Below are 111,165 nucleotides of genomic sequence, written 5' to 3'. Positions count from 1 at the left end.
AAAGTAGTATGAGTATGCATGTAAAGCACTAGAGAACTGTAAAGCCCGAACCTTAGTTTTCAGGCAGAGCTTCAGTGCAATCCTATGTAAAAAATATTTATATTTAAAAATTTATATTTATTGTGTCTGTCTACCACCTGTAAAGATTTTTACTATCCAGAATAACAGAGGTATGGTAACCTTTTCATTGCTGTGAGAACATTCTTAATAAGGTAGATAAGCAGAGTTAAAATTCCTGAAAGGTAACTTTAACAGTTTATGGTCCTGTACCTCTGGGAAAACAATGACTAGGTCAGATGTTTCTCTAGGTACAGTCATTAAGTACTGTTGGGAGGCAGGGCCTAGTAATAACCAAAGGGATAAGATGGGGGAAATGGTTCTGCATAGCTCTGTGTTCAGCCGATTGCCACTCACACAGCTAACTCTTCTGGCACTGGTCTTCATGTCATCTTGTGCTCTCTCAGCCACTCCTGTAACCGTGCCTTACCTGTTTCTTTGCTTTCTTGACCATGTCTTCACTTATTCCTCTCACTTTTTTTTTTTTTAGCCACTGGTAGGGGTGGACTTTCAGGCTGTTCTGTGCTCTGTGAGATGTTCCAGAGGTGGGATATTTACTCCCCTGTCTGCTGACACAAGCCACACTTCTCTGTTGAGTGTTCCTGCCAGATGGGTATCCCAGGGCTTGTGCTCTGACAGCTCGGTATCACTCCCTCCCTTGTTCTACCAGCCATTCTTCCCTCATACTTTCTCCTATGGACTCCACTACTTGCTGAATCAGAAATTAGTTCAATTTCAAAGGATATGCAAATATTGGGTTTTGACCTTTGAGAAGAATCCTGCTTTGAAAAACAGTCTTAAGAATTGAAATCTTTTGAAGTAAGAAGAGTCAAGTGATAGTGAGTGTTCCATAGTTTTGTTTAGGGTTTTTTTCTGTACATATTCACATCCATTGGATGAAATTCATTCAGAGCAATAACTTTTAGCCAATTTTCATTAATTTTCTGTTAGTAAAGCAGTTGATCAGTAAGGAATTCAACTACACTAGGGCCTTCAAGTTGAGGAGCATGCTTATTCTTTGCTAAGTTCCCATCTCAAATATATGTTGCCATGCCTTGGTGGTACATGTGTGATTACCATCACGTTTGTGGTATCATTCCTGGAGGTAGCCCATGTTGAATGGTATCTTCACAGTGTATGAGAGCTAAGGTCAATACCCCAAGAAAACCTTCTGGTACCAAGACACAGTTTTGATGCCTTCTCAAATGGTCAGCTCATTTCTCTGACACCAACAATCTGACGGTTCCTCCAAGGCAGACAGATTATAGCAGACAGCAACTAGATTACTCACAATTCCACTTGCTCTGATCAGATACAGGTAGCTATGTGTTTAGGTGCTATGTGCCCCAAATCTAAAATAATAAAATCTAATATGTATAGCTTATATCTCATCCAGAATCAAAGAGTTGCTTCAAGCAAAATTCCTAGATAAATTGGTACTGAGTTTTATTGTGACAGGTAATATATTATGGAACTTAACAAACATATAGTGAAAGTCCATAGTTAAAGCCTGGGCAACTGGTGCTTAATAATGAGATAAATAGTCAATATTCTGTCTAGCTAGGAGAGATTTGCTGAAGAAAAGAATAATCTATATCTTCCTCCTTTTATTCTAAGGGAAGCCTTGTAAAGCAAGGTACTAAAGAATAAATGAGCTTCTTGCATATTAAGAGAAAAATCTTTGTGGCTAATGAACTAAAACACAATAAATGGAAGTATTTCATTGCATTTTTAGTATAAAAATTCACACTACATGCATTTGGCTTTGACAGCCTATTTTAACTATGTAATTTGGTATTGTTAGCAAGGATACAAAGGCTGTGTATGGCAAATAGACAAATAGGTCCATCTTTCTTTTATGTCCTTTTAAGATAATTAAAATGGTGGGAGGCATTTATCTGACTCTAACATTCATGGTTATATGCATTATTGCTAATTAATAGCATTAAGTGTCTGACTAGTAGAATTGCTCCTCCAGTGCAAAGTAAACAGAACTCTAAAATCAGTAAATCAGGGAATTGAATATACACTAGCAGAATGAAAATAACAAGTAAAAGCTGTTGTTCTTCTGTTGTGAAGGGAGTTTTTTCTATAAAGGAGATTTTCAAGTACTACGAATACAAATTTGTAGGACTACATTCCAAAGTAATGGTCTCAGTGGTTTTCTTAGAATGTTACATTAGCAGGAAGAAATCAGTATGAGCTGTCTTCAGAGAGATTGAATTGGCTAGAATGATCCCAAGTGAATTAGAGATAAGGATCTATCAAAATCAGGTCCTTAGGGCTAGATCGGATGTCAAAACAAAAGGCATCAAGTGAGACCTGTGCTCAGCAATCAAAGCCAGAAGGACCCATATCTATTAGCTGTCGGTAATGTTCATAGCAATAGACATTTTACAGTGACAATAAAGGGAAAAAATTTTAAAAGAGTATGAAGCACTGTAGAAAACCAACCCATTTAATATAATGTAATTCATTATTGAAGAGCCAATTTTCATTTTAGTTTTCTCTCTAGATTTAAAAAATTCTTCAACCCAAAGCTTACCATTTTGAATATTTAAATTTATACAAGTTTGTAATTTCTTCAGCTTACATATCCAAAAGTGCACAGTTAATTTTGTATCTTCTGAATACAGAAAAATAAAACCCTATGTTCTTAAGACAACTAGGTCTCACCTTTGTCAAACTACTTTCAAAAGAAGTCCTGTGTTAAATGTTGGTGTTGTCTACAAGAGAGTTCTCAGAAAAAGACCGTGGGAATTCCTGATGCTTTTGATATTCAATTTCAGGAATATTATACTGTGGCAGATTATGAATATCAAAGAACTCAGGATACAAAATCATAGTGCAACAAATATTAGAACAAGTTTTATGTACTTGCTTTGTGAATTTTGACTGAGAATGTTGCTTTCAAAATCTATTGTGAGTTCTGAGATATATTGCAGCTCAGATTCACTGAAAAAAATTGCCTGTTTGAAAATCTAACTAAAATAATCTAAATCTTTATTCTTTCACCCCTTTCTTTAAAATATTTTATTATCTCTACCTCAAGATCCTCAGATAGGATATTCTACCAAATGCTATCAGAGCTGTGTATTTCAAATAGCTCATCATCTTACATCTTCAAAGTCATAAATATAACTTTTAAGAGCCAGCCTGTGTATTTTAATGTCATGGGTTTGTGTGAAGCTGTTTCTGGTAATGGAGAAGGGGCTGTAAAGATGGCTCCTGTAAGAAGTTGCTCAAAACTTTCTCCAGTTCTGAGTCAGATCCACTTCTGGGGCTGAGCCAGTTGAGCATCCTCACGATCACTTTTTAAGAAGAAACAGCAGCTAGAATAAGAGGGTTCTTCCTTTTTAATTGCTGTTCTTGCCTCTTTTTCCATCTGGTCGAGGTGGAAGGGTTTGGAGGGACCCCAAGGTCAGCGATGGAAGAGAGGAGAAAGTGTCTTGGAGCAGAAACTCCCCTGCATTCTGTGGAGAGGAGGAGTGAAGTTGAGAGTTGTTGGCAGTTTGTGGAGGACCTCAAGTCAGTGGTGGTTACTATGCCTGAAGGAGGCCATGAATTTGTGGGAGGGCAGCATTGCAGCAGAATGTGCCTAGAATGCTGCTGCTGCAGAGGAGTCCCACACTGGAAGAGTTTGTGAGCAGAAGCTGTAGCCCTTGGGAAGGACTCACACCAGAGAGGTTCATTAAGGACTGTAACCCATGGGAAGGGATCCCATATTGGAGCAGGGGAAGAACATGAAGATTCCTCTTCTTCTGAGAGGAAGGAAGTGGCAAAGATCACCTGCGAGAGACTGACCACATCCCCCATTCCCTACCTCCCTGAGCGGTTGAGAGAGGAAGAGGTAAGGATATTGGGAGCAGTGAGATGAGCCCAGGAAGAAGGGAGGGGTGAAGGAAGGAGATCTTAAAGTGCTGGTTGTATTTTTCTCATCATCCTGCCCTGTTTTTGCTTTTTGTTCTGTTCTGTTTCTTGTAGGTAGCAGGACAAATTTTTCTTACTTTCCTCTAAAGTAGTAAAGTCTGTTTTGCTCAGAACCATAATTGGCAGTGAGCCCTCCCTGCCCTTGTCTCAATCCACAAGGCCCTTAGTTATCTTTTCTCCTCCTGTTTTGCTGGGGCCTCCCTCATCCTAAAGAGGATGGGGGTGGATGGGGGAGAAGTGAGCAAGAGACTGTGATAGTGCTTCATTGATATCTGGGCCTGAGCCACAACATTTAAGAACCAGCAAATTAAAAACATGTAAAAGACTTTAAACCAAACACCATTAAGTCATTAGAATAGCCATCTCCTCCCAAAGAACATACACTTAGCAGTGATGTGTCCAAGGCTCTACCTCTTCAGGAAATGTTCATGTTTTTTTATTTTTAGAGCAAAATATTCTTAAATTAAGGCATCAATATCACAATTTATTTCTTGTTAAACGTATATTTATCTGTGAGAACCAGTTTCCCACAAAAATGATACAGTTTGTATTGTATTTATCATTCAGCAGAAACATTTCTTGTCTCTCATAAAGCACCGTTTAAGCATACAAACAAATTTCTGTGGCCTTATGTGTGGACAAATTTCTATTATATAGCAACATCTGCTAAAGAATATGCTGAAAAGCTATCTTCATATTTTTCCTCTCTTCCTGAAGATAAGTTTGTCCACTTCTGGGAAATATATCCAACATCTTCACAATCACTGTAATACAATAAATATTTGAAAATGTCATGTTAGAAATAGGCAACTAGCAGGTATTATGTGTTAAGTTTTGACTAATATAATGGAAACTGAGATACTACTAAATATAAATTCTCTATTACTTGCAAGTACAGAATTTAGCAGGAACGACATTTGAGCAGATTTATTAAAAGCTCTAGTGCTGCTAAATGCAACATTAGAAGCTCAGGGTATCAACAGTTTCATGGAAAGTCTTTGCTACCTAGAAAATACCATTACCTTGTAAAATATAGTAAACCACACTTCAAAACAAAGCAAAAAAACCTCACTGCAACAGTGGAATTAAACTGATCTGGCTCCTTGTCTTGTGGTTTTGGGATGTTTTTTCTGTGTATTAGACAGACCTCAGTATAGTTACGGTAGCGAAAGCCACTCTTTCAAAGAATGTGATACTAACTATTTTTAAAGAAGATGAATGTTCAATGTAGAATTCACTCAGAACTCAGTACTTCTCTCCTGTGTACCAGTTGTGTAATTTCAGTGTCCTCAAGGGAGTTTTTTGTGGTATACACACGTTTATGGGAGCAAAGAGAATTCTGATTCTAGAGTGCTTGCTATTGCAAGACAGATTTGTTTGTCATTTCTTTCATACTTCAAACAAACCTCTCTATTTACTGAGAATTCACTTGTAAACAGGAAAATAATCATAAGATTGCGTCTGGCATTTACAATAAACATTTCAGAATTTTGAAACTTCCAGTCATCTATAGAGTTATTAGAGTGGTTAAACAAGCTTGCATGGAACACAGGAGAATCGATTGTTTCACTGCAATATCTACTACTTGAATTATTGTCAGGAGGTTGAGACATCCCTTTTTTCTATTGTAGCTAGCAACAGGACAAGGGGTAATGGGATGAAGCTGGAATATAAAAAAGTTCCACTTAAATATAAGGAAAACTATTTCTCTGTGAAGGTGAGGGAGCAGTGGCACAGGCTGCCCAGAGGGGTTGTGGCGTCTCCTTCCTTGGAGGTCTTCAAGACCCACCTGGACATGTTCCTATGCGAACTGATCTAGGTGAACCTGCTTCTGCAGGGGGGTTGGACTAGATGATATCTGGAGGTCCCTTCCAACCCTACCATTCTATGATTCTATGATAATACTAATGAACGTATGTATTCATTGTTCTCTAGCACATCCACTTTCTTTGCGGACATTAAAAGAAGACACAAACCATGAGTTACAATATTCTCATGTAAAACCATGATACGCTTTGTCATTTAATGCATTAACACCTCATAAAGTGGGGAGTAATGAAAAATAATCAGTAACACTCAGAGCACTATAACCAAAATTAGTATTTTTTATTTCCTAAATGCATGTTATGTGTTTAAGCTTATATCTTTAAGACCACGTTGAGCTCAGACTTAACTGATCAAAGCATAGTCATCTCTCAATTGACATGACCCAAGAGCCAGAGATCTGAAGACCAAATTTCAGTCTGTAAATTAGGGAACAAATTCTGCTCTATTGTGACATTTCCAATCATAAAGTCTGTATGATGGCTACTATTAAAATATTCTCGACCTAGAGGACTGATTCAACCAAAGCAGATCAAAACTAAAATAATTCAGTGATTACTTACAGATTTCTGAAAAAATATGGTCTATTAGGTCTTCTATGAGTTTAACTGGAAAGAATAAGATTTTAAAAAGAAGGAAGAAAAATATTACAGAGACTGACTTAATACCCAGTAGTCTAACTTTAATTTTATGAAAGATATTAGAACAAATTATGAAATCATAAAAAATAATATCTGGAGACAAATAAAACAACAGAAGATATGCAGAATTAGATTATGCCAACTCTATATGTGAGATAACTGGATTTTTCAAACAAAAGAAATGCAGTGAATCCCTTCTGTCTGAAGTAAAAAATGGGGGAAAAAAGATATATTTTTTTTAATCTAAAATGCACATTTTATTGTAAAATTTTTGCAGTAGTTAAGTGACTATCTCAATATATGATTGCAAGTAGTAGAGAAACGAAAATTTTCTTGGTAAATTGAATGTTAAGAGGACACAGTACTTTAAATTTACAAGCCCCATTGAGTAAGACATCCTGAGTTTTTAAGATTTTAAGTAACAGGAGAAAAATTAAAACAAAACAAGGTAAATCTAAAGCACTATGCTTTGAAGAGAGCTGCAAAGTCTTCCCTGAGAAAACTTTTCAAACACAGTAAGATATAGTTTTTACAACACGAACATGTTGTATATTCTACCTACTAAATCTGAAAAACTAGCAATAAAAAGATTGCAAATCAATCAAACTAAGCATGTAATCTTAGTATAACAACAATATACTTTGAAAAAGAGAGGAGCTCAAACATAAGTATAAAGCAAATACTGATCTAGGTATAACAGAGTACTTTGTAATGGGAAATATAGGCAAAACCTGGTAATATAGAAAGGAAAAATTAATTGTAAAAAATTAATTACTATTTATAGCCATAAACAGGAAATTTGTAGCTAAACAGGAAAAATAAGAAAAATTCCCCTACCTTCATTTCTGAAGGAACAAAACACCGTCTTTCCTTTCCAGAATGGTTGGAACAAAAAATAGTTATTTTTCAACACTGTCCTCCATAGTTATAGTCAAACTGAAATATAATGAATGCAATTTAAAAAAAAAAAAAAAAAGGTAAAAAACTTATCATTTTACATTTTCCATCTCCACTAATAGCAGTAACCTATTTCAAGGCTGCATAAAGCTTAATAATTGAGAACTATCTACAGCATAGAAACTTTCTGCTCACGTGAATCTTTACTCCTGCCCTTTTCCATGCTCTGATAGACAAAGCAGATTTGTGTGGTTTCAGTATAGGACTTGAACTGTCAAAACAGAACTGATTTGAAAGTGAGGTCTTTCTGTCAATGATTCGGTTTTGTCCTTGGCAAGATTCAAGAGGCAGCTTAGCATACAGGAATAAGACATTGTCCTCTTGCATACAGAGACACTTAACCCATTATTAAACAGAGCTACATCAATTTCAGGAAGCCCCTGGAAAGATTTTTGCCTCCAGAAGTTATTTCTTCAAGAATTATTATAAACATCTCTTGTCTATATAGCATGTTCTATACACTGACAGCATGTCTCACTGTCCATTTGAGGAAGTTATTGTGTTAACATATTTGTGCACAATAAAATGTGTAGTAAAAGTGTACAGAGTTGTACAGAATAATTTTAAAGCAAGGAAAATACAAAGAATGGAAACATGTAAATAGTTCTGTTTTATCAATCATGCCTTCATTATTTACTTGGAGTTTCATGTCTTTTTCAAATAGCACGTTTGTGTAAAAACTGTAATAATTATTGGTCACTAAAATCCCAAAGTGTCATCACTGGAGAATATTAAGCACTGAATTACTTTAGCACAGTGTTAACTTTATAATTGTAAAGAACCAAGATTTAAAAAATAAATCCAAATAACTATAAAAAACCCACAAGCCACTACAGCCAGCAATGAAAAAGCAAAGCAAAAGTATCCTTTTGAGAGCTAAATGTTTCCAAGGAAAACATTCAAATTACAAAGGGGAAGAAACAGTGTCAGTATGTAATACCTGTTTGCAACCAAGGTAACTAGAATAAAAATCACATTAGTTGATCATCCAGAAACTGACAGGGATAGATCCTTTAGCTAATCAAAGAATGTTTTGCATACAACTTTATGTGGAAGCTATTACATTTCATTGCACCATATGGCAGTAAGGGAGAGTACAACACATGGAAATTCAGTCAGGCAAAGAGAAACATTAAAGAATGGATTGTAAGTGTATGGTGGAATTTTGAATACCTGTATGTAAGGAATCATTTTAAGCTACTTGCTGCCCATGCCAATGAGTACATTACCAGTATAGCATAATGGATCTTTTTCTACATCTGTCAAGTCACAGTGTCTTGTGGCACTCAGCTCAGGCTGTTCATTATGACTGTTCTGAAGATGTTGATGGAAAGTTATTTGATTGGGATATTTAGTTTCTTTTTTCTCTTCTCCCATCTTTTCTATCTGTTCCCTCCCTCCTTTTCTCCAGTGCTAGGAACTATCTCTTCAGTGTTAGACTCAGTCACTCATGTACACATGAGGCATTTCAAGCAGACTGGTTTCAATGAATGTCTCAAACATGATAATGCCTTGTTATAGTTTAAAGGATTTCAGCTTTCGAAGTGAAATGGTTAGTTATTTTGCATGTCTTCCCCTTTCAAATAAAACTGAGTTTTATTTTAAAATGATGCTTGCAAATAGATGTCTCCACAACCAAAGGCTGCTGTTTGAATACTTGTGCATATGAATTTCATTGATGAAAATGGCAGCATTTTTTGTTGATGGTATTAAGAATACTTACCAAAATACAGGATATCATCTGAATTGGAGTCCAGTTCTTAAAGCTATCTTTATTGAAATGGAACTTCATACAGCTGCCAAAACTCAGTTGGGAGACTCACATGTAAGGTAAAATTTCTTTTTCTGTGTGGGAGCATTCTTTGTTGAGGTCACTATAATGAATAAATATATTAATCGTATTATAATAGCGTTGACAAGCCAAAAGTCCATCCACAGCCAACAAATCTACTGAAGGATTTAATAATGCTCACTCATTTGAAGGATGAAATACAGGAGAATGACACAATGTATAAGCAAAGTGTCAGTAGTGTCAAATGGAATATATTTTCTGAATTCTCATATTTCTTCCCTTCCTTTAACATAATTTTCACAAGAAAACAAATAAAAACAGGAAGGATTAAGAAGGAAAAATTACATTGAAAGGACCATTTGATAAATTGAGTATGTAGAAAAATTTACCATAAATTAATGAAAATATCTATATCCTAATAAATCAAGTAAATGTGCCACTGGACATATTTTGGCACTGAAAATTACGCCCCTAAATTCATTGAAATAAGTAAATATTTGAGTAGCAGAAATCCTCCCACAATCTGTGATAAAATAGAGAAATCCGACTAATAAAAAAAAACAGGAAAGAGGGAAGAGAGTAAGTGAGGGAGAGGAAAGCAGGAGGGAGTGAGGAAGAAGAAGGAAGAAAGTATGGGAGGAACTGACAACAAGATAGAAATAGAGAAACAGGTTGCAAAGTATGGAGCATTGGTCATGATAAATGCTCCTTTTAGATCTGATTTCTTTAAAAGATAAGCTTGTACATGGGATAAAACTTGACCTGATCTTTTAGTCATAAAACTATCCATTGGTGACAGAATCCATACTTTTCCTGTGAAGGATTTACAGAAACAAGATTTCAAAGCCTGTTTCAACAGCCCAACCTATTCATTTTTACAGTTTGGAGATTAGCCAGTTGCTAAGATTGAGCACTATATGTAGAGATTACCTCATCCATGTTGACAAGTAGCCAGTACTGTTGGTAAGAAGCTGCTTCATGCCTGCAAAATAATTTTAAGATAGGGAAGGAGAGTATCTTTAATCTGAAACAAGCAATTATTTTTATACTGGCAGCACATAAGTACCTTAGTTTGAATTTTGGCCATGACATTTCTGGTTTTAAAGAAGAAATGAATCAATGTTGCCAGGTCCATATTAAAGAAATGAGAGGGGAAAATATCCAGGATTTACCAATGGTTTCTGTATGTTTCTGGTTTTATACAAGCATTCGAAGACCTCTTTTTCAGGATCAGGGTAAAAATGTGTACACACAGCAGCCACTAGTATGACTGCCACTACTCATTTTGAATAGAGGAAGCAATAACACTGACAGCAAGGAGTTTACTATATCTCAAATTATGAAAAAAGAACTTTATATCCATGATAGTTTTTTACTGCCCTCCCTTCAGACTCTTTGTCTTTCATTTTGGTGTACAAATTAGATCAAAAGCAGTCCAGTTATGTCAACTCAGGCTACAATTACAATTCCCATGTCTATAAAAGAGTTTGAGCTTCTTACTGATAATTATTAAAAAAAAAAAACAAACAAAACAAAACAGAAAGAGTTCATAGTGGATTGATAATTAGGGAATGGGAAGAAGTGCCAAAACTACAACCCAAGATAAGGCTTTTTTGCTCTCAGGTCTCTGATGGATTGCAGTCTGAAGGTAGCCTCCAAAGAGTGATTACTCCTGGCTTTCTGAAGCTGGTGTGTAGCTTCGCCTGGCTGGGTTCTGGCCAACCATCTGTCAACAGAGCTTGCCTTGTTTACCCTAGCAAAACAAAAACTCAGAGGGAATACAGTCACTCACTATAAACATTTTGGGGATAAACAAGGGAGAGGAATAACAACTATTTAATCTAAAGGACAACACTGGCAGAAAAACAAATAGAAACAAACTGGCCGTGAATAAATTTTGGTTAGACTTTAAAAGGCCTCCTGCAGAAATACACTTCCAGAATAGCCTCTCTGTGACTATAATGGGAGTTGAAAAACTTCAAGGTTTTCAAACTTGAAGTTTAAACTACTTATAACTAGAATTTTATATCATCTCTAAAACCAAAGTAAAATGCAGAAGCTTCCTCCTAGTCTATTCCTTCAATAACATTGGTTACAAATACAAAGGTACCAAAAAAGTGTAAATTCTTGAAATAATTATGCTTAATCTGCACCGAAATATTCGCCATTGATAATTTCTTCCGTTAACACTGACACAGAACAGTCATACAAATATTAGTTTCATAAGATCACTAACTGCAGTTCTGAACATATAGCTTTGAACTTTACATAATCTATTTATAGATTATTTCTGTAGTCATAAACAACTAGATGTCACCTTTAATGCAGATCATGTGGAGCTTTAGAATGTCTTCTATGTTATATGACTAAGAAATATATGCAGCATAATCCAAAATAATGACTACAAGGGACTAGAGGGAAGATGTACATCCCATCAACTTTCTAGATAAATCCTAACTCAACTGTATGAAACCTTCATTGAACTCAGTAGGTAAATCCATGCCTGGACAAATCTGCAATTAAGGTAGAACTCTAGAAGTTTCTTCACAGAAGCTGGATTCAGTGAGGCTGCTGATAGACTCACAATGCAGAATGGAATGCATCTATAAGTTTTGTACTGCAGCAATAGCTTTGCTGTGGAAAAGGATGCTACTACTTCCAATATTTAACAAAAATTTTTGAATATTTCAGCTTTGAAAAAAAAATGTTGAATTATAACATTTACCATGTTTGTAAGCTATCAATATCCCTGTTACTTTCTGTGCTACTCCACACCTTTCTCTTTCTGTTTAGTGCTTAGTGTTGAAGAAAGGAACTCAGTACATAGGTAACTACACACAAAATCTCAGTGCAAAATCAGAGGATGAGATCATTGCATCATATTTAAAAAATTACATTATTAATTCAGCAGCAATACCTTTTTTCTTCAGAAATCTTGTTCTAATATTAACTTGAATTATCTAGGATTAGCTTTATGTCCGTGTTTTACTTTGATTTGCTACATTTCTCTAACAGAAATGTACAAGTACTAGTTGGTTTATTGTTACTGAGAATGTCAACCTATTAAACCCAAAGTTTAATTTCTAATCCATCTTATCCAGTTATGCTTTCCTGTATATATTACAGGTAGAATCATTGCTGTTTATTTGTATCTATTAATAATTTATATGAACAGGGAATGACTATAACAGATTAGCTATGGTGACACTACCTTCATTGAAAGCTTCTGCTGAAATATTGTTATGAAGCCAATTATTTACAGACCATAACTGAATCATCGTATGTATCATACATATACACATACATGAATATATAAATCCAAATATATATGCAGACTCTATTTGTATGTAACCATAGCTAAAAGCGTAACACCCTTGACACCAAGAAATGCAATAGAAGGCAAAATGTCCAGGGAATAAATTGTTGTACCAATTTCTTCCACTTGTTAAGCTGTGTCATTCACTCCTACACATCTTGCCTTCATTCTGGGAGACCCCGAGTGCAGAATCGTTTAGGTGAACAGAAATGCCTGTTTACAAACATCTTATACTTAGAGTTGTTCAACAATATACTCCCTATGAGAAAAAAGGAAAACCACAACATTTTTTTAGGGAAATATAAACATGAATATTTAAAGGATCACTTAAAAATACCTATTTTCACACTCCTTACCAAAAAATCCAGCTTCCTTAAAATTTAGGAATTTCAGCAGCACTAATTCAAAATAACAAAAAATGACTTTCCACACATAGGACACTCACCATGTTGGGGAAAACATGGATATTACTGGGTAGTTTAGAATCTCTACTTCCAGATGCAAGCCTCCTCCAGAAAGGCATGCTTCCTTCACCTCAGAGAAAATGCTAACAGATGAAGACCTGAATCTTACCTGTTCATTACATTGGGCTAGAACAAGAGGGAAGGAAGTTTTACAACCAGTGATGAATGTCTGAAACAGTTTAGAGATTTGGGCTGCTATGATACATCCAAAGAAGGTATATTTGTGTCCATAAAAGGTCTGAAGTTGGATGTACATGAGGTACAGTTTTCATCAAATTAAAAAATGAAATGTTTGTCATCTGTTTAGACATTGTTTTATACCTATCCTTTGCAATCTCTTCTAATACTGAAAAGGCATTTCTTACTTTTCTCAGTTATACTCTAGAAAAGTCTTCACCTGCTGCAGTATTTTTTAACCTGGCAGGCAAAAATTACATTACTAGTACAAGCAAGACTCTGGTTAGAATTGATAGAATAAAAAAGATGAATTAGAGTTTGTTTAAAAGATATGAGTAACTCAGATATGAGTAACTCAATCCAGCATGACAGTTTCTCATCACACTTAAGACATTTGCTATTGATGGTCATTGACGAGTCATGAAAATACTCTAATTAAGCATGGTGGACCTCATGGGAACTAAAAGATTTGGAAGTTAGTTTCAGTGATGACTTCATACTTGAATAGAAGTGAACTTGAATTTCCCTATGGATTTTCTATTTGGAAATACAAGGGAAAATGCTTTTTGTTGTGTTAATTAACATGCAGCTATTTGAACTTGTTATTAAAATTTAAAATATCAGATAGAAAACAGATACTTAATGGAGCTAGATGTGCTGCATGGAGTCAGTTGAAAATTTTTGACATTTCAAAGTAATTGATGAAAAGGTCAAAACAATCTTTAGCACTGTCATGTGAATCCCACTTTTACCTATCTATGAATCTCACAAAAATGATTTCATTTTCCTGTGGTGATAAGATGCTGTGGACAATCTAAGCTTTGGAGAACATGTTCATTGCTAAAGAATACTATTTTTTTTACTTGCACAGTCATTATGGAATGAAAAGAAAAAATGCAGACATTGCATAAAGTATAGTAAAAGGTCTTTACTTTTTTGCAGAAGGTAGGTATTATAAAATAATGGAGACACAGTAGTGATGTTGTAGCAGGGCCAGTGTCCTTCTCTCCACAGCCCTGCCCTGCCCAGCCCAGCACAGTCACAGACCCTGCTGAGCTGGGCCAACCCACAGGCCCATGTCCTGGCTTGGCTGCAGGCCATTGCCACCCCTATGGCTTTATCTAGCCATACTTGGGCAGTGTCTGCCCCTGGTTGGACCATGACCCCACTCCCTATCACCATGACACAGTCTTATGATCTAGGCCTCTGGTTGGGCCTGGCCAAGATCTCTGGGTCTGACCCACTCCTTTTTTCAGCTGTGGGCCTGAGCCTTGACTTTGAGCTCGTGCCCAGCTGGCAGAGAAGTCCCTGGGCTCCCCGCTCCTCATCCCTGTTCTAGCTGCTCCTTAACAGCTGTGTCCTCCTCCTAGCACTAGCTGTGTAAGGAAATCCAGAAAATGTTACTGCTTGGCAGCTTTTACATTTTTAACAGCAGAGATGATTTATACAGTCATTAAATAGTTAAGATAGTTTTCATTCTACAAGCAGTTTAATCCATATATACAAGCTACATACACACAAGAAACTGGAAGGGACAAATGCCGTTGCTCAGCAACAAGAAACTGGCAAAAGCTCAACTACTCCACATTTTCAGCAGACAACGGCTCTCTGAGCTCAGCAATCAATAGCATTTGATGCAAAGGAAATGCCCAGTTTATCACACTTGCTGTCTAATAACACCTCAAGTGTATTTGTGGTTGATGTACATAAAAACATATCTGAACTCCAGCTGTTTGAATAATGTATTGAAAATTTCAGTCATTTATTTTTTGCTTGAAAGCCAGTTACAACACATGAGTTTGTTATTTGTAGGTACTCAGTGAATAATTTATGGAAACAAATGTCACCCTATAGGTTATTCAAGAGAGTCAGTTTAACTATTCACTATCCAGGCTGTTCAAAGATCACTCAAATCCCTCATAAAACCAAAATCTGAATTATGTCCCCTTCTCTGTTTCAACAATCTCTTCCTCCATGATTCTTGAAATATCACCTTGTTTTTATGCATTGTCGTGGTTTAACTCCAGCCAGAAATTAAACACTATGCAGCCATTCACCCACTCCTTTCTCCCCACAGTGAGAAATTGGAAGGGGAATTGGAAGAAAAAAAGTGAAACGTAACGGTTAAGAACAATTTAATAATTGAAATAAAATATATTAATAATGAAAAGCAAGATAGTAAAACAAGAGATAAATAAAACCCAAGATAAACAAGTGATGAACAGTGCAGCTGCTCACCACCTGCTGATTGATACCCAACCAATTGTGAAGCAGCAATCAGCCCCTCTCAGCCAACTTCTCCCCATTTATATACCGAGCTTGACATCCTGTATTACGGAATACCCCTTTGACTAGTTCAGGTCAGCTGTCCTGGCCATACTGCCTCCCAGCTCGTTGTGCACCTCCTCATTGGCAGAGCAGGGGAAGCTGAGAAGTCCTTGACTTAGGATAAGCGCTACTTAGCAACAACTAAAACATCAGTGTGTTATCAACATTATTTTCATACTAAATCTAAACCACAGCTACTAGAAAGAAAATTAACTCAGGTGGAAACAGAACATAGATGCACAAATATAACCCACATTTTGATTCTTTTTCTACAACTGTCCTTTTCCCATTTCTCCATTTGTTTTTAGGCTTTTTGCTTCAAATTCTCTCATGGCCTCTCCATAATTTCTCCACTCTCCTTAAGGATCACTAACAACTGCTTAGAAACCAAATTTGTGGCAAAATGAAGCCATGTGTGTCAAGTTGCTATTCGAAGCAGTGAGCTATTCACTTGGCATCTGGCAGAGGCAGACATGGTCCCACAAGCCAGGGCAGTGAGCTGGGAGCTGCAAAGAGGAGACCAGGTAGCTGCACCAGCAGAAAGGAGCTATGGAGCTAGGAGAGATGTTTCTGTCAGTTCTGGGATACAACACAGGAACACGCCTTATGGAGTCTGAATTTCCTGGTTCTGAAATGTGATGGTGATGAGAACTTTACTCTTCTTTCAGAGATCCTCCTGGAAACTTCTAGTGGTGGAAGAATGAGCTTTCATTAAATGTTCTGATGGTTAAAAGTAGCTTCCTCATCTAATCCGAGAGATACTGAGATTGCTGAGATATGTTTATATTTAAATATATTGGTACATAGTTATTTAAGTTAATCCCAGAGGAAAAGGTTATGTCAATTAAAGAAGAAACACAGGAAAGAAGAAGAAAATTAGCCTTTTGGGGACTATATTTTAACATTGTGCATAGAGTGATCTTAACAAAATTCTTGAATATTAAAAGTCCTCTTGATCCTTTTATCTTTGAAAACTGTAAGATTTCCAAGCTATTTTACTTTTGGTTATTAAATTATCAACATTAGTGATATTATTATCCTATTTAAAAGAGTTATGTGGTCTTAAATCAAGAATATTTTTACTTTGGAGTAACAGATTGCCTAACGTAGAAGAATATCTTCTAAAATTTGCTGCCTTCATAAATTGTCTGAAAAGTACAAATTATACGGAGAATGTAACCTAAGTCAGCTCTTTTCATCTCTTCATTCTTCCTAAGGTTAAACAAAAGTCTTGTTTCCTTGTTTTTATAGTGAAAAAATATTCATATGCAAAACTCATGCTTTTTGATTCCTTTCACTGAAACAAAATTATATCTGTCTTGAAAAACATTATCATTTCCTACTTGTTTCTTGAGATTTTGATCCTATTTCACTGCATGTATAACCTCAACTTGACTAGGTAAAAAAAAATCAAACAATCAGCTATAAAAAGAATCTTTTGAGGTTATTTTTATTTGTTATATAGAATATGTGTCTTTATAGGCTTTTAAAGTCCTATTTTCCAGTTTTTATCTGCTTCTATAAAGACAGGATGCTTAATCAAGATGATGAACAGAAAAATCTTACAGCTGAAACTCTTACTTAACTATACAGAAATCCAGAAAATAGTTCTATAAAAACAATGTTATTAATGAAAAGTGCAATCAATCAATCTTTGATTTCTCATTTGTATGGAAATGCCATGATGGTCCATCAGGGTCCTGCTGTCCATTCACTATTAAGAGTATAAGCTAATTGTTGCAAAATGCATACCTTTAACAGAATAGCTGGAATGTGTTTTCATTCAGCTTCTGAATAAGGAGTTAATTGACTTGTGTAGAATGTATCTTAGTTTGTATTTGAATTATTTAAAGTGGAATAGGAGGATTAACCCAGGATTTTAGCTACATATCCAGTGCTCTAAGCATTAATTTACTAAATAGGAAGGAATATCACATGTGGAAAGATTGTAAAAGCTCACCAGGACCAGTTTTTAAGCACTACTGACTACATTGGTTTGCAAGGTAGTGAAAACATGTAATGTTAAGTATGTAGATTGAGATGATTGAAAGAACTGTCACTATCAACTTCAGAAAGCCGGTGCTTATGCCTGCGCTTCTATTTCTTGTCTTTCATCCTTTTCTCTTTTTTTTTCTTTTTTTTTCTTTTTTTTTTTTTTTTTGAGAGCTGTAGGTATCTATTTTAGCAGTAGTTTTTATAATAATTGCAAAGAATCACAGAATTGCAGAATCTTAAGTGTAGGAAAGGACCTCAAAAGATCATCTAGTCCAACCCCCCCTGCCAGAGCAGGACCACCTAGAAGAAGCCATAGGTAAACCCCATAGATCCTTTACAATTATCAAAATACCAATTGTAATAAACTAGTCTTAGAAGATTCTGAGAGTTACCAGGTTTGTGTTTAGGGAAACAGAACTCAGATATCTGATACTAGCTTACGAGGTTTCCTGTGACCAACAATAGAGAATAACTACTTGTCAAATTAACAAGAAAATATGAACCAGAGTTAGAACTTGGGTTGATGCCCAATATTCCAAGTGACAAGTACCCCTAATTTGACTGTTTCCCTGATGATGAAAATAACTTCTTAATAAAGAGATTGATTTAGATGATTACCAAAGAAAAATGCTCTTGTTACTGAACTGTGGGAGTATCCTAAACTACAGGATATTTTTTCAGAAGGCAATTATAGAAATAATTAAGACCATAGCTATAAAGTGGTTAGACTGATTGACCTAGAGGATTTTGATAGTTTATTCTACAAGACAACTCTTTTAAATAAAATATGTGCTTGATTTTGTTCAGGTGATTTGTGTTTTAGGAGAAAACACACTGCTCCTTTTCAGAAGTATACTTGATTATATTTTTTTGTGTGTATATTGACCTTGTGGAAACAACAGTTGAAAAATGTTTTAGTCATATAATAACTATCAGTTAACCTTTAGAAAGATATTAATTCCCATCAATGGAAACTCACAGGGATTTCTGGAACAATACTTCCTTATCACTTGGATCAAATGCTATTCCTACTGCTTGAACTGGTAAATTTTGTCTAATTTCTCTGAGATTAGAATTCCTAACAGTTTCTTTTAGAGTGTTGATTAACAAGCATTAGTATGCTCAGGTTATGCACATAAATATTCACTTACTCTTCAACAAAACTCCATGTTGTTCCATCCTTTGTTCTGAAGTATTTATAAATAATTAGCTGTTCAGGAATATTAACAACTCCGAGAGTTATAGGAAAACTATGGGAGACATCATCAGCTTCTTTCATTCAATTTTTCATAACTTTAGTTTCCATGACAACAAAGTAGGCAATTCCACAAATCTAGCAGCTCATTATTTGAGACAGTTTGCTGTTTTCTCTAGAGAAGTGTGACTTTTTTTTTAAAGTCTCTTGTAAGAAATTCATAATTCAATGGATGAAATCTGAAGCAGAAATAATTAAAGAGAAGCTCCTCTTTCAAAATGGGGTCTATTTTATGAAGAACACTCACTGAGGCTTATATTGTTTTTATCTCCACTCCCAACTCACTGACTTATGTTACTAATACTTTTTCTGTTGATTTTGTGGGACAAAATCTATCATAATTTGATCTCTAAGAAAAAAAAAAATGGTAAGGTCAGGAAAAAATTGTTGGTTTGGGATTTTTTCTTGCCTAAAACACAGCATTCAGAAGAACTCAAGTTTGCCAATCAGTGACTGATAGTACTGTCAATCTCAGCCATGTGTGAACTGTCATTGTGTTGGGAAAACCATGCAAAGCCTTTTAAAATGCCAGTTTTTGTTGCTAAGTAGGATCCCATGTTCTGCTAAGAATGATTTTAAGAATTATTTATTCTTGTGTGTTACGTTTGAGGAATCCACATAATGGAAAGCAATTGTCTAAAGAAAGCCCAGATCAGATTTGTTATAAAAATACACAGCAAACCAATGTGCTTTTGCCAATGGCCTTCTTCTATCACTGGAAAAATATCCTCTTAGGAATGATATTATCACAGCAAAGAATATCACAAGCCTTCCATATTTTTCACTGCTTCTCTAAATGTTCCACATGCAGGCAAGGCAAAAGAAAATATAAACCAATGTGAATATTTGAATCATGAAATGTAAGCAGATAATCCTTTAAGAAGCAACATTTCTTGCTATTGTCATGATTTAAAATTCAATACCGTAATACATGAATATTGAATTTCAGGATTTGGTTCCAAACAAATTTTTCCATGGGTTTTAAAAAGTCTCTGTAGCAGTAATCCTGATGGAATCAGATCTTGTAGGAAATTATTACATTCTTCATAGTTTTCATATATCATTACTGAGCAGTCGTTTTTATGGCATGAACATAGCCTTATTGTGAACACTTTAGAAATCCTGAAAATCCTCCCTCTCCTTCAGTGAAATTGGTGTCTACAGAGTTGTTCTCACAGTCTCACTGCCCTGTTCTGCTGTACTTTTTGCACCCACACGGCAACTTCTTCCCCTTCTCAAATAAGTTAATGGCACAGGCATTACCTCCACCACTAATTGGCTCAGCCTTGGCCAACAGCAGGTCCATCTTGGAGCTGACTGTCACTGGCCCTATCAGATACAGGGGAAGCTTCTGGCAGGTTTACACATAACCCACCCCACTACCAAAACCTGGCCATGCAAGGCCACTACAATCCTAGTTTTACCTAGATACCAGAAAAAAGAAATCAAAAGCTTCTACCAAAAGAGAGGAAGTGTGAAGTATCATAAAGTGGCATAACAAAGTCTTTCAACAAAAGAGAAAAACAAAACAAAAGAAAACCAAACCCTAAGACATTTAGTAAAGATAAATGGACTATGTAGATGGCAGGAAGGTGATGTATGGGATGTATGAGGGAACCAACCCTTCAGCATAAGAAAGTGCAACCCCACATTTCTCAGACTATTTTCTGATGTGATGAAGGACTCCCAGAGTGTATCCAGCTCTTCTTGCTTAGACTCTGCATCTTGTCATCTTCATCTGAATACCCATAAATAAATCCTCCTACCTGGAAATGACTCTCCCTACTATAAGTGACATGAATGGCCTCTCCTTGGAAAATTGTGCCTACTATATTAGGGCAGATAATTCCTTATGAAAAATCCACATTAAGAGACAGCTGATTTAAAAGCGATCAACCTAGAAAGCCTTCTAATCAAAAGATGTAGTTAAAGATCTGAAATACTGCCATGACTTTATTTTCTCTTTACTGAATGTGATTTGTAGCTTCTTGTTTCCAGTCATCAACTGCTTCTAATTTGACTTTAGCATGCAGACCCCACTTATAAATAGGATTGCTCAATAGTAAAGATTGCTTTTTGGCTTGTGATCCATATGTTCATGAGGTACCACAAACTACTTCCAAGGAGCTAACAAACTATGACTTAAAAAAACCCCAGGACTATATATTGTTATGCAGCAATCTGTGTGTCTGGGTTTCTTTTCTAAATGTTCTATACCATCGCTTGAAAAATTTACATAGTCCACAACTGGACAAGAAAACCCCCTCCCCATAAGGTAATGGGATGCTATAGAAGAATTGCAAAAAATGAAAAATGATGATATTAGATTATTTAATTAACCTAGACATACTATTATTTTTTACTATCATGAAATCCACTGGTGAATTTAAATCCATGGAACAGTAAAATTAGCAACTACAAAAGTACGAATTTCCTCTCTGGAAGTTTACAGTTTGTTTTGAGAATTGTACTTTGTAAATATTTTATTAACCTAGTGGTTGAATGTAGAGGAACAGATTTATTCAGACTATACACTTGTTAACGGTGCTTTGAAATGACAGTTTTTCTTTCTCTCAAGAAAAATTTGTTTGGGCTGTGCAAAGGACGTCTGGAACCCTATGATTTCTGCTAAGATTGTACTTTATTGTTTGTATAAAGGATACAAGAAAGTTCCATTCATCTGCCTCTGAAGTGAACTGAGAGCATCAAACTGGGAGCTGTTGGAATTTACTTTCTTTCTGAAGTGCCCCAAAATGCCCTCTGCCTGCTTCATGAAAGCAGCAGGTTCTATAATATGCTTTCCTATGCCATTGTCATACCACCAAATAGATTTGCCTTTCAAAGACAGGGCCCTAGGTGCACATCTGAGGAGAGGCATTTGTTCCTCTACACCGGAGGGAAGGTGACTTATGCTTGCTACCAGATATACTACTCCCGGTGCAATGATACATGGCATTTCTGAGCAGAGGAAGAAATCTCTAGCTGTAGCTGTTTGAAAAGACAGAAGTGGTTCAACTTGGATTGACTACATTTTTCTTTGAGGTCATAAAAATCTGTGCATTTTCTATCATAGAGACACCAAGGTCTTGAGGCACTGTGTTTGTGTTACTGTCCTCATACACTACCAAGAAAAATTCAAACATGTTCATCGGGACATCTAGCAAGCTTGCTTTTACAGCTCAAGAACTTCTGACACATCAAATTAAGGGTTATGGTCCACAAGATCTATCAGGTCTTGTGATTAGATCTTTGAACTCTATCTTTTCAAGTGATGAAAGACTGGAATGGGGGCAAAAAAAGGTTATCAAAAGAAACAGAGGGAAGAAATTTTGTCATACTGAAAACACAAGATGAATATCTGATTGTCTTCCACAGCTCAAAGTTTGACTCCAAAAAGCAATTAAATAAAATGAACAGAAGCTGCTCCAATTATGACTAATTATCACACTTAAGCATATGCCTATTGTTTAAATAGTAAAGTTTCTGGATAATATTAATACTACTACTACTATTGGTACTACTACTACCAGTATGTCTTCATGACAGAAGTTCTATTTTTGCAAAACAAATTTTTGAAAATATCTGATGTTTTCTCATTAGAATAGTTCTAGTGAGTTTAAAAAGAATGAAATTAATTTGTGTTGCTTTATTTATATTAAAATATATAATTAATTGCTTTATTTATTGTTATAAAAAAGAATGAAATTAATTTTTGTTGCTTTATTTATTTTTGTTACTTTATAGGTGGACCTGCTTCTGTAGTGGGGTTGGACTAGATGATCTCTAAAGGTCTTTTCCAACCCCTACAATTCTATAATTCTATGATTTTTTGGGAGATGTCATAATTGTGATACTGTGCTAACATATAATGTGATAAACAAGAGGTTAATGCCATAGAGCATTGCTATCTAGTATGACTTTTATGGTATTTGAAATCTACTCATTTTGAGTTACAGACTGGTCTTACATTGAGACTACAGCCACTGCAGACTCTCTCTTGATCTGTGTAACTACAAAGATGAGTGCTGGCAGATCTGGCAGTGGAGACTGAAGCCAGGGAGGTTGCTTCTTAACACTGTTATTTCAGTTTTTAATTTTTTTATGACTCTCAGACCAAACACCAGCAAATTGCAAAGCTAAAATTGTGACAGGGATTGAGTTCAAATGAGTCTGCATTATTTAGAGTTTTCTCTTTTTTCCACATTGAAAAAAGGTAAAGGCCAATAAAGCAGGTTTTGCCATTTTGATGAGGAATCAAGAAGAAAGCTCTTCAATCTGGAAAAGATGCATAGTTTTAAGGCTCTCTGAGGAAAATATTTTTGTGAAGCTGTGTGGGAAAGGGTTATTAATAGGAAAAAAAAATTAAAGGTTGGTGTTGCTTCTCTTTTTCTTTTTCTTGGAAGCCAGTGAAACTCCAAATCAGGAAGCATAGATCAAGATATTGACTTGGAAAGAGCACTCTATTCACTCAAGAAAATTGGTTGACTATCAGAAATACCACATAAAATTATTGGTTTATTTTTCAGTTCCCCAGGGGCTAGCCTCCGACAGTTACTTTTCCTCTGAGGCTAAAAAAACATTCAAACTAGTTCATATGATTCTCAAAGTAGAAAAAATCTTCAGTCTTGAACGTTTTCCTGATTTCCAGCAGAAGAATCCCAGATGAAGCAATCTTACCTCCAATTTTCAGGTAGTGAAACAATATATAACCAGTATAGTATTAGAAGAAAAGGGAAAGTATCTGAACATTGTTAGTAACGAGAAGTGAAACAAAAATAACAACAGCCTTCAAAATAGATGGGCAAAGGAGGAGATCGAGTGCATCAGCAGTATGGCTTCCACTCTACTGCAGTTTCTTAATATCTGTTTTAAAACTTTTTTTTACACTTTGTGTAAAGAACACATTTACTTCTGTAGAACTGATCATTCTTAAAACAATTTAATTACTTTATAGATCCAGAGTGACATCAGACAATGGAAAGTATGAAACAATGCTGAGTATGTAATATCTTAACATTTTAAACATGTACACAGAATCTTAAGGGTTGGAAGGGACCTTGAAAGATCATCTAGTCCAACACCCCTGTCAGAGCAAAGCCACCTAGAGTAGGTCACACAGGAACTCATCTAGGTAGGTTTTGAATGTCCCCAGAGAAGGAGACTCCATAACCCATCTGGGCAGCCTGTTCCTATACTGTCACCCTCACACTGAAGAAATTCTTCCCTATGTTTCTTCGGAACCTCTTATGTTCCAGCTTGTAGCAGTTGCCAATTGTCCTACCATTGGACATCATTGAGAATAACCTGGCTCCATCCTCCTGACACACATACACATATGGAGTGTCTTTTTAGTCTCTTTCTCTCTTTGTCTGTAGGTCAAAATTGCATAGATGTTGAAGACTGTTGAATGTGGAATGCTATAGATAATCATAAAATATTCATTTTATGAAAGTACATCAGAAAAAACTCCACCAAATCTGAAACAATATAGCTACCTACTACTTATTAATCATTCTGTTATTTAAAATGTTTGGTGGAACAATCAGGACATAAATATATAATATCAGTTTCAGCTTCACTATGAATGGAAAAAGATGTGCTTAATGTACCGCCGCAGTTGTGTTTCCATAAAGCATTTAGTAAACAGTGATGAATAGATGATATAACAGAAAACAGGACAGTCACATATTGTTTGCTACAGTCCTGCTGACCACTGATGGACTGGTTCTGCTGGATGCCATTCAAAGATCAAAGAGTATTTATACCATGCAGAAGAGAGCAATGCCAAGGCAACACCATACCTACCTTTTATTTTTACTCCTTAATGTTAGCAGTGGGTATCATCTTTCAGAAAGGAGTTTACAGAAAGAACTGACTACTTAACCTCCTCCCTTGTTCAAACTGAGGTTCCCTTTCAAGCTTCACATGATAAACCCTCCACTGCCAGATTGTATGAGCCATCTTCACCATGCCTGACTCCAGCTCTACATGAATTGCTACTTTATTTCGTCAGGTATAGCACTGGCCTACACATTACAACTACAAATAAGCAGAATTATCCTGAGTTTCAAAGAAATCATAATCTTTAGAATACAAACTCAATGGTCTACCAGGATTGTGTTTTCAAAAGCTATCTGGAATGAAATGTGACATTTAAAAAACAATCAGAGTTATATAAAATATTCCCTGTTGTACATAGACTGTTATTGTAAGAATGCTGCTAGAACTCCAGCAAACAAAATAATCCCTTCATTTATGCTTTTCCCCATGAATTTTTCCACAGTGTATAAATAATTGTACCAAGGTGTTTGTCAATCAAATTATATAAACAAGCTCTTGCTGATGAGGGTACTTGGAAAACATCCGTTTGCCCATAAAATGCATAAGATAAATTGAATTTGTAAGTTGCCACAATTTACATACACTATATGTTCTCTCTCAGGAGACTAACAGTCAGGAAAAAAAATCTGCATAAATGCACAAAGGCACTTTTTCTTGTAAGCTTCTGGATTGGCTTCATTAATCATAAATCTAAAAGATGAAAGTATCAGAAATTATAAATGAGCTACCTAACTATTTTACAGCCTTATATTGTAATTGTTCTATATTCTTTTGCTTGAATTGAGAGATCCCTGAATAGGGGGGATGTGCTGGGACAGTACTGTACCTTTTGAAGTATTACAAGTTTCTTGCTTTATCACTATACATTTTACACATAACAAACATAATCAAGCCATGATCACTGGAATTAAGATACAAAAAAATTAGAATTTTGTGATCTAACTCATCATCCATAAAGATGAAGGATATGAACTAGTATTACTCATCTGAATTAAATTATTTGCAAAATAATGAGTTTTAGAATAAACTTGGTACAGCAGATAACGTTGATTTTTAAATCTTTGGTGGAAAGGACTTTCTTTTCCCTCCTAGATATTATGCATTTTGAGTTTTCTAGGGTGACAGTAGATTTAGATATAAATATATAAAACAATAAGAAATACTCTTGAAATTCAGGATTGTTAGGTGTTAAAAGTATAACAGTTATTATTTTTTTATGTGGAGTATCACAGTCTTTTTTATGGTGGTTATTATTTTCAGTAATACTAAATGAGTTGAATTTATGAACATAAATTAGTACTTCTACATTTTCAGTTTTACTACATATATACATTACAGACTTGTAAAGATTAATAAAAAAATCCTTCTTATGTTCAAAAGAGCAGAAAAAATAGGATAGTGAAATGAATATCAATAAGAAATTATAGAAAATCAATGGAGGAAATTAAAGGATAAAAAGGAAGCTCTATAGCTGGCAGTAAGGAAAACAAAAATAATTTAAGGTCTATTTAGGACAGAAAGAATCCTATCAATGCTATTTCAGGAACAAATTAATTTAGAGCCCAAATTTTCAATAAGTATTTCCACTCACTACTTCGGGAAAAAGAAAATGAACTACACATTTCCTACTTCTCAATAAAAAAATTATTAAACAAGTTGCTACATGGGTAAAAAGCTGCTGGGTGACTGCACTCAGAGGGTTGTGGGATGCTACCTGGAGCCAGACGTAAGTGGAGTACACAGGATTCTGTCCTTGGGATACCTACTAACACACTCAAAGGCAGGCCAGAGTAGTGGGCAAGTAGGAATGTTAGGGATGAGGACAAATGGAAGTCCTGGACTTGGGCTGGAGGAACCTGATATCACTCCATAATCCACTCCTGAACTTGAAGGCAGAGCACTCTGACCTCGATGAGTGCTGCTTCCACCATCTGGAGTGACTTCAAGTCACAAGCAATTCCCAGTCTTTTTATAATTTACACTGTGCTGTGAAAAGCAACAGCAGAATAGAACCAGTAATACAATTAACTTAATCCTTCAGAGAACTGAACTAAGTCCTGAGCACCTTTCCCTGGGTCAGTGCACAGGCTGAAACTCTCCTTCCATATCCCCATTCAAAGGCTGTCTCCACTCTCCCCAGTGAACTGGGCATCAAAGACTCAGCTCCCACATAACACAGCAGAATGACTTGAGCTCAGACCACTATGAAAGTGCTGTGAGAAGATCTGTAAAGAAACAGAAAAGACAAAAGTCTCACTCAAGGGCAGGATCATTGAGACAGCATTATTAATAGCTCAAAGATGAAAAACACCAGCATGGAAAACTGATGTTCTAACAGGAAAAATGCAAGGAAGCTAGTTAGGCTGATCTGTTCAGCTGGGGACTGATTGTGGAGCCAATTTGTGAAGTCAAATTGCCAATGTCATCAGGGTTGATGTAGCCGGTGGCAGACAGCAACTTGAAGTGCAGAGGATGTGTAGTGGTATCCAATCCTTCCCATTCCTGATGCCAGCATCTCAGCAAAGATTCTTCACACCAGCTGTGGTGGACACTCTAGTGATTAGACTAACAGATAACTAACTCCTAGCTATCTCCTACACGTTAACCAATAAATTTTTACTTTAATAGTGCAAAAATCCTCGCTGGAGACTGCCTTTGTGCCTGGCCGAGGATGTATGAGCAAATCAAACCAAAGAAGAGCTGTAACAACACTGCAGCAGCACAGTAGTTACTTGGGTAACCGTGGTGCACTGACTTGTCACACAGATGGGTCAATATTTTCCAAGATTCCACTTACTAATTGGAATTCCTCTGGAGACTTTTTACAAGCATTTTTCTGGGAAGAAGTAACACAGAATAGGCATCTTGAGGCAAAATAATGGAATCTGTCCTTGTACTACTTGTAGTTCCATTAACTAGAACTGACTATGAGGATGTTTTTCAAGCCTCTAACTAGGTCTCATTTGACTTTTTATTCTTTGCATACATTTCAACAAAGTTGCTTTGAGATATAGCAGTGGAAGAACAGTCAAGGACAGGTGTCACTATTATTACAGCTGACAGATAGAGATCCTGGGCTGAAACTATGCCCAAGGCCCAGGAGAGCAGATTAGGCAGATATTAGCAAATCCCAGCACCTCACAGTGGTCCATTAAAATCCCTATATGTGTATGAAATGGCTGTCAATAGACTACTTCTGGCCTTCCAACCTCAGTTCTGTCTACAAGGACACCAGTCCCACTGAAGCAACTCCTCCCACTGAACCACTGCAGGGGTATGCAGGCACTGTCTCTGAGTAATTTCAGGTTTGTCCCAGGCACAGAGTCTCACCAGAGAAGGGCACTTGAGCTGCCTGTGACACTGAGGCCAACAGAAAGTTCAGTCACAGTTGAAAACACCTGTGGGAGAAAGCTAAGCTCAGGAAAGCTGTGCACTTGTGCTTAGTTTCTGCTACTGCTCTCAGTTTCTGTTGCAAGAGGGTTGTTTATTGATACTACTGGATGGGTAGCCAGTTCAGATGAGAAGCTTAGGGGTTGTGGCAAAGTCTCTTATTTATCATGGAATAAACATATAACATGGTTATATGTTTATATAACATATAAAGGTGCTGTGCAACCTTGTGGAATGCTTGTGGAAGTTATCCTTGCTTGATTTTGATATCCCTATTAGAGAAAAATGTTGATAAACTGGCAATTATCTCTCATAAAAGCCAAAAAATTACTAAAGCAAACTCTCTATTGCAAGACATCATGTTTCCCCTCTATATAGATTATGAAGCATAAATACAGACATAACTATTACAGTATTGTTTGCGTAACCAGCAAAGCTAGAGCAGGATGTGGCCAAAATTGTAACTGGACAGCATAAAATGAAAAATGTGACACATCTGAGCAGTTCACAAAAGTTTTCCATGAACTCTTTAATGCCAGAAATAATTCCAAATTATAATCTGTATGTTTTAAGTAAAGTGTATGCAACTTCAAGTAATGATCAAGTCTTACAGACTTCATTAAACAGGTCTATCAGTTTTTTTACCTTAATGTTCCTCCATTTTTTTTACATTTATTCATCTAAGAGTTGCTGTCTCCTGATGAAATTCAGCTCCATGCCACCACCCAGTGGACTTTTCTTAACCAAGAACAAAAAGAGCCCCTGAAAAGTGCTTGGATACATGCAGTATCAGCGGAAGCACCAGTGCTGCAAATGATTTCTTTTTGTCTTTTCTATGGAGCGGCTCAGCTGAAATGTAGACTGCTATTTGATATTACCTCCTGAAGCTGGATAACCACTCATGTGAGATATTTTAAAATGTTTTTAAATTATCTTCATAATATGTTCGCTGTTGCTATAGAAACAGTCAATAGGAAACATCCATAAGCAGTTGGCATGGAGGAAAACTTAAATTTCAGAGTAAAGATTTTGTTTTTAAATCTAAAAACCTGAAATTAATTTCAATGTAAATACAAAACAAACTACAACACTAGGTAATCAGACTTTGCTTTGTAGTACTAATTTTCCACACTTAAACTAAGGAAAAGTATTTTCTGCATTTTTTTCCCAGATGAGGTTATCTAGCTACTTGCAATGGTATCCCTGTTTTAAACTGAAAGAAATACCCTGGATATAGGCCCTAAAAAGCTCATAAATAAAGTAAATTCTGTAGACTTCTTTCATTACATGTATGCATTGCTTTTGTAAAACAGTGGTGCATATGAATTTATACACTGCTTCCACGGAGCAGTGGCACAGGCTGCCCAGGGGGGTTGTGGAGTCTCCTTCCTTGGAGGTCTTCAAGACCCGCCTGGACATGTTCCTATGCGACCTGATCTAGGTGAACCTGCTTCTGCAGGGGGGTTGGACTAGATGATCTCTGGAGGTCCCTTCCAACCTCTACCATTCTATGATTCTATGATATTCTGAATATCCTTTATTTTAAATTGTTACCAGTTCTCTCAACTGTCCGTGTCTTCCATCACTTCCTTTTCTATTGGGGCCCAACTTCACTGTGATATGCTATTTTCTGTTAAAAAACATGGTCTTTTGAGGAAGTGCACTCTTAATATATCAAAGAAAATACGGCTTCAGGAAACTCTTTTGTGCCAAGTCAGGAAGAATAAGATCTCTTCCTCCATTCTGGTTAGAGAACTAAAAAATACACATCTCTGATCCTCCATCACTTTAATGATGGCATCTTTCTTACATCTAATACCAAAGTCATTCTAGAATAAATGTCTTCTTTCACATACAATAGCCATTCTACTACCTGTAAAGGACTAATTATGATTTATTAATAGTATCATAGACTGAAAGGAAAAGACAAGGAAATTGAAGGCTAATGAATATCTTTTCAGCCTGTAATTAATCTGCAACAGTTAACAGATACAAAAGTCTGCAGTCTTCAGTAGAAATTAGATTTTGGTGGAGTGGGAATAATACCTCAAACATATTAGATAATAATTCAAACTGTAAACAAGTCATATATATATATATATATATATATATATATATACACACACATACACCAAACATCTACTCTGACATATTTTCTAGCGCAAATCAAAGAATCATTTCATATCAAATTCATAATTTTTAGGAGACTACACCTTTTGGAGGGACACCTAATGCAAACTGATTGACAGAGAGGCTTCTAGGTGTTCCTGCTTTTTGAGAGGTTTTCTTTCACTATGTTTTGTGTTGTTGTGAGTTTTAATAAAGCTGTCTAAGGTAAAAGGTAGCTTAATTTCACACTTACCAAATTCCAAGGAAACAAAAACTTAAGCTAAATAGAGCTAAAAATATATAAAAATTTGAGTGCTACAAAAATTGTGCCTATCTACTGCTCTTGCAAAATACCTCAAAAGTCCTTTAGAGCCAAGGAATTTGGTATAAAAAGTCTTCTTTTTCATCATATAGATTGTATTAAATATAGGTTCATCTCAGGATTTCATCAGTTGTAAAGGTTGAAGATGTGCGCAATATCAGAAATTACTTAAAATTTAAACAATTCATTAAATATTCCTCATACGTGCTATTTACTGGTCTTGTTGGCTCAGGATTCCCAGAGAAATATGCTTCATTCTGACATCTTCTGTCACTGCACTCAAAATCCTGGTGTCTCAGAAAGCTTCCAATGTGGTACTGCGCCTCATGAGCTCCCGCTGTGCCTCCCTATCACCACATAAATGCTTATTTGCTTTCATGGCACAGTCAGGGGTGATATAATGCAAACTATTCTGCCAGCAATAAATACAAATCATAACACTTGGGTTCCAACTTTAGGGAAAAACAAACAAACAAGTAACATAAGAGGTCAGAGGATGCACATGGTAGTTTCTCTTACCTCGTATAATTAACTTCAAGCGTGTGCTTAAAACCCACTCTTTTAAGATGAAGTCCATTTCTATGTGCGCTTGTTCTGAGAAGAGATGGGAAGTGAGAAAGTGCATTGGAAGAGCCGTCCTGCCCTCACGTATGTGGCTGAAATTTTGACAACTTGCTCAACTACTAAGTAGGATGCAGAAGTGGAAGGTGTTACTATGTATACTGTGTATATTATAACTGTATTTTGTCCTCTTTGTGCACTCACAAAGAAAATACTTGTTAAATAAAAAGTGTTTGCCATTTTTTACTTGATTTACTGCTCTTAGGGCAAAGGCAATTTATTAATGCCCCTCTATATGTTATCTCTGTGCATTAATGAACTCATTGTCTTCAGAGTAGGATATTGTAAAAAAGCAACAGCTCGTATATTTTCAGGTTTAGAAAAGTAAATTGCCACAAAATCATGTATATAAGTGGTTTTATAATAACAGTGACAACAGCATCACTACCATTTGGCCAACAAGACACAGTTGTAAAATAACAAATGACCATTTTACAAAATTGCCTGAAAATCAGAGAAGTATGTATAAATACCTATGTGTGGATATGGATATGTATTCTATATCACCTTTCCTTTGCTTTCTTGAGCACAGAGCATATGAAACACCGTTTTGTGTTTTCAGATCTGCATTGCATTTCAACATGTTGATACCTATAAAAGTGTGAAAATCATAGAATCATAGAATGGTAGGGGTTGGAAAGGACCTTTAGAAAGCATCTAGTCCAACCCCCCTGCAGAAGCAGGTCAACCTAGATCAGGTCACATAGGAACATGTCCAGTCAGGTCTTGAAGACCACAAAGGAAGGAGACTCCACAACCGCTCTGGGCAGCCTCTGCCAGTCACCCTTACAGTGGAATAGTTTTTTTCTTATATTTAAATGGAACTTTTTATGTTCCAGCTTCATCCCATTACTCCTTGTCCTGTTGCTAGCTACTATAGAAAAAAAGAGATGCCCCAACCTCCTGACACCCACTATTTAGATATTTGTAAATATTAATGAGATCTCCCCTCAGTCTCCTCTTTTCTAGACTAAACAGCCCCAGTTCCTGCAGGCTTTCCTCGTATGAAGGATGTTCCAGTCCCCTGATCATCTTGGTGGCCCTGTGCTGGACTCTCTCCAGAAGTTCTCTGTCCCTCTTGAGCTGAGAAGCCCAGAACTGGACACAGGACTTCAGATGAGGATATTTTAATGTGTATTGGTTTAGCACCTACTAAATATATTTTAATACATACCAGATTATTTTAAAATTAACTTTCTCTACTTCATTAAACTCAAATACCATTTTCCACCTAAGGTATCACTTTTACTCTGTCTATGTGTGAGGGGAAAAACAGGAAAAAAAAAGTCAATAGAATTTGTGACACAGCATGAATTCATGCCTTTTATACCCACAATTTATACAAATGGACCATTATTGGGAGAAATCAAAACAGCATCAAAAATATCTTTCACTGTATGTCTTTGGAGAATGAAAGGTACATGCTGAATTCAAAAGCAGAAATTATAGTATATTTCTCTGAGCTGACAAAAACACACATTGATTATCAGAGCAGAATACAAAATACAATATATTGCAGCTTTATATTTGAGAGGAGATGTCTTACTTCCAGCAGATATATGCTCTGTAATCCAAAGTGCAGAATGTTGTTCTTTTTTAGCTATCATCAGGAAATAAGATGCAAACTGAAACAGGACACTAAAGCAAAAGAAACTGCACTTAGAAAAAATAAGCTTGGCTTTAATTTTTTAACAGAAAAGTTTATGAAATATGTGGTATTTTTGGACTTTTTGTATCCAGTAATTTTTCCATATGAAGTGTGGCAACCTAACATTTTCACATAACTTTTACATATCTGGTAAACTTGAACTCTGTGTTGCCAGCTATCAGTGATGCTGGCCAATCAAGTTTTGTTCTTTGTGTGTAAACATGAAGTAAAATGTCTAAAAGCTTTAAATGCTCAATATCTGTACAGGTCAGTTATAAAGCTTCCTGCCATAATTCTGATAACTCTGGACCAGATCTGACATACCGTGCGTGCACTGAATGCAGAGTTTGTATGTGCACAATAAATCCTGAATGCTGAGACCAGATGAATTTTCTGTCAATTAGACAGCCATCTGTGGAGGGCAGTTACTTCCATTCCTTCCTGGAAAACACTCAATAAAAATATAACAGTCCTATCTTCAGAGAGCAAGTCCAAAACTGGCGTAGGTAGGAAACATGGATTATATCAGCCTGAAGACTGTTTTAATTATAAACATTCAATTGGGAAAATAATAACTCAACAGCACCAGCCTGACTAGTCTGGTACATACCTCTGCATACAAAACTGCAATTAGCCCTTGTAACTAAGAGTACATTAAAAAATAAATAATTGTCTATTCAACTTATTATTTTATTCTGGAAAAAAATAAAAGGTATTTATTGTAATATGTTTCATCTAACTTAACTGGACAATAAAAGAAATTGAGCACAAATGTTAACCAAATGATAAAACATAAATCCAGCATCACCTTGCTACTGTACGTGTTTCACCACCTGAGCCTTCTTGAAACAATCTAAGCCCCATGTGTAACACTGCAGTTGGCCCTTAACCTAAAACAATGTATTACAGTACAATTTTATTTTTAAAAAACTTTTAAGTAGGAAAATAATTATTTCTAGTTTCATACCAACATGTGGCTTTGACTTTTAGCTTAAAAAGACATGCCAGCAATTGTAGGACATATACTTTCCATCTGCTATTCGCAGTTGATTTAAATCCTATTACTTTGTTATGTCATATAAGGAAATAAAAGGGAAAAGAGAGGAGAAAAAAGAGGGGAGGAAGAGGAAAAAAAAAAAGGTACAAAAATTAAAAGAAAGGGGTAAAGAATTAAAAAGAACCTATCCTGTAGTAAATTCTTAGTTTAATTCAAATAGTAATAATCATCATCATCTAGAGACAAAGAAATATTACCATAACAAAATTAACAGCTCGCTACTAAAATGGAGCTGAGAAACACAGTACTCTGCTGCTCTGTCCTGATCAGCCCTGTGTGATACATTCTGGACTGCTTTACTATTCCATTGCTCAGAAAACATTTCTCACTCTGTCTAAATTTAAACAGAACTACACTGTGAATCATAGACTTATAATTAAGCATTGTTGCTCTAAATGACCCTTGCAAATCTTGTAGACACAAGACGGGATTCATCTTACCTCTTACCTCTAGAAGTCTGGATGTTAGAACTAGTCACCATAAACTACAGATAGGTATGTTTCTCTAGAAGTTATACCTGTGATGTATGTTCACGTGAGACTATTTCTGCCTTGATGGTATCCTCACTAACTACGGAAAACCTTGAGTTAGAATATTAAATTTATGTTCTTAAAATAGGACAAATAAAACTACCTTCAGTTTGTAAAAAAAAATCAGGAATTCCTGATTGTTGTTTTCACTTACTACTTTTTGTGCCTCAGAAAACTTCACTACATGGCAGGGTCATCAGATATAAAACCATGATCTCTAAAACACACAAAAATATTAAACAACACTCTTGTAGCTCCTTTACATAGTTATGGGTTTTCTTTGCAAGTAACAAACAAGAACAATGAATAACATGCAACACTTGTCGAGAAACCCAAACCCATATTGCATTATACTCTTGTTTTTGAGACCTTCCATGGAGCTACATCTTCAATGAATGAGACAACTACATTACAGTCACTCCAGTATGCTGTAGGTTTCAACACTTGTACTGTTTATGCGTATTACAGAAAAATTTTTATCTGTAGTTCCTGAATGCATGTACCTGTATTAATTTCCATAATGTTTTTATTTTTTCACTGCTTCCCAAGTTATTAGTGACAGCTACTTCAAAGTGACATCCTGCTTGTAGTTACAGAGCCACTACTCTTATTCATACCCACTTTGCAGTTTCTATCATCTTTCAGTGTTGTCTCAAGTCACTTTCGATTGAACAGGTTATTCCCTTTTGGTAGGCTTCTGTGGACTTCCCAGTTGAAAACATGAGCTGTGTGATTTCATGACACAGGGCATATTTACCACTAAAAATTTCTAGCTACTACACAGCTCTCAGGAATAAAAGAGTTCAGTCACTACCGTCACGGCAAATATAAGAACAAGAAGACCCAAACAAAAAAGGTCTCTGACTACTAATCTCTAGAATTCTCCTTAATCCCTTGAGCTATTCAAACATAACTGATAAAAGCATTCATCATGCAAAAAAGGACATAAAGAAATGGTTAGCTGCAGCCTGCTGTTACTTTTGACTACAAGTTTACAGTACTACAAAGGAAAACAAACTAAATTACTTAATAAAAAAACTTAATCTAGATGAATTTACCATTTCTCCTCTTTTCATTGTTTTTGTAGCTAGATATTTATGTTCAATGCTGTGTATATATTTAACAAATACTACTCTTCCTTTGTTTTGTTGTTTCAAACTAAATTGTTTTGTAGATTAGAGGGACGGTATCAGCTCTCATAATCTGGCAACTGTCAAGGGTCAAAAATAGAGCTATTTGTTTCTCATTCAGTTCCAAAGAACAGCATTTGTGCAGTGAGGAGTATATCAATGGGGAGTTTAACCCACTCTGATGCCCCATAGGCAGATCCATGCAGCAGAGCTGTAACCATTTACACTGGATTCCAGTGCCAGAGCACCTACTGTGAGCAGAAATCAAGGGCTCTCCTCAGGGAAACAGTCCTTCTGCTTTTAGCACTTGGGATTTTGTAACACGAAAAGGCAGTTAGGAGACAAAATGAAATTCAGCATTTTTGAACAGAGATAGTTAAAATCTATGTGTCACTTCTTATGTTATCTAATGAGCAAGTGTGGAACGAATAGATTAGTAAAACATTAAGCTAGCTGAGTTTCTTTTCATAATATTTACTTTCTTTTTTTAATTTGCAAAGTGACATCCTGAAATACATTTTCCCAACAAATATTTGTGTTTCCTCAACTGGATTGATATGAAAATATTAAAAAAATAGATAGAAACGTGAGGATGATATCTCTTTGGGGGAACTAAATAAATCCAGACTTGAAAATAATTGATCCAAACTGCTATTAAATAAAAACTACATAGAAGTCAACAAAGTTCATAACAAAGCTATACAAAAAAAGGTATAGCAATCAGCATATTGTTGATGCAGTTTCACAGCAGCTTTACGAATGGACCAACAATTTTTACCAACAGTTGAGATTGAACTATCTTAGACTTCTTATCTTCTTTTTCACATTCCACAAAGGTTTTCTTTGCAGGTTAAGTCAGAAAGCTAGATATATGGCTCTCAGTTCCTTAACTGCTCACTCAGCAATTTCCAGAAAACATGCATGAGTTAAAAAAATCTACAGAAAATTGGTATTTCAGAGCTCTGCCCTGTCCTCACTGAATTTAAGTGCCTTTCCTTTTTTTTAATGCTCACAACACTTTTGTCCATTAATCTGTTTAGAACTGCTTCTAAACTCTTTGATTAATGATTTAAACCACTACTTTGTGAAAGCAGAAACAGACACTAAGATTACCATCAGGCTTTTAACTTCCATGTCTTTATCTAATTCTTAGTACAGGCATAATTTATTGGACTGTAAAGATAAAAAAGATCCAAAGTCTACATTGTCCCCCATTTCTAAAACTTTAGTATCTTAGCGGATGAAAGTTTTTTCTTTGTTTTTCCTATTAGTAGCAAGAAAAAAAGAAATTCTTTAAAGATGAGTGATGGGTGAGACAGTCACTGTACTGTCAAAGACAGCTTAATGAGATGATCCACTCAAGTTATTATTATGATTTCCAAGAATTTATCTGCAGAAGGAGCAAGAGAAGTTTCATATTCTGTTCCTCAGAACGAGCAAGAGAAAATGAATGTATTGTACCTTTTGCTTTATTCTCTTTTTTTCTGATTCACAGTTTCACTGGTCTATAATGAAAGGAAAAATTGGTATGTCTGAAGTTGCCTACATTCACTATCTAACCTAAAGCACAAAATTTCAAACTGTGAAGCCCTCTGCCTTCCACTTCATCTTACTCAGAAGATGTCCTGGAAAGACATGGCTATTTGACATCTGCAGGCCTTCAGAGAATAAAAAAACTAGAGAAGACAGAAGTTATGTCTGTTGCCAGGAAAAGGAAAAAAGAATGGCAACATGGCTTACTCTCCTCTCTTTCACATTCAATGTCTTTGCTACATATTATAGTAAGTAATTATTATAATAAAGTTTAAACAAGTTTAATAAAAACCAGTACAAGTTTAATATCCCATTGGACTAACTTCTCATATGTTTCAAATTAAAAGATACAGTTAAATGCAGCAGCTTTTACAGAGAGTCTCCATAAACTTTCGTAATTGTTATTGTACTGTTTTCCTTGAGAGCATCAGATGAAAAAAAAAAAGCAATTAGAACTTCATTTCCTTCCCCTAAAGATTCCTTCCCTCCATTCTATACACTTTTCTCCACAGAAATATGATGGGTCAGTTGTTACACTGCTACTCTGTAAATGCAAGGTTCAATTCCCTTCTCTACAGGCGTGACCTTGAGCCATCCAGTGTCATCACTGCTGTTATCACCACTGCTGCCTTCACTGGTACTGAATTAACAAAGAAGCTTGCCAATTAATGAAGAGGCTTGAGTGCAGGAGTGCTGGCTCAGGAAGCAAATGAGATGCAACCCGGGCTGCTGCTTTGTGGTATCAGCAAAAAAACTGCGAGGAAATATATCATTTTAACTTCTTCCTTGTAGCACTGTTATGTTAAAAATTAACTGCTGGCAGAAAAAGGCTCTTGTATGACAGCCTGTGGGAAGCGGGACTTATTCATCACCCCCTTTTTATCTCCAAATCAAATAAAGTTATGAAGGAAAGTGATGGGGAGAAGTGTCAGAAACTCCTCAACGACGGGGATAAAGTCAGACACTGCACTGGTTTTTGATTAAGTGCTCTGTCTAATCAGGTTAGGTGAAGCACTGGGAGAAGAGGGAAGTGTTTTCAGGTACCTCTTCAGAAAAATCAGACAAATCTTGTCTGTTTCATATTAACTACCACCAAGAACATGAAATAAAAGAACTGAAGAGAATGACAATAATTAGACTGAGGCAAGATTATATTTTAATGACCAATACTGTGGAACAGATATGATAAACCCTGAATGTCCCTCAAAATTCTAATTCTTAAACACAAGTAAAAAAACAAACAAACAAAAAAACCCAAATCAAAACAAAAAAACCCCATCAGAGCCCAATTCTGTCCTTTTCCAGTAATCACCAGCTGAGAATTCTTGTTGCTAAAGGAGGAATGAAGAAAATCCAAAAGGGTAATTAACTTACTAGCTCATATTCCCTAGCCTATTCTCCAGAAACAATCAAGCGTATGGAATATTTTGATAGGAAAGTTTTCACTCAATTTTAACACCATAGAAAAATATCTGGATTTCAAGTGTATCACTTAGACTTTATCCAAATGCTTTAAACAACACATTTAAAAGTGTACTGATATTTAGAATGTACACCAGTACCCATGGCAATACCAGTAATCCAGGATGGCCACTGACCATCTGAATTACTGCTCCAATCCTTATGGTTTTCCACAATCTTTCCAGAGAGCTGACACCATGGCAGGCATCTGCCCAGCAGATATTTAGGCAAATGAACTGATGGCAAACCAAGGGGGTTTTTAAGATGACAATTCAGCAAACTTGTGTTTAATGATTCCTTTGCCAAAGAATGAAAAAAGGTTGTACGAGTAAGAGCCACAGGCAAAAAAACAGACCCAGAAGAACTTCAGTCATGAATTGAAACGGAAGATGTTTCATATTATTCAGAAGTTACATGAAGCTAACATTTTAAGTCTTATATGCTACTGATAAAACCCCTAATAATTGCAAATAGTTGTGGTTTGCATTTTGTTGAAAAAAAGGCTGACAGTCTAGAATGATAAGGCTCAAAACACACTGTGTACATGGCACTTTCTCACTTTCTAGGCACTTTGTAGATTTTTGCTCTTCAATGTTTCATCGAGCCATTCATTTTCGGCAATTACAGCAAATATCAGAAAAAAAGCAAAACCAACCAACCTAACAAAAATGACCAAACCATAGAGGGAAAAGTATAAAACAGAATGAGCACATGAAATCCACACTCCTTTTCCCTCCTACAATGGACATGTTCATTTCAAGAAAAACTCCCACATTTTCTGTTAGTGAAATATCTTATGACTCATGTTCAGTATTTCCTAAATGGCACCACAACACAAGGATTCAAAGCCTTGCAAAAAAGTAAAAGCAACGAGGTAGAAGAAGCCCCGGGATATCAATGCAACAAATATTTTAGTCAAGTCAGATTCCTAAACTAGTCTGCGTTTAACCATGCCTGTCATATAATTCCAAACCATTTCATGTGTTGTGACACCAACTTCTAAATGGGGTAATTTAATGCTGTAAATAATTTAATCCTGTGATACAGTAAATGTATGGCAAATCTTACGAAGCATGTCCTGAGAAAATTCTTCCAAGACATTCCTTACTTGAATATCTAACCAGTCCTTATTATTATGCAGAAAAAACTCCACATGATTTCTTGGCCACCAAAGCAGACTGAGATAAAGGAAAAAGTATACTAGTATGCTCCTGTATACACTTAAGGAAAAGAGTTATCTTGCTTTTTTGCAAATTTACTAGCCTTACTAAGAATGCTTTCATTTTATTAGGCCAAAGATCACTAATTGCATCTCCCAATCAAGGTTTAAAAGAATCCTTTCTCTAAAGATGTTCCAAAAAACAAAGATTAGAAACTTGATGTACTCAGCATACCAAATTCTCGACCCATCTACCTGACCCATCCCCCCTAGAAAGTCATATTTAAGTTTTATGAACAACATAAATCATCAAAGTATAAATGACCAAGCACAAAGTATATACTATGTCTATAAAATTTTTACACTCAAACCAGCTTCGGACTTTCGTAAGTTTTACTCTTTGTGGAGAATGATAAATGACAGCCATTCAAGTGTAGTTTCATGGTTTTTGTTTCTGTGTGCTAAACCCTATCCAACAGCACACAAAACACACTCCAAGCCTCATCAGTTCATGAGTTGTGTCACATGTATCATTTACTCCTGCCAAGTAAGCATAATTTTAGTAGTAACAATTTTAGGACGTGTTAGAGCTAGAAAACAACTGCTTTATACCATGTAGATTCAAGATCAGATGATACTAGGCTCTAATGATTTGGATTTTAGGATGTTACACAGCTAACAGAATTAAGTTTGGAAATACACACCATTTATTTCTACAGTACCAGATCTGTTCCAACACAGAATATGTATTTTCAGGATCAACTTTCTACACTGTTGGACTGATGAGAGAAATCAAGCCAATGACGAAAGTCATACAGAAGCAGAAAGACATTATTTATTAAAAGTCATTTAATAAAATGTCCACAGGTAAATCAAACCCTGCAATTAAGATGTATGCAGAGATTTATGTATTTTGCTGTATCTTCTGAAGAAGAAACTCCATTTGTAAGTTCAGATTTGGCTGTCCTCTTTTTGTCTTCTTACACAGTATTTTATAAGCTTCCATTTTCTTTTGCTTGTATAACCGTTGAGCTTCTTCTCTTTGTTGTTTTCTTTTTTCCGCTTCCTGAAACGAAAGACACAATTATGACATAACTACATACCTTCTATAACTATGAAGCTATCTATAAGCAACAACACTTCTTTTTTTAAAGATACTGGATATTAGATATTGTACTGACAAGAGAAACACTCTTGGAAGCTTAATCAGGACACCTCATTTTGCATATACTGCAATCAAAATGTATTACATTGCCTAAAACTTCAAGAGAATAGCAAAGGAGAGTTTCTTTGGTGGAACATGACTCTACCATGTCAAACTTCTACGATGTTACAACGTGTGACATTTCACAGTGCCATGAACAACACATGGGGAGAAGACAAAACTAGGTAAAAAAGGATGTCTCAAATGTATAACTCAACTGAGTTATTCATCAATGATATAATTAAGATACACCTTGCAAGAATAATTCCCGTTGAATTAGAAGGAGGGAAAGAATTAATACACATTTTGGCCATGGATATTATTACATCTAATTGTTTTGCTGTTAGTCAAACCACATACAAAGGTAAAATAAAGACTATATTATAGTAATACCATAAGAAATAGGTTGGACAATTCAGCTTTCATCACAAGATAACGGCATTGTTATTACTTGCCCTTCTATAATATTTAAAAGATCTAGCATAATCTCTTGGGATGTGGAGCTCAATATGGGATATCAAACTCTAAGTTTTTCCTGCTATGCTAACTTATGTAATAAAATCCCACTAACGGCACCTGCAAGACAAAAAGAGTAAGACCAAAGAGAATGGTAACTTTGAACACCTGCATGCCTGAATATTACTGCCAAGTTGAAAAAGGCTGAAATACCAACATCTGTGTTTCTCTCCCTCCAGTCCTCTTTGGGTCCAAACAGAAGTCTAACAGAAATGGTATTAATCTAGTCTTTGTCTACAATCAAGAGCGATGTCTTTACAATCTACCTCTCTCTTCCGAGTACGCTCAGCGTTTATTTTCTCATACTCTTCTTTTGCCTTCTGATTGGATGTTTTCCTCTTAAACTTTGCTTCAGTCACGACTGACCTGTAAGAAAAAGTACAGGTACTTCAGATATGGACTATCACCAAGCAGACATAACTATTTATCCCACAGCCACAGAAGAATCAGAGCACACATTACTACTCTTCCACCGTTTTTCTGCATATTTGGGGAAATTAGACATACAGATTTCAGAAATCTCACCCTTTACAATGAATGGATATCTATTTGCACTACTCTTATATGATATTCCCAACACCTTCACATGTAATGTAATGTAGAGCCAGTGTTAAAACACAGCAAACTAAAGTTGTCCAAAGCCCAGTCTGCTGAAGACTGGACTGCACACAGTTTTTAGCAACTCATGTCCTGTGTCTGATGGATTTTCACATGGATGCAATTTCATGAAGTTTAAAGTGTCTAAAAGAGAGGGGGTTTTTTTACCCCTCATCATATGAGTTTTGCAGTTAGAAAAAGTGAAGGCACTAGCTTAGAGCTGTATTATCTCTTCCTAATTCTGACATATGGATTCAACTGCAGACATATGAGGGCAGCCAGTTGTCAACAGACTGCCTTCCAGAGAAGTCAGGTTGACATGGCAAGGTGAAAAAGCACAGTAGTAACAATGCCTTTACAGAAGTTTCTTCTTTGAGGAGATGGCACATAATTGTCCTTAACGATCCAAAATTAGGAACTGAAATCATGTTCCTGCCAAATTTCAATATAAAAAACTGCCCAGCTATTTTTCACCAAAGACAACAGTAAAAGAAAACCAGGGCCATTTGTCCAGCATTTATTGTCACACTACTTTGAGTCAACTTTTCTGGTTATTTAGTTCTAAATTATAATGTTTTTCTGATTCACAACAAAGATATTATATAAGCACTGTGGTAGTAACGACACTTCACACTTGAAAAATATAAGCCTTGCTAGATATTTAATAACTGTTTGCAAAATAAGCTCTTTATTACTCACACTACAATAAGGTTAAAACTAGCCATCATCACCTAGGAGCCTTGAGACACATGACTGAAGGAAAGAGAAGGTATCTGCTCACACTTTCATTTAGAAAAACCATTCTCTTCTGGAGGGAAAAAAAAATAAATCTTTGCTTTATTCTCATCTCCATCTTGTGGCAACACTGTGTAATGACACTTCATTGTTTCAAGTACAAATCCAATGGCAATTTCTGCTAAAAATAGAATTACCTAACAAAAGTCTTATTTTGCATTTCTATAGAACATTGAAGTCTATAAAACAGACTCAATTCATCAGACTACATCATAGATTAGCACTCATTTCTGAAGAACTACTAATTCTAGTTTATAATTGCAGCACCCAAATTAAAGACCCCTCTGGTTTGAAGACCATCAGTCCTATTTCAGATACACCCAGGAATTAGCTGCTTACTCTAGACGAAATTCCACCTTTCTCCCACTGCTGGACTTATATCTGATGCTCTTTCCCCCCTCTCCTGAGTATTCCTCCCAACAAAGTTTACATGGAGTTACAACTTGGAATTTAAAGACTTAGGAATCCTTGTACAGAAGGACATTATCTTGTTCTGGTTTTGGCTGAGATAGTTTTCTTCACAGCAGCTACTATGGGTCTGTGTTTTGAATTTGTGCTGAAAACACTAATAATAATAAAGAGATATTTTTGTTATTGCTGAGCAGTACAGAGAGTCAAGGCCTTTTCTGCACCTCACACCAGCCCACCAGTGAGCAGGGTGTGGGTGCACAAGCTGGATGGGGACACAGTTAGGGCAGCTGACCCTAACTGACCAAAGGGATATCCCAGACCATATGGTGTCATGCTCAGCAATAAAAGCTAGAGGAAGAAGGAAGGGGGAATATCTGGAGTGATGGTGTTTGTCTCCCTCAGTAACCATTACATGTGATGGACACCTGCTGTCCTGGAAACGGCTGAGCATGGGTCTGCCCATGGGAAGGGGAGAACTGCTGTTTGTGTGCATGGATTTTGCTTTCCCTATTAAACTGTCTTTGTCTCAGTTCACAAGCTTTATCACTTTTACCTTCCAATTCTCTCTCCTATCTCAGTGCAGAGGATTGAGTGAGCAGCTGTGTGATGCTTAGCTGTCATCTGAGGTTAAACCACAACATATTTCAATCACTGTACCTGAATGCTGTTTAAAAACACTGCTATGACAGTGTCAGATCTGAGTGACTACTATTTTCATTTTACTGACACACCTAAGCAAGTTTTCAGGGTGTGGGAGCTGGTGGGGCATGCTGCTGCTGGTGTTCTCGGCATGACGGCTCACCACTGCCGTGACACTGACAAATCACTGCCTTAAGGTTTTACTAGATCTTCCACTTCAGTTTTTCTTTTTAAACATCATAGTTAAAATCCCCCTAAACTAACCATATCACAAAAGGATAACTGCATGCAGTATCATTCTAGAAGAAAACTTATCAAACTGTGAACAGAAAGACAATGCAAAAAATGTCTCTGAACAGTGATAATCATTTTTAAAAACTGGAGAATCAATTGAAATGAAAACTGCCGACTCAAAAGCACACAACCTGAACAGCAGGCTCTTATCTTTGTAGATCACAGAATCACAGAGTCATATGGGTTGGAAAGGACCTCAAGAGATCATCTAGTCCAACCTCCCTGCCAGAGCAGGACCATCTAGAGTAGGTCATACAGGAACTCATCCGGGTGGGTTTTGAATGTCTCCAGAGAAGGAGACTCAAGATATGGTAATAAATTGGGCAAACACGTATTGCTCTTAGACTGAACCTTACAGTTGTAACTGTCATATTATTTCTGTTGAATGAAGCCTTAAATATCATCAATTTTGCTGATTCTGATGCAAACAAAACTAAGATGTAAATTTTCTAACCCTTAGGAAAAAACTCTTAAGCCCTAAAGCTAGTACAGAAAATTATACTGAAGTCTATGTAAAGGGTAAGATCTAAACCATTCTATTAATGAGAGATTCGAAAAACTTACTCCATTGCCTTATTTTCTTCTGACGAAATCGAATCATCTGGAGCCCTACGCCGTCGTTTCTTAAGCATTTCTTCCTCAGCAAGGTAAAGATGTTTTAAGTGCTCTGGGTAAGTATCGGTAAACTGATCAGTCTGTTGGGAATGGACCTTTCTTCCCTTTTTCAACAATTTCTTGTATTGCCTTTCAATCTTTTGTTTTCTCTGAAATGCGAATCCTCGTCCTGAAAACATAAGAAAAAGGGAGTTAAGTACACCAGCCCTAAAGCAGCAACAAACTGTTCCATAGTGGCCAGGACAATTTCAATTAACTTTCTTTCAAAAATAGAAAACCTCACCATATGTCCTAATTTTAATAAGGATCAGTAAAAAAAAAAAAAAATCAGGAAAGAAAGAACAGTTATAAATCTGTTCCCCCCTGTAGCAGTGCAGCTTGCAGAGATTTACTGAAAAATACCACCTAAGCACTTGAGAGAACATACTACTGTAAACATGCTACTTCATACGTATTCAATATCATACACCTTTGCCAATACTTTTTGAATCCACTTGTCATGGTTTGACATGGAGCCATTTGTACGAATGGAGAAGGGGCTGTAAAGATGGTTCCTGTAAGAAGTTGCTCAGAACTCTCCCCGGCTTTGAGTCAGACTCCCTTCTAGGGCTGAGCCAATTAGATGCCTCCACAATCACTTTTTAAGAAGAAGCTGCAGGAAAAGAATGGTTCTTCATGTTCCTTCTTGTTCTATCCTTCCTTCTTTTCTGGCTGGTGGTGGTGCAAGGAGTTGGAGAGAGAGAGAAGCAACCACGCAGAACCCAAGGTCAGTGATGGAAGAGAGGAGGAGGTGTGCTGGAGCAGAGACTAGCCTGCATTTTACGGAGAGGACTGGTGAAGCTAAAGTTTGTTGGCACTTTGTTAAAGACCCCACATCAGGGACAGTGACTAACTTTGTTAAAAATCTTGTGTCAGGGGCAGTGACTATGCCCAGTATTTGCAGAGACCATAGCTGCTGGGAAGAACTCATACCAGAGAAGTTCACTAAGGACAGTGTCCTGGGGGAGGGACCCCATATCAGAGCAGGAGAAGAATGCCAGGAGTCGTCCTCATCTGAGAAGACAGAAGTGGCAGAGACTATCTGTGAGAGACTGACCACATTCCCCATTCCCTACCTACCCAAGGTGTTGAGAGGGGAGGAGGTAGAGATACTGGGAGCAGTGAGCTGGGCCTGGGAAGAAAGGAGGGATGGGGAAGGAGATTTTAAGTGCTGGTTGTATTTTTCTCATCATCCTACTCTCTTTTTTGCTTTTTGCTCTGTCCTGTTTCTTGTGGGTAGTAGAATAAACTTTCCTCACTTTCCTCTCTAAGTCAAGTACTGGAGCCTGTTTTGCCTGGAACCGTTAATTGGCAGCGAGCCCTCTCTGCCCTTGTCTTGATCCATTACATGCTTGGTTATCTTTTCTCCTCCCGTTTCGCTGGGACCTCTGCTGTCCTAATGAGGGTGGAGGTGAACGGGGGGCATTGAGCGAGAGATTGTCACGGCGCTTCATCACTGGCTGGGTAAAACCACAACACCACTGAAAGGATGTATTCATGTTTCACTTCTCCCTTGCTTTGGATGGCTTCATAAGCATTATCAAAATAGATTCCTGCAGATAGTTACAAGAAGACACTGATAACAGTAATACTGTCTGCTTAAGTAGTCTACAGCTGTAATGTTACAGAAAGGGAAAAAAAAATCACTAAACCACTGTACTATAATATAGGAACATTCTGTTACACCTCTGCACAAAAGTGGTATTTTTATTGCTACTACTTCCTTTCCATGCCTCTCCAGAAAAAGCTTTTTCTACAACTTCAGAAGCATGCTATATCACAGGACAACTTAGCCTTAAAGGAACCATCAGATAATGGTTATTTCAGTCATTGTCTACTTATGAATACAAATCAAACATATTTCTTTTTCCTAACATGTCATTTTTTTTAACCCATTAGCCTTAAGAGTTACTGACTTTTGTAATACTCATTAGCAGAACAGTTTCTAAAGCCAGTAACTCCAAATCGGTCCCAACTTTTCCTTTGCTTCTTCGTGCAGTTGAAATTTCAGAAAAGTGTGCTGCAAAAACCAGTGTTCTTTTTCACATCAGTTTATTTTCACATTTGCTAACTACCCGTCAATAGCCTGAACCTGCTTGCAAATCTTAAAACACACTATCTTAAAACACACTGCTTCATGGAAAGCTACGGGCCAAGTCCGGAGCGTGAGGACCATCGCCACCCGTCCCGAGCGACTCACGGAAAGCTCCGCAGCGTCGAGGGCCAGTGGTTCCAGTGGTTCCAGTGCACACGGGCCGCCTGCAGCCGCTGCGCAGCACCTCAGCCGACGACTGGCACCCCCTCGGCGGCGGCTCTCCCACCTTGGCACCGCCTCAAGCCCCGACTCACCCTCCTGGACGCTGCCCACGACGTCGCGCTGCCAGGCTGGCCTCCAGAGCCGCTTTCTCCGGGCACCGCGAGCCGCGGAGACCGCATTATCCGCCGCCGGCCGCGACTCGCTGCTCCGTGCCGCCGCCATCACGCTCCCGCCGTGGCGCGGCGAGACAACGTCACTGAGCTGCGCTGCCGCCACTCGGCGCTCGATTCACCCTCCTCCGCGGCTGGCGGCGGCGGCGTGGGCGGCAGCCCCGACGAGCCGAGCGCGGCCCGGTGCGGTGCGGTGCGATGGCGCGGCCACGCGCCGCGCTCCCGCCTCAGCTGCCGGCGGCGGCGGTGGTGGAGACGCTGCGGCGCGTGTCGCGGTTCCTGGCGCGCGCGCTGCCGCTGTGCCGCGCGCACACGGTGGAGTTCTACACGCGCGGGCTGTGGGAGCGGCTGGTGGCGCTGCGCCCCGCCGCCGTCATGGAGGCTCTGGCGTTGCGGCGCCCCCTAGGGGAGGCCTCCGGCGCGGCGGCGGCGCTGTGGGGTGAGTCGGGGGCGGGACTCGGGGATCCGCTGCGGGCGCAGGAGCCGGCAGGGCACGCTGCCGTAGGCGTTCACGGCGTGACGGCTCACCACGCCGTTGTGGCAGCATGGGCTGTGCGAGGGCCAGTGAGGCCACCCGTGAGCCTCTCGCCGGCTGCCCCCTCCAGCCGCCCCGTGCTCCGCAGGGGATACGGGTTTCTTCTCTCCCTCTTATGACCTCGTCCCAGCCCTCCCGTCCGCGTTTACTTTCCTCGCTGTCATAAACCGAGACCATTTTACACCACTTTGCTGAGCTGCTTTGTTTTCCCGTGTCATCCCCCCGCCGCCTTCCCGCAGCCATTCCCCATGAAGTTCCACTGTGAGCCGAGGGAGGCACTTTCTGCTGTTTAGTGCCTGTGTTTGGCCCGGTTGCGCTCATCTCTTGCGGGGTAACGGCAGGGATTGATAATTGTCACGGTTCAGATGAAACATTACCGTGGTGGGAGGAATTGCACTTTAGGAGGCTCTCGGTAGTGACAGTTGTGATGATGGTCTCATTTTATTAATTTCATCCCGTTCATTCAGTGATGAAATGAAACTCCCGACTGTCAGATTTCTTGGCTCTGAGTAATTGCTGAAGAACAGAAGTAAAATGAACCAAAAAACACTCCTCCACATGAGTGGAAAGATGTAACAGTTAAGAGCCCTCCAAATGTTTAAACTCTGGAAATGTGAAGGACAGCTGGAAAAGGCTTAAACATCGCTTTCCTATGTATCTCTAATAATGACTGTCTGGCAAAGGAAGACAGGAAGCAGTTTTACTTCTGACAAGACCTATTTATGAAGCACTTCATATTTTTAGTAATTCTCAAGAGGAGGCCAACTATGAAACCGTATTACTAAATTTACTGCAGTCCAAGTAGAAGGGAAACGTACCAGTAATACACTTTCAGGCAGAGCACAGAAATGAAGATGAAGCACCTGAAAGGTGTGGTATTTGGGAGGACTGAGCCCAAGCAAAGAGATCAGTTTCAAAACTAAGGTAAAACCTCTGACAAAAGACTTAACCGAGAAAAACCTGTATCGTGCCAAAGCTTATGGAGCGTAGGTTGCTCTCTCATATCATTAGTCTGAAATGCTACGTTAAATGACATGTGAGACAGGAAAGCATGTTAAGTGGAATAGAAGGGACCACAGAAAGTAGCATGTGGAGCTGTGTACTTTTTGGCATCAAAGACGAGCTAAGATAACGATTTGGGTTTGGAAAGAGATTGAAGAACTGTGGATTGCTACATCACTTGTAACAGTTCTCTCTTGGATCTAAAGACTTTCGAAATATTAACCGTAAGACTCATTTTTTTAAAAGGTTGAGGTATCTGTGAAAAAAAAAAACCCACAAAGTTTATTTGTGCATGGAAAAGACACTGGATTATGAATTAACTTTGAGAGCCAGATGGAAACAAGACAGTGATTCAGTCAGCGAGCAAAAGTGTTGGGAAGCAGTGAGGAAAATCTTTTATTTTTTTTTAACAGGTAATGTCAGTCAGAACTGATTGTGAGCAACAAGACATAAAATTTAATGCAGACAGAGACTGGAACAAAACTAATTATTAGATGAAGTCATCAGAAAGAAAACATTAAAAGAAAATTATCCTGATCTTACCTAATTCTATGGAAAAGCCCATGAAAGGTTACAGACACTGAGGTCGTGGCCGGTAGAGTTGAAAGAGAATCGGGAAGGCAGAGTCTTGTTTTGCAGATTCTGAAATCAGAAAATGGTTTAACAATCTGTATTCAAAATGCATGTTGCAGAATCCAATGCAGAAATTGCTGGAACAAAAGACAATTTATGGCTAAAATGAAGCATGTACTTTAGAAGAGTATAAAGCCTTCATTCTGCGGGTGAAATATTTCTTCTTCAGTTTCTGCAGGGATTATTTCTGCTCATTAAAGCAAAAGAGAATCTCTGGGGGTTTTTTTCTAGCATCAAAATCGTGGTATGATACCTGACATTTAGAAGGTTTTGAGACACAAAATGTCTCAAGTTTTGTGACATAGTTGGAGGCACGGTGATGGAATGGGCACATACTTGCTGATTTGATGGTTCATGCCAGACTCAATTGGCTGCATAGTATCTGGCCATCCAGCTGTAACATGAAAATATGTCTTAGTAGAATACAAGTTTCTCAGTGAAGGTACCTGCAATTGTTTACCTATGTTTGTAAATGAATGTGCTGTTAGCATGTATTAAAATTAGGATTGAGATAGTTAATATCTTAGTTTATTTGAGTGGATTAATGCAACGCAATAACATTAGAGATAGAAACTAGCCATTAGAGAACTTGAAAGCCAACATAAACAGAAATTACCCTTTCTTATATTCCTCTAAAATATTAACTGTATGTATAGTTGTTCTTCAAAATTATCAGATATTTAAGTATTATTTGTATTTACTTGGAAGTGGGTGCTAAAAGGCTCTCATAATGTTCTGTAATTCATAGAACTGTCCTTTTTTGGAATGTGGCTGTGAGAATAGATTTCTTTTGCATGCTCAATGACATTGTGGTCTCGTACCCCAAATACCTTACTCAAAATATGTATAAAATGTCATTTTGATTTCATATGCTGAAACCTTCCTAAGAATTTTCCATTTATATATTCACAGTTTCCAAACTATTTTGAAAGATTTTGTAGAACCCATTCTATCAGAGATCCCAAATTAAGTTACAGGGAAACATAAGCCACATTTGACAGAATTGATTTGAAAATGTGAAGTTGTCAGTTCATACATAGCTCTGCAAACTAAAAAGTATCATTATGGCAGATTGGCACAAAAATGTTATTCCACACAATATTTTCTGTTACTCTAGGGATTTTGACAAATATATACACTGAATTGTAGTTTGAGAAGCAAGCAAGCATGGAATTTCAGTTCTCTTGTACAGCATTAAATGCAAGAAAATAATCACAGAACATTACATGTTCTGTAAATCAGTTTCAAAGAATATTTTCAGATATTTGTCAGATGATATTTCATTATAATGACCATATAAAGGGTGGAACCCTCGTTTTCAATTGCACCCTGCAGAAAAGTTTCAGATCCATTTTTAGAGAGAGAAAACTATTTTATAGTTTTGTACATCAGAAAGATGACATTTGCCATATTGCATCTTGTTTATCACGTCATTGCTGTAAATTAGACACAGGCACAGAAAAATCTGTGTTTAAGTATTTTCATATTTTACTGTAAATTACTGGTTTTAATGTAATTCCAATTTTTTGGCCTATGTTTCTTTCCTCTGAAGATTTATTCACAAGTGTATGGACTGCCTGGTTAAAAGACATGCCAGATTTCATCTTGTGAGCAAGCAGAGTAGGAACATTTTGAGAAAATTAACATTTTTCATATACATAAATGATACATAGGCAGCTGTCATTTCATAGCTTGCAGTCGTGCTTTGGATGCTTAATCATGCTTAATATTGTTGGATTCTTTTATTTTAGTTGTCAAGCTGGCACAACAGTTTAAATTTGTTAGGAATGTTACTTCAGACCCTACACTAGTCATCTTGTACTAGATCCTACTAGTTCTGGTCTTGTTCTTCCACCATAACTAAGTTCAGGGCTGGTACAAAATATTTAGAATGGTAGAAATTAGAATGGTAGGGGTTGGAAGGGACCTTTAGAGATCATCTAGTCCAACCCCCCTGCAGAAGTAGATCCACCTGGATCAGGTCACACAGGAACGTGTCCAGGTGGGTCTTGAAGATTTCCAAGGAAGGAGACTCCACACCCTCCCTGGGCAGCCTGTGCCACTGCTCTGCCACTCTCGCAGTAATAAAAATAGTTTTTTCTAATGTTTAAATAGAACTTTTTGTATTCCAGCTTTGTCCCATTGCCTCTTGACCTGGTCATTGCCACATTTAGTTTCCAGTAAGTGAGATTTTTAAGTAGTATTAATATCTTTTAATATGTCGGGTGCTGAAAAAGTGAAAGCAGACATGCTTTGGGTTTATGAGCTTTCCACGAGTTCTGACAAAGAAGCGGAAAACTCTGAATTTCAATTATCAGTCTGTAACCTAGGAAAGTTTGGAATTTTCAAAATATGTTGTATTTGTACAATATAAGGGGATCAGCAGGAGGTCAGGTGAAAGGAAGATTGGGTTGCTAAGTACCATGAACTCAGTAGATGTATTCTTTTACACCGTAAACCCAATTTACTGAGTAGACAGTTTTAATACCCAGTAGAGTTCTGAATGTTAGTGTTCATGCTTATATCCTGAAGAAATGTAATTGACTTCCTTTAAACTCAAAACTGAGAGTCTGGTTTTGGTTCTGTAAAAGAATTTCTCTGGCTGGCACTGATTTGTCTTAATTGATGGTATGAATTTGTTCTGATACATGGTGACAGTTGTTTTCACACACACAATTTCCATGAGATTAATTTGAGGTGTCAGGAAAAAACAGCTTAGGGTTTGGGATGAGCATGACAGAGTCCATGGATTTTCATACTCATATTAGTATGGGAAGAGGTTTCACTTGATATTTGTTAATCTGCAGAATATTTGCTTGTACTGTTGAACCCGATGATTTGCTTGGAAGTTAGATGGGAGAAATAAGGATAAATTTATTCAAGGGTATAGGTTTAATGATTTTCCATATTAGTGCTGGGGTAGTGTGATGTAAGATGGGTATGTGCATGGTTGATGACAGTTTTCTTTTTATACTATGGCAAGCTTGTGTATGTAGTTCATGTGACACTTGTTTCCACAGTGATTGTTGGGTGAAAGTTGCCAATGAGGTAAATACTATATATTCCTTACAGAGGAAATGAAAGATACTGGTTTTACTGTGTTTTTTGATGATAGCTGGTGCTATAGAAGCAAGGTGTCTTAGGTCAATGTCATGCTTGTGTTTAGTCATTTTGTTAAGAGTAGGGCCGTTATGGTATCCAAGAAGTTGTTGTTGATCCAATTTGAAGAAAGTTTATGACAGGCTTTACAGCAGAAATCAAGGAAAGAGCACTAACTTTCACCAAGGATATGGCTTCGGTACGGCATTAATGTAATTACCTAAAGAAAATGTTTAACTCCTGGTAGCTTGTGCAGGTGTGTCGCTCTTGTTTGTGTATTTATGACCATTATTTTTTACTTAACCATTGTCTGCTCAGATTGACTTTTATGAGTGAAGAGATACACATGCTGGCCTAGACTTTGTAGAAACTTCCATTGTACTGGAATGCTAGTCTGGGTTGAGATGGTAAGCACGTCTGATGTTTCGAAGCAAAGATTTTCCATTATCTGTTTTCATATATGCATTGAAGGGCTGGTGTTAACATTAGCATAGTGAGTTTATTTCCAGTGGGGAAACTAATGTACTTAAAGACCCTACCTGGAGTAGTGAAACAAACATGTCTTAATTATCAAAATAGATCATGTTATTAAACAACATGTAGGTGCTTAATTTGCTAGTAATGTTTGTACTCATTTCTGCCTTTTGGGCTAAAGCAAATACATAAATGTAATATTTATGACAACCTATAGAATATTTCAGGTCGGTTTGTACTTTTTCTGCTTATCTCTACTAATACCACTAGAAAGTTTACATTAAGAACAATTCTAAACTGCTTAATATTACTGAGAGAATGCATGTGTTAATAAACCTGGAGTCAGCTAAAGCATCTTCTGATAGATTTGTTACATAAACATGACTTTTTTTGAATTTTATTGCTCCTCTGTTATATGAAGGAAAAATGACAGTTATTTTTTCTTGCACTCCCAGGTGTCTGATGCTACTGTAATGACAGAAAGCAATTTTTTTTTTCTGCTAGTGATACAACTCAGTGTATTTAAAATATAAAGGTTGATTAAAATCGCACAATATCTAGCCAGACATTTAAAAAAATATTGCTTATAAAGCAAAACACATTTAAAAATATGTAATATACATGTATGAAAATGAAAATTACAAAAATTACATTTTATTCAGATATTTCTCATGCATCTCACATATGTTAAAGAAATATTTTGCAACAGAATAAAATTCAAATGTGTTTTCAAATCTCCTTTATCTCATATAAAGTTACATAATGAAGAAAAAAAATGGGTTTTGAGGTTTTTGCTTCACTGATTTTTGTTTTGTTTTGTCATACAAGATTAGCCAGTACATTTTAAAATATGTACTAGCTGATAAAAAGATTGTATGTTTCAGTGTTATGTGCTCAAGTTTTCAAAGATGAAAAAAAAGCCCAACCCAAACCATACTGGCTACTGAGCAAATGAAGTTTGGAGACAAAGAGCATCATAAATGTGTATTAGAATGAGTCAGGCTTTTCTCCAGTGTATTATACTAGCTACTATAGTAATTGAAAGATATCATAATATGCATGAAACAAAGTGCAACACCCGCTTCTTATCAAGAAAATTATATTTCTTCTTCACTTGGCAAAATTGCTGAATGGCTGGCTGGTCAAAATTTCCCTCTGCACCTTTGGAATTAATGTCTGAAGTCTATCACTTTCTCGGTAGTTATTGGCATATAAAGATTTCTGTGCATTTTTAATGATTCATAAGTTTATATTTTAGAATAAGAACTGGACTGGTTTCTATTTTATGTACTGGTACATTTTTAAAGTATTGCAAATATTTACAAGTTATTAGAAAAATTATATGAGAGAGGAATTTGACAATACAGAACAATCTCAAAAATACCGAATTATTCATACCAATATGTTTTGCTTAAAAATAAATGTCAGTTTTGAAACTGGGAGCTAAGTAATACCATACTGAAGCATTTTCTTCTGAGTCAAACAAAATATACATCAGAATCAAAATTTGGCTCACACCTAATTGATAATAAAAATTAATTTCATTTTCCCAGCAGATTCACCAGTTGAAAAGCATCTTGGAAAGTATGCAAATGTAGTGACTGTAAATCAAAACATTTCATATATTAAACAGCTGTATTTCTGTAAAAATCTGGTAGTATATATTGTCATATAAGAACAACTATGAAATGTATAATGAGCAAGTTTGTAAACAAAAGAGCAGTGACAATGCTGACTGCAAAACATTAGATTTTTACACATTTACACTAGCTCAGTTAAGAGCAAAATTTGACCTCAGTTCTGAAAGGGGAATCCAGCTGGAGGAAAATAACAAGTTTTCCCACTTCTGGAAGCAAAATACATGGTTAATTCTGTCTAATACTAAGTATTTACTGCTTGTAGTTCTCTATCAGCACTTAGAGAGATGTTAAACCCTGTTGACAGAAATAATTTCTTTTTCTTTGCTGTGCAGATGATGACACATTTTCTAATGTGTTTTGTGAAAACTCTGAGAAACTTATCAACGCACATTTGTTTGCCCTGGCTGCTAAGTATTATTCTTTGTCCAACCTTGGAGTATGTACCCCATTAGAAGACGTACTTGAAGCACTGAGAGGAGACAATCAAGGAACAGCAGGTATAATTAAATCCCTATTTAAATTTTTAGTTACTACTACAGGGCCTGCAGAGTTTTGATTTTGAATGTGACTTGTTTTTTTCCTACATGCTTCTCACTTCAATTTAAATTTGTTCCTAGGTAACTTCTTCATTCTCTTTGTTAAAAAAATGGATTCTTATGATAAAATTTGAACAGAGGAGTCACATCATTCAGTGTCTGTAGACCCTTCCAGTTTTAAAGGGTGTGAGATAGTCAAGCAGGCACATCATTATTTGAGATACGTTTTTAATTCCCTTTGTTTTTATTCTTTCCGAGCAGCAGGAATCACAGTCACTATTCTTGCTTTTTTTTTTTTTTAAAGTCTCACTCTAAAACCTGTCAAGTGGGTTTTGTTGTTACATCTTTTGTTTAATATGAAGTATGTGCTTTGGTGTTTAACTGAATATGGCACAGTGTTTGATGTCTAAAAAAAAAACTGCTTTATTCATTCTAAATGTGTTGGACCAACACCAATTATATGCCATAAAACTAGTTTAATTTCAGTTTTTGTAGTTAAAGAAATTTAATTAAAACACTTCCAAGCTGGCATCAAGTTGGCCACTGTCAATCTTACTGCTGGTTATATTTTGTGTCAGATGATAAACCAGCATTTGTACTTGCTCGGACTGCTGTCATTTTTATTGAAAATATGCTCTTCATGGAGTCTCCAGTCTTGATAGATTTGTCTCTGTCTTTCATATTTCTCATTTATTTTTAAAAGACAAACTGAGCAGCTCTCTGCCTTTATCTCCTGGTGTGTTTTATCTCTATAATACATTAAAACTGATGTGTTTTATGCTGAGTGATAGCACTAATCCATATATGTTGGGCATCTCATTTTCCACAGCAATCATCTATTTGCAATTTTGCTATTTTCCATGGTTGGCTGCCCAGTTTTTAATTTCTTCAGAAATACTAAAATGCCAAACCTAAAATAGTCTTAATGTCTTGTTGTGCTTTGGTGTTACTTTCTGACTTCATTCTTTCTGCTCTTCATTCATCTGAAGCCCATTTTCTCTTCTTTGACTGCTTGCTATATGCTGCTTTTCTTCCTCTTTTTCTTTAGCTCTTTTCATGTTTTTTATGCTCTTACTCATTGTGTTCTGCCTATTTTTTTGTAATTCTTTAGTTCTACCTTGTTATACTTGAGTTCCTACCTGGATTAGCTTTCTTAGTCAAAAAAACATTCTTTTATGTTCTTATCATGCAGAACAGAGCATCAGGAATAAGGCAATTGCTGAATATTTTGTTCTGTGTCTTGCAGAAGAGCTGCTCTTTTGAGTAACTGAGGCCTAGGCTTATGATGCAGTAATTCTAAATTGTACTTCATAGAAAACCATTCCCTACCATTCTGTGAAAAAAACACCAAACTTATTCCAAATGTATACAATAGTATTGTAATTCAAAACCTTTGTGTTGATTTGGCAGTATCAGTTAAATTAACTTAATTGGAGTTCCTGGTAGTCATTTGGCAGAAGCAAAATTATGGATTCATAATGTATAAGTTGCCAAATAGATGTTGTGATCTTTTACCTTTAAGCTATTTTAGGTATTTTGGACTTAATTCTGTATATTAGAAAATGTATTCATTTCCTAATATACTAAAGCTTGCAAGTCAAGAGAATTGTAAGTCTGAGAAAACTGGCAACATTCATGGCCTTGCTCATATTCTTAAAGTCTGCATCAGGGTAATTCCACTTACGTTTCAGATGTTTTTAATGCATTTTCTTTTTCCAAGACAAGTGTACTTATAAGCCTATTCCCATAGTTTGCATTCTTGTATAGTTCTCTAATGTGTTCGCCATCTTAATTTAGTCATATTGCTATCCTTCCTTGGAACAACTGATAAAAGCACAAACATTTTTACATGTTGTGGACATGCTACTCAGAATGGAATTCTGAGTCTAATGGGTTTCCTCCCTTGCTTCCTTACAAAGACCACTATGGTACTTACTGTGCCATCAGGTTGCTTGCACTGAGTGCAAATGGTCCAGAAGAGACTCTCCAAGGGAGGGAAGGCTGCAGGGTGAATTAGAATTCTTACAGGGTTCGTATCTATAAGAAGTGAGTGTTTAACTAGAGTATTGGATTGAGTACTTTCTACCTTTGCAACATGTTTATGGCCAAAGGTAGTAATCATGCAGTGACCATAAATGAATCAACCTTTAAATTCCCTGTACTGGAATATCAGTCTACCTCAATGTTTTTTGAGTGTATGGTTATCCCAGTTCCTCACTCTGGCTTATGAAATTGAATCATAGTAGTGTGACTTCTGGTTGTGTTGTCTGGTGTGGACTGTGAATTTCCACACGTAGCTGGAGTATAAAACCCCTGCACCCTATCATAGGAGATTGTAGGAAGATCTGCGTTAGCCATGTATAAAAGACAGTTGTTCTTCAATTTGTTCAGCTCCACAACTAAAGATATAGCTGTAAATAGCAATTATAGAGTTCAAAAAGTTTTTCAAAGAGAAAATAGATACTTGTACTAGGGGTTCTCTGTAGAAATAAGCAACAATTCAGTACTAGCTAAAACATTAAGCTTCATGTTACTCAGTTAATGCCAGGGTACTTCCATGAAGTTTTTGAACCCCACTTTCTTTATTCATCACAAAAGGAGACAGATCTCTAAATTTCTTACTTCTTTTGAAATTAGCATTTGTTCTGTCAGTTTCACATAATAATGAAATCTGCAGGTATAATTATTCACTGCAAGACAGTAATTTTGTGATAGCAGAATGAATTAAGATTAGCACACATATTCTTTTCAAATTTGCAGTTATCTTGGCAATGTAAAATATTTCCCAAGTAGAGTTTTTTCTGTTAGATTGTCATATGTCTACTTGATTTTCAAAATAGTATAAAAAATCTATTAGAATTTTTCAGAAAAACAGCAACAATAAAATATATCATCATTTTCTTAGAGATGAAATATAAACAGTGTTCATTCTGCAAAAAGTAGGAAAATAACTCTGAAAATGAAATGGTTAAGAAACTTTAGTAGCTAAGATGATACATACTTCATACATGTAGATATATGCAAAATATTCTTTTTCTTCCTGGAACCAAAGCTTTTGTGAGTTGAGTCTTGTTTCTGGATTTCTTCCATGATTGAAATACTTAATTTGACTCTCTGAAATGGTACTTCACACGCCACCATCCAATTCATTTTTTTGAGTTCAAATTACAACAAAGAGGTGCAATGTGTGGTAATAATTCAAAGTGACAGTGCTGCTTTGGAGAATAGTCAAACAACTCTTTTTTTCTGTCAAGAAGTTAAATGTCTGTTTCTTCCCATTCACATTCGTCTGCTTCCTCTAATGAGCCTATCCAGACACAAAATGTTCAAATACAAACAAAAAAAGAGATGTAAAAAAATTTGTCTTGTTTCATTTGAAATCCTTTGAAATTAAGAGGTTTTTAGGACACTGTATACATCTTCAAAATTTAAAGTTAAAGAGAACCTTTAGTGCAATGACAAACACTTGTTTCTGCTATTTGTTTTCTTGTAAAGTATTTTAGTCTATTTTTTCTTTTGTCAGTTCATAAAGTCGATATTAGATTTTAAATATTGTTATAACAGTTTATTATAAAAAACCCAGATGTTTAAGAAATATAGAGATCCTGTGGGTTTGGGGAAAAATAGAGAAAACACCAGGTTTCTCATGAGCTCAGTTCAATTCCCCACTGTATTTAAAAGAAGTAACACTCTTGGCTCCATTCCCAGCATGATCTGATCAAGGAATGAGCTCAGTTTTTGCCTAGTGATAAGTTTCTGGACAAATGAACATGAACTGTGCAAAAAGCAGAGAATGGTGAAGTATATTAATCTGTCTGGTCATGTAGAGAGTTGCATTTTCTAGGAACATGCTGGTCAGTAACAGTAAAGTTTCTTCTGTCCTCAGACTTGAAAAATTTCCATCAATTTAACTAAAGCCAAGTGTCCTGTAGTGTTGGTAGAATAGGAGAAATGTGTGGGGTTTTCTCAAGGGATCAAATTTTGAGCTACTTCTTTCGTTGGGAGATGTAGAGATTAGCAAGTGGGTGCTTGGTATTCTCCACAAGCAGTAAACCTGTGGTAGAGGTTGACTCATCTTGTTAGACATTCTCCAACAAGACTTAAATGACTGATTTTGTACCATAAAGATGTAGCAGCTCCATGACTCATCCATAGGGTAAATAAAGAAGGTAAAGTACATCTTCTTCTGAATTCCCCCAACATCACTCATAGCTTTTATTTGAGATTGATATAATTCCCCAAATACAGTTTTCTTAGATCGTAATATGGCCACTTGCTTTTCAAAATAATGTAAAACAATCTTACCAGCATATTGTGAACAAATCTGTAGAATTAACAAGCCCTACTGTGTGATTTTTAATTATCCTTGCCTTTATACTGCCTAACTGTAAAGGTAAATATGATAAATGTCACAAACTAAAATATTTTTAAATGAATAGGAAGAAATAGTACAGTTTTGTAGTAGTAGGCATTGTCTAATATTGGTCAGGTATTAGACATGCTACATCTTAAAAAACTACATTAAGAGTAGTAAGTTTCACAGTATGTTGAATTTTACCAATTCATCTGTAATTCAGAAATTTGCAATAATTTAGTGAGTTTTTAATGAGAAATTACTGTCTTTGTAAAAATATTATCTTTTTACACTGACATTTTTTCTGATTGATTACAAGTCTTTATTGTTATGGGTTCTGGTAATGGATATTTATTTTCTTAATTTGGTACAGATATCAAAACTGATGAGTTTATGAATACTAAGAAATCACACGAAGTGCAGGTGATGTCAGAGCTGGTAGACAACATAGCGAATTATTGTGGTATAAAGCAGGTAAGAAAGCATTTCTTTCTGTTTGTTACCATGTACTTTCAAAATTACTCTTACTGTGTTTGAATACATCATTTTCTTATTCTGTTACTGCTGTTCTTATTTTTCCTGTAAATAATTGTAGCTAAAGAAGAGCCTTTAGGACCAAGCTGAAGGACAGTTTTGTTTACAAATGTATTGTTCCAAAGGAGGAAAAATTTTGTCAAATTATTATCATCCTCTATATGTTGAACAGCTTAAAATTACACTGTGTTTTGCTGTGCTTGAGTACTGCCTTGATTATTAGTATTATATTGATGGAGATTTACCGTAAGCATCAATGGGAGAGCAAAACTTCATTCTTCTCACTATCAGATACACGAGAATGGCACATAGAGACTAAAGCAGAAAATCTGAGAAATTTTGAAATCTCATCTTGTTCTGATATAAGAGATTTAAATTGTGTCTTATTGTTTAATGCTGTTCACCTTTATTTAACATGGATAGAGATGTATCAATTAGTAATTTAGTTATGACTTTTTGAGTTTGAAGAGAAACCAAATTAAGCAGAGATTTATATAGCAGAGTGTGCATGAAATAGATTTGGTAGAATATGTGTGAGATCTGTACACCCAACACCATTATGACCCCCCAATTACTCTATGAATTGGTCATTTCATACATCAGATGGCAAGTTTGCCCTTGGATAGTGAAGAATTGTGTGCTGAACATACTCTCTCTGAGCCTTGCTGTTTTCTTAAGTAAAAATGTCTGAATATAGTTTAAAATTAATATATCAGATGTGGATGAAGGGGAAGAGACAGCTACATTCAGATGGGCCAAGTCTATATCACTGTGGTCTCTGGTACATTTTATCCCTCATATTGTGCCTGGCATTTGTGCTGGCAGAAAGCTAGTTGGCCTCCTTCGTACTTGCACCGGGGAGTTTGCTGTAAATTCAGTGTGGCCAATCATGTACGAGGGGTAGAGTACATGGCCATGCGCTCTTTAGTGGAACAGATGTAACTGCAGCATCAGAAGTTGCACCACAATCTGAAGGGCAGGCCCCAAAAGTTAGATTGAACTCCAAGTTGCTGAAGTTAAACTCTAATTAGGAAATTATTTGGCTCAGAGTTTAATTTAGATAACGTAAATGATGCAGTACTCTTGATAGGTTTGGATCAGGCCTGTGACATCCTTGGAAACAGAGGTCAAAGTGCTGAATCCTGACCATCTGTTTTGTGATGAATGACTGACAAAGGCAAGGCTTCAGGCAGCCTTCTCCTTACAGCTGGGATTACCAACCAAATGGAGAGCTGCAGTTAAGGCCAAATATTACTGAATGAGACACAGTCAATTTGTGAGCATCTGCAACCGCTTACAGCGGAGAAAGCCAGTCCCCCCAGCAGCCCTTTCAAGAGCCAGCCGTGGTGACAGGTGGGGGTGCCCTCAACAGGCGTAAAGTGGATGCGAGCAGAAATACAGAAGCAGCAGATTTGTGAAAGTAATTTCTTGTATCATTAGCATGTTTTTTTGCCTTGCTTACCTTTTGTTTTGGGCAAATATTTATTGTTCAAATGTTGAAGATTTTCACCTACTGAAAAAGCTGTAGGAGACTGTAGTTTGCTTTTAATGCAATAATAAATGTTCTCTGTGTTTGCCAGAGGGTAGCGTTTCATATAGCATTTTCATTTAGATTTTAGATAGTTCCTGTCAGAAATAAAAGTAAAACCCCATGTTCAGAAAGTAAAAAAGTAGAACCACCTTAAGGACCTAAGTCTTGATGTAACTGGTTACTAATCTCAAAAAGATCATTATTAAGTATTTGTCAATATGCTGCAATTCCATCTGATGGTTATGCACTTTTATCAGGTGACTTGAAGTATCTTTATACAAAGAACTATTTTCTGTTTGTTTTTTGAAAAAAAAGTAGCATTTCATGGGAAAATATTATTGCAATCTCTTCACTAAATATGAAATGCCCGTTGCTGTATATTAACTTTTTTCCATTTCAGTCATATGTGTAACAAAATGTATTTGTCCAAAGTTACAAATCCCTAAAATATGAAAAGAGCTTTCCAGTTACATTAAAAAAAAAAAAAAGAAAAGCCTCCTCAGTTATTAAAAAGCAAGTCCTTTTGTTTTGATTACCTTTCAACTTAAAAAAAATACAGGAATTGTAAAGTTTTAGGAGAGTTTTTTCCTTATTGATTTTTTTCTATCCTTGCAAAACAAAATATATGTGGCTTTTAATTAAAAAATCTAGAGCTATGAAAACACAACACATGTTTTACAGCAGCATGTGTCCTCAGGGTGTTTCTTTCAGATATTACAGATCACTGACAGCTTGAAAAATGCCCTCCATTTCACCTCCGTACCCATGATGTATGATGGGTGGCAGAGGATATTGCTCTCATGTGTTGCTTTATAATGTAGTATAATAAACAGTAAAAAGAGAATAAAAGCAAACATTTTGTTACTACTATAATCACTTCTAGTTTAATGATTTGAATTAAAACATTAAAGCAAACTAACTAGGGTTGGGGTTTTTTTCAGCTGTTTTACTGCCCCTTCTAAGCGTTGTAGAAGTGGAACTTTATTTTGTAAAGAAGTTCTTGATTAAACTCTGAAAAGAGGCCAGTGATGATCTTTCTTTGTTTAAATGCACACTTGTTTTCTTTATTTGTGAACATTTTCCTGGGAAATTGCAGCATGTGCAGAAAGAATTATAATAGGTGTTCTAAACATGAAATAATTCTGCATTCAGTATCCATTAAATTTGCAGTTTGGTGCTGGCAAATGTTGGAATGCTTCTGGAAACGAAGTCCATGATTGCTCTATGCCAGAAACTGTGTTTAAGCATAGTACCGAACTCACAATGGACAAGACCTTTAGAGCTTTTTTTATCATGGAAATTTCTCTGTAAGAGTTCACGTATTCTTTGGGTTGCTGATTATCCTTCCTACTGCAATCAAGAGAAGATAAAGCAGGGATTAATTTTATGCCGTCCATGTGTTTAGCACAAGATTGCTGCCTGTTTATTTTTCGTCAGATTTTCCTTTTCTTTTCAAATAATTCTCCCAGTGCTAATTTAGCAATGTGTTGGTTTTCTTTTTACTCGGAAACAGCTGAAAAAGCCCTTACCCAGGCAGCAGTTTGTGACTAAAGCCACTAGAGGTCAGACGTAGGCGTTAGATATAATCCACGACGTGACTGGTGTCCAAATGCTGCCTTTCGCAGTAATAATTAAAAACCTTGTAGAAGTGGAGGTGTGCATATTCCGGGTAATAATAATATCTGTTACATTACATAGATGGTACAATTATTCCTTGAACACTTTTCTTTCCGTGACTTTTAAATAATCTAGGAGATTATTGGTGATAAAAGCAACAAATAAATTACATTTTCAAAAAATATGGTTCTATTTTGTCAACTCTACTTCACTACATTCACTACTGTACTGATTTTATCCAAGAAATTTGAAGATTGGATTGTATCTCGATGGCAAATATGCAGCAGTCTCTCATGATGAGAAAACCACGTGCAGCCTGGGTAAACAATTTTAGCCTAATAGTGTGTATTGTGTACTGTTTTATGTAATCTTTAGTGACGTTAGTTCAAATTTCCATTTCTAGTTCCATTGCTGTACAAATCCTTAACTTTCTTAGAATAAGGAGTTGTATTGGGTCTGGGGTGGTGGTGATTTTCCACAGCAGCCCTTGTAGTGCTATGCCTTCTGTTGGTAGCTAAAAGCATGTACTGATAGCACATCAGTGTTTTGGCTACTGCTTGCACAGTATCAAGGCTGTCCCTCCAGCATTCCTTCCCACACCTTCACCAATAGTTGTGAGTGAGCAGGATCCTGGGAAGAGCCACAGCCAGGACAACTGACCCAGGCTGACCAAGGAGATATTCCATACCATATAACATCAACTCAGCAATATAAACTTGGGGAGGCATTTGTGTGATTAACTTTTGCCTTCCAAAGCAACCCTTAGGCGAACCGAAGCCCTGCTTCTCAGGAAGTGACTGGACATTGCTGCTGATGGGAAGTAGAGAGTAACAGCTTTATCTGCTTTGTTTTCAATTCTCATGCACGTGGCTTTGCTATTTCTTTATTAAACTGCTTTTATCTCAACCCACAAGGCTCTCATCTTACTTTCTCCCCTCCCTGGCTTGCTGAGGGAGGAGAGTGATAGGGCAGCACAGTGGGCACCTGGCATCCAGCCAGGGTCAAACTGCCACAGTAGTGAATCTTTCTAATTCCAGCTATAGAATAGCTGTGCTGGATATTCTTACCTGGTAAAACAGTATGCAGAGTTCAAGATAGATCCATGTAGCATATGTTGTTCTTTGGTCTTACAAATGGCAGTGTAAGCTTTCTTATTACAAATGTGTGGCAGATCAAAAACAAGACACAGATGTTCTTGAATGAAACACTTTCAGGAACATCTACAAGGAAATTATTACATCTAGTCAATTTAATTTTTGGTAGCTACCTAAACAGAAATGAATCTAATTTTCTTTCCTTAGGGAAATGTCAGTCTTCCTATTCTTGTAAAATGTTTTTTTATATATTTATTACAAATTAAGCCACACGTGATGTAAATCTGTGAATATGTACTTAAAGGTTTCAGGTTACCCTTGTTTCTGCTGCCACTCTGTATAGTGCTTTCTTTCCTGTGCTATATGAGTCACTGAATTAGCACATGTGATCAGCTATGAGGCAAACTAAACAGTCAGCTAGTTATCACTTCCATTCACTGCTTGTTCCAGAGGAAAGCACGTTACATATGAGCCTCTTTGTTTTATTATAAAAGTAGCTGTGTGTTAATCAAAGCTGCATGGATCATTTTCACAGAATGGGGAAGTGGTATGACCAAGCATTGTGACATAAAAGTGAGTATCAATGTCACCTGTCTTCAGGTCACTTCTCACTTGCTTAATTAGGCACTGAAACTGAAGATGCTTATTTCTGTACACCTAGCAGTAGTGAATTACTCAGTATAGGAGTTATGTGCCTAAAGCTAAATACTGTGAACCCTGTGTTTACAAACCCTGACCCAGTATAGCATGGGCAGGTAGTGGCTGTTGGTCATTTATGGTTGCTTTCTTTAGCAAGAAAGAAGTTCTGTGTCTTTCCCATGGGAGTCAGGTGATGTATACTGCATGAGCATTTCAGTGTCCATTTTGTGGAGCAAATCAGTTATGACTTAATTTTGTGGTTTAAAGTCAGAAGGTAGACCAAGAAAGCAAAAGAACTAAGTGTATTAGAAGGTGTGATACTAAGTAAAACTCTCCTTAAATTTTTAGGGAGTTATTTTGCATTTGATTGAAGTGTGTCTTGTGGCTCATTAATACAGCAGATTTTATTTTCTTTTTCTCCCATTGTCTAGGTGATTGATATAGGTTCTGGAAAAGGCTACCTGAGTTCATTTTTGTCCATGCAATATAACTTAAAAGTTTATGGAATTGACTCCTCAAACACCAACACTAATGGGGCTCATGAAAGGAACAGAAAATTGAAGAAACACTGGAAAGCCTATCAGAGTCGAGGAAGAGCAAACCTCAAAAGCCAGAGATTGGAAAGGGCAAGTGATAGGCCAATGGAAGATGAAATTAACTGTAAAGAAATCAATGAAAGACCCTTAAATAATGACAGCAGTCTTCAAAGTCATGACCAAGTGACTATCCAAGCTTTAGTTCCTTCCTGTGATTTCACAGAAATAGCTACATCTGAAACCAGCAAACAAAGCAAAGTTGATTTAGTGGCTCGGACACAATCTGATGAGAGCAAACTTTCTGAAGAGTTTCTTGCGATTCTGAATGTTCTGCCTGCCGATGCTGTAGAAGTTTCTTGTTCATCTCAGTGTAACTATGGGGAACTCTGTGAAGAGGAAAAGATGCAAAGAAAAATGGCATCTTTGAAGGCTAAAGCAAGTGAGTCAAATGAATCAAACATGTATTTTCCATTGACCTCTTGCATCACTGCAGAAACAGAACTCGGTGACATCATAACAGATCTGGAGGTAATTTTATTAAGTAGAAGTAGATTGTTCGTTGACTTTATATTGCTGTTTTTGTGTGTACATGGTGTTTGGTGAGTGAATGTAGAGTGCTATCAGTGGTATAAACGAATATTCTGGCCCAGTGTTTTTTCCAGCCAATTAGGAGAAGTATGTCTAGCGGATACGGATTGGTTTTCTGTTTTAATGCATGTGTTGGGGTTATTTAGAACATGTAAAGCAGCCTTTAGAAGTTATGAGGTAGATAATAATCAGCTGTCAAAGTTAACAGCATACATATTAGCACATTCAGGTATTTTATAATTGTGGTTATAGATAACATCTAGTTATTATGAAAAGAGTTACATTTAAGAATTTCTATGTATAGGACTCAACATAAAGAGTTTGTGAAGAGCTCTGTTTGCAAATAAGGTTTTAACATGTTGAATTTTCACAGATAAAGTCGAGTCAGTAATTCACTAGTTGACAGGGGCTATATCTACGCAAACAAGTCCAAGCTCAGCTGCCTAAGGACAGTGACACTAGTAGCTTTATGGCTGTATATTGATTGTGCCTGAGCTAACATACATTGATTGGGTAGATACATGTAGCCTTTTATGGAAAGACAAAACCTTGTCTGTGTTCAGTATTAACTAAACTATTATTCATCTCTGATTTAAGACCATAGGTTTATGCTGATGGCCCTTTAACTTGAGCTAATAGAAGCCATTTATCAGCAGTCCTGGCTGGCTGGGGAGGTCCCACCTGATTGGACTGTGGATGTTATCTACGTTGACTTTAGTAAGGCATTTGACACTCTTTCCCACAGTATTCTCTTAGAGAAATTGTCTGTTCTTAGCTTGCATGGGCAGACACTTTCCTGGGTGAAAACCTGGTTAGATGGTCAGGTCCAATGAGTTACAGTCAATGGAGTTAAATCCAGTTGCAGACTGGTCACGAGTGGTGTCCCCCAGGGCTTGGTACTGGGGCCACTCGTGTTTAACATCTTTACTAATGATCTGGATGAGGGAATAGAGTGCACCCTTAGTGAGTTTGCAGATGAGACCAAAGTGGATGGAAATGTTGATCTGCTTGAGTGAGGGAAGCTTTACAGAGAGATCTAAACAAGCTGAATGGCTGAGCCAAGGTCAGTTCCATGAGTTTCAATAAGGCCAAGTGCCTGGTCCTGTACTTGGGCCACAACAACCCCCAGCAGCGCTACAGGCTTGGGGAGGAATGTGTGGAAAGCTTCCAGGCAGAGAGGGACCTGGGAATGTTGGTTGACAGCTGGCTGAATGTGAGTCAGCAGGGGGCCAAGAAGGCCAAAGGCATCCTGGCCTGTATCAGGAAGAGTGTTGTCAGCAGGAGCAGGGAGGTGATCATTCTCCTGTACTCCTATTCAAAGCTGCACCTTGAATACTGTGTCCAGTTTTGGGCCCCTCTCTACAAGAAGGACAATGATGTGCTGGAGAGGATCCAGAGGTGGGCTACCAAGCTAGTAAAGGATTTGGAGCATGTCTCCTGTGAGGAACGACTGAGGGATCTGGGGTGTTTAGCCTAGAGAAAAGGTAGTTCAGGGGAGACCTTATCGCTCTCTACAACTACCTGAAAGGAAGTTGTAGCAAGGTGAGGATCAGTCTGTTCTCCCTAGTGACAAGCAATAGAACAAGAGGAGATGGCCTCAAGTTGTGCCAGGGGAGGTTCAGGCTGGATATGAGGAGGATTTTTTTTACCCTTTTATGAGGAGGAATTTCTTTACTGAAAGGGTTGTCAGGCATTGAAATGGCTGCCCAGGGAGGTGGTGGAGTCACCATCCCTGGAGGTGTTTAAGAGATGGGTGGATGTTGCACTTAGGGAAATGGTCTAGTGCTTGATAGGGCTGAGACAAAGGCTGGACTCGATGATCCTAAAGGTCTCTTCCAGCTGAAACGATTCTATGATTCTAAGAAATCCTTCTGAGTAAATGAGAATGTGTGGAACAAGCTCACATCTATCTGAAAAAGACACTGAGCATTAGGTTTTGTTGATGAAGCATATCCCTTAAAATTGCACAGTTGGACTTTTTATCCTCTTAGTATTATGTCTATTATTTCATTATGTTAAAAAGTAATCATAATTAAACTTCATATTATGTGTGATAAATGTATGTAATTATAAAACTTTAAAATGTGCAATAATTTCCTTTTTTAAGTGTTTTGAGAATTTTTATAAATTGAATATTTTCAGAAATATTTTTTAATAGTTTTCATTTTTTATTGTAAACATAAATTGATTTTTTTGTCCTTAAATTTTCCTAAACTAGGACAAATGGAAAATGGGTAAAACTAGTATTTACTGTTCTGAAATTTACTTACTGATGAAATGTGAGTATAAGAATACATGTTTATATAGCCCAGGACTGATTTTGAGCTTTAAATTTTGCTACACTTAAGTCAACAATCCAGAAAGTACTTTCAGTTATACCCAGACAACCTCACTGATGTTAATAATGGTTCAAAAGTGTGCTTGAGACAGACAGACAACCCTCATATCACTCAGAAGTTTTGGGCATTGGAATGTGGTTCCTCTGTCTTCCATGTGGCAGCCATCTTTCACTAGCTTTCTCCTAAAAGAATCTCTCTAACTTTTCCTGTCCTGGGGTCTAAATGCTGCCTTTGCAAGTATACATCCTCCCTTAGCTTCCAAACATTAGTCTTATTTCACTGTTCCTGTAATTGCATGTGAAAAGAAAGCTTTGTGGAATGGTGAGCTGAAGCTGACTAATAGGAAAAAAAAGTCTTTAAAAACTAAGCTGGACTGTAACTGAACTTTTTGCCACCATTCAGGTCCTAAAACAAGGAGAGGGCAAGCAAAGACAGGCAGCACAAAGTGAAAGGTGAGAAAGCATATATGAAGAATTAGAAAAACAGAGCATTGGTGGTAATAGCAGTAACAAGAAAACTAGCAAAGACAAGAGAAAATGACCCATGTCCAGTCACCACATGGATGTTTCCTTCCATGCAAGTAAACCAGTTGCTATTCATAGTCTTCAATTTCTGCTTCCTTATAGCTGGTGAGGGTAGAGTGCAGAGGTGCATAGTTCCTCACCTGAACAAAGCGATAAGCAGTCTATCTCTCCACAGGGGCAATGCACCATGTTTTCTTTGCACTGAAAAGCTTTTTTAATGCATGGAAAAATTCTAGAACAGGACAAGTGTCCTCATGGAGTTGTGTATTTAAAGCTTACAGGTCGATAACCATTTGCAGCAGGTTTGGGGTTTGAGGTTTGTTGTTGTTACTTGTGCTTTTCAGTTGAATAGAGAGATGCTTTATTGTTGCTTCTTTTTTCCTCTTAGGACTGTATGATGGTGGGTCTACATACATGTGGTGATCTTGCTGCAAATACACTACGAATTTTTACTGCCAAGCCTGAAATCAAAGCAGTTTGCAGTGTAGGCTGCTGCTACCATCTGTTGTCAGAACAGTTTGAAAACCAACAAGGTAATTCTTCTGAGCTTAACTTGTGACTGCTAGTTTGCATGTTGAGAGTATTATACCTTTTAATTAATAACCTCCTTGTGTTTATTCCTTTCCAGTGGCTTATTTAGTACTGGTTTTAATTACATTATTTGGGTTGTTCGCTCCCGGATGCCCTGTAGCTTTTCTGTTGTGCCAATATTCCTAATATTCTTGCTGAAATTAGGAACATTAATGCAGAATGTATTTATGTGGTTATGAACACAGCTGGTTTTATTGCATTACTTCATGGAGGCTTTTTTAGTCCAATATGTTTTCATCCTTTTGAAATATTTTGTATTAGATTTTGCCCTTGGCTGTCAACATACAACATTCATTTATGTTCTGTTCATACAACTATGAGCAGAATTAAATCCTTGTAATGTAAGTTATTAGCCAGAAAAACACTGAGTACTGTGCTCTGCAATATTGACAGTTTAGAACATTATGAAACAGTATATACATAACAATATTTCTTGGGGAGACAACCTGAAAATTATTTTGGGATTCACACTATAGGCAAATTTTCCTTCAAATGTGGGGTTTTTTTAATATTTGATAGGAAGTTGGTTTCCTTACTTGAAAGGTAAATAATAATAAAAATATAATGAAGGCATAATGAAAACATTAAGTACGTGGCTTTCCTGAGACAAGTCGTATGCAGCTAAGCTGTTTGCTGAAGTCCTAGTACCTGGTCGTTTGGTCAATGACATTTTTGAGAGAGTGTGAATCAGCAAAGTTTATTTCAGCTTTTTAAAGGAACTTCATGGACAGAAGGGCAGGTTGAACCTAGCTGCTGCTCTTTAACAATTGGCTACTCAGCTGAGGCACAGCTCTGGACTGACCACAACACATGCTAGCTCTTGGTTTTTTAATGATCTTTTTGTGGTGTTTTTGTCTTGCTTTGGAACAATTTTAATGATTTATGCAGTGTATTACTTTCAGCTATTTCACAATACTGTAGATCACCCCCAAAACACAGAAAAAAGAAAATACAATTGAAACTACTAACTTATAAAATTATGACTAGTAAAAAGTATAAAATTCCTTTTATACCAGAGTTTAAAAAAAAATATAAACTTTTCAGGCAGTTGTCATTAAGTTTATGTGTCAGAAACACTGGCTGGGTTTTATTATTACAAAGAGGACACAGCTTCCAGTTCTAGCTATATGATTACATTTTCCAGACCAATGCATAAGACTTTGCTAAATTATTGTTACTCAGACACCACCAAAGGATCAGATGTGATAACCTATTCTAAATTCAAACAGATGTTCATGCACAGTGGTTAGAGGTATTGCAGTTTCATTGCAGTATGGAAATGCGGGCAAATTGAATATTGGAATTTCTACCTGTTTTATTTTTCTCAGCTTGAAGGATAGAAATTATTCTTAAAGAAGAACCAATAGGCAAAATAAAAGAAAAGAACACATAAGTAGTTCCAGTGATGCTCAAAAACTTGGGTTATTTTACTTTTGCTGTAAGGATACATATTCTAAAATCTGTAAAGCTGTTGTATTCCCCTGGAAAACATATCTACTGTATGGCTTGTTTGTAAATGTGCAGTGGAGGAGTAAGAGCTCAAGGACTGACAGTAGAGCTAAAAAGAGTTCAAATTTCTGCAAAGGGAAAATGGGAAAGAATTAGGACTATAGCTTGCGTCTACACTTCCTATGTTTCTGTATTCTAATTCTCTTCTTTCCATCCTCCATACCACAAAACACATTAGTTCTAGTTTAGAAACCAATGAAATTCTTCAATATGGTATCCTCTATTTTGAGGGAAAAACACATGAACATTATTGCTAAGAATCTACTTATATGTTATTTGATATAAGACATAGGTGTATTTTTATAGGTAGTGTCGATGATAGCTGTCTGATAGAAAACCTTTCTGAGTTTAGCTTGAGTACTGCAAATCATGAACTTTAGCTTTTGTAAGAGTTTGCATTGTCAAGTCACTGCTCTAGAAAGAAGATACATACTGGGCAGGGAAGTTCTAGAGCCATCCTGGAAGCTGTGGTTTGAACTCTTAAGTTAGAAACTTAAGTTAGAAACTTTGACTACATTTGTTAAGCTGACTTTTGAAAGCTATTTTGCATAATCAAGGAAACTGAATGGGGTGCAAAGGGTAGCCAAAATTTGCATACACTGTGAAAACTGAAAAAGCCTTGAAAAGGTGGATTTAACAGACAAAAACTTCAAAACTGAATTTTTTTAAAGATTCCTGACACAAACATAATGGCTTCATATCACTCCGTTCCCCTGAAATAGGAGAAGATTAGTCACTGTTTTAGAAGTATTAGAGTACAGATGATTTATGTGATGCCTAGGTGTATTTTCAAAGATATTCCACAGCCAATGTCTTAAAGTAGCTACCACTGATACCATGGCAACACAGGAAAACACTTCCAAGCAAAAGATCAAAAAGCTTGATTTCCTTTCCAAGACATCTTTAGATATTACTGCACAGAGCACATTTCCATAACTTTGTGACAGAGCTAACTAGTCACTAAAATCTGTATGTTTTCTATCAAAATCAATCCTGAAAAAAAATGCATTTTAACAAAATATTAACTAGCTAAGTTTTACAGATGTTCAATGACAGCATAACCTATTTATTGAGTATTTTTCATGAATAAATGTAGCAAAAATATATTAAAACCTGAAACTATCTTACATTTATAATTTTGTGCGTTTATACACAGTAAGAGATTATAATTGAGAAAGCCAAGGTTTCTGTAATGCACAGTAACTAAAGCATACCCTAGGTTTGGATTTTGAAAGTTGTTTCAATGACAACTCATTCTGTTGCTGAAACAGATGAACATATTTCTTTTCTCCTCCACTCCTTCCAGCAAAATCCCATTTAGTGATGGGATTTTTTGGAAAAATGCAAACTCAAGAAACTCTGAAGTTTTTGGCCAAGGAAGATTTCATCTTTCTCGTGAAGGAAAAATGCATTTTAAGTAGTTCCTCTCCTTTATTTGGAATCCTAGAAGTAGACTAAGATACTATTATGTCCTGGAAGATAGGTGCTATGGAAGACCTGAACCAGGCTGGGTTATTCATAATTCAGTAATCTGTTAACTGAGTTTGGCAGTGTATATAAAGGGACAAAGTAGGCTGTGCATGAAGGATTTTGATGAGGGTAATAACGTTTATTTTCCACTAAAAGATCTTAAAGAAGGAAAAACAACATTTAATTCAGTTTAATTACAATCTCAAAAGATGCTATCAAGAATATTATATCATTATTTGGAATTACTTATTCATCTTAAATAATCGTTAGTCAATAAGTATACTTTGTCTTACTACTGGAAAGTACAAGCAAATTTTTGTATCACTTTGTAGGATGAATCCTCTAGGATTTCAGAATTGCTAAAGATAAGTAACTGTCCCTTGGTTATGATCCAAGCTTGCCACTTTTAAACACAGATTTGTTGTAATTTCATTACTATTAATGGCATAGTTAAAAAGTGAGTGATATAATTTGCATATTATTTTTAGGATTGAAATACACTATTAAACACATCATTGATTAGTTTAAGATGACATAAACTGACTGGGATAGTCCCAACATTAAGCATCAAACTTTCATCATATTCATGACATTACATTAGAAACTTCTTTAGTGGAGTTTTTCAGTGTACTCAAATACACGAAATAGCTGAGAATTTTGCAAACTTCTCTCTCCACTATTACATGTAAGGAATATCTGTTAATCTTTGTTTTGCTATCAAAGTACAGATTCATATGTTAATGAATTAGCTTGCTTTCACACTGTCTGCAGCACGGATAGACCTGAAAAGACAGTTTTAATGTCTATATCACATTCTCAGTCCATATCTTTTCTGACAGGTATGGCATCAGTATATGAAAAAAGATATACATTTTTATATAAAATAATATCTAGGCAAGAAAGAAGAATGAAGATACAAAATAAATATACAGCCTGTCTTCCATATTCATAACAGAGATATGGAAATCATGCAATGTGTTAACATCAAAGGCTCCTCTATTCCGATATTTTGTCTTCCATCGAGGCCATATAGAAGACATATATATAGAAGAGTATAAAATCATAGGGAGTGCATAGCAATACATCTCTCAAATACTGTCTTTGTTTCCAGCATGTTTTGGCTCATAAACATCTTGGGAAAAAGTGGTATATTTGCATTAAGTAACACTTTATGTATTAATATTCCTTGAATCCCTTTGATTCCTTGAATTCCTGTTGAACATACGTAGACTTTTGGCTTCATCTACAACATAATGGTGTAAGGAATCAACTGCATGTTGTATGAAGAAGCTTTTCGTTTAATTGCTTTAAGGCTGCTAACTGCGTGGAGGTTTTTTATATCTCTTAATTTGGGGTGTAAAAGCCAGTTCACATCTCTCCCAATTTATTTTCTTCATCCCATTTACGATTTTGGCAGTTTTTTCATTCCTCTTTTATGTGTTTTAGAGCTTTCATTTTTCATATTACTTCTATTATTAAAATGTTCTTTACTTATGACATTCCTCTTCTCTGCACCTTTTTGGGTGGTCTGACTTGTTATGTGAGCTAAGAAAAACAAATCCAAACACAGAGTTCAAGATTCAGATTTGTATAGTAGCATAATACACAAACTTCCCACCCTGGTGAAGCCTTCAGATTATTATCCGCTTTTGGTATTTTAGGTGGGTAGTGACGAAGTTGCTACTGGAAGCCCAAAAACAATTACGAGGGATTTTAGGAGCTTGGGGCAGCTGATTAAGGGATTGGGAGCACAGGCTGTGTTCTCTTCTATCCTTCCACTGGCAGGGATGAATGAGGGAATTAACAAGAAGTGCCATCAGATGAATTCACGTCTCTGGAACTGCTGTTATCGGGAAGGATTTGGGTTTTTTGATCATGGGTGGATATACAAGACACCTGACTTGCTGACAGCAGGTGGAATGCAGCTATCTCAGAAAGGAAGAAGGATTCTGGGGCAGGAGTTAGCAGGTCTTATTGATAGAGCTTTAAACTAGTTTTGAAAGGGGAAGGGGATATAACTGGGCCTGCTAAGAGTAAGCCCAAAGAAAGCATGCTAAGGCTTGTAGGATGTTGTGTTAGGTAAGACTGCCTTCTCAGTGGAGACAGGGATAGACATATAATAAGAAATGAAGAGGCAAGGGCTGTTGATGATTTAGAAGTCAGAGAAACACCTGAGAAGCATCTGGTAGAAAATGGCCCTCAAACTTATGAAAAGGTGTTGGGGTCATTAGCTCATCTGAAGTGCATCGATATCAATGCACAGAGTATAAGCAAGAAACAGGGAAAACTTGAAGCCATGCCGCAGCCAGAAAACTGTGACATAGTGACTATCACAGAAATGTGGTGGGATACCTCACATAACTGGAGTGCCACAGTTGATAACTACAAGCTCTTCAGAAGGGATAGACAGAGGTGGTGGGGTGGCCCTGTGTGTTAGGGACTGTTATGAATGTTCAGAACTTAAGTATAGTGACGATGGGGTTGAGAGTGGATTAGGAAAGCTGGTCTTGCTGTGGGAGTCTGCTATAGACCTCCCAATCAGAGTGATGAAGTAGTTGAAACATACTATAAGCACTTGGGAGAAATCTCACCGTCACTTGCCACTGTTTTGTTGGCGACTTCAGCTTACCAGGTATCTGCTGGAAATACAGCACGGCAGAGAGGGAACAAACCAGGAGGTTCCTGGAATGTGCAGAGGATGACTTCCTCACACAGCTGGTAAGTGAACAGACCAGGGAAGGTGCCCTGCTGGACTTCTTGGTTGTGAATAGAGAAGGAGGATATGGTAGTTGGAGGCTGTCTGGGGAACAGTGACTATGAAATTATTAAGTTCTCTATTCATAGAGATGTTAGGAGGCAGGGCAGCAAAACTGACACTTTGGACATTTGAAAGGCAGACTTGGACCTGTTTGGGATGTTACTTGATAGAATCTCTTGAAAGTCAGTTTTGAAGGATATAGGAGTCCAGGAAAGCTGGGCACTTTTTAAGAAGAAAATCTTAAAGGCCCAGGAACAAGCCATGCCCACATGCCGTAAGACAAGCTAGAGGCAAAGAAGACTGGCCTGGCTGAATAGGGAGATTTGGTTTAAAATAAGGGGGGGAAAATGGGTTTATGGCCTCTAGAAGAAGGGGCAGACTACTCACAATGAGTGCGGGAATGTTGTTAGGTTATGTAGGGAGATAATTAGAAGATCAAAGGCCCAGATAGAAGTCAAACTAGCTTTAGAGGTAAAGCACAATAAGAAAAGTTTCTATAAATAAATATATTAACAATAAAAGAAAGACCAAGGAGAGCCTCCATCCCCTATTAGACCCAGAAGGAAATTTGGTAATAAAAGATGAGAATAAGGCTGAGGTGCTTAATGCTGCCTTTGCTGTAGTCTTTACTAATAGCAGCATTTCCACTGGGGAAAGTCAGAACCAAGAGACAGGGGCAAGGAGCAAAATGTACCCCCTACAATTCAGAAGGAAATGGTCAGTACCCTCCTCCTCCAGACTGATGTACACAAATCTATGAGGCCAGCTGGAGTACATCCTAGAGTGCTGAGGGAACCAGCAGAGGTGCTCGCCAAGCCACTATCCATCATTTATCAGCAGTCCTGGCTGGCTGGGAAGGTCCCACCTGATTGGAAGTCAGCTGATGCAACACCCATATATAAGAAGGGACAGAAGGAGGATCAGGGAAATTACAAGCCTGTCATTTTGAGTGCAGTGCCCAGGAAGCTGATGGAGCAGATCATCCTAAGTTCTATTATGCAGTGCATGCAGAACAACCAGGTGATCAGGCCCAGTCAGCATGGGTTTATGAAGGGCGGGTCCTGTTTAACAAACCTGATCTCCTTCTAAGGAGATGTTTAAGAAATGGGTGGATGTTGCACTTAGGGAAATGGTCTAGTGCTTGATAGGGCTGAGACATAGACTGGACTCCATGATCTTAAAGGTCTCTTTCAGCTGAAACAATAATAGTGTTTTCTAGTTCTTTTTCGTAACGAGTGTTTTTCCATTTCTTTGTACTGATCTTTTCATCAAACTGTCAGCTCTCAGTTCAAAGCTATTCATTGTATATTTAAAGCTAATATTTTTCCCAATTTGAACCACTTTCATCTACATTACATTTTATATGCCATTTCATCTCTAGTGTTTATTAGAAATGGTTCTATTTTTTATTACCCTTAGGATCATCAGCAAACTTTGCCCTACTTGCCATTAACTTTTTTAGATCATTTGTGAATTTGATCAACAACCTTTTCCAGCACAAGTTTCCTGAGGTCTCTGCTGCTGAAAAATGGTGGTTTATTCCCATCCTTTCTTTCTGTCAATTTCTTACCCATAGGAATACTTTTTATCTTATTCTGTGTTTTCATAGTTTCTGTAATGGTCTTGTTGAGTACCATTTGGAAACCCACTCTATCTTTCTTGTCAAAATGTTACTTGAAGCCTTGAAAAAAATTCCAATATGTTTGTGAGATATGACTTCCATTTAAGAAACTCACAGTGACTCTTCCCAAATATGTTACATTTGCTCAATATATCCAATGACTCTGTTCAAGGTAGTTTCACTCTGTATAAGTGTGAGACTTCACATTTGGAAACTCCCTGGACCTTCCCTTGACCTCTGCATAAGCATTAATATAACATTACCTGCTTTCAGATCTCTAGAACCAGAGTTTTAATCAAGAAGTTGCACACTGCAATTTGGCTGTTTCAGCTTGATTTAGTTCTTGAATGAATGCCTTTGCAATTTTTTACTCTTTACAACTTCTGTTTTTCTATAATTTCTTCAGTTTTAGATATTTCATCTGATAAGTTCCTTTTATGAAGCAGAACTGTGGTTTAAGAACTGCATTTAACTTTTCTTCCATGCTTTGTTTCCTTGAGCAATCCTTTATAGCTTTATCACAATGGTAGTCCTATAACTACTATCTAAGAAACACTGCAGACACTAAGATATCTGCAAGAGGTTGAGGAGATTCAAGATTAAAGAAAAAAATGAGGCCTATACAAATTATTATCAAAGAACATACAGCATGATTTTTTACTTAGCCCCGCCACTACCTAAACCTGGCCCAGACAAAAACACTACAATGAGCATTGAAAAAAAATGTTTTGTTTACCTGTGGCAATTACAGTACTGACTTAAGAAAGTTATCTGTTAATAACCTTTTTTATTCTGTTACCATGTAGAACACGGTTAAATAGCTTATGCTTTTTCAAGGACATTCAGAATGATACCCTAATAATTTCACACTGAAATGGAGTCAGAGTATTTAGAACACAGTAAAAATTACATATCTGAGAAGAAAAAAACTTTTTTTTTTTTCCCCAATAATGACTGTTATTGATATAAAGTGCAAAAGGACTCATTAGAGAGCAGAAGAATTACTAAAGCTATAAATCCTTGGTAAGCAAGATAAAACTCCTGCTTGGATCGTAGTATTTACAACATTTTGTGGCAGTGTTGCTGTATATTTTCTGCTGATCTGAACAGGGTAATTCCTTCTCTGACTTTCATGGTAATAGAGTCTGTGCGTAGTGACAGCAAAGAGCTATGGTATGTGAGCTAACATTTCTTTCTCCAGCAGATATTAAGGTCTTTAACATGAATTCTCTGGAAAGAAAACCATGAAAATGATGAACTACACGTGTTCTAAATATGCCACTTATTTCAGTAACATCTGCAGGAATGTAACAATAGTCTTGAGAAAACAAAGTATCAAATAATTGGCTATTTACCTTTTTTGTAACATAAAAAAAATAGATGTTTCATCATGAAACCTCTTACTTTGTGCTTTTTATACCAAACTAGGCAAATAAACTCATTGTTGTATTTGACAAAGGAAAACAAATAGAAAAGATCTCTCAAACTGAAATAAGAAAACCTTTATTTTGAAAACTAGGGCCAATCTCAAATACAGAAAACTTTCCTCCATCTTAAAGTACAGTCTCTCCAAAGCTATTTCCCCAGCTTTAGTAATGATGATTGATTTTTAAAAGTCTTAGGGTATTGCCTTTTTACACATCTTTGTAATATCAACATAAATAGACAATTGTACACGCTTTAATCCTTTGGTCTACATTGTGCACACAGGCTACACAATTTGTAGCATGAGTGACATCAGCAGGGTTCCTTTTAAGCATACTATTCTGCACTTAGTATTGCAATGTCAAGGCCTTGCTGAGAAAAATCTAATATCCAATGTGACTTTTGAGTGTTAATTCCAACTTGAATGTTACAGGGTTTGTCGTGCAGATTTCTGATGTATTACAATAAGGGTTTATCCACTCCTACAGTTGTTACCTTGGCATGTCTTATGTTTGTTACAGAAGGCTTATTTCTACTAAGATAATACATAAATTTGCCAGCTAATGATGGCTGAGGTGAGGAGAATTAGAAGCAAGAGGTATAAAATATAGTTCTGTTAATATTACTGGTTACATTAAAAGATATATAAGGATAGCTATATCGTGTCTGTGCATATATTATACATCTTTCTCCTAGTTTGCAAATGGGATTTGTCTGATTTATGATACAAATTCCTTTACTTTTTAAAATTTGTATCACGCCTTGCTGAGCGATGTCGAGTAGTATGAAAAGGTGGTAATTGGCTTCAGTGGGAGTTCTCTCCAAGTGAAAGAGGTAGAGCCTAGTGTGTGAAACAGCTTTTGCCAATGTTGAAATTAGTCTTTCTTTTATTTCGAGTTTGTTAAAATAAATTGCAGGATATTCCATTGTCCAGCCTAAGGAAATAAATTTTTATACCTAAGAAAAGTGAGGAAATATATGATCACAAAATAGTTTATAGAAAAATACTCTTCCTTTGGCTTATACATTTTTAAGGCAATTTATGGACCCTGTATCCTATATTTCCATTTCATTTTTACACTAAGAGAGTTTCTAGATTTAACATGTTTACCAGTAAAAATGAGATTTTTTTCCATCAAGGTCCTTTTCCTTTCTAGTTAGTAGAGTTGAGCTTAGCACTTTTCCAAAATATATTTTTTTAAGTATTATATTTATATTTTTTAGTACCAAAATATAATGTTCTTTTTACTATTCTGTTCGGAAAATTGCTGCTGTCTTTTGAATCATCATCTATGTAGTATTTAGTATACTACATGTAGACATATGTATGTGTACATATATATATGTAAAAATCAAATAATGTGTTTATATTATTAGTCATGTGTTATTGTGTTCAGAGTAATAGATACAAAAATCCCTTTCACTACAGCAAGAACATTTAATATTTAGAAAGAACCTGATTAATTAAAAGAAGGAAAACAAAAAGAAATAGCATGGCCAGCAGAACGAGAACACTGATAGTACCCCTGTGCTCAGCGCTGATGAGGCCACACCTCGAATACTGTGTTCAGTTCTGGGCCCCTCACTACAAGAAAGACATTGAAGTGCTGGAGCGTGTCCAGAGATGGGCAATGAAGCTGGTGAGGGGTCTGGAGAAGAAGTCTTATGAGGAGCAAGTGAGGGAACTAAGGTTGTTTAGCTTAGAGAAGAGGAGGTTGAGGAGAGACGTAACCACTCCACAACTACTGTGAAAGGAGATTGTAGTGAGGTGGAGATCAGTCTCTTCTCCCGTTTGACAATCGATAGGACAAAATAAAATGACCTCAAGTTGCACCAGGAGAGCTTTAGATTGGAGGTTAGGAAAAATTTCTTCACTGAAAGAGTTGTCAGGCATTGGAAGAGAAGTAGTTGAGTCACCATCCCTGCAGGTATTTAAAGGATATGTAGACATAGTGCTTAGGGACACAGTTTAGTGGTGGGTATGACAGTGCTGGGTTAATAATTGGACTCAATGATCTTAAAGGTCTTTTCCAACCTAAATGATTCTATGATTCTATAATGAAGCTGAGATAAAAAGAATTGAAGAAGGGAAATGAATTTACATTTATAATGCCATTTAGGGAGAAGGAGATCCTCCAAAGTCTTTTAAAATCACAGCTTTTTAAATGGATAAAGGAGCAATTTGACCATTTACCATACACACTTAAGGATACATTGATTTTTGTAACTTCAAATACTAAAATAAAAATGATAATAGGAGGATAATTTGGAACAAGGTGAAAGTGAATAATTTAGTCAATTTGTTACAGCTTTTTTTTTTAGTCTGGTCATCAGTCTACCCAAGTAAGAACTCCTATAGTCATCTCTCAAGTATTGCTCTTTGAATTAAAGAATTGAAGAGAAGATATTGGTGCCAGTCTGGTGGATTCAGCCACGTACAGGTTTTAGATGCCATGTCATGTTAGCTTTATCTACTTGTATGTGGCAAAATCCCAAAGGATTCTTGGCCAGTAGGTATGATTAATACAGAGATTTTTTTAATGTGTTTCTTGGTCTTTGCACAGTTAGCTTACTCTGTAAGATGTGTCTGATCTTCAGTCAATTTTACTTTTTCTGTAGAATTGACACTCCTTTTATTTTTGCCTTGAGTAGTCTCTGTCTGCCCAGGAGTGGTTCAAAATGGATCTATCACATAGCCTTGCATTTTTTTAATTTACATATTTAGTTTTCTTTCATCATCACAGAAAGAGATCATAGACACTCAGGTGCTCTAGATGTGAAGTACAGAAATGCAACTGAAGTTAATGAATAAGTGTCTGAACTCCAGCTTTCTCAGGGTTTGAAATTGAGAATATTTTTAAAAATCAATAAAACCTTTGAAAAGCAGCTCCATGAATCAGTGGGAATAACCATCAGAAATATCTATATCATACACTAGAGAGGCAAATTGGGGAATTATACTTCATAATTATAGTGGATATTTAGAAACTGGAGATACAGACTGTGAGTATGGTAAAGATGAGACACTGAGACATCAGGAAGGAATCAGCTGAAATAGATGTTAATATCAAAATAATAGCAAATGTGTAGGAGATGTGGCTTTTAATGTAACAGAAAAAAAAGAGAATATTAAAAAGACACTGAAATTCTCTTAGGAGTAATTCTGCATTAACAGATTACATTGCTGCATGCAATATTTTATGTGGGTTGATATTGATCACACTTCATAAATAAATGTAGATGTAGGTGTTTTTATCCAATGCAGTTTTTACGTGGTAAGGGACAAAGATATATTTAAGCATTTAGAACTGACAAGATTATACTGCAATGAGAACTCACTGAATGTTATTATTATGAGCCCTTGTAATACTTACACAATTTAAAAACACATTTCAAATTCTTAATGTTTTAATATTATAATTTAAAAAAAAATACATTATTTAAATAAAATGGCAAAAAATTATAAGTGAAGTTCAATACAGCAACTGATATCTTTCTTAATGGTAGTGTGTAACAGAATTTTAAGATATCTGTCACTGAGAACTACCTTATGAGTGGCTTCATGCAGCATTAGCTGTGAGCATGCTATCAGCATAACTATACTAAATTAAAATAAACAAGCCCTCTTCCACTTGAATTTATGTTCTCATGCTGAAAGATTCAAGAGACTGATGTTTCACAACATTTCAATAATAAATTTCCCAATAGAGATAAAGCTTTTGAATGAAATAAGCAATGCTTTTTCATTTTTGTTGAAGGAGAATATGATTTCTTAAAGAAAATACAATGCATAGAGTGGGAACTTTAACCTGTGCACCGAAAGGACATTTCTGCCTTTGCCACATACTGCTTACGATCTGAAGAACTTCGTTGCTAGAAAATAAATGTCTTCTGTAGTGTGTATGTATATACTAGAAAATCTTAAAATCTGTAAAATAGAATGGAAAGATCAAGTGCATTTCAAGAAAATCAGAATCCTATTATCTTCGAAATTTTTCATAACTTGTGTTATTTAGTTTTTAAAAACCAGGTAAGGATTTCAAAACAGACTTCATAATCATCTATTCTGTAACAGTGGAACAAAGCCTTGATTATTTTTTTTTCCATGAATTATCCATTAACCATTGCATAGACATTGTTTTATGATAATATTTGTGTTGTTTCTGCCAGGGTGTGTTTAACAAATAGTATTCAATACATCATCTCAGTAAAACTATCTCCTCCAGAGGGTAAAGCACAGAACGTAACAAATTAGTTTTTATATCAAGAACAGCGGTTCAGAACAGTTGGGAATTGCAAAACAGTAAAAAGATGAGAAGCATAGATGAGAATACATTTCTATGAAATGTTAGCAATGCAAGCATAAGCAAGAAACTGCAAGACCACATGGAACCCTATTTAAGTTTATAACACAATCACAGAATCTTAAGTGTTGAAGGTGACCTCAAAAGATCATCTAGTCCAACCTGCCAGAGCAGGGCCACCTAGAGTAGATCACACAGAAACTCATCCGGGTGAGTTTTGAATGTCTCTAGAGAAGGAGACTCCACAACCCATCTGGACAGCCTGTTCCAGTGCTCCATCACCCTCACAGTGAAGAAGTTTTTCCCTTATGTTTCTTTGGAACCTCTTGTGTTCCAGTTTATACCCATTGCCCCTTGTCCTATCACTGGACATCATTGAGAACAGCCTGACTCCGTCCCTGTGGCACCCACCCTTTATGTATTTGTAAACATTAATGAGGTCACCCCTCAGTCTCCTCCAAGCTAAAGAGCCCCAGCTTCCTCAGCCTTTCATCATAAGGGAGATGCTCCACTCCCTTCATCATTTTGGTGGCCCTGCGCTGAACTCTCTCAAGCAGTTTCCTGTCTTTCTTGTACTGAGTGGCCCAGAAATGGACACAATATTCTAGATACAGTCTCACGATGGCAGAGTGCAGGGTGAGGAGAACCTCTCTCAACCTACTGCCCTTGACTCTTCTCATACATCCCAGGATGCTATTGGCCTTCTTGACCATGACAGCACATTGCTGGCTCATGCTCATCCTGCTGTCCACCAAGACCCCCAAGGTCCCTTTCCCCTATACCACTCTCTAACAGTTCCTTCCCCAGCCTGTACTGGTACATGGGGTTATTCTTTCCCACTTGTTCTTGTTGAATTTCATTAAATTTCTCTGCACCCAACTCTCCAGCCTGTCCAGGTCTCCTTGGATGGCAGCACAGCCTTCTGGTATGTCAGCCACTCCCTCCAGTTTAGTGTCATCAGCAAACTTACTGACAGTGCCTTCTGTTCCCTCATCAAGGTCATTAATGAATATATTGAACAGTACTGGTCCCACCACTGACCCTTGAGGGACTTCACTAGATTCAAGCCTCCAGTTAGACCTTGCCCCATTGATCACAACCCTCTGCCTTCTTCCCTTAAACCAGTTAAAAATACACCTCGCTACCTGATCATCCAGCCCACACTTTCTCAGTTTTGCTGAGAGGGTGCTGTGAGAGACGGTGTCAGATGCTTTACTGAAATCAAGATAAACCACATCCACTGCACTATCACCATTTATCCACCTGATTACCTCTTGATGAAAGGCTATCGGGTTCATGACGTCCTTTTAGTAAAACCATGTTGACTGCTCCTAATGACATACTTGTCCTTTAAATGCCTGGAGACAGCACCAAGGATAAGTTGTTCCATCACCTTTCCAAGGATAGAGGTGAGACTGATCAGTCTGTAGTTACCCAACTCTTCCTTCTTGCCGTTTTTGAAGACTGGAGTCCCACCATGTCTCTGCAATTGCCACCAGATCATAATCCCTTGCCCATACACAGACCTCCAGCTCCTCCTGTTTATTCCCCATGCTGCATGCATTGGTATAGAGGCATTTGAAGAGGGAAGCCGAGTGTGTAGGATTCACCCCCAGCACTGGCTTGACACCCTTAGGCTTAACTGTAGTGGGCCTGGTTTTATCCTCTTCCCCCTTCAAAATGAGTTTAAAGCTCTTGATGAGCCCCACTAATTTGTTTGCAAGGATCCTTATCCCCTTTGAGACCGATGAACTCTACCTGTCACCAGACCAGGCATCATGAAAATTTCACCATGGTCAAAAAACTCCAAAGTATTATTATTGGTATAGTAACAATACAACTTGGTGGTCCTGTTGTTTGATTCTTTGCAACTTCCTTGGAAACCTCTGTGCATGTGCACAAGTGTTAACTAGTACAATCCTTTCATCTTACTTCTACTGCTAGGTACTGTAACTACCAAAAAGGGAAACATGAATAGGAAATAGTTATTGTTCTATGTTTCAGAAATCCTGTTTCCTAAGTGCACTTAATTGTTTTGTTAACACACTCTTTAAAAATTTTACTTAAATTAAAAATGTTTTCCCAATATAGAGCTGAGGCTTTACATTCTTTGCTAGACAGCATTGAGTGAAAAATTCTATGAATATTTTTCAGTTGTGACTGGCATCTGGATGTATTTGCACTTGTTCCACAAAGTGTTCATCTCCACAGGATTTCAAATACATAATAAACCAAAAACAGCTTCTCCATATACTTTATTCTCTTGAAAACATTTAATATTTCTGCCTTTCGGAGGAGTGCGAGAAATTAGCTGCTGAAGTGTTAGTCATGTGATGTTAGTGTGGTCACAAGAGCAGTTAGTAAATCCAATGAAGTGTTGTTTAAAATATTAAAGAATTCTCACACCTGTGTGTTAAGATCTGCAAATGGAAAAAAAATGGTGGAAACTTGGAAAGTTCCTATTAAAATCCTTTTATAGGAGAGAAGATGTTATGACTACCAGAAAAGTATTCTTTACTATCAAAAAAATAATGGTAAGGACAGAATTGTAATGGTAAGGACAGAAATTGTATGTTTTAGTATACTCATTTGAACAAATCTTCCATGAAACTCAGTCAGAGGGAAATAATTGGAATTTGTTCTTTGGCTAGTGACTGGAATTGTTCTTTTCTGTCCTAATCAGCATTATATGTTTCTGTGTGTAATTTACATTCTCTCTTACCCTGCTGTGTGTAACTGGGTGATTTTGATGAGAAATAGAATTTTCTGACTTCTACCAGATGTATCCATTTTATGAGGACAGTGAACAATAACAACAAGTATCTTCAAGCTGCCTTAATCAGTGTTTTATCTGTATTGATTTACATAGTACCATCCTGTTCCAGATGGTACAACTGGAACAAAAGATACAACTTTTCGTATTCTTTATGATGCTGCCTTAACTCTGTAACGTTTTGTGTGTTTTCTTCCTCTGTTAGTGATTCACATTAAAATTATAGCTGATTTGTAGATTTTTTTTCTAGAACCTAACAGCAAATCCCCTTTTTTTTTTCATTTAGTTAGATTATCTTAGAGGTAAAGTCACAGCTATTTAACTAATAGGTTTTAGGATTATATCCCAACAATAGCTTTAGTTTAACTTATCAAATGGTTACCTAGAGTTTTGTTAACTTTCCACGGAAGCAATTCAGTCTGATTGGCTCCTCTGTACTGAATTATAATATGATTGCTTCATGCACTGTTGAACACTTGGACTGTTTGCTGTGAAATCTTCCATAGAATACCCATAGTTAAAATGTAGCTTGGAATATTTTTTTGAGATTTATACTGTTTAGAACAGCTGCTATGTTGCCAGATAGAAGCACAATTTAGTAGTTACTGAGCTATATCGTATTAAGTATATCAGGTAATAGCCACAGGCACTAAAGGAATATTCCGTTTTTTAAAGTATAGCCAATAATGTATGAATTTTATAGCAATATATTTATCCTACAGGGTTTTGGGGTTTTTTGATCAACGGTGTGCTTGAGAGTGAACTGGATATGGAAAAATAAATTGAACTGAAGAAGATATTGTAGATAAGTGTTGAGTTTTGGATATACACAAACATTTTTAAGTTAGTTTCCTTCTTTTTCTCCTACTTTACAGTTTTGATATTTTAAATGAAGATAGTGCTTTGCCTGGTTATCTTTCTCAAAGGTCTCATAAATTCTTCAGAATTATGCATGAGTACAGTGCTCTAATATTGAAATTGTAGCTCAGCAAGTAGCAACTTTAACTTGCATGGATGATTAGTTTGCCTAGAGGGCAGGGTGTAAATTAGAAGGGACTACTTGAAACAAGCAATGATTTCCTCTTTCTAACTCAGTTTGCAAATTTTTGTATTGAAATCTTTCAACATATGTATGAGAAAGACTTACTGGTGTAAATCATACAATAGGAACCATGGCAGTCTTTATTTCCTTTGCAAAAAATAAGCTTAATAAAATTCTTAGTACCATTCCTGCAGTGGAAATACTCAGTTTTGAATTATTGATTCAAATCAATAATTAGATTTTAATTTAATTAACATTTTATAGCTTGTCATGAGGCACAAATTCTTAGTACATTTTTGATGCTGTAAACAGTTGCAATCTGTTTTATCTAGTTTCATCTTTGGATATAAAGAAATTATCTTTCTCTTTCTGCTAATTAGCCAGAATTCAAATCCTATTCTTAAATCATGGTGCTCAAACCAATGTTCATCCATTAAGAGCCTCTGACATTTCTCATATAAAAGGTAAGCAAAGTGTGAGGTTGCTGCAGAAGATTACCTGCTTACTGCCACTCTCCAGAAATCAGCAATGGCTGGGGACGCTGCTAGAAAACTGAGGGCTTTCACTGTGGAGAGGAAGAAGGCAATTGTATCCTTTATCCTTATTTCCCTTTTTTTTGCTTAACTTCCATGACATAGATTTGTACTTACATGTATGTATCTCAGACTGTTGGTAAATATGGAGAGTCGTACTACTGTCCTTTCTTTGACCCCATTACAACATTTAATTTTAAATATGTCCAAGTCATCTTTCCATGATAAAAAGCCAGGATCCTAGCCAATTTGTGGGGTTTTTTTTTAAAGAAAGTAGTTCTTATTCAGCATTCTGAAAAATCAACTGACAGATGTGCTAATGAAAATTCAAAGCACTGCAGAGCTTGTCTTGGTTTTAAACTCGGGATTATGAACGTCTATAAAGTAATCTCCATACTTTTGTTTTCCCACATATGCATTAGTGTTAAACATGAAGAATTGGATTATTACTCAAAATATGAATGACACTGAAACAAACTGAGCACAGATTGTGATGCAAATGTTTCTCGGTGTTTTGAAGAAACAGCAAGAGCCTTTGCAGCTGCTCTTTTCTGGAAAACAAACATTCTGCCTCACAGCAAAGTGTGGGCCTTCAGAACTGAAATAAACAAATACACATTGTTCTGTGTCATGTTTAAAAGATTATTATGATAGAAGAACAACCTAATGAGAAGCGATACTGAAGTCTACATTTAAGCACTACGTTGAACGGCTGCCTGCCTTTATATCTTGTGATTCATGGCATGACACGGGGTGCCATGAATATTTGTAAATTCTTCTTTTTTTCAGTGGATTTTCATAAGAGACACTCACTTAAAAGCATTTTGGGAAAACTGAAATTATCAGAAATGCAGCATAAACCAAAACCATCTGTTATGAGGAAAATACATTTTTTTATAACACTAGCATAAGTTTTTAGTACTGGATTAGTAAATTGTTTCTGCTACTATTAACTTGTGTTCGTTTTTCTCAACACATTGTGCATGCTGTAAGTAAGAGAAAAAGCTCTGCCTACTTTTTTTGCCTGCCTTTTGCAGAATGTCCAGAGGAAGTGTGGGGATTTCCTATGTGTCAGTACTTGAAGGACAAAGGCTGGTGCTGTGGTCGCAATGCTAGAATGTCAGCATGCTTGGTATGATTCCCTTTCTTTTCTTTTTTCTACTGAGAGCTTCATCCAGATGTTACAGGATTCATTATTTTTGGCTTCTAATCCTAGAGCCATGACTTTAATCCAAGATTGTACAGAATAACATCATTAATGTTGTAAGCATGATGAATTATATCTAAAAAAAGTAGTATTGACCTTCCAGCTTTATATATTTTGTACTTGCTGAAGGCATGAAAAAATAAGTATTGACAGATATGTATTTTAAGAGTGGTCAGAAAGGCCGAACCTTTGTTGAAACCTAAACTAGGTAACCCCTCAGGGTAATAGTTCCTGGCCAAGGACTTGGGGGAAACAAGGTAATTGTAGAAGGATTGCAATCAGTAACTCCCCCAATGCCTTCATGATTCATAATATTGAAACTTCTGCCTGTTTCAAACCTAAACAAACCTGCTTGTTCCAAAAACTAGAAGAGCTCCAAAATCCATGTGGCTTAAGAGACTGGAAACATCTTCTTAACATTGCACCAAGAGATTAAGTACTGTTGAAGACCTAACCTCATCAAGATTGGATGATGAACTGTTGTGTAATTTGAAAAAATAGTTATGTGCTAAAAATTTCAACCAGTGTTTCAGTTTGAAGACCACTATTGTTTTCCTCTATTAATTTTTAATTTCTGATATCAAGATGAATCATATCAGCTTCTGGCTGGCCTCTGCTGCTACTCTATACCTCCATTACATAGAAGAATGTCAACTAAAGACTCAGTATAGGCTAACAGGTTGAGGTTATGTAAACTTGAACTCACATGTTAGTTAAATGCTAACAGGAGAAAGTATGGGAGGACAGTTGGTTAGTATTCATTAGGCTTAAATGTGTTACCCTTGGCAAAGTACAAGAAAAAAAAAATTTCTTTTAGAGATGTTGCTGTAAAACTTATAACAAAAAGTGCTTTCTAGAAGGGATTTTCCTTTTCTCTTTTTCTTGTCAATGTCATACTATACCTATTCTTCCTCAGATGACACATTAGCTATTTCCTTTACCATTCCATTTATTTTGGAAAGGAAAAGTTTGTACTGTTTTTCAATAATGGTAGGAAGATGAATTTTTTAAGCAAATGACCCCCAAGGGACAATAGTGATTGTGCCATACATATCTATTTTAGATTTCATAGAAATCACAGAAATTTGGCAGTTAAAAACTTTTCTCTAAACATTCACGAAAGGCAGAGTTCTCCTATGTTACTAGATACTCACACTTTCGTTGTGTAATTCTTGCTGTGCATGACTAGGATTTTCCTTACCTTCTTGGAGTTACAAGGGAGATGTGCAGCTAAGCACCCATCTTCTTAGGGGGAATGACTGGCTCGAGGACTCTGAGTCAGATGAGCAATTACACTCAGTCTTATTACTGATGTTCATTAGTATATGTCTTTCAAATTTGTTAAAGCACCAATGTTCAAAAGTTCTGGACAAGAGTTTCCATTTCAGACTCTTAAGGTACATGTCGGAGCACACACCCATCTTCTAAGCAATAGCAGATATCTGCTGGTGTGAGAGCTGTATCTTATACAGCAAAAGTCAAACCTGGGACTTGAGCAAAGCCATGAAATGGAAGAACTGCAACTACTTGGACTGTGTTTGAAGAACAGTATGAAATATAAGATCAGTCTTTAAACTAGGAAAAGGAAAAGTGAGTGATTCAGAGACAAGCAATCCTGTTGAGTGCAATGGAGTCTGGAGACTAAAGGTGATAATGACCCATAAGTGGTGAGGCATTTTTGGTTTGCTATCTAATTTGTTGTAGTGTCAGATAATTTATTGATTTTTTTTTATCTTCATTTCTGCTACTATTGTTAATAATTGGTTGAAATTTTTATAGTCACGGTATCTTTTCAGCTGTGGAAAAATATTCCATACTTCTAAGTATTTGTCATTGTTTGTCACAATGGATCATATAAATCAAGTACTCTCACAGTTATATCAGGACTGCAATCCTCCTGAAGTTTTTATTTTATTTAACTTTACATGTAGAATTTCAGCTTGTCTGAATACTAGGGACTGAAAGTATTTAAAGGCATTATACGCTGAACTAATATTTACTTTAAAATAGTTGAATAAGCATCGTGAATTATTTGTGTTTTGGTAGGAACAGACTCAAGAAAAACTCATTTATTTTTAGCACTTTCACAAAAAGTAATCCTCTGAAATTCTTTTACAATACTAAGAACAATAAACAAATTCTACATATGTCTATTTCCATACAGTTGGTTATCATTGCTTCTCCTATAAATAAACCAAAATAACAGGAGTGAGCTGATTATGAGTCCCTAAAGGTATTAACACTTTAAAGTGTGCAACCTCACGTTATGTCACGCCATTAATCTTTTAAAATATCATCTACTCTGACTTTTATACAATGTGTTTATAAAATGTTCTGAATAAGAATAAACATATCAGCAATTTAATTCCTTCACTCTTAAAGGCTTTGGAGCGAGTTGCAGTTGGCCAAATGGTAAGTAATATTGTTTATTTTAGCCATTCTAAGATAAAATGTCTTTTTCCTTCTCAAATGCTCTTAATCCACGACCTTTTATTGAACTTCTGCATTTCTGGGATCTAAAATGCTAGCATACACTATATCAAATTGTGATAGATAGCATGTGTCATCATGAAATCACATTTTTATTGCTGTGATTGTGCTTAGTGAGTCTGTGGGGTTTTTTGACAATTAGGAGTCTGGAAAAAAACCCCATAGCTTAAAATTTAAGTCATTAAACTACCCTGCCTAACTTCTTTCTCTGTCTTTCACCTAAAACATAAATTCAGTACAAATGTCCTTCAGATATCTCTGGTTTGGATCACTTTATCCCAGTGTTTTATCAACTAATGTAAAAATAGAAATTGTTATGACAAAAGCTTGAATGTGTTAGAAACATCATCATTCCGGTTTTAAATCCCTATATATTTAATCCCCAAATTCCTTGTGAATATTTTGAATTATTATTGTTCAAGTTATCCTTTCGGTGATGGTGGACACCAACTGTGCAAATACTTAAAAGGCAAGGCTTGGAGACCACTTCTTTCCACTGACCCCAGTAGTCTTGTACTACGAATGCGTTTTGTCTTGAGTTTTTAATTGGCAACTGTTAACTATTTCTATGCAAGCAGATCTTTTGTACGCAAAAGATACAAAGTTTTCAATGTATTCTGTTTGTATGAACATACTACTTTCTGCATCGTTCAAACTATAATGTGTGATGATTCAGCTAGGGAACTACTCCTTTTGCCTTTAAAATAGCTTAGGTAAATTGCTATATTTATTTTGCATAGTTGAACTTGGATCATGATCATTACTTTCTTTTTTTTTCTCTGTTCTTCTTCCTTCTGCCAACCTTTGAACTTTTACAACTTTTACTTCAGAGTATGAGTTTCTTTTTTTTTTTTTGCATTCATGGTAATGTTAGAATCTGACCCAGAAACGTAATTTTAACTGGATGCAAAAACATTAGTAAATTGTCCTCTTAAAACTGTTATGACTGATTGTAAAGAATGCAAGTGAATAAGAAACAGTGTCAATTTTAAGTCTTTGCTGTTGTAAAATTTATTGCAGCTGCCTACAGAATCATTGTTTTATCGAGCCGTTCTTCAGGTTATAGTAGAAGAAATTTATGGTGTCACCAAAAGGTAGGAAACTCTGATTTCACAGAATATGAATCTAAGATCCAATTGTCTTCTAGTTCTATTCTGTAGAGAAAGTATTTCTTAGAAAACAGAAAGGTGTAAGAATCAGTCTTATCAGACTGTATATAGATATTGATGTTAAAATGCAGGATATGTTTGTTTATCCTAAGTCCACATCACAAATGTATTGCCCTTCCTTTACTGAAGAGGATCTGTTTTGCTGGAATAGATCCTCTTTGGTATTGGATATGTGAGTAAAATATATCTTCACTAGAGAACTGAAAGCAAATTGACTAAGAGGTCAACACAAACCTAGACTACTCTGTTATGCAGGGCAGTTTTAATTGTGCAGAAGACAAAAAGACATTTCTATTTGTCCAGAGAAAAAATAATAAAAGCCCATTTGCTAGCATGGCTGTATAGAGCTATTTATTGCTTATGTTTGCACTGACAAGTACTGTGCCCTTGTAGAATGGGATTTGGAGAGCTGGTGCTGAGGACCTAACATAAGCACTCTGTTCTAGAGTTGTAATTGGATTAGATTTTATCCAGTTTTGGGGGATGTATGCCTGTTAGCACTTGCAACATGTCCAGAAGCACACTTTCCAATTTAATTTAATTAATAATCCTCTTTTTTTGAGCTCTGATCCTATTCCACAATATGACCTAAGACATGGAAGGTGAGCAAAACCAGAAATTTCCCTTCAGAAGTATACTTCTGATCCAAAATAGATACTAATGGACATATCCCCAAATCTTTTTCTAGATCTAGAGCCAGACAGTTTACCCATCAGAAAGTCATATTAATGAAGGAAGAAATTTATTATGGCAACTATGAAGGAAGAAATTTCTGTGCTATATATAGCATAGAAAACAATGGCAACTAGTTTGTAAAAGCAGAAAAACTGTTAGATAGTATTTCATTTAATAAAATAATAATAATGTGGAGGAAGTATTTAAGATTATACTTTTGAAATAAAAGCAATGTCTGCCTTCAAACAACTGTTCTGCAGTTTTATTGCTGATCATGATGTTACATGTTGCGGAATATTGCTATGGTCCGGTCAGGTCAGCTGTCCTTGCCATGTGCACTTCTTGTGCATACCCAACATGCTTCCTGGGAGCAAATGAAGAAACAGGGAAGGCCTTGGTGCTGTGAAATCACTCTTTGGCAATAGCTGGAACACTGCTGTGTTACCAGCACTGTTTTAGTCACAAATCCAAAGCACGGCACTACATGGCTTGCTGTGAAGTTAGCTCCATCCCAGCCAGACACAGACAATATCTTTCCTCCAGTTTGTGATTAGGAGTCTAATCCTAATCCATCTTCCAAAGATTGACATAACAGCATCATCATTAACTGATTTTTATCTGCATCAGCCAAAACATTTAAATGCCCATGAATATTAAATTAAATATGATTACAGAATTTCTTTAAAAATAAGTGTCACTGTTGATTCTTACTGAGTGGGGATCCCTACCAGCAAAACAGCATTAAAACTGCCACTGAATGAATTCTTTCTGTTCACCTCAGTAGATGTTCATTCTGATCCTTAATTAAGGAGAACTAAGATTAAAGAGAAGAAAAATGTTAAACAAAGATACTTCTATTTAGCATTTAATGGGAGGGAAGTTATATTTCCTCTTAAGTAATTGAATACTCACAGGCAACTACTGGAGCTGAAAATGTAACTCCTACACTGCACAGCTGGAAGAAGAATTACATTAGGACACGGTCAAGAAACAAAGGCAGACTAACGAAAGCTTTGCATGTTGTTTCTCCAAGGTAAACACAGAGTAGGGAACAAATATAAGTTGCCAGTTAGAATTCAGTCTTCCTCTATGTTGTTTGAGCATTTTATAAGTTTTCTTGAATTATTTTTAAGATGTTTTATGAAACAACCCACATTTTTGGCTGGCTTCAAAAGCAGGCCATTGGGTTGTAAAGAGAAGAAAATTCTGGCATCATATAGTGAAATAAATATTGTGAGGATAAGAACACAAGTGAAATTTTACTCCAGCTTGGCATTTGCTCAGTCCAGTGGTTGATGTTAAATAAATTACATCAGCATTATAGTAAATTATGAAAGTATTATAAAAATACAGAAGGAAATATCAGTCAGGAGAAACAAGAATTTTGTCATTCATATAGAGAAATAAAAATATTAGGGGAGAAATTTAAAAAAACATTCAACTAGCTCTCTGGTTTTTAGGTAAAATAATCATAGAATGTTAGTAACCATTCTATAACCATAGCTCAATTTTACAGTTGCTGTATCTGGAAATTTCTTCAAGTATTGACTACTTTGTTTTGTTCTATGTAGAAGGGGAAAAAGAGAAAATTGTTACTAACATGGCAGTAGAAGCTGTCCAATCAATTTCTTTCTCCTGAATGAAAAATTAAATGTAAAAGTGTAGATTTCTCTTGTTGGATGTATAAAAGCCTGCATCTCATTGCTGTATTTGCAGTGATCGACATGTTGGAAAAACTTTTTCCAAATCGTCCTCCTTCATAGATTATGTCAGAAAAGCTCTGAAAAAGCTGGAACTGGATGATTCAAAGGTGAGTCTCCAAACAGACTTCATGAAATCCTGATATCCATCTAAGTTCTTGAAGTCAGCACCACAATGCAATGTTTAAGCCACTGAGTGAATGTAGTTTGTTTATTGCTATATAAATATAAAGCACTCTCATTTTTATTAATATTAATAGACAAAATCCATATAAAGGGGGAATTTTTCCATGTTTTTTTAAAATAGATTTCCATGTGTAAATACTTTAAAAGATGTTGGTTTACAATTACTCTATTCTAATGACTTTATATGAAACCAATCCTTTTTTATACATGGTGCTCATGATAAGAATTTTTTTAAGCCTTTCCTGTATTTCTGAAGTTAATCCTACAAATCTCCTTTGAGGCAAAAAAGGGTCATATCTTTTCTATTTTATACATGCTGTCATTTAGAGGTAAATATACTTTTCAGATGCCGAGTGAAGCAGGCATGAAGAACTTCTTGCCTGTGCTGATACTGTGCGTCCTGTTTTAACTCTTGCACCCTATTAAATCCAGATGAAGAACTGTCCTGTACAAACATATTACTTTTTCACCTGTACTTAAGTTTATTCTGAAAGTGACCCAAAAAACATGAATAATGAGTGACATAGTAAACATTTTAACCCATTTTATATGTTTAGTATGTTTCTTTTAAAATTTAGTTCCTAAAGCATTTCCAATGTATTTTAGCCTTTAGACAATCTCCTTCAGTAGCCTTTGCAAATCCGTAAAGACCTAATACTTGGTTTTCTTTAAATTAGTAGATGTTAAGGATAAATATTATGACTTTCCTAGATAGAGAGAAAGAAGTGAATATAAGATTAACATTTAAATTTGTCAGATCTCCCAGAGATTTTTTTATGTTCTTGAATGGGTTTTTTTATTTGGAAGGGAGTTCTTTTTATGTTTTGGACTACGGCTGCTAAATTGGTCAACAGATGGCAACATAGCATTAGGCAAGGAATATGACTGTGTGATGATCACAGCCACTCTGTGAGAACAAGTTGTGCAATGAGAGTAACACTTGAGAGTATTAGACTGAATATCAGAAAGTGTAGTAAAAATCAAAGAAAAAGGTAATGTTAAGTATGTTAAGGTAAATATTTTCACAGTCTTTTGATAAAGCAATGCTTAAAATCTGTAGTCAAAATTTCCAGTCCCTTAAAATATTTTCCAGGCACATCAAACCGTGAACTAGAAAAAATGCAAAATCAAATAAACAAGTAAGTGGAAATTGTGCTGGAATCAAGCTTGGAGCATTAAGAAAAAAACTTATTCCTGAAGTTCTCTATGTTTTAAAAAGATTATATTTGTTTATGTTTGTGAATTGAATTACCTGTTTGCTTTTCTGTATAAATAGACACTAACGTCATGCATTTACCTCATCTGAAAAAAACTACTGAAGTTGTGTCTTCCTCAGTTTATGTACAATCATCCAAAAGCAATAGTGGATTGTTTATGCAATAATCAGTTTACTAAATCATTGAATAAACTCTACTGGTAGAGAGTTATACATTCTTTTCTTTAAAACCAGTAAGCACAGACACTGTATGTAGGATGTTTGATTTTAGACACCCCACTTTTTGCTAGTTGGGATCTGGACATATCCAGGTTGCCCTGAGAGAAAGATATCTGTCAACACGGCTTCAAGCTGCACATGTTTGTGTGGTGGCTAAAGATGGGATTCGAGTAAATGATCATTTCCGCTTGTATTTCTCCTCATTTTTATGTACAGCTGGCTGCATACTACAGACTGAATTTTACGCTGATCTAAACAGTATTATTTTTTATTTCCCAGCTATGTTGAAATCTACAGCAGCACACAACCATGCTATTTTGATACTACTGAAAGGAAAGTTGTTACTGCTCCCTCAACAGTGGTTCTGACACTGCAGTTTTCATGGTGGGATCAGCACTATATCTACACAATATTGGACAATGAGTTAAATTCCACTCTTTAGAAAAAAAATACTTACATAGCTAAAAATGTGATGAAGCCCAAACATTTGCTTTCAAAAGACAACAGAAATCAAAGGGAAATTTATGGAGAATTTGTTTTCTAGCTCTGTTTCTAAATACGAACAAAAGAGCAGTTGTATTGCATAGACCAAATGTCTACTCTGTCTCCGGCAGTGGTCAAAAATTGATGCCTTGTGAAGACTATATATAAGGCAAGTAAGCATATGGGAAAGATACTTCCAACATAACTCAAAATGTGTCTGTCATTCACAGAAAAAAAAAAAAAGAGGCAATTGTTGTCTTCATCCATAAGTTTATTTAGGTGATATTAAAAAAATAGCTAAAACTTAGTAATGATGTGTAATAGAGAACTGTGAGGAAAAAGAATGTTTGCATATGAGTCTGTTTTACATATGCAAAAATATGGTTTAAAAACAGAAGTCAGAAAACCGAAGACACTTTAATCTCTGCATGATGATAAATGTACTGAAAGGTAGAGGGGCAATGGCACAAAGTTTTTAGGAGTCACTGCCAGGATCTGGTAGATTGGCATGGATGGTAAATTCATGAGTGTTTTTGGGTACTGTGGATGAATGTGGACTGTGGGACATAAACAGTCTTCCATATTCATGGTTTGTAATGAGCATCCCAGCTGCTTCCTTTGTACACACTGATGTGTCTGTTCCCCTATCAAGGGATAGCCCTTGATAGTACAGTGCAGTCATTTTCCATTCCAGACAAATGTGGAGGCAGGATAAAGAGATCAGGTACCTAAGACATCTAACCTACCTTCGTAGTCATTTCTCTAAGTGTATGCCTTTTGCTAAATATAGAACTGATGAAGACTCTTACCAGATCTAGATGTTGAAGCAGTAAGTTATTTTTTACTATTGTTCTTCAGTAAAGGTCTTTAATCCTGTCAGTTTTTCATGTGAATAAATCTCTCTGCATCTTTCATTTGTAAAGTAGATATGGAGATCTTGGCTTATTTGAATAAGAACCAGACCCTATACGAAAAGATTGTTAATCAGAAGTAAGTGAGACAAAATAGTAAAATAGTTTTTGTAAAAACAAAAAAGCATTTATCAATCACCTCAGGTCATTCGTTGTCACAAGTTACTGTTCAGGGACTACAGTTTCCTATTACCTTTGTGAAAATAATTTCCTCCATTATGGTTCTCTTCAATATGGAAGAACCCGTTGAGTCCAGATTAAACACTGAGATGCAAATGAACAACTTTTTTCTGCTTTTGGTCCAGGATCATTTCTTTCACACATCTCTCCACCTGGGTAGTAGAAGTGAAACATACACCACGACTACTGAATGTCTGACAAAATATTCTCATTTTATGAGGGCAGAGAGAGGTCTTTTAGTGTGAGCTTGATGCTTCACAGGTATGGTTATATTGCTTCTAGCCTCGGAACTGATGGAATTTCTTTGTGGGCCATGGATCTCTGCACAGGGCTTTAGTAATAAGTCTGGATACACACCAACGCAATATTTTATTCCTGGTTGTTTTCTTTGTCATAGCTCACTCTGTTCTTACACACTCTGTATTGTATGGGCAGACCATTCAGTGTTGCATAGCTATGGGAGAAATTCTATCAGAAGATTTATTTTCCCGTATATTTACTGTTTTACTTTTCATTTAACATGAATGTGGGACTCTCACTGAAGAGAATGAAGCATTTTTCTCTGTTCTTTCTCGTAGAGGAGCTGGCTGCTCTTACATTTCTTAGCCATGCTTCTTTCAAACAGCAAGAGCAATCACTCTTTCCTCTTCAGCAGAACACGTTTTAGCTCTGTTTATAGAGGCATTGCAGATGGATTTTAAATGTTATTATTAATATACTTGTTTGCAGCTTAAAACAAATGCAATTGCCATAGCAAAAAGTCCTTGTGTAAGTATTTGTGTATTTCTAGACTCTTTGAATTAAAAAAAAAAAAACAACAACTCTTTTAAATTACCTGGTGCCCTGTACTTGTTGGGGTAGATTAGCAGAAGATCTTTCATAGAGCTTGGCTTTAAAGGTGATTAAAGGGGGAAGGTGCTAACAAGGCTAAGGCCTGGATATGTTCCAACAGACTTGGTGACCTGTGCCCCAGCAAGGCACCATTTCTTCTGGTGAGGGAGAGCCTCAGTGGGTGGAGCTTTGTAAGAGAAGCTGGCCAGGATTTGTGTAAAGTGCAGTCTGGGAACAGGGAAAGAATGCTATTTAATGCCATGTCCGGTTGCAGGAAGATATACAGGGCTGGAAACACTCCTGACACATCCGCAAAGGAAGCTATTAGTCACTTTGATTTCGTCTTGTGCTGTATTCACACTATAGTTACTGCAATGGTCTAATAGCGTATAAGGTAGTTACTTTGTCTTAGTCAAAATGCTTCACAAGTCACTTAACTCTTTCAGATGTAGACAAATCCTTGGAAATATAACAATTTCATAGGTAAGGTCACCTTAAGCTTTCACACACAAAGAGGAACTTCTCTACCTGTCAGCAAGTGTGTTGTTGTAGATTTACTTGGTTTTATTTAACCGAGCTTCCAAGTCTCCTGTGACTAGTGTGTTTCAGTTTTGAACAGTCTAGTGTCTGCACATAATGTGAAGTTTTTGGGGCCCTTCCACCAAAAAAAGTCTTTTATTTGACAGGTGCCCCTTCTAAAAACCGGAGATGAGATCTGCAACAGTAAACATAGTTAGTGCTCAGTTTCCATCCCCATTTGCTCTATCCCTGACCAGACTTTGTAAAAACAGCTGCTGCCCATTTGTCTTTTTCTGGTCCTGTGCTTAAGGTAGAGCATCCCACAATGATTTACAGCTGTCAGATCTCAACAGGCGGGTCAGGAAAGGGCACTAGAGCCTTCTGTGAGGGACTGTACCCATCACAGTAGCATTTATATTAGTAACACAGTAAGAGAAACTCATGTCCTGTAAAAAGCTCATTTATCATCTTAAGTAATTTCAACAACTTTGATATTTGATATATTATGTCCATCAATGTTAAACTCAAAATATTTCAGAGCCTTGATGTAGCTAAATTTAAATGTAAGTCATTGCAGCTTGCATGTTCTGCTAAGATGATGTGTTTGGAAGTATGTGTAATTAAGTAAGTGCGTTAGTGCTTTAACCAAAATTTTTAGGTTTATATTTTTTAATTAAGAATTGTCTGAAAATATTACAAATAATTTCTTTATAAAATAATCCTTTTTTTCTATATTATTTATGCTTGCATTTTTAATATCATTGCGTAGATCCAAAGATATCTGATATACCTTGGGCTTACTAGTTGAGTTTTACTGGAATTCCTAAATTCCTTCCCTTTGCTACATTGACATTGTGTTTCACAGATTCCAGGCTGTTTAATTTTGAGTGGTAGGTAATACTGAAATCTGAATTGGTGTGAAAATATTATTTTTCAGTAATTGAGGTTTTGTCAGACATTTTTTTCTCATGTCTTTGGACAATTTGTGTACAATTAGCATGACTAGTTGATGTATGTTTCATATAGCAGTAGTGATTTTTTAGAAGTGTTACTTTTTAATAAAACATAAAAGCATGCATATTTGACTTATTGCTTCCATTTAGATGATGCAAATGCCTACCAATACCATTAGCATACATGTAATACCTGAAAAGTAGGGAGCTGAGCTATCTCTTGAGCTACAGGTTATCTCGAGCCATAACTATCAAGTAAAAAATAAAGTCAAAAGCCTGAGTTTTTAAGACAATAATAAAGTAACTGACTGCTTATTTTTTCAAAAGTGAAATAAGGATTATGTTAATTTTTAAAATAATTGGGTTTACACTTGGACCATAAATATGGTCGTAGTGCGGGTTTCAGTGATTTATCACAGTTTTAGAAATACAGATTTAATATAAGTTTCCTTTTTATAATTGCTCAGATGGTAGAGTGAGCATGGATTAAGGAGATGTCTTATTTTATGACAAGGCAGTTATTCGTCTTAGCTGAATCTATGTTTAATATATTGGTCTCAGGCCTGAATAAATTTTCAGCAGACATAAATTATGCCATACTTGCTTGCATTTATTTATGTGATAATAGTGCTCTTTTAAAAACTAAGACAAAAATAGTTCCAATTTGCTTTGTTCATATTCCTGGAGTATTAAATGGAAATACTTCAGTTAAAAGCTGGAACAGAAAAAGTTCCACTTACAAGAAAAAATTACTTTACTGTAAGGGTGAGGGAGCCCTGGCACAAGCTGCCCAGGAGGCTTGTGGAATGTCGTTCTCTGGAGGTTTCAAACCCACTTGAACACCTTCCTGTGGGACCTGATTGAGGTAAACCTTCTTGAGCAGAGGGACTGGACTAGATGATCTCTAGAGGTCCTTTCCAACCCCTACCATTCTGTGATTCTGTGAAAACAGTGCAAAGACAAGAACTTAAAGATGAGAGTTTCAAAGATGACTGCTAAGAGACTCAGATGTCCCAATTGCCTTGTGAAAATGCAGTGGCAAATGTACATTGCAGATACCTTCACAGTCAGTGGCTGGGAAGATGTTTAGAAATAGCTCTTGAGTTTCTTGGGATCCATCCATAGGATCATATTTTCCTCCTTTCCACAAGTCTTACAAGGAACAGCTGAGGGAGCTGGGGTTGTTTAGTCTGGATAAAATGAGGCTGAGAGGTCACATGATCACAAGTTATGCCTCACATTATGCCAGGGAGGTTTTGATTGGATATTAGGAGAAGCTTCTTTACTGAGAGGGTAGTTAGACACTGGAACAGGCTGACCAGGGAGGTGGTGGAGTCACCATCCCTGGAAATGTTTAAAGACATGTAGATAAGGTGTTGAGAGAGACCACTGCGTGGTTTAGTGGTGGTGTTTGCAGTGTTAGGTAAGTAGTTGGACTTTTTAAACTGAAACAATCCAATCTTATGGTTCTGTCACTCCAACCTGTGTCACGAGCTGTCCTGATTTTAGTAGTCATGTTCTACTCATGTAATGGTGAGTAGGCTTTGAGGATATTCCTTCCCATTTTCACATCTGTGCTTCTCTTACAATACCTTTTGCAATTTATCACAAATATTTCCTAGTTTGGTCCTACAGCAGCTGTGCTTCAGATGTTCTAAATGTTCTTCTGGTTCATTGAACACAGTTGGTCAAAACATGTTGAACCATGTTTTGCATGTTTTCTCCTAAACTGTATCATTAAGAGACATTGTGTTCTGTACACATCATTGACAAGCAATATCATAAATAAATGACAAAGTGAGCTTGCTACAAGATAAAAAGCCTCTGTCCTTATGGAGTTTGTCAGGATAAGTTACATTACAGTATTTAGAAAGCTGCAATTTTTTTCTAAAATGAAGTGTTTGGGCAGTTCCATCCTTCCTAGAGTAGGTTTAATAAAGTTTCCATGGCCATAAAGTAATAGACTGATCTTTACTTGTTTCACCTTCAGTACAAATTATATGTTTAAATTTTTACAGGCAAAAGTAGTTTTTCACATGAATTTCTGATTTACTGACTTTAAAAAGATTTTAACTACAAGGCTATGTCATTCTCTAAACCCATCCCAAAGGATTAGTTTAGTGAAGAATTTCTAAGCTTGAATTCAGCACCAATATAAACTCTTTAATCGAATGAATTTCTTTCACTTTTTAAATTCAAATGGCTTAATATGTGATTCATTTATCATCTGTAATGTTTCTGAGTTTCTGAAAATTCTGTCTTAACTAGAAAATAAGTACTGGCAAATTCGTAATTTTTGTGGAGTGTGCTTTTTGGGATATAAATGGGGTAAACCAATTTTGCTTTCAAATAGATTTCATGAAAGTATGCTAAGTACCACCAGTACCACCAAATTCAGTGTTGATATCTCTAAAAGATATTGAATACCTCAAACTTGTTGGTCTTTGATAAGATTATTTATACTTTTGATGCTTTTTATTGGGCAAACATGGAGCCAAAGTCAAAACAATATTCTCCACTCTTCCCTGAATTCTAACATGGCAATTAACTGAGTTTGAACAGTCAAAAGCTGAAGGTGCTAAATGAGTTTACACATTTAATGCATTTTACAATTGTCAGAGTTGACTTTCTCAACTGTTTTATTGGACAGAAGGAATTTCAACTCACAGATTTGCTAGTTCATTTGTTAGTTAGGGAAATATTGAACACAGACTCAGGTAACACTTGTGTTACAGCCTATAAACTATACGTGTATAACTCTGTTTCCAAGTTTAATTGGTTTTTTAAACAGACGAAGTACTATCACAATTGACGGTAGTGTAACATTGTAGTCTGACAAGAAATCATAACAGGTGTGCTTATTTCAATTAGATATAAATAATACAGATTGCATTCATTTGAAATGAATTTTAAACAAAGTTTGAAGTAAAGTTTCTTAGTAATTCCTATTATTATCTGGTTTACATTATTTTACACTATATTACATTACATTACATTATTTTAAAGTACCTTAGTCATAGGAAAATTTTGAAAAGTTGCTGTATGGCATGATCTCCCAAGAGCTGATCTGGGAGATCACACTGCTCTGCTAAAAGGCTTGCCTCACCGCTTTCATGGACTCGTGCTAGTGTTCATGATAATGCTGGTACAAGAGAGAGGAAACATGGAAATATGCGATCAGTGCAGGGGAAAGTAGTCCCTTTGAGGCAGCAAAGAGGAATTACATCTGTTTGAACAGACTGTGGAACTTAGGCTCTGTCTCTCCTCTTTAGGGCGTATGCAGTGTTGGACAGTAAAAGACACTTTCAGTCAAAATACTCTTAGACAAGGGAAAGAGACAACTCTGAAAAAAAATACTCTCTGGAGAAATGTTAAGTGTGTGACAATTAGTCACAAACCCTGTGCCTGAATGTTTTCCATTCAGCCCGTGCTCAGCCAGCACACTTGTGGAATTGCAGCCTAACTTGGGTATGCTCACCAACGTGGTATCTTACATGCACTCTGGGCTCCATTGACAGTCTCCAAGTGTTCACAACAGTTGGGTCTGGCCTAAGGTATAGTTTTAGTGCCACCTTCAGCATATAGTTATAACTAAATCAATGGAGACCTTGTTGGTCTCAAGTTACTCTTGGTTGGTTCAGCTATTTGAGCAACCACACTAGTCCACAAAGAAACTAATTTAAAAGAAAGCATGCACCACCACTGCAGTGCAGAGATGAGGTGCTTTTGTTCTCAACCAGGTAAAGATGAGGATACACTGTAGCTAAATCAGCCAAAATACACTGGCCAAAACCTCTCTGTATATGTTGAAGGTCACTCGAGTATAAGTGACATAAGCTACATTAAGACAAGTTCATGACATATGTATTTGGTTTTTTCATGCATTTTCACTCAGGATGAAAGTTCATAGTATCAACATCCTAATGTATGCTTAATACATGTGTTTAAAGAATTTTTTGTAAATACACAAATATGTGGCAACCCTGCATAGGGAACAGTTGCATGGACAACTCCAGTGGCTCAGTGAGACTTGCTTTGCATGTGTAAGTACAATTCCATTTCTAAAAATGCAAACAATATTTTACTTCTACTTTATCTTGGAAGGATAGCTGAAGATTGTGTTGGGTACCTTTTAAGAACTGGAACCAGGTGGCAAGCTGTTGGAATTTCAGATAAAGCCAGTGTTATCTAGGTTTTAGTCATCTTCTAATACATTGACCACATAGCCAGCTACCAATTACTCTTTTCACATCCTTTTCTATCAGTGCTTTGTGGTGAATGCTTTCCCTCCTTTTCCAGCTGGGCTGTTGCTTTTAATTGGTTTACTCACCAAACTTTTAACTGAAGCACAGTTCGGAAAAGTACCTAATCTGTCCATGACAGCAGGATGCATTCAGTTGGAATATGTACTAAGCAAGGAGGGAGTGGAAAAGACATTTGGGCTCAGTCCCTGAGTATGGCAACATCCAAGAGACATTTTTTGATCCGGCTTTTTGTTTGCCAAACGTTTCACAGCTTGTTTTCTTTTAATTTTAATGCTTTATATTGAAATATGTAGAACATAAAGGAAGCAAAAGCAGAAAAGTTTCATGATTGCATTTTTAGAAGTACAGATCTTTGCATTTTAATTCCAAATAGCCATACTTTTAAAAATCCATTATAGTAAAACCTTTTTAATTCTCGGCTGAAATAGAGCAGAAGTTAAATAAACTATTTTGTTTATCTCATGACTGGTACATTTTAGTTGGTTTGACTCTTTAGAGGAAAAGAGAAAAAAAGCCCTTCACATATTTGCACAGCTTTGCTGAAAATTAAATAGCAACAAGACCAAGAATTCCTCATAGTTCACATAAGTACTGCCAGATCAGCTACTCAACATTGTCTCTGTAGTTAGGAAAAAGTCGTTTCTAATTAAAAAAAAATATGACTGAAAGACTACAGAAGTTTTCCTGATTCATCTCATTGTTTTAGGGCAGAGTTAGAATTTTGCATCATTCCTGAAAAATCTTTATTAAAGCTTCTTAAAGCTTCCTGTGATGGAGACTGACAACCTCCCTAGTTCTTAATTAACCTCAAAGAGAGAAAGTTTCTTCAGATTTTGACTGGCTTTTTTTTCTGCATTGCAAGCCCGTTAGTTCTTATCCATTGTAGACACAGTCATCAAACTGTTCCCTGCCTCTTGGTGATGGCCTTGTAAAGTGTCTTATTATGCCCGTTCTCAGTTTTCTCTAATTTAGCCTGATCAATTCCAGTTCTCAATCTTTCTTCATGTTTCTAGATCTCTGATCCCTTTTCTCTCTCAGGGCTTTTTCAGACAGTTAATTTCTTTCTTTGAAATCTGATGCCTCAAAATGGATGCAGTATTCCAGATAGAGCATGCCGCTGCCAAGCAGAGCTGAAGGATTACCTCCTGTGCTTTGCAGGCTGCTCTCCCATACGTGTCACAGAATGGCAATTGCTTTTTTTTGCAGTAGCACAACTGTGACTCTTGCTCAGCTTGTGATCTGCTGTATCTTCCAGACTGTCATTTGGTGTTCCCCATCCTGAACAGTTGATTGTTTTTGCCTGAATGTAGTTCCTTCTGCCTTTCCATTTAACATCTTTGTGAATGATCTGGATGAGGGGGTCGAGTGCACCCTCAGTAAATTTGCAGGTGACATGAAGCTGGGCAGATGCATAAATCTCCATGAGGGCAGGAAGGCCCCTCTGAGGGACCTGGACAGACTGGATCCATGGGCCAAGGCCAATTGTATGAGGTTCAACAAGACCAAGTGCCAGGTCCTGCACTTGGGCCACAACAACCTGATGCAACACTAGGGGCTGGGGATGTGTGACTGGAAAGCTGTCTGGCGGGAAAGGACCTGGAGGTGTTAATTGACAGATGACTGAATGTGAGCCAGCAGAGCCAGCAGTGTGCCCAGGTGGCCAAGAGGGCTAATGGCATCCTGACTTGTGTCAGAAATAGAGTGACCAGCAGGAACAGGGAAAGGATTGTCCCCAAGTACTTGGCACTGGAGAGGCCGCACCTCAAATGCTATGCCCAGTTCTGGGCCACTCCCTATAAGGACATTGAGGTGCTGGAACATGTCCAGAGACAGGCAACAAAGCTGGTGAAAGGGTCTGGAGAAAAAGTCTGATGAGGGAGCTGGGATTGCTTAGCCTGGAGAAGAGGAGGCTGAGGGGAGACCTGACCACTCTATACAACTACCTGAAAGGGGGTTGTAGCGAAGTGGGAGTGGATCTCTTCTCTCAAGCAATGAACGATAGGACATGAGGAAGTGGCCTTACGTTGCACCAGGGGAGATTTAGATTGGAGATGTGGAAGAACTTTATCACCGAGAGGATTGTAGAACAGGCTGCCCTGGGAAGTGGTGAAGTCACCATTCGTGGAAATATTTAAAAGACACATAGATGAGTTGCTGAGGGACATGTTTTAGTGGTGGGCTTGGCAGTGTTAGGTTAGTGTTTGGACTAGGTGATCTTAAAGGTTTATTCCAGCTGATAGGATTCTATGATTCTGTGATCTTCCAGAGTGTTTTTGGTGTTTTGTTAGTTCTACCTGACTGTAGTCCCTTCTGCTTTTCTGTATAGGATTTTGAACTTCTTTTCTAAGCAATGCTCCAATTTCTGAAAATTATGTTAAGTTCTAGCATTGTCTTCCTTTGGTACAGTTGCAGATTTAGTTAATGTGGTTTCTACCCTATTGTCTGACTTCTTAATGAAAACATTGCATTTTGTAATGGACCTCAGGTCAGCAGGTCTTTTCAGTTATTCAAAGGCTTGTTAATAGCTAGTCTCTGGTTATGGTCATTCAAACAGTTTTCACTTGCTTTATAATACTTTAAGCCTTGTTTCTTACATTTGCCTGTAAAAATGTTTAGCCAAATGGTATCAGAAATCTTGCCAAAATCAGAATATATGACAACCAGTTGTTTTTTGCTGTCAGGAATCCTTTCACACTCTTACAGACGAAGTATACTGACTTGTGATTTGTCCTTGACAAGTTGATATTTACTGGTACTCATCTACTTGTCTTTCAGTGTTTTTAAATTCTTTAATTGTTCCGTTCTTTTTCATCCACTGAATTTGAACTAACTGCTCTATGATAAAAGACATACATCGACTAGCCATCTGACATACCATCTTTGAGAACTTCTCAGTGACAATGAGTAGTAGTTCTGAGACCACTTTATTCCCTTCTTGGCTGTCTTAGGATGAAGTTTATAATACATAACTGATTGCAGAACTTAGAATTTTTGCAAATGTTCTCTAATTTGTTTCCCTATTTTAGGCTGAGATTTTACTTCTTTGCAACTGGATTAGCCGTACTGTCAGATTACTTTTCTGATAAAAGTGTGCAGAAATGTATTAAATGTTTCAGCTTTCCTAGTTTTTTGTCATAGAATCATAGTTGTGGACCAGCTCTTTCCACAGGCACAACAGAGTAACCATACTGCAAACTCTCAGTACTGAAGAAGTGCAGCAAGCTCTTTTCGACTCTGCCCTTTCCAGGAGCCTCCATTGCCAACAGCATTGCAAACCTTCTTCCCACTTCTCTGACAGGTTCCTTAAGTGGTCACCTCAGCTGTCTTGTTTGGCATTCAGGAATGTAGACAGCAGAAGAGTAGAGATGTCATGACCTGTAAAATCTGGAAAATGTCGTGGTTTGGCTACTCTATAGACAAGATGCGTTGTGAAGAGCAGTTATGGTCATAGCTCTAGCTACCTGCTGTCATGCTCTGGCCAATAAAGGCTGAAAAGGGAAGAGATATTTGGCTTAGTTGGGTTCTTGAGCTGCCCTTGTGTCAAATTCAGCCCCCAAATCACAGCATTTATAGTCATAGTGGCAGTGTTGACGATGTTGCATCCAGTGCTTGGGGAAAGAAGAAGGGAACATGCAGTACTTCAAACTAAGTAGAGAAAGTTTTGTTTTAAAGATGGGTAACTTGAGACACAGAGAAACTAAGTATTATTTCCAGAATCTGATAGTAGGCTTTGTAATATGAAATACCATCGAGGATTCTTGACTGAAGCATGTTACTCTCACACCAGAATCCACTCCTCAGCTATTTAAATAAATCTCTTGGGGATGGGGGTAAAGAAGGCACAAGATATATGGGAAAGGAAATGAGAATGTTATCTCCACTTTACTGTGTAATACTCATTTTAGAATGTCTAGAGCTTTCTGAATAATTAATATATCTCAATATTTCATGTCAGTACAAAATGCTGTCTGAAGAACAGTTATCGTAAATGAAAACTGAGAAAACTGTTATTGGAAAATCATTATAAACCTTAGGAAAGTGCTAATTTCAAAAACAAAACATGAATTTCATTTTGTACTGTGACTTTCAATTAGGAAAAATAAAAATCTCATTTTAAAGTTCTCTTGAAAAAATAACTAGAATAACTCTTTTTTTGTTGTTTTCTTTTTTTCTTTATCCCTTGCAGCTCCCAGACAGCTGTATAATGGATTACTATGAAAAATACAAGCACAGAATGAATGAGCTTGAAGCATTTAATATGGTAAAAGTTATAGGATTAATACCATTACCTTGTATATATGTGGTAGTCTAGAACAAAGCCTTGTTAAGTTTTATGTGGAGGTGGACTGTCTTATGCTGTGGTATGCAATCTCAAAAACAAAGCAGCTCTCCCTTCCAAACTTTGGAGCATATCCTATTCCAAAACTATATTAGGTGTCAGTAAAATATAATAAAGCGAACACATGGAAGATTCTTTTTCAAGAGGGACTATTACTCTGGAAAATGAAATGTCAGTCTCCTTTTTAAACTTCGACTGGTCTCCATGTAGTTATTTCATAAAAATTCTTTTTATTAAAATTCATTATTTCCCTCTTTTAAATTGTTCTGCTTCATATAATATCATTTTCTTGTTGGACAATGTCTCAAAAGCAACTAAATAACATAGTCTCCTGGCTTTATGGCTTTCCATGTATTTTTGATCTTTAATATAATCTTTTTTGAAGATGTCCATCCCACAGAGAGAATTGGCAAGGTGACATTTGTACAATAGAACTGCTAGAACATTATTGACCTTCCTGGAATTCTTCTATGAAAGTACAGCCATTTGGAAGCGTATTGTTTCTCTTTCCTAAAGTCTTTATAATATCTAATCTTTCTTTCAGTTGAAGGTTGTTCTGGCTCCCTGTATAGAAGTTTTGATACTTCTGGATCGTCTTTGCTACCTCAAGGAGCAGGTATTTTTGCATTATATTTTATGATACCTAAAGGCTACATCAGTGAAATGAGACTATTTCAGCCAATGCAGACCAAAAGTCTCTGTTGCAGTATTATTATTCTCATCATATTTGCAAAAGTATAAGCATTCATTCTATTTAGTATAAACATATGCACAGCAGATGTTTGTATTTCCAGCAAAGCAGCAACAGTAAAGTTTATGGTTGTTTAATTGTATGCTAATTGCTAGTCAATAGATAGTAAAAAAAATTAATTGAATATGCAACAAATCTCACTTTATACAACATATTGAGATATTTAATAATTAAAAATAATATGGGAAATGCTAAACAAACATAGTACTGTATATGCTAGAGCTTCCAAAGAATATGTTTTAGAGCATATAATTCAAGAAATTTTAAATTAAGTCCAAAGGGTTTATGATTTCCTTTTATTGTTTCTTAATTAAGATCAATGGTGAGAGAGGGTGCACTTTTTCCAACTGTATGGGTCAGCTGAGGTACATTTGACTAACATACAGCCTGCATATATTTTACAAGTGGAGGCCTGGGATATAATAAGCAAATGCTACTACATTTACTCCATAATGATTTATATTACAATGTTTCTTCTACACTAGTTCTGAGCTTGTCCTGATTAACTCAGAAGCAGGAGACATTTTTCGGACAAACAATACTTTGGTAGGAGGAAGTGGTAGCATCTCCCAGCTTCAGCTCTCGACCATAGTCAAAATAAAATTTATAAATAAAGATTAAATGCATTCATGTGAATAGCTCTGTTTTTCCATCATAAACCTTTCATTTTAACAGCTCCGTTTTATCATAAGTAAAAATTCACTTCATCCTCTGCCACAGCACACTTGGAACGACTGAGTCGCAGTAAATGTATGCTTTTGTTCTAACTGGTATTTTTACAGACAGGCAATTTGAAATATTTAAATAATGATGTATTTTCCCAAATGCCAGCTAGTTAAAAATCACATAGCAATCTGTATGATTTCCAAGACAGGAGATCAGATGTGCTGCATTTAGCACTAATTTACCTTTTCTAAATTTAATACACGCTTTGATTTAATCTTGTTGATTCACAAAATGTGTATAGGAAGAAAAAATATAAAAGCCATATGCAACATGAAGACCAGATCCAGCTGGCCTGATTAATTTGAAAAGTCAGTTAATTAGCTTCAGTAGTAGAATGGGCTGCATAAAATGAGTAGGACTTGATCCTTAATTTCGTTGCTCTAGTTCAACTAGAAAAAAAAATCTATTGATGAAGGGGATGGTAAGCTATCATTTGATAGCGCTAGAAGTAACTTAATGACTTCAAAATAGATCCTGGCTTGGGTGTCCTTCTTTCACAATAAACTTTCCATGATTTTCTTGTTAGATAAGTGGTTTTTCTGCTTTGAGTTAAGGAAATTTTTTTTGTATTTCAAACAGTGGACCTATTACCATATCTTAGCTTTTAAGTCAAGCACATTTTTATGTACCTCAATCACATATCATTTTACAGGACAACATTGCCTGGTCTGGACTTGTGAAGTTATTTGATCCCGTGAAATCCCCCAGATGCTATGCAGTTATTGCTCTGAAGAAACAGTCATGTTTTTAAATGGAAGCAAATTGCAGATAGGTTGAAAGCTGTGAACTGATACTGCTGTTTCCTCACTTCTGTTATTTTTAATTGATTCTTCAAATATACTGTTTGCTTTTCAGCTGCAAAAGTACAATGCCTCTTTGAATAATGAGAAATAAATATCTCCAGTATAAATATCATTGCTTCCTTACGTCAGTTATTAAATAATGTTGAAGATCTGGCTTTATTATAAAAGTTATGACCTATATTATGTAGTTATTATTTTCAAATAATCTTTATATTTCTTATTTTTAAGGCATTACATTATGTATCAATATTCCTTCTCTCGATATTTCTAATCACAAGGTCATACTGTATTTTTACCAGTGTCTGGCATCAGCAGTCTCAAACTGCCCTCTTTTTTCTTTTCTGAAAGATGTTTCAGATGTTGCATAGTATAAACAGAAAAATAACCTGCACTGTAAACAAGAGGTTCACAGACTAAATAGGATCTTCTTACTTCTCTGTTCTCCAGACCATCAGGACCAACTTATTTACAGAGCAAACTAGAAGAGCCTAAATAGTAACTACTTGCAAAGAACAGTTTTGTATTAACCCTTTTTCTTTCAGACATGTTCCTGGCATGCATTTTTTTACCTGTCACTGTAAAAGAAAAAACAATATGTGTGCTCTAATCCAGTAGGAGATGTCCTGGTGTTGAAGAACCAGCTGCCCTGCTGAGGTTCACTCTGTAATCCTTGGATTGTATTAGAAAGCAATTATCTGGCCAAAGTGTGTTGGGTATAAATACTTTGGTACCCAAGTGAATTGAAATTCACTAGGCAGTTTTTCATT

General features: G+C 36.5%; 2 protein-coding genes across 4 annotated transcripts; one reads left to right on the top strand and one right to left on the bottom strand.

The window, feature by feature from the left end:
- Window positions 1-38,114: 38,114 nt before the first annotated feature.
- CCDC59 (coiled-coil domain containing 59) lies at window positions 38,115-47,208 on the bottom strand. Its single transcript, XM_062016007.1, has 4 exons — window positions 46,997-47,208; window positions 44,558-44,777; window positions 41,524-41,623; window positions 38,115-40,603 (listed from the first exon to the last, which is right to left on the bottom strand). The coding sequence occupies exons 1-4, from the start codon at window positions 47,124-47,126 to the stop codon at window positions 40,442-40,444; spliced, it is 612 nt and encodes a 203-aa protein (XP_061871991.1). The 5' UTR covers window positions 47,127-47,208; the 3' UTR covers window positions 38,115-40,441.
- Window positions 47,209-47,230: 22 nt separating this feature from the next.
- On the top strand, window positions 47,231-110,492 carry METTL25 (methyltransferase like 25). Of its 3 annotated transcripts, XM_062016003.1 has the most exons (12): window positions 47,231-47,513; window positions 54,790-54,954; window positions 59,721-59,821; window positions 65,194-65,826; window positions 69,138-69,282; window positions 87,813-87,907; window positions 90,365-90,394; window positions 91,493-91,566; window positions 94,033-94,126; window positions 107,966-108,040; window positions 108,663-108,734; window positions 110,248-110,492. In XM_062016003.1, the coding sequence occupies exons 1-12, from the start codon at window positions 47,273-47,275 to the stop codon at window positions 110,344-110,346; spliced, it is 1,824 nt and encodes a 607-aa protein (XP_061871987.1). In that variant the 5' UTR covers window positions 47,231-47,272; the 3' UTR covers window positions 110,347-110,492. The 3 variants fall into 3 exon arrangements, with proteins under 3 accessions (XP_061871987.1, XP_061871988.1, XP_061871989.1); XM_062016004.1 differs by lacking the exons at window positions 107,966-108,040; window positions 108,663-108,734; window positions 110,248-110,492 and adding exons at window positions 95,296-95,341; window positions 95,917-95,941; XM_062016005.1 differs by lacking the exons at window positions 107,966-108,040; window positions 108,663-108,734; window positions 110,248-110,492 and having other exon boundaries at window positions 90,340-90,394; window positions 94,033-94,117.
- The last annotated feature ends 673 nt before the right edge of the window (window positions 110,493-111,165 follow it).

This window comes from Colius striatus, chromosome 1, assembly GCF_028858725.1.
Source record: "Colius striatus isolate bColStr4 chromosome 1, bColStr4.1.hap1, whole genome shotgun sequence".
NCBI classification, from domain to species: Eukaryota; Metazoa; Chordata; class Aves; order Coliiformes; family Coliidae; genus Colius; species Colius striatus.
This window is presented reverse-complemented; position numbering and strand designations above follow the sequence as displayed.

Coding starts and splice junctions, on each gene's coding strand:
- CCDC59 (XM_062016007.1), bottom strand. CDS start 47,126: ATGGCGGCGGCACGGAGCAGCGAGTCGCGGCCGGCGGCGGATAATGCG. Junction 44,778..46,996: donor CGTGGGCAGCGTCCAGGAGG/GTGAGTCGGGGC, acceptor TTATGTTTTCAG/GACGAGGATTCGCATTTCAG. Junction 41,624..44,557: donor GAAGAAAATAAGGCAATGGA/GTAAGTTTTTCG, acceptor TTTTTCTTACAG/GTCAGTCGTGACTGAAGCAA.
- METTL25 (XM_062016003.1), top strand. CDS start 47,273: ATGGCGCGGCCACGCGCCGCGCTCCCGCCTCAGCTGCCGGCGGCGGCG. Junction 108,041..108,662: donor AGCTTGAAGCATTTAATATG/GTAAAAGTTATA, acceptor TCTTTCTTTCAG/TTGAAGGTTGTTCTGGCTCC. Junction 108,735..110,247: donor TTTGCTACCTCAAGGAGCAG/GTATTTTTGCAT, acceptor ATCATTTTACAG/GACAACATTGCCTGGTCTGG.